This window comes from Xiphophorus maculatus, chromosome 20 (assembly GCF_002775205.1).
Source record: "Xiphophorus maculatus strain JP 163 A chromosome 20, X_maculatus-5.0-male, whole genome shotgun sequence".
In the NCBI taxonomy this organism is placed as follows: domain Eukaryota; kingdom Metazoa; phylum Chordata; class Actinopteri; order Cyprinodontiformes; family Poeciliidae; genus Xiphophorus; species Xiphophorus maculatus.
Window position 1 is genome coordinate 7,902,437 of NC_036462.1, and position 135,542 is coordinate 8,037,978.

At 36.4% G+C, this 135,542-nt stretch overlaps 5 protein-coding genes across 22 annotated transcripts; 3 read left to right on the forward strand and 2 right to left on the reverse strand.

Moving 5' to 3' along the window:
- Positions 1–669: 669 nt before the first annotated feature.
- Positions 670–63,721, forward strand: LOC102222612 (neuron navigator 1-like). 13 transcript variants are annotated; one of them, XM_023324805.1, is made up of 33 exons: positions 670–1,002; positions 15,296–16,112; positions 16,276–16,364; positions 29,425–29,527; positions 30,698–31,054; positions 43,478–43,622; positions 44,474–44,774; positions 46,375–47,122; positions 47,699–48,112; positions 48,821–48,862; positions 48,944–49,104; positions 49,341–49,514; positions 50,051–50,103; positions 50,494–50,517; positions 50,939–51,016; positions 51,643–51,651; positions 52,885–52,968; positions 53,551–53,662; positions 53,746–53,867; positions 54,711–54,719; positions 55,166–55,335; positions 55,440–55,596; positions 55,750–55,948; positions 56,284–56,384; positions 56,473–56,568; positions 56,810–56,978; positions 57,609–57,844; positions 57,935–58,089; positions 58,182–58,253; positions 58,460–58,656; positions 58,757–58,875; positions 60,479–60,676; positions 60,761–63,721. In XM_023324805.1, exons 2-33 carry the CDS (start codon positions 15,331–15,333, stop codon positions 60,836–60,838), a joined length of 5,754 nt encoding a protein of 1,917 aa, XP_023180573.1. In that variant the 5' UTR covers positions 670–1,002; positions 15,296–15,330; the 3' UTR covers positions 60,839–63,721. The 13 variants fall into 13 exon arrangements, with proteins under 13 accessions (XP_023180573.1, XP_023180579.1, XP_023180576.1 ...); XM_023324804.1 differs by lacking the exon at positions 670–1,002 and adding an exon at positions 2,619–3,080; XM_023324806.1 differs by lacking the exon at positions 670–1,002 and adding an exon at positions 2,619–3,080 and having other exon boundaries at positions 56,287–56,384.
- A 342-nt stretch (positions 63,722–64,063) lies between these two features.
- LOC102222362 (myosin-binding protein H-like) lies at positions 64,064–75,879 on the forward strand. Of its 2 annotated transcripts, XM_023325019.1 has the most exons (13): positions 64,064–64,297; positions 65,610–65,657; positions 65,797–65,862; positions 65,948–66,082; positions 67,307–67,474; positions 70,279–70,367; positions 70,452–70,647; positions 70,728–70,867; positions 71,711–71,870; positions 73,387–73,523; positions 74,493–74,679; positions 74,799–74,852; positions 75,547–75,879. In XM_023325019.1, exons 1-12 carry the CDS (start codon positions 64,138–64,140, stop codon positions 74,828–74,830), a joined length of 1,518 nt encoding a protein of 505 aa, XP_023180787.1. In that variant the 5' UTR covers positions 64,064–64,137; the 3' UTR covers positions 74,831–74,852; positions 75,547–75,879. The 2 variants fall into 2 exon arrangements, with proteins under 2 accessions (XP_023180787.1, XP_023180789.1); XM_023325021.1 differs by lacking the exon at positions 65,610–65,657.
- Positions 75,880–80,645: 4,766 nt separating this feature from the next.
- On the forward strand, positions 80,646–103,570 carry LOC102221735 (synaptotagmin-2-like). 3 transcript variants are annotated; one of them, XM_005802204.2, is made up of 9 exons: positions 80,646–81,014; positions 93,184–93,415; positions 93,495–93,655; positions 96,304–96,438; positions 96,672–96,839; positions 97,474–97,641; positions 98,577–98,694; positions 98,989–99,122; positions 100,235–103,570. In XM_005802204.2, exons 2-9 carry the CDS (start codon positions 93,211–93,213, stop codon positions 100,448–100,450), a joined length of 1,305 nt encoding a protein of 434 aa, XP_005802261.1. In that variant the 5' UTR covers positions 80,646–81,014; positions 93,184–93,210; the 3' UTR covers positions 100,451–103,570. The 3 variants fall into 3 exon arrangements, with proteins under 3 accessions (XP_005802261.1, XP_005802263.1, XP_005802262.1); XM_005802206.2 differs by having other exon boundaries at positions 96,313–96,438; XM_005802205.2 differs by lacking the exon at positions 80,646–81,014 and adding an exon at positions 89,206–89,342.
- Positions 103,571–104,159: 589 nt separating this feature from the next.
- LOC102221473 (protein phosphatase 1 regulatory subunit 12B-like) lies at positions 104,160–112,626 on the reverse strand. Of its 3 annotated transcripts, none has more exons than XM_023324627.1 (8): positions 110,226–110,508; positions 107,601–107,617; positions 107,356–107,494; positions 106,376–106,477; positions 106,257–106,307; positions 106,131–106,181; positions 104,818–104,905; positions 104,160–104,469 (listed from the first exon to the last, which is right to left on the reverse strand). In XM_023324627.1, the coding sequence occupies exons 1-8, from the start codon at positions 110,325–110,327 to the stop codon at positions 104,459–104,461; spliced, it is 561 nt and encodes a 186-aa protein (XP_023180395.1). In that variant the 5' UTR covers positions 110,328–110,508; the 3' UTR covers positions 104,160–104,458. The 3 variants fall into 3 exon arrangements, with proteins under 3 accessions (XP_023180395.1, XP_023180396.1, XP_023180394.1); XM_023324626.1 differs by lacking the exon at positions 104,160–104,469 and adding an exon at positions 112,497–112,626 and having other exon boundaries at positions 104,478–104,905; positions 110,226–110,366; XM_023324628.1 differs by lacking the exon at positions 104,818–104,905 and having other exon boundaries at positions 104,164–104,469.
- A 1,154-nt stretch (positions 112,627–113,780) lies between these two features.
- On the reverse strand, positions 113,781–128,445 carry LOC102228815 (immunoglobulin-like and fibronectin type III domain-containing protein 1). The gene is made up of 24 exons (XM_023324665.1): positions 128,400–128,445; positions 126,643–126,729; positions 123,238–123,360; positions 123,003–123,142; positions 122,223–122,322; positions 122,110–122,133; positions 121,921–121,975; positions 121,641–121,836; positions 121,254–121,367; positions 120,998–121,160; positions 120,636–120,908; positions 120,109–120,480; positions 119,355–119,479; positions 119,100–119,241; positions 118,725–119,018; positions 118,351–118,647; positions 117,891–118,067; positions 117,647–117,775; positions 117,204–117,512; positions 116,448–116,533; positions 116,173–116,365; positions 114,821–115,117; positions 114,036–114,362; positions 113,781–113,911 (listed from the first exon to the last, which is right to left on the reverse strand). Exons 2-24 carry the CDS (start codon positions 126,680–126,682, stop codon positions 113,907–113,909), a joined length of 3,981 nt encoding a protein of 1,326 aa, XP_023180433.1. The 5' UTR covers positions 126,683–126,729; positions 128,400–128,445; the 3' UTR covers positions 113,781–113,906.
- Positions 128,446–135,542: the final 7,097 nt, after the last annotated feature.

Consider the following 135,542-nt stretch of genomic DNA (forward strand, 5'->3'; position numbering starts at 1 on the left):
AAACAATAGCTAAAATATTTAGGATTATAACCCTCAAAAGCAAGGTCTGAAGTCCATTCCTGAAATAATAATATGCTAGGTATAATATGCTTCTAACAATAAATTAAGGAATGTTGATATGAATGTGTTTTTCTTTTCTAGTGTAAGAAGTATAAAACCAATTCTGCCAAGTGAGCTGCATTTGCTGCAAATGCAGCAAATGAGGAAGAAAATGAACTACTTCAGTATGAAAAGCATTTCAGGCATTTTGCTGGTGATCTTCTGCACTGTGACATTCAACAACAGTGCACACAGGCTTTCACCATCATTCTCTTCTTATTGGAAGCATTGCACATGTGACCTTTCATCATTTCATTGCCCCCCTTTTTTTCCAAACAAAAAAGAAAGAATAGAATCTGTCTCTTGGATTATTTTTCTCGTTTTACTTTGTCACTCAGTAAAATCAAAGTGTATGATGAGTTATCCTCCAACGAAAATGACGATGAGGAGGGATAGTTGGCAGAGAAGGATGCTGTTTGGTGTGTCTTCCTCCTTCTCTGAGCCCTCCAGGCTCTTCACCATCATAGGAAGAGACAATGATGAACTCAAGACGCCTATTTATAGCCTGCGATGGCCAACACTAGCCCCCTGTCTCTGCTCTGTGGACATCCGCCTTGCTTGGTTGTAGAGTATGCGTGCATGTGATTGCCCTCATGACAAAGAACGACACAAGTGGGAGAGAGAGGTCGAGTCAGAGACACTGAGCTGAATAATCCCCTAGAAAAGGATAAGACTGGAGGCAAAACAAGAAAAGAGGCAGGAACGAATGTGGGCTTTGGTCCATCAATCAATGAAGAATGCCGGATGATCAGTCGAGTTTTATGGAGTAACTTAGCTCCCTTTTTTTTTGCAACAATTGTCCTAAATTTACGCCAGAAGTTCTCTACGAATGAGTCTGCTTTTGGAAGCACTTTTTACTAAAACGTTGCCAAGTCACCAGGTGAGGATGAGGAGCTGGAAGAGGTGAGATGACTTCACATGTAGGGAACGTGAATGGGTTGTAGTGTGATCAACACATGCTTAATGTTCTGCTGCAGCTATTGTGCTTTCTTTGTTAAAAATTGCATTGACAAATTCTTCAAAATGGAGATGTTGCATCAGATTTAGCAGAATGTTTTGGAGAATTTTTTAAGTTAGCAGCATTAAGTGGGAAATGTGGCTCTTTATAGTCAAAATCCGTTTCGTCAAATTTATTCTTCACTTTTTCTGTTGGAATAGTACAGAATAGACAGGCATACTCATTTAACGTATATCTTGCTTTCAAAACTTAAATAGAAGTTCAGTTCACATTCTATTTCTGTTCCTTGGCATTTTGAGTCTTTCCTCAGAAAAGTCAGGTACCATGGAAAAAAGTGTTATATCTTTAGTTCTAACAATCTGTAAAATATGACTCATTTAGTCATAGATGATATTTGGATTGAACATAATTAAGGAACTAAGATGGTTGTTTTCATTGTATGGATGTTTGCAGAGAATGACCCTTCCTGTTTGTCTGCTTCAGATAGTTTAATGTTTACGGCTCTGTTTGACTCCTCCTCCTCTGCTGGCCAGTGGACCAAGAATGCAGTTACATAAATTAGTCAGTAGAGGTCAGATGTGGCCTAAGATTAGATTTTATTGGTGCTGAGACACACCCTATATACTGACTCCTCCAGCTCTCTCTATTTTGGTGTGTGTCACTTGTGCTGTTGATGCAAAAGACGACAGGGGTTATTAACCAAAACAAAACACCCGAGCATCGGAGCATGAAAAACACAGTTAGTATGCAGAGAGAACAGTGACGTATCAGAGATTTCTTATCACTTCACTTGTTCAGTTCGTACCTCCCTTCAGACCTGCTGATTACTTATCTGAGCCCCTTTAATTATGCAGTGATTTAGCTGTGGCCTGTGCATTAGCTCTAATGATAAGGGAAAGAATTTGAATTCCAAGGTCAAATAGAAACAATGTTAAGGGTGTGCAGATAATTTTCATGTTTCTGAATATCACTTTTTTCTGTAATCCTCTCTATGTCCTCTCAGAAGTAAAGTGATTATTTTCAAATTGCGACAGACTCCACAGACTTTAGTCATCCTGCAAAGAGATTTAGCCAAAAGCACAAATTTCTCGATTGAGCTTAAACTAGATCATGTCACACCAACAAACCACCCGTTGGCTTATCTTCACACCACTGTATGTGTCATTTTGTTGCTCCTGGCACACAATAAATTTGTTCCAGCACATGTCCTTGCTTTAAACTCTCTCCTAAGTTGAGTCATTTTATAATATTTACCCACAACACTCACATAGGGAGATTCTCTTAGTCACAGATTGTAATCCTTACTTTGAAGATCTAACGAAAATGAGTGTGAATTCAACACATCATAGTTCCTGTCAGTCTTTTATTCCTGAACTGACACCTCTGAATCTGTTCCCATTTGGCCCAGATTCTCACTGAGGTTCGCGGTGAGGCAGCCTGTACCCTGTAGGCAGCCAGCTACAAACATGCAGTGACAATTCAAATTAATCCAGTTCACTGGCTCTGGCAGTGACTCAGGATGGAAAAGATGCATACGCAGCCCGCAATGCTTTGGTGACCGTTTTAAAGAGGCAGGGATTTGAAAAAAGGGGAAAAAACGTATTTAAAAAAACCCCCGCAGAGGACAGTTTGAATAATTCCATCAGGTATACGGCCCAATTTTAGCTCAGCACTTTTGTTCTAAAGGAAGTAGACTGGAACGATGCCAGGTCCATTTAAAAGGCAGAGAGCGCGCCTTGTGGCTAAAGTGGTCTGATGCACATGCAGCAACTGCAGCATGGGATCTGTCTAGAGTATTGTTATGCAAGCAGGAAGAGAGCAGCCCCACTTTGATCTAGACATCGGACAGAAGCTGAGATGCTCTGGAGTTGGAAGCTGCTGTTTGGTGTGTCACCATCAGAGAGACGTTTTTTTTCAGAAGGACAGAGAGGTGGAGACTTGACTGCAATGCTCATTACTCAAATGATTTTACCTGAATGCACACTTGACTCCATCACACCAAGTTTTGTCAGCATCATTGCAGGTGAGTGTGAATGTCTAAGTGAATTCTAAGAAATAACAGTTTATTAGTTAATTATTAGATCTGGCTACTGTAAATGCAGTACAGGTTAATATGAATTTTAATTGAGTGGATTTCTGTGATGAAAAACAGCTAAATGACTCTGAAGCTTGTTTCACACATGCACACCTTTTTTGTAACTGATGACAAGGAAACATGTTGGCTTTAATGTGTGAATTATACCATGAGGGTTTTTCCCTGACACTTTCTTACAAAGGTGTCAAAAGACTGAACCATGCATCACTTCTAACAATTCAAATGTCTACTGCAAACATCAAAGGACAGATGCGGTCAAGTAGGAGGCTTAAAGTTAACACATGGCCAATAAGACAGATTGCATAATTACACAAATTGCCTTGTTCAACCTTTTGTCTTGTCCACAGTAGTAGGCTGCAAAATCTTATTGTCTTAGCTTGCTCAACATCAATTTTTGAACAAGGTGCACTGAAAAAAATAAAGTCAAACTGTTATGTAGTTTTATAAAACTATCATAGAAATAATTAAAAAACATAGTTAATGCTAAGAAATAAAAACACTGACAACTGAACAAATTTTACCTCATATAAAAGTGACATTTTTAGCTGCTTTTGTCACGGTGAAACAGTGGAAAGGTAAAACTCCTGGAAGTAACCTCAGGCAGGACCAGGCTCAGAGTGTGATTCAACCTGCTGGAGACAAGACATGGACAAGATGTAAAGCTGACTCTTTGTTCTATGCAGAACATCTATAGTTCTTCCTGGGATCTGGTATCAGGTGTTCAGTAATTTCCGAAAAGGCTTGCTGATTCACACTATATGCTGGTTTAAGGATCTAATGCACTGGTTCTGTTTTCTGTGTCTTCTTAGAAAGATTTGGCTATTGTTTAAGCATTTTAATGAAAATTTTTACTTTATAGTGTTGTTTTAGCATTTCACTACTTATTGTCATTATGTCTACTTAAGAAACTATTTCTATTGAAAATGCTCCAGAAGTCAACTCTAAACAACTAAGATGTCAACAGAAAAGAAAATTAGCAAAAGGAGAATAAAATCAGCAAATTTCCGAGCTTATTTAGATCACCGACGATTAAACTATGCTGGACAAATATTTGTAACAATTTTATCAACCTTTGAGTGGGGTACAGACGGGGTAAAGAAATGAACAAATTAATTTGACAAAGTGTCACGTAAAAGGAAAATTTTTTTTTACCAGTTTTGTCACATAGATACTATAAATAAAAGCATAAAAGACAGTTTTAGCTTTTGTTTTCAATAATTTTGAGTAATTTCCTGCCTGATCATTGTGCAGGTTGACACAACTCCCTAGACAATATGCTAACATTTAGATGAACCGTTTGCCACATTCACCATCTTAATTTTTGTATAGGTTATGTTGCTAAGGCTGATGTGAATGTTATTTGCTTTACAGTCATTTTTTTAACATGTAGGCTAACAATATGTTCACATTTGTTAAAAAATCAAAACAATCTCTGACATTTTAGAAGGCTAAGTAAACAGAATCTCTATCAACCACTCCCATGTCAATCTGATCTTTATCATTTCTTTCAATGCACCAAAAACATATTGAATAACCAGAAATGGCTAAAGCAGCCACTAATGTACATAATATGAACCATAAAGTAATTCAATTCAATGCTGGCATTCCATCCACAACCAAGAAGAAATACCACTAATGTTGGGTGATGTCAGTGCCAATAAAACAGATCCATCATGTGTGCAACTTGCTCCATTTTGGAACTTAACTTTCAATTGCCATTCTGAATTATAGGTATGAGAACACATAAATAGTTCTCTGTGGTCTATCAGCATGTACAGTGAAAGAGTTGGTGGTTAAAGCAAAATGTGCTGCTTGAGGCACAATTTTGTCTTGTCTATTCTGTTCCAGACAAATTTAGACCCGCAGGATTTGCAGACACTTTGTAGACACTTTGCATCCTCTTACATCATTCACTCAGACACAGCAATATAGACTTGGAGAAAATCCACGTCTGATTTCAAATTTCTTCTGAAGGTAATTTTCATAATCATTAAACGACTAGTATGTGCAGAGATGTTACGAAGCTGCCTTTAAAATGCCGTGGGTTCTCATACTCAAAGGGCAAATTTTGCTTCTTGTAAATGCCACGTCTGTTTGTGTCCTGAATCCAACTGTGTGTACGTGGCTTGTCTTGTTTGGAAAATCTAATCCACAGACACGCTCCACTGGTGGACATGTTCCCCCTTGACAAACCAAAAATGACATGCGTTCCGACCACAGAAAGGCTGATACATATTTTATATGAAACTATTACATAACAAAAAAAGATGAAGTTTAGGATGACAGACAACAGAAGTAGAAGGGAGTGGGGTAAAAATCCGTGTCCTTATTGTAAAGGACATGGATTCATCTTTGAATCTAAAGGTTGCTAGAGGCAAATCCGTCATACAAGGCCTGCTGTGGCTAAATGTCAGGGGTAAACCTTTCTGCTTCACTTCTGGGTTTTTGAAAGTAATACCTTATTGAAAATTCAAAATTATTATTATTGGAGGTTAAGCACTCAAAAATATTTGTCCATATTGACATAATGGCATTATAGTTTTGCTGAAGATTTGACAGCTGTAAATCCATGACCCACATCTCCCATTCCACAACTACTGAATGAGGTCTGATGTTCTATCTTCAGAACTTTGTGACACTGAGGGATGGATATGTGTTGTAGCCATTTATGTTGAATTTTTGTAAATCGTAACTTCTATCAATTTAGTTTTTCTTTTTAATTTTTATATGTGGAATAGTAGAGTACTTTGGTAACTTTTAGACCAAACGTTAGGTGTGATTTTTGTTTGGCAAATATCTGGTCTGATGACGGGAGGTTTTTGTAAAATGGCTTTTTTGACCACTTTTTGAACTTGAAACATCAGATTAAGTTAACTTTCATTTTCAACTAAGTTATAAGAAGTTTTTTAGTAATTGTTTTGTCTATATTTTTACAAGAAATAAAGTTTTTTTTTTTTTTCAAACAATCAAGCTGGAAGTACGTGAAGAACCAGACCACAGGTTGCCACCTACAGCCTTTATTGGAAAAGTTTGGTTTTGGAACCTAGAAGGCCACCACAGACTTGCTATCAAAACACCTTAACCAGGCCATGGCAGTTTAAAAATCCTCATTTGGTACTATGAGAACACATAATTAGTTCTCTGTGGCAAGACTGTGTCTTGTCACTCTGGTGACAGGACACCTGTGTGACAAGTGTCACACAGGTCCCCTAATGCTTAACAAGACAGGATGATTCTGTGTCTTTATGTTGTTTATGACAAATTCTGACAATCTAAGTGTTGCAACTGAAAACTCTTTCAAACAGCAACTATTTTCCTTCTTTTTGTCCAAGTTTAATGAGCCCAGGCATTTTGTAGCCTTCATTTTCTATTTGTAGCTGGCAGGGTTGCGGTCAGAGTAAACATCTGGAGCTGTAAACCATCTGCTTTAAAATGGGCAACAGTTGGGATGCATTTAGAGATGGTATTCCAGATAACTTTGTTATGGCAAATCGCTATTTGAGCTACTGTTGCCTTTGTATCATTTTGATCCTGTCTGTCCTATCTCCTCCTAACCTTGAGGAGGAGGAGACGAGGCATTTTCATCCTCCCAACTGTCACTCCCTAGATACGTTTTCTGTAAACCGAAGAAATGATTGTGTGTGAAAATCACATTAGATCAGTTGTTTCTGAAGTACCCACAGCCATCCTTTTTTTCATTTGGAGAGAAACCTTTGAACACCAGTAAATTGGCTGTCATACATCTGGATGTCATTTGATTGGTTTGTTCTATATTGATGTCAACAAGAAACTGAACAGGCATATCTAATATTGTGACTTTTGAGTCTTTCACAAAAAATCCTTTGTTACATAGTTGTGTTTCTGATGTTAGAGTTTATGTTTTCCTGATGCTAATTCAGAGATTTACCAGAAGGGAGTGAAAGACCTGGTACAGAATGTACTAGGCAAAGAAACAACCGATTCATTGCAGATGTGGTAATTAGAAAACTAGAATCTGGTGTGAGTAAACAGCAACAATCAAGACTTGTATTTGGAATAAAATTGGTAAGTAGAAAGACAATCAGAGGAAATCAATTAAAATAAAACTAAACTGGTCTTCATTAAATGTAATAAAAGTGCCAAATTGACAATGTCTGACAAAAATGTGAACATGTTGGTGCATATCAAGGCACATGTTGCAATTTCAGTGCCTCACTAGACTGCTGACATTTTAATGGAGAGGTGAAACAAAGCTAAACCAGACATTGATCAAAACTCATAAAAGATATTGATCTTTTGAAAACATAAATTAGACAAAGGATGACGAGACAAACCCCATGCTTAACTTGGGAACATTTAGCTCAACATCTGAAAGTAAAGTTTGTCTATCTTGTAGAAGAGCAACACCTTTTCATCTATGCAACACTGTTGTTAGTTCTTGAGAATAGATATAGGCTACCAACTTGTATGATAGATAAAAAAAAAATCAGAATACGTCTTTCTGCAATGATGTTACATTGCATTTTTGTTATGACATAATAAATAAGCAAATTAACACCATACCATTACAATTAGGTTTTAGCATTAACACTTAATAGCAATAGGTGAATTAAACTTTAAAATGTTCCTCTTTCCTACAGTGAAACATTTTATTATGGAATACCTAAATGTTAGAATTTCACAAGTTGTTTTAAGCTCCAGCATTCCTTTTAGAGCACAAGTCGTTGTAAAAGTTATTTTAATCAAGGTCAGTAAGTCCATCTTATACTGATGCTAAAAACTTTGTTGTGCTCTCATAAATTATTTAACCTAGCCTGAAAACAAAAGAAAAGATGGACCCTTAAAGATAAGCATGCAATTTCAAGTGGTTCATAAAGTTGGATCTAAAATCCCTAAAGTAAACTACAGCCTGATGCTGCGGCTATGCTGCTCTTATGCAACTGACACAGTTTTCTGAGGTGAAATCTAGCCTGTCCAGAAATAACCAGCATTTACATATTCCAGCAGAGTGATGTCTAAAAGTTGGGATAGTTTTTCCTGCTAGATCTTTGGAATTGAGTATTTTAAAACCTATGTACATAATGTGCATTGCATCTAAACTGGAGTTGCAGAGACCTCATTTCTGCAAGACCTAAAACAGAATAAGTGATTCCATTCATGCATAAACAACATCGCCTTTATCCAAGAAGTCTAACAGCAAAGACTGAAGTGGTGCACCAATTGAATTTGTATGTAAATATTTCTACATGGCTCCCAGGGATACAAAATATGCCAATATAAACCAGCAGGAGGTTCAGAACTCAGTTACCTCCAGCCAGAAATGTTTGGACCTGTTGACTTGAGCAATACTTTATTTGTCAAATAAAGACAAATACAAATAACTTCAAAGTGCATTTTTCTATGTTAAAGTTATAGGAGCAATTAATGTGTCCCTATTCATGCAAATTATTGGCCGCATGTAGAAAACGGTAACACTTTATTTGACGGGTTGTGAATAAGACTGTCATGACATCGACATAAACATGACATAACACCTGTCATGAACATGAGTACGTCTTCATGAATATTTATGACTGTTGTCATAAAGTGTCATTTGGTAAATCATGACACTTTTAAGACAAAGTTTACATTATTCAAAATGTCTTTGTTATGACAACTTGACATTAACCAAGAAATCATGATCTGACATAAATTTGTTATAAAAGTATTACTGATTAAACTTTAAAAGATTATGTAGCTTTATGTTATTAAAGCTAAAGTTTAATCAGTGAAGATTTACTCATGTTCATGACAGATGTTATGTCATGTTTATGTCATGACAGTCTTATTCACAACCCGTCAAATAAAGTTTTACCTAGAAATCAAATGAACACTTTGGTGATAAATATCAGATTTACTGTGAATTTTGCTCCATTTAGAAAAAAGCTTATTTTAGCCTAGTTTCCCCTAAGGAATTTGCAAAGTGCTAACATGACTCACAATTTTAAGAATTTTATGGCATTGCTTAATGGTATTAATCAATCAATTAAAGTGACTTATAGTAAATCCCTTTAATCAGTCATTAGAATAATCCACTCTAATCTTGGATGCCAGAAAAATACCAAAATAAAAAACCTGCAGTGTTAATTATTCATGTTGTTATTTTAATCTTTAACTATAAAGGAAGAAGACATTGTTTAACAGTGCACATCTCTTCAGTTGTAAACAGATACACACAATTTGGATAAGTGCCTTAGCAGAGTGCTGTAATTTTATTAGCATGTATGATGGACTAAAAGAGAGGGAGAAGGACTATTATTGACATCAGAGCCACAATGTGACTGGGAAAATCTGACTAAAATCTATACTTGTCAGGCTACAAACAAGCTGCAAAACACTGAGGACAAGGTAGAAATGTAGAAGGCTTATTTTTACCACTGAAATGTAACAGCTTTATAAAATGTTTAAACTGTTCTTTTTTAAAACAATTAATAATAAATGCAAAGAAGTTGAGAAACATGCATGTTTCAAAGCAAAACAGAGAACAAGTTAAGAGATGTCACCCAGTTGGAATTATTTTATTTTATTTTTATTTTTTTGCAAAATAAGAAGAGCCATGTCTTCCTTCGTTGTTCTTATGTCCTCCTAAATATGTGTGCTGTTAATCAGTCTGGTGTCCCATCAGTCCATGGCTTTCCCTACAGAATTTCTCTATGACAAAGCTGGGGCATAAGGTAATTGGGAAAAGGAAGAATCTAGGACTTAGTGCTATACATAAAAAATATCAAAACTCTTCTAAGACTAGATAGCAGCATATTCAGCTAAGTTATCTTTTGGTTATGGGCTACATTTTTATGCCTGCAAAAATTAGACTTTGCCAATCAATAAACTGCAGTATATCTCACAGTAAGCTGACAGTTTGCAAAAGGTGAAACCTCATAGTATTTGGACCCTGGTTAGAACATGAACAAAGGATTTTATTTTATGCTTTAAATTAGCTGGTTACCATATTTTTAGGACTATAAGCCGCTACTTTTTCCCCACACTTTGAACCATGCGGCTTATAGCCCAGTGCGGCTTTTCTGTGGATTTTTCTTCAACCGCCAGGGGGCTCTTTAGCAGGAAGTGAATTATTGGAAGTCAAAATTGGAAATCAAAGAAGAAAGTGCTGATTTTCATTTAGAACAGGCACATGCTAGCAGCAGGCATGACGGAAAAATGTTTTCAAACTCATACCCTCTCGTCATGGAAACCACACGAAGAAGTTCATATGGGTCCTTTATAACAGATTTGGTCAACCGAGAGCGGCAGAGATACCAGCGGATTATAGCCCAGTGCGGCTTATATAAGTACGTTTCCAGTTCTTTTAAAAAAAAATTTGTGGCTGCAGCTTATAGTGAGGTGCGCTCTACAGTTTAAACTGTGTGATTGTGAGCGTGAGTGGGAATAAAAATAGCAATAGGTATTTTGTTCCATATAACACAAGTAGGAGTGTAACAGGTAAACCTTTTATGGATGCAAACTCGACCAAAAACCCACCTGTTTAGGATTGTATTTGAAACGTAATCAATTACAAATTTATTGATGGAATCTGACTTAATGTCGTGTTTTGATTGTTGATTCTATGTTGCATTGTGTTTTTGTGTTTGATATGATGTAAAGCACTTTGAAATGCCTTGCTGCTGAAATGTGCTATACAAATAAAATTTAATTTGATTTTGATTTAGTCCGGAAAATACGGTAGATGATACACTCCTAATTAAAATCATATGAGCAGGGATGAAATTGGTGTTGCAATATTGCAATAACATTGCAATATTACTGATGCTGTCTGCAGCCCAACACCCAGAAGAGAAAGAAGGGTTAAGGAACAAAAGACCTTTAACTGCTATGCCTCAATTTGACCATTGGAAGTGCAACCATATGGGACACTGAAAGGTGGAAGAAAATATTCTGGATATTTGTCATGGCTTTCATCACTACTGGCATGACAATGAGTTCCACTTCTCGTCTGTAATATTCATTACAGAGGAGAAGGTAACGTTACAATCTGGAGAGTTTTTTTTTTACTTTGGAACAACTGAGCTTGCAATTGTGCAGGGGCTTGAAACCTGTGAGCCTGTGAAGATGCTTCAGATATTGCATGATCTTTGTGGTGATCAATGAGTCTCTCAGCAGAACAGTACAGCAGAACCTAATTTCACTCTTTCTATCCGTCTTTCATGTTTCACTCATCCGAATCATATCAACATGCTTTTGAGGTTAGCTTGCAAGGGAAGTTGTCAGACACAAATGTCAATTAAAACATTGAATGCCTTTCATGAAGCAATCTTCACCAAATAAAGCAACATTTGGTGAAGCAAAAGCCTACTGAATGATCAGCTTATATCAGCAAGTGAATTTGTAATGTTTTGTTTACATTGTTGGATTTCCTGCTGCCCAGAGTTCTCTGAGATTTTGCCGCAGTAAGAATATTTTTGTGGCAACACGCTACTAGTTCTTAGAAGTATCTTCGGTTGAACACCCCAGGGCTCGGATTATATGGTTGGTGAAAACAGAGCAGCTCGGGCTCCTCTTTGCATTGACTCCATGCTCTCACTGTATGTAAAAGAAAAAAAGGAGATCAAAGTGACACTCAAGCTGTGACAGAAACATGAGCACCAAGGGGGAAACTATGCATGATGTCACCAGACAGACTGAAATATGAGTCATGATAATCTGTCTGGTCATAATGGATGAAATGTGTGAATGGCTGCAGGAAGAAAAGAGGAAAAACTGGATGAAACATTAGAAGCATCACTCACTTGTTGTCTCCTAACATCGATCCACCCCCACCCTCTCTAAAGCTCCATGTGGGTCTAAATTGTGTTATTGTAAGCTGTATCCCACTGTGAAGTGTGGGTTGGCTGGTATAGGAAAGTTGGCTCCACTGCAACATACAGCTGCCTCTTCTTTGTTTCTGCATGGAATACTGACTGATGTTGGACCATTATTAAATCAGGTAGGATAGTAAAAGTAACTTAGATGTTTTTGCTTACGTTTGCAGCATAAGAAAACATCCAAATTCAAATTATTCTGCAAAGTTAGCAAATTAGATGTCAGTTTTTAACTATTTTTAAGTGTCTAAAGTAAGGCTACTGATCAGGGGAAGTAAACTGATTACTTTTGCTTGTAGCTATTAAATTGGGTTGAGTTGAAAGTTGAATTTTCCTCATTTGCAGGAGAGATATTTCAGAACTGTGCATAACAGAATGAAAAGAAAGAATGCAAAACTAACTCTTGAAAAAAAAGGCTAAAATTCCAAATTTATTCAAAAGGTTGTAACAGCAAATCTAGACAACATACATTTTGTGGATAAAATAAAAAAAGGAGAAAGCATGAAAGTGTTGCCTCCTGGCAGCAATTTAAAGCACAGAATGTTTTCTTCCATCTGGAGGGAAATGCAATGCTATTATATTGTGTAACTAATTGAAGTTAGCACAACAACAGTTAGCAAAACACATTGCACCCAATTGGAACTACTTGGTAGTCTCCTCTAGTGGGATGTTATTGGCATCAGCTGGAATGTTTCCACATGAATTAAAAGCTGGAAAAATATTTATCAGGGAAAAATAATTTGAAAATTCACTAACTCAGATTTTGATAACTATGTTTTACTTATAAGTTAAGTTCACCCAGGGGAAATCACTGTATAGTAATTCTAATTATTTATTTCTGATTTAAATGAAAAAGAAAAATGATTAAACAGAAAAATGATTATTTGCTTCTCCTAAAGACAAACTCAAGTATTTATACAAATCTGTGTGGGTTTGCTATAATGACTATAGTGCAGTAATTATGACTGGGAGTGAGACATCCATTTATGCTTTACAGTTTGTCAAAGACTGCGAGCTTTCACTTAGGATTTATGCTGCACTAAATGCAGTGAAACAGCTGCACATTCCAGGATGTCTGCTTCACAGAGACATTGTTGAACCACATGACCAACTGAGTGAATGCAAGCATAAGTGAATAAAAGAAAAGAGAGCAGACAAAGGTAAAAGGAATATCATATCATGTACAAGAGGCTTAAATGTCTGGATTCCAGACTAGCCACCAGTTTAAGTTCCTCAACTCAGAAACCTCAGTCATATGATGTTTATATAATCTTCACTTGCCTATCCTTGGAGTTGTTCTAAGGAAACAAACTATTATGTCATTTACATGAGGGTTAAATAAACCCCTTCTGAGGACAACTAGTTTAATTTATTTTAGTCTTAAAATAAAAGGTTGCCAGCAAAAATCCAAACATAAATCAATCAAAGCTCTGTTATTTATCTAAAAAGACACCATATGTTTTAACAGCTTTACCTAATGTATTCTTGGTTCAACGTCCACGTCTCCAGTGGGAAACATGCTGTGAAGACTGGTGGCAGACTGACACCACTTGGCATGTTCTGCAGGGGGGAAATGCTCCTTTCAGGTCATGCCAACTCTGTTTGGACCAGAGGCAGTGCCTCTCCAATACAGAGAAAATAGTGAGGGTGTTAATGGTTTCTTAGCTCCATACCCCTTCATCATCCATCCATCCATTTTTTTACACCCTTGTTCCTTCGCGAGGTCAGGAGGGGTGCTGGTGCCTATCTCCAGCGAACGTTTTTGGCGAGAGGCGGGGTACACCCTGGACAGGTGCCAGCCCCTTTGTCATTCAGTCATTAAATACACAATCTGAAAAGCCCTTAAGAGCAAATTATTACAAAGAGTTCAGGTTACAGATAGCATGTTTTCACACCCAAAGTGGGTGAAAGGTTTTACCAATTTTTCTTGGTAAAATTGTAAAAATTGTTACATTTTCAGCTGGTGCGGTTCACTTTCATACTGCACTGTGTCAAACAAGCCAAACTCTTTGAAGAAACCTGTTCATCACATTACCAAAATGTAAATAAAAATGAAATGGTAAGAAATTTCAGCAGTTGCAGGATTTATTTGATTTTTTTTTTGTTGTTGTAGAAAGATCACGAGATATTTCTCTTACTAAACTCTAGCGTTAGTTTCAGTTGCATCCACATATGCATTTGAATGCTCTTGAGTTCACTTGAACTGAACCAACTCAGGTTTTTAGGTGGGACAGAATTAATTTTTTTGGTCCATATCAGAGTTAGATTGCACATTATACTTCCCAAAATAAAACAGATTTCTAGGCCAAGGAGCTAGAGTTCAATTAAAGCAAACTAAACAGGACTGGATACACCCTAAACAATATTCAACAGTTGGCTTTGTCTTTAACAGGATTTTATATTAAACACATAAAAACCAAGTACCAACACCTATTTAGGAAATTGCAAGCAGATTGATTAATTGTACATTTGTACAGTTGATTTAAAAATATTAGTAGTAAGATTGCTTCTGTAGAAAAGAAAATGTCTTTTTTTTTCATCAAGAGTCTACCAAGTCTACCAGAAAAGTGAATGCAGCATGAAATTTTAAAGATATATTTTAAGCAGGGCAATGTGTTTTCTTACCCTACAACTGACTGCATTGGACTAGAGCTTACTGCAGATGACACACTACCTAGCTCAAAAAACTCAGCAATAATAAAACAACTGCTTAGATGGTTGACACATAACAAAAACTAATCTACAAGTCTTCATTAGTTAGTTAATTTCAAAGTAATGGTTTAAAACTGCTGCTTTAAAGTAGTACTTTCTAACTTTGTGCAAGGGCTAGCTGTGCTATGATGCTAATGCTAGCTCAAATGTGGTTAGCATAATCATGTGGGGATTTGGCTTCAGCTGTTTTCATTTATGTTTTCCTTTCCTACTTCGCTCCAAATTATATTACCTGTGAGAAGGATATTACAAAGAAATATATATAAAATACAATACTTGTTTTACTGCAATTTGCTTAATCATAAAGTTTATGGTTTTTAAAGCTGTTATCACCTTTAACTGCCTCAAGATGGGACTACAACCATAGCTTTCCACTTTAGTTGTAATGGATGACAACACCATGGAGAATGAAGCATGGTGAGATATTCCAAAAATGTTAGGCAGCAAATTTCACTTGCTTGTTTTAATGCTATAAGAAATGATTGTTGTTTTTCCTTAAGTAATCACAATAGTTATCAGATTGACCTTTACAGTTTCCTGATGCACTTTGTGTTGTTTGTTCCTGTCCATATTCAATTTCAATTCTTCTTTTTTTAGATTTCTCTTCTGTGATACAGTGACTTCCACTAACCATGAACAATGGAGCCAACATCAAAGTTTTATCCCAAAGCCAAAGTGATGCAAGCGTCAGTTCAAGTCTCCGTTTACCTCAGACCATGATGCCTCTGCCAAAGATGGATTCCAAACAGTACAGCAGCCTCCCCCTTCCCACAGTGCAGTATCAGCTCGCCTCCAGACGACAACTTGCATATTCTTCATCATCTGTTTCCTCAGATCCTGCAGACTTGGTGAGAGGTAAAGTTTTAAAAGCTAACCTAATGCAGCAAAAGATTGGTATGTATTCTAACAGAGGCCCAGTCGGTACAGAGCGAAGCAACGGAACATGTTCGGCATACAGCAGCCCTCAGATTGCAAAACGAGACGTTCCACGTTCCAAAGACACATTGGATCTGCGAAACAGTGTATTGACACACAAGGCTTTGAGAGACCTACAGCTAAGGAGAAACACCAATAAGAACTGGACTTTTGGAAAGAGTCGTCTAAGGAGTCTAGACAACGCGCAAGAGGGGGACACCTTACCGAAGCACTCAGCTAACTTTTATCCAGACCGAGAACGAGGAAGTTTCCTTTATACCAAAGGGACAAATGGGAATGAAAGATCACGTCCTTCTTCTGCTGGACTGGAGCACTTCCAAAGAGAAGTGAGGAACATCTCAAACCAGGACTTGGGAGGTTTTGTGGGAGATTTCCGTGGTAATAAACCAAAAGATTCTTACCAGAAGTTTAACATGAAACGAAGAGGGAGCGAGCCAGGAAAAATCAACATGGCTGCTGTTGCTCCATTTAGGTTCAGGTGAGGGCAGTATTTCACCTTTTTTAAATTAGAAAGATGAGCTCATATATTAATTTTTGATTGAAATTTGATTTTAGCTCTTCCTTAGCCTTTGAATAAAGAAAGCTAAATATAGATTTATTTTATAATATGTTGTTTGAACTGTTCTTGTGTTTGGCTACAGGTCTCAGGTCAGTGAGGATACAGATGCTACACTTGATGACCTGAGTGACTGCTCCTCTGATTCCATGGAGGTCTGCTGTGATGATTTAGGTGAGTCTGCTGCCTTTGGCAATTCATATTTAGGAATATTTGGCTCACTCAAGGTTATGAGGCAGAGGCAGTCTGTTATAAGAATCTGTGTGGTTTCAGAAAATTTCACAGGTTTTCTCTTTTCTCTTCTATCGAAAGGTAAAATGAACCCCTTGAAAAAGGAATACCACAAATTCAAGTGATGTGTATTTTAGGCCTCTCAGTATTAATATTACATATTGTTCTGTTATTGCAATTTTTCACTCAATTCAAAAATAGCAAGGGGAATTTTGAATATATTCAATGAAGAGTACGGTGAGTGTAATATCTGTGTTTTTAAAATAAAGTAGTCACACTTCTGGAACTTCATTAGGGAAGTTTTTCTTAAATACAGATAAAGGTGGAGAAATAAAATAGGATGATCCTAGAAGAAAACAAAAGAGACAACAAAAACCTTCATTGGTGGTTAAATTCACCTCTCAAAATGGTGAATTTTGAGAAAAGGAAAATGAAAATTAACCTAAACATTCAGCCAGAGTTTCAATTGAGTGGTTTAGATCAAAGCCCATTTAAGTCAGAATTGCCCATTCAATAAAAATATATATGGCAGGACTAAAAAATGGCTATTTACTGATGTTCTTCTTCCAGTCGGAGTAAGCTCGAATTTTATTGCAAAGAAGAAAATCCCAGTCTATATGCCTGCAAGGCAAGGAAGGACTTACTCCAAATTCATACAGCTGTAATTGCAGTGAAATGGGGTTCTACACGCATTGAGGTTGTGTGATAAAATATGAAAATCTTCAAGGGGTATTGATACGCAAGTACAAACACTTGAAAAATCTTCTTAGATGCTCAAGGTACTTTCCCCATTCCTCTACTAATCCCAAAGAAGTTTATTAGACTAAGAAAATAAATTTTACACACTTCACCGAGGTCAGCCAGTTGGTTATGCAGAACACAGTTTTTCCATTTGTGTTTTATTGCATCCTGTAACACCCAAACTTTACAAGGCTCACTGCTGACTGTTCAGCATGGCTGTTTTTCTCTAAATGTCTGCCTTCGACACAAATCCATAGCTTCAAGCAGGATGTGCTGTCTGTTTTGTGCATCAGGGTTTCCTTAAATACTCCACTTCTTCATGTACTTAAAAATAAAAGGGAAGAAGGAAAAAAAGATAGTACTGGTAAAAGGCAGATTTCTCAGAACCACAAGGCACTCTTAATGCAATATTTTCTTTTTGTCTTTTATATTGTTTGTTATTTTTTTTGGCAGGGCTGAGAAAAACATAAAAGCTAAATATTTGGTGTGACCTGAACCTTGTTGTAATGTTACACTCCACACAATTTATAAATCCAATTACAAATTCAGTTTGTATTTGTCTTGGCCAATACTTGCTAATGTTGTTAAATGAATTCAAATCACAATTAGCCGAAGGACCTGAGACAATCCAATCAATTAAGTTTAATTAGAAAGAGAGATTACTGATCTACTGTAAATAAAGGAAATTGATTTAATAAAATTTATATATATATATATGTGTAAATTTTAAGAGCAACAAGTGTATACAGGGGTACTGTAGTTCTTGCCCAATTTAAAATAAAATGTTGCAGTATTAAAGCAGTGTGATATGCAAAGGTCTTATTGCAACAATAAAATATTTCATAAACAGCAATAAAACTTAGAACTTGGTCAAAAACAAGCTCTAAAAATGTTGTTATTGCCCTGAAGCACAGTCTAAATAAATAAAACATTAAAGGAATTTTAATGAATTCCAGACAAGACTGCAATGTTTCTGGCTACAGCTTGTGTGTTGGTTTTTAGTGTGCGTAATCCATGGAGGAGAGGTCAGAAATGATGATCCTCTCTACCATTTTGATGACTCCCTGCAGTAATTTTCTCCCACCCTGGGTCCTATTGCTCCCCCCCCATATATTTCCACCATAAAGGATGCTCTAAAATATGTCTTCTGCAGATTTGGATGATCTCTCGTATAGTTGTAAAATGATTTTAATGTACCAAAAAGCACTCTATAAGTTCATCAGTGTTTAAAAGTTATGGATCCTGTGCTAATTTGTACGTACAACCAGCAATTTGTTTTTCTGTTGATTGGGTATTGGTTAATGTCCACAAATAACATGCTAACCTTTACTATATGGCCTCTTAGGTGACACAAAATTGGTGAAGGTGTGTGTATGCAATACCGTTGCTCTGGTGGAGTTTGTCTGCATATCGATGCTTTTTCCTTTGTCATTAGAACTACATGGAGTCTGGAATATATAAAATAGCATTTTTTTTTTTAGGTTTACATCATGTTATAATGTATCTTCTCATCAAGAACATATCTGTATAATCATGCATGTTTGAGAAATTTTTGGTATGGCCATTTGGGTTTGTAAAACTCTTGGTGGGACTAAGTGCTGCCTTTGAGGACATAGCTCCTCCTCAGAGTTTCAAAGCGTCAGAGAGCACATCTACTCCTCCACTAAACTCCTTCAGAACAACTGGTGGAATTGCTTATCTGCTGAGCTCATTATATAAACTTTCTCAGTCCAATTTTCCGATAAACGTTTGTAGATGGTTAACAGGAATGTTCGCTTTATAACGTGTTGGAAAGTGCAAGAACTCTTTAAAGAGACAGAGGCCCAATTTCAAAGCATTAAGTTGCAAAATCAAATTTCCTTTAAGCCATGTCTTATTTGTACAGCATTTTTATTACAACTGAATGTGACATCATTACTTTATTGTTCTGTAAAATTATACAATGTTGCTGGAAAAAATACATCAAGATTTCCTTTTTAGAACTGTGAATGGCATGTATTATCACAATAAACTGTGTTTTTTAATTATATAATTACATAATTAGCTGCGCAAATGGTGCTTTTAATCAATGTCACAATTAACACCATGTCTGAGGTAATTGGGAATACATTGAAATCAGAATATTTTAACGACATGTCTGGTATAATATTTGTGCCTGATGACCTCACCTCTTTGCACTGAGGCGCATGAAAGTGTCTAACGGACATCCTAATTATCTTAGTGACTGAAGGCCGAGACTCTCCAGCCAGTCTCCTCTGGGAGAAACCAGACAAACAAATGAGCTGTCTTTCAAAGAGAATGGACAGCTTTAGGGCTGAGACTGACTATTTTGATGGGCAGATCGGATTTCATGTCTGGGACTAACAGCCTTTTTTCACAGTTGAGTGGTGAGATGTTTCTTGGTTAACCATCAATCTGGTGCCAACTGAGAAGTGGTTGAAAGGTAAAATATGGACTTTTTATCCATTGTTCTGAAAGGAAAGCAAAAAGCACTCAGGCATAATCTCTTTGAAATGAATTATTGATGGTAGGAAGGCTCAGTTGTTGCAGTCAAATTAATCACTCTTTAACTAGTTTGAATTAATTTTGCTGTCATTTCCTGTGAATTTACTTTTACATGGTGAATAAAGAAAATGTTGATCGAAGCAAAATATATAAAAGAGAAACTCCTAATCCCTCAGGCTGGTTGCATTCCAGTCAGCTCACTACTTTCACTGGAGATTGTTGTTGAGGTTACTGCACCACATGAACTGTCATGTGACCTTTGAAAACTCTTCATGTGCCTTTAGCATTTAGTTTTTCATGAGAAGACTTAATAGTTTTTTGTTTTTTTTAATAGATAAATGCTTGAAACGTAGACAGTGAGAAGTTATCACACAACTGTTAGAAAACTTGATTCTTCAAAAATGCAACTTCTCAGGAAAGAAAAGTATATATTGCTTCTAAATAAATAAATTCACATTGTTTGGTTAAAGTTACATATCTTATACATGAAAACATCTGAATACATTTGTTAATGGATTTGAAGAGTGATGCTAATGATATTTATAATAATATTTTTCTTAAAATTTTACATTCTTCTAAATTTTTCATTTTAACTTACTGATTTAACAATTAGTTATTTATAGTAGCTATAGTTGCCATAATGTTAATTTCAAGTTATTACATCACAACCTGAGCCAGTGGATTGACCACAAGAAAGTATTTTCCTTAAATAAAACACTTTTTTAAGGAAATAAATAGCACTCAAATTATACAGAATAATCAAAAATACCATGCAGATTTCTGAAGACCAAGTATAAAGGAACCAAAGAAACTGAACATTTTGTAATGAGGTAGACTTATTTGGAAAATTTTCAAAAATGTTAAAGTTTCCTCCAGAAAAGTATAAAAAAAAACTGCCAAAGGTTTTTGTCAGTGATAGTTACAATTTGATTAAGCCCAGATTGTGACTGCAATAAGTCAACTAATGAACCTGAAGCTTTTTTCTATAGAATGGTCTTCTTCCTTAGACTTCTACACTGCTATAACTAAGAGTACATTTACTTTTTTTTTTTTTCTTTTTGGTTTTCCCCCTTAGAGCACACGTGGAGGTCTCCCCAATGTTACTCATTTCATTGCATCATAGCAGCTGACAAGCACAAAACTGATCGCATCTGCTGACCAGGGAAATGCTCAGGAGACAGCTGTGTGACTGTGTGTGTGTGGACACGCACTGATGTTCCACAATCACATGGATGGCCAGCTGGAGAATGTAAATCAAATATAATTTTGGAAGAAATGAAAGATTCTACTCCACCCTTCCCTCCTGAGGCTTGGCTGCGATTCACTTTGACTGAATGAGCAAAGCGTTTTAACACATGATTCATGTTAGACCCTCAAAATTAAAGCTACTAACCAAGAGTGTGTAACCATTTCACTGAGTGAGAATGAGGGAATAATGTTAGTGGAATTTTTAAATTTTTGTTTTTGCACTTGCATTTTGCTTTCACCTGACCTGTTTTCACATATAGCAATTAGAGTGTGTCTTACCTATCATAAAATTAATTGTGTGTGCATATTCTGATTGCAATTGTTACAACTGATGTTTAAAAATTGAATGGTTTAATTGTGGTCTTCATAACATTTTATTATTTCATTTATTTAAAGTAAACAACAAAAATTGGACTTACCAAATAAAACTAGATGATTTTATTTGGTTTCGTATGCACAACGTATACAAACATTAAATGTAAATATATAAACTAATTTAAACAAACAACTATTTGACTTCTATCATTAATAAAAAGGCAGCATATCTTTATTCAGTCTGATGTAAACTTTATGTGCAACACTTGCAGGAATTAGTTCTGCTGCAATGTATTTGCTAATTCCCACCCTGAAACAAATCAGCTATTCATCACAGGAATGAATATAAGGTCATCATTGGTGTTCTTCAGTCAGCTGAAGAGCAAACTCGTGATGTCGAGGAACAAGTCTTGTCATTGTTTCCAATGACTAATTCCCAGATTAGAAAATTAGCGGAGCTTAAATCACACCAGGTGTCTTAAAACCCAAATAAAGAGGGCAGTAGAGTGTGGTGAAACCTTTTGTGAGAGTTGGAAAGTCTCCTCTGGACATGGCAGCTAGCACTAATGAAATCACCTAGATTTGTAACATGTAGCATGGTCTCCTCCTTGCATACAAATCATTACTGAACATGTTCTAGCATGATCGAAGGCTAAAAATGTGGGTTGTGTCATAGTAGCCTGTGGAAAAAGGTAAATGTGTCTTTGAGCACTGAAGTCTGGCACAGATGACATGCAGGCTGCAAGAGAGGGCGGTTTCCATGGAGCAGTCTTCCATTCGAATGCCGCAGAGCCCCCTGAATCTTCCTGTGCCCTTTGGGACACTGTGTGGAATATCTTTGGCAGAAAACAATTCCCTGCCTTAATACTTTAACTGTATTTTTAATTTACCCATTCTATTTTATTGTACAAATTTAAATGCATTCAAAAGTGACTTAGAAGATTTTTCCAAAGTGCGGTTTTGGGCACTTCACTTGCTTATGCTGGCACATCTTGTCATTCACTCTCTTATTTGGCAAGCTGCAGGTTTTTTTTGCATACATAATCTTTCATTGCCTGTGTTTATATAGAAAACAGCTGGAAGGCAGTGTAGAACTGGTCAGCAAATGATTTGTAGGGCTGGAATTTTGGAATAGATATCATAAGGAAGCTCAGACAGGATCAAAAGATAATCTGGTTGCTCCAGTTGTTACACTGTGTTGAATTATGACAGTGATTATAATATGTGCTATATTTTGCAGCTATGCATCTGAATATATATTGCTTTGATTATTAATAACAGGATAAATCTGATTTATTCATCAAAAGTATTGAACAGTGAACCCTAGAGGTGAAGAGGGGGAGGGGAAGAACAAAGGAATCACAGAAAATGGTGAGAAATCAAGGTATGTTAGAGAATTATTGCATGCCGGTGTTAAAATCCATTCTCTCGTTGCTCACTTGTGTTTGACTTATTCTGGTGAGAGAAGGTAAAGCATCTTTAAACCAAAGAAAAGGGATGAGCGGAAGGAGGATGGGAGGGAAGGCAGAGGCGAAGGAGAGACAGCAAATAGCAGAGGGGAGGAGGGAGTGCTGTTGCGTGTGCCTCCGCTGTCATTCTGCTGCTGCGCGGTTCAGCGGCAGGAGGGCGTGCAGAAGGGAGGAGAGTGGAAAAAACGGTGGAGAGGGGGACAGAAAGGAAGGAGAGAAAAGGAGCGCCTGGGCTGCACTGCAACTGCAGCAGCTGCAGCAGCCTGTCAGGAAGAAAGAGGGAGATAGAAGGATACAGAGGGAAGGAAGAGAAAGCAGCAGGATTGTCTTGGAGGGGGAAATTTACATGTATGATTCCACACAAGGAGAGGAGTTTGACTAAGGAAGACCTTTTTTCCCCTCCTGATGGTCTCATGGAGGAGGCGTGCTTGGGAATAGTGTGAAAGGTAAAGAAGGAGGTTTGAAGATGGAAAGGACGGACAGCACCAAGGCATACGGCCAAGCAGAAGGCAAAGGAGTAGGCATGGCAGCTAAGAGGGCCAAGTCTGGAGTGCCCCAGAGCACACAGCGTGGGGAGCTGAAGGTTTATCGGGCTGGCAGTTCTGAGGGCAGGATACCAGTGCCCTCCAATCTTCGCAAGCAGAGGTCGATGACAAACCTGGCTGTCCTCACTGATGCTGAGAAGAAGCTGCACCTATATGAACCAAAGTGGTGTGATGACATGGCCAAGCCTGGAACAGGGCAGACCAAGACCAACAAGCCAAAGACCACAGGGGGTGGCAGTAGTGCCGGCGGGGGTGCCCCCCTTTCTCGAAACCTATCCAAATCTGAACATTCACTGTTCCAGGGAAAACCCAAGCCCTTCAGCGCCCTAGCTGCTCCCTCTGCCCTGAGCAAGCAGAGCCGCATACCTCGTGGTCCTTTTGCTGAGGTGAAACCTTTAAGCAAGGCACTTGATGACGGAAAGTCAGACGATGAAATCCTCTCCAGCAAAGCGAAGGCCATTCCAAAGAAAGCTGGAGCCGGAGCTGGAGGAGAATCTGGCTCCAAAGCCCAGGGAGAGGAAGGAGGAGATAAGCCTTTCCTGAAGGTAGACCCAGAGCTGGTGGTGACAGTACTAGGAGACCTGGAACAGCTTCTTTTCAGTCAGATGTTAGGTAAGTACCGCAGACAGTAGGTTTGGGTGTCGTACTACGAGCTAGAAGCGCTCATCATGCTATCCCCTTCTCTGGACCACGCCCCCTTTGATACAGCAACACGGCACCTGCTTCTGCTGCAGGTCGAGATTTCTCCTGAGCGAGTTTTTTTGCGGTTCACCAGGGGGAGGGAGCACAGCATGCTGGTCTTTCTTTTGTTTTATTGAATGATATCTTTGCTGAACTGTTTCACAGAAAGATGAGCAGATAGTCGGACATCATGGCATTCTATTGTTCATACTCTTCCAACATGTGGCTCAGACGTCTGATGCCCAAAGGCTTAAATTATGTGAAATGTGCTCACTAAATTAAAAATTACAAGATGACTTCATAAAGCCTGGGGGGTTGTGAAATTATGACCAGCATACTGACTATCTTTCTAGAGCTCTCATTTACTGGAACATGTGTTGATGCAGTCAAGGTTCTATCCAGATATCCATGCATGCATCCCAAAAAAGAAAAAAAGATGTTGACAAAAAATGCTGAGAACGACATTTTGTCATATTGAATTCCTTTCTCAGACACGTATAAACCTCTTCTCAGCTTCAATCATCTCCAGAGTTAGGACAGTTGGTTTACACCCTCTTTACTACTTTGATGATGAAGGTGTAGGTCAGGTTTTTGAATAGACTTCATACATGAAAAGAGGATTTTAATCATCCAAGATGGTGATTAGGATTCTGATGGCTGATTCTTGTGTGTTTTCTTTCTCTTCACACATGCAGAGTCTTTTGTATTCACTGGCAAGTGGAACATTATCACCTGTAGTCACATCAGAGAACAAAGCATTATCTTTGGAAATCAGCCAGATGTTGTTTAACACAAAGCCTGCTTTACATGCACTCAGTCTTTCCTAAAAAAAAATAAATAAAAATAAATAAAACTATGTTTCAGCTTTTATTTTACTTAAATACTTGATGCTACATTTAAAACTGCATGAAAAGAATGCAATTAACTATGAATATAACCAAAGAGAGAAATTTTACATTGCATTACCACTGATGAACCTGGACCACTCGATTGATTCATCTACACAATTTCACACACCGTTATAGTAAAGCAACATTAAATCTCATACAAACAAGCATGGTTTTGCTCACATGTGATTTACTTTGTACCATCAACATGACTCCTCAGGCCTTTTAATGAACACATCTGTTGCAATTCGACATGTTACCCATGCCTCATTAACCAGTATAGAAATCAATCATTCAAGTTTGTCACAAATTATATATCAGCCAGTGAGAACTGTAAACAACACAGGGCAGATGGCATCATCCACACTTCCATGTCCTTTGTGGGACTGCAAGGAATTGGAGCACAAGAGTTTTTCCCTATTTCCAGATGCCTGAAAGTTTTAAAGATTATTTGCAAGTACATCAAGGGTCCTTCATTATTGAGTTCAAGTAGGGAACTGATTATTTGTAGCAAAGATGTTGTGGTGTAAAATTTGTGTATCAACCCCAAAGCAACAGAAAATGTCAAAGGAAATGCTGGCAGGAGAGTGTCATTATCCACAGTGAAAGAAGTTCTACTTTAACTTGCTCTGAAACGTCCCTCTGTAGCCATTGCTATAAAGGCAACATAACAAGGCGCAATACATTTTGCAAATGCATTCAGAGCAAAACACTATAACTTATGGAGATTATGTGAAAACAGGCTCTGTGGTCGGATCATAGCTACATTTGTGAGGAAAACTGAGGACTGACAACATATGGGTGTTAAGGTCAGCCGTGACTTTAAGATGCTAGCCATGAAAGTTAAAGCTCAGTCAATGCCTTATATTGAGCTGCTTCAGCTGCATACCTTATAATGAGGCTCCTGAAGGAATGCTTTTACTTCTGAACATAGGAGGTCTCTTTGTTTTCCTGCAAAACATCAAGAATGATGTAGTTAGTTAATGGTCTCATTTATTAAGATGTCCATGTAAATTTATGCTTCAAGTAATACAGGGATAAAAAAATATCCTAATGCTGCCTTTACGAGGTGAACATAAAAATGTGTCCTTCATGCTGAATTTGTACATTAGTGGACCAAGACATCAGGTCCACTTCACTCTACTTCAGATAAGAAGTTTGAAAATATTTTCCAAGTGACTGTGTTTTTGCAGCGTTGAATCCTTGAACAACGTGTATTATTAGAACAGACCAATTGTTGAATGCAAAGTAAAAAAGAAAAGAAACAACCTCATTTCATAATAATTGTCTGGTATATGTCATCTCGGATCTCTGTTATAATAGCCTGTATTCGTTATAGTGGAAAGGAAAATGGGACAGGAAAATAGTCGACATTGTTTCAAACATTAAAGACATTCAGGAGTCAGAAATGTTTACTTACATATTTTCATGTAAATATAGCACATTCACCATCAAATGTATTACAATTATGTATTTGGCAATGTTTACTCAGTGTTTTCAGAGTAAATATGTATAAATTAATGTGTCACTTTATCGCCAATACTAAAATATTTGGTATTTGCCCCAAAAACAATAAATACATTTTAAAAGTAGTTTTGAAAGTTAAAAAAATTTCAGTAAGATCTAGCAGAGTAACATTTATTTCGTGTTTATCATTGCATACAGTGAATGAATATTATTTGTCTGTAGGATAATTAGATCTTCCTTGTTTGTTTGCTAACCTGCCACTTCACTAAGCAATGTCAATGCTTGTGTAATAAAGTCAAATTATTTTCTTTCTGGGAAGATAGAGCAAAGCAAAATAAAACGTAGTCATGGCGCCTGATTAAATCTTCTCCTTGGTATCTTTGATTATTTATTACACTGTCTTAATGAGTTCATGCAATGTGCAAGACCTTCTGTCTGACTTGGCCATATTTGAAGAGTCGGATTAAAATTGCCAGTTTTTTTATTTTTTTTATTTTGTGAAGTTTGACATGTGCTGGTTTATTTCTTTACCAGTTGGAAACTTATCTGAAGTTATTTTCCATTCACAAAATGTTCCCCATTTAGGTCTGCTTTACATCAAGCAGACCGTGGCAGATGAAAAAAAAAAAATCATAACATTTATGAACAAGACCATCTGACAGTGGGCAATTATTCGCAGGTGCTATCTGCCTTAGGAACATTCCAAGTTTTCCTTCTCTGTGTTGGCATTGCTGCAGTGCAGAATGCTAACGGACCTGCTGTTACACAGGGGTCCAGTCCATGCTTCATACAGGATGTATTCGAAACAGATGGAATTCACACGTGTCATATATTGAGCATTCCTGCTTCAGTGCATACCATGGGATTAATTTGATTTTGTAGGATGTTCATCCCTCTTCATTCTAATAAAATTGGTTTCCCTTGAACTTTTTTGGCTGACAGGTGGTTTGTAAAAAAAAAAAAATCACCATAGTGCCCTAATAAGATGCTGCTATAGCCCACTAAAACAATTTAGCTTTTCTCATATTTATAGAAACCTGAACAAGATTCATGGGTTTCTTTTGCCTCTTATTCATTATTTTTTATCTCAAATGTTTAAAATTACTTTTGCAAATTGTAACAGTAACTAAATGTGAAGGACAAAATCAGTCCTTCAGTGCACAACTAAAAAGGAACTTGCAGAATTAAAGTGTTTTAAATGCCTAAATGAGACATTGAGCAGTAAATTAAAGGGGAACTAGATATTTCTAACCACTTATGTTTAATCTCTTAAAAAGGATGGATAACATTTCCTGTTTTTCTCAGAGTAATTTTATTTGAAACAATTTCTACTTTGAAAAAGAAGTGTTTATCTACTCAGAGGAGACAAAGTTATTTATGAGAAAATAGAAATGTTATAATTTTCTGTCAACAAAAACAGAGTGAAAAAAGTAGAGCAATAGCACTTTGGTAACAATTTGTTTTTGTTAATGAATTTATATGCACATTTTGTTCATAAGAAATCTCTAACTATAAAAAAAATGGTATTTGTTAGTTGGCAGACAATTTAGATTTTTCTTTTGTTATATCAAGTTATGGGAGGAAGTACGTCCCGTTTCGATTTTTGAATTTGATGTAAGAATTAATGATCTGGTTCAAAAACATGCAAAAATTCAAGGCTATCACTAAAAAAAGAAATTATATGTTAAAGTTAAAGTTGCATAATAAAATAACTATACATTTTCTGCTTTAATAGGAGAACCGTATTTTAATCATTACAGATGTGAGCGCCTCTCTAAAAGTAGAGGTCTTGGCAGTTTGTTTCTCAGGGACATACAGGTTTCCAAGGTAACACATTACCAGGAAGGAAAGACATCAGTAATATAACATTACTAATCTCTTTCACATTACTAATTACTAATGTTGTTGCACATCAATTTGTAGAACAAAGATTTAAAGTTTTTGCTGATATTGGCGGTTTCACAAGCTGTAGAACCACTGGTTCCTTTCTCCTTTTTTAAATCCTGTTATTTCTATTTCTATTTCATCTTTTGTTTCTTTTGCCAGTCTTCTTCTGGCAAAAGGCTGGCTGTATTGGGTCATCAGTCAAATTCACTCAAATTGAAATTTGACTTAAATATTTTAAAGCTTTCACAGCTTTTGAAATTACATAGCTTGATGACGATGTCTATCATTAAGCTATGTAATGCTTAATGGTTTAAAATGGCAGTTTCCAAAAATATTTTGTTACAGTTAGCTTCTACTGGATGAAAGTCCAAGAACCAATTTGGTCACCTTACATGTAAGGGCATACCTTTAATAACAGATTTTTTTTTTCTGTTTTGCCTCCTTGCTTACAAGTAGGTGACACAACATGTTTTAAATACACAAAGTCTGTTTCTACTTAGTTGATTTGTCTGATTTATGTTCTTCTGATCCATTACTAAATTAGCTAAACATCCTCATATAAGCCCAGCATGTTACTGTTATGTGTGGGGTCCCCTGACGTCTTTGCCACTCACCCAGCTTTCCTAGTTAATGCATTTATTGTACATTTTTCCCTTGGGTTATTTGCCTCAGCTGTGCAGTGGAAACCCCCAGATTCTTGTTTTTTTATAGACACATATTTTACAGCTAACACAACAAGACCCCTAATAGTACTGTAATATTGATTTGACATGGTCATAACCCAGTGATTTTATAATGCATGCAGCTGGGAGAAAATAAGCTGACGTAGAGTAACTCTGCTGTGGGTGCAATTCAGCTTGGTGGTACAGTTCAGGCATGCAAGTCTTAGCTAATGATCAGTGGATCGGAAAAATACAGTTGAGAAGGAAAACATCTGAAAGAGATCTTGGGTGTGGTGGGAATCCCCCTGCCGGGCAATCTAAGTTACAGACAACTTGAGGAAGTACCACATCAGTTCAGAGGGGTGTAGTCTGAAATAGTGAAACAGCCCATTACTCTGCCTAATGACCTGAACATACACTGGATGAGTTTCTGCATGGAAAACAGCTGGCACACCAATGCAGATGCAAATAATGCAAACCAGCTTTTATGCATGCAGTTCATCAGTGTTTGTGTGTAAAAACACTATAAAACAATACACACTCAAAACATAAATGAAACAGAAGACACCTCTAAGATGTTCTTTATTTTCACACAGATCCAGATTCCCAGAGGAAGCGCACTGTGCAGAATGTTCTTGACCTCCGCCAGAATCTGGAAGACACAATGTCGAGTCTGCGTGGCTCCCAGCTGACCCACAGGTAAACACATCTGGATCTAGATTTGCTTTTTAGTGTAAGCGGTTGTGTTCTATACCAGCACAAGATAAAGTTTGGTTTTATTTAATCAGACACGATTGATATTTAAAGAAAAAGCCTGGACTGAAGAAGATTAACTCACGGAATGAATCAATGTACAGTATAACATAATCAAGAGTAAACAGTTGTGCCAAAGCTGCTAGGGGAATTTCCACCTGGTGCACATCTGGTTTCCGTCTCCTTTCAAATGGCTTTCTCCTTTTCATTCTCATAGTCTCACTTCAGAAATCTTTGTTTTTGATGGAACAACAATAGATCTAAACATAAATTTGTCACAACAAGAGCAATGTACAACAATTATAGCAGAATGAATGTGATATTTTTGCAATCCTTACTGTAAACTAGGACATAATTAAATACATGCTATGTGTTTTTATAATCAAAAGAAATCAAAATAAGTTGCGTTGATTTTTTTTCTGACTGAAATTAAAACATGCCTTTACACATAGTACTTGTGTTGTGTGAGTGCTTGGTCAATCGTCAATGTCAGAAAAATAACTGGCTTTTCATTTGCTGAGCTTATTTCTTCTACCAAGTAATTTTGTCTGAAATCTTGTATTAAATCCTGTTTCTTGCAGATGCCATTTGAATACAAGATAATCAACAGTTAACTGAGAAAAAGAAAAATTCTTGTTCTCAATAATTATAAATTATCCACAAAGAACAGATAAAAATACCTACAGACTTTGCATTATTTATTTGGTTGACTCGGTTCATCGAGTTGTGCAATCCACAGACATAGATGCTCGAGGCTTGGCGTTTTTAACCCTGACCTACTTATAAAACAAGTAAACTTTGGGATTCACATACATATTGCTGCATTTAACTGGATTTAAAAATATCAGGACCACGATATCAGGTCATCCTTGTTTGTGTCTTCATGTTTCATGAGGTAATTTGACATGATTTATTCCCTGAAGAATGTTTGACATTTTATCTAGTTCAAGAGCAACTTAATATGAGTTTCTTTAAAGGACTAACTTATTTAAAGGACTCCTTTAAGAGAAAGAAAAATGTGCTCTTTTGAACACCTGTGACATTTTGCACATATTAAGCTTTTTTACTCAAATACAACTGTGGAACACAGTGTGAACCTTCTCTGTATCTTTGTAGCTGTATGGATAGCAGCAACGTGGGCTACGACAGTGATGAGACCAATGCCCGCAGCATTTCCAGCATGTCAAACCGCTCCTCACCTCTGTCCTGGCGCCATGGCCAGTCCAGTCCTCGTCTTCAGGCTGGCGATGCCCCATCTTCCACAGGTGGCGGATATCCGGGCAGTAAGAGCTCCTCCCAGTACACAGCCCACACCATGCCAGCTCGCTGCTCCAGCCGCCTTAGTAGCACTTCTCGCATTGAACTCATCGAAGGTCTCGACGATGATCCTGATCTCAAGTCTGGTTACCTGAGTGATACTGACCTTCAAGGAAAGAGCCTGCCAGATGATGATGATGACAACTTGGCCAATGGGTGAGAGAGGAAGCTTTTAAACTTTTATCATTATAGCAGAAACCAATGAGGACTTCATTATAACAAACAATAAGTTAAAAAAATGGCACATTCTCACCTGTCTGTTAAAGTAGTGATGAAAAAGCATGGCATTTAATAAATCAGGTCATAGTAAAAAAACACTGAAGACCTCACCAGGATGTCATATTCATACCAACGAGCAGCGTTTTGAAAGCAAAAGAAAAAGACAGGCAACATATTTGGTCAACATCACTCTGCTCATCTGGTGTAGATGTCTGAAACATTAGATAAAGAAAGTAGTGGTATTTTAGCATCTCTTTCTGTACTGGTACTACTAATCATGCAAGCTGTTTAGTTGTCAAAAGTTAATGAATAATCAGAAATTTAAGTCAGCTAATCAAAATTATGATCAAGAGAATAGAACACTGAAAAACAGCTTCAAGATTAACTAATAATATAAATGTCAGCAAAACATAATATTACATCAGCACAGCAATGACATATGGGGTGGAGCGAATAGGAGGGAAAAAAGGGGAGAAGGTGTGTGTGTGCGTGTGCGTGTGTGTGTGTGTGTGTGTCGAAAGCTGGTGTGCGTGTGTGTCAGAGCTAAAGTTGAAGGTTGGAGAAGGGAGCCTTGATAATGTCCACATCTGGACAAAACGGTGCCAAATTGGAAAAAATTAAAGGGCAATAAAACACTAAACACGAGGCCTACCCTTTAGTCTTTAGAGAGACAAAGCAAATGTTTCTTCAGATTCCTTTGCTGCATGAAAAACTTGGATGGACATCTATGTTGCACCTTCTTAAGTGAGAAAAGGAAGCAGAACCATTGCACAGTCTTGGTCTGGTTATTCAAAATTCTATTTGCCACATTTGCTTTCAGCAGAGCAAAGAAAGAATTACACAGCATGCAATCAGCAACTCCTCAGAGAATCAGTGGGTTTAGCCACTCAAAAACACATTAAACCAACATTATGAAACAATGATTCTATTTTTAACTTTAACTTGTCCCTACCCAGACACTTTAAAAAAAGTTCAGTCTTACTTTGAGGTAATCAGTGTCATAGTCAAAACGATGTCCAGGAACCGTTCCAAAAAAATAGGGCATATGGCTCAAACAAACCAGTTGTTTGAGTCAGTTGTTTGAGCCAGATGCTCTAAAAATGCCCAAAGCAGTCTGATCAGTCTGCTTTGGGAAAATGGGAGTTTTTGGGACAAACTCAAGATATAAAAAGATAAAGTAAGTTGGTTAGTTAGTTAGGATATCTGATTTGGTAGCCAGCCAGCATCCATAGTTTAAGAGACTTTCTTAGACTCTCAAATGTTTTTTTGTTTTGTTTTAACTACGTTCATCAGATGTACCTATTTCAGCTTCCACATCATGTCCATGTTTTAATTGAAATACGTAGTCTTTCTTTAAAGTGAGGGAAAAGTAATAACCTATTTTAGCCAACTGGTTGACAGTGCACAGCATCATGTGGGAGGAGGCGGGGCAGCACTGCATTACTATATGCTTGATAGAGACTGAGGAAATTCAGGAACTGTCTCTCTTGCATCTCATTAAAATTACTTTAAATAATCAGAGACCTGATGATTTTTTTTGTCTGGTTTGAAACGGTGACTCTTAAAACCTGGCTATAGCTTGATACTGGTACCCAACCAGTGGCTCAAGCTGGTATGATATTGTCCTTATTAAACAGATTTCATTTGCAAACTCTGGAGTAAAAACATATTTTCTACCATTTACAGCTTTTTTTAAAGGGATTATTTGCAGACTATAACATCTTATTTGTCTTGATTGAGAATCTCATAAGGTTACAAAGTAAATAGCCTCTCACTTGGTGTAAAGATGCAACAAGTGCCAAATGCATTAAATAGTTTACATCTCACAGATGGAAATTTTTGTTTTTCATCTTTTTTTCTTGCTTTTCTCTTCTGCGCACTGAACTGTCACCACGGCACTTGTCATCTACCGTCCTTTGTGTGTCATTTAATTTCCTCCCACAACTTTCAGAAGACGGTGAGACTCGGAGAACGGCATAAAAAGAATCAAGGACAGTTCTCTAGAGTGGAGTAGCAGCTTTATCTTTGTTGCACATGTGGAGGGATTTAAGCTCAGCCTCTGGAGCACTCTCGAGGCCCTGTGTGCCAGGTCACATTCTTACTGTGTGTGGTAAGACGAAGAGAAGAGATGACACACATTTAAAGTTATTTGGAATTAGAGCAAGAAAATAGAACAATTAAATTGGAACAAGTTGAAATTGGGTTTGATGGAATGGGATGAAAAAGATGGATAAAAAGAAAATGAAGTGCAGAATATTGCCCTTATTCTGTACTTAAATTTACATGTGTTACACACCAATCCAGATACATTCATGTGAGAGTATGACTATGACCCATTTGCCTTGCTTTTTATATCACATATGCAGCCCAGACATTGAGTAAGTTATAATACAAAGAATATTTTTTCATAAGAACAGCTCATCATGCTGTGTGCCAAGGCACAAAAGATGTATACATTAAATGGATAAATCCATTAGATAGATAGATCCATTTATTGATGATTTATATTCTAAAACTTGGAATCTGCTGAAACTGTAAGTTCTTATGCTTTTCTTGTTGCTCTTTACATGGAATAAGTGGAAAATGTACTTATTTCTGCAGCGGAAAAACCTCTGTGGTGGTACTATGTCACAAATATTAATTCTTCCTCATAAATATCCCAACAACCTTTGGAGCAGATAAGAAGCTAATCCACTTTCTGAAGCGAGTGCAGAAGCCCAAGCTCCCAGTTTTTTCCTACAAAATGTGTGAACCATTTGCATTCTTACAACATCCCCCTACACACACTTACAGTTTGGCTCATTGAGAACCATTAGCTCCCTGGTTTTGAAAATAGACCAGGCTCCTGCATGGTAACCATGGAAACCAGCTGAAAATCGACTGTAAAGAGGATTTCTGTTCCCTTTCAGTAAAGGCCCAGCTTTTTCTCATCTTTACATAGTGAGCTGAAATTAGGATTAACAAAATTACTTATTTTATTTTTACAAATGCCATCTTTTCACTAAATTTTTAATATGACAATGATTCTACATATAGATTTGTGGATAAAAATGATTGTACTGTTTCTCAATTTTGAAGTCTCAAACAGTACATTGTTTGTTGTATAATAAGGGTTGATTTACTCCGTCAGTCCAGGCAATACTGTCTGTCTGTATAATAACTGTGTGCTGTGTGACTCTAATCACTTTGGCTTCAGCAGTAGTAATCTGATACAACAACATACTAAGTATTTGCTTAGACTTGTCCTCTGTTCAGTCTGTCATTCAGAAATTACTTGAATTATCCATACACTATTCATGGTCTGTTTTCCTGCACTTAGAAAGTGTACAAGAATTATAAATAATAATTTTAGACATATTAAGACACCACACATTTGTCAGTAAGACTAGGAAACCATTATAACCCTACTCTCTTTATTGGAAATAGTGGGTGATCCAAAATGTGATCCAATGATCACACGTTCTTTTGTTTTTAATTTTTTTAATTTCTCCCTGACCTGATTAAAAAAGTATATTTTCAAAAGCACCAAATTTAGCCACCAAGTAAATTTGGTGTGTAGCACTGAAATTACATCTGTCTGTGTGGATGGGATTGGTTTATCTAAAGACCAATTGATGAATTGCTCAACAACATAATCTTAACACAAATTTTATTCTGCAGCCGTTTCTGTAGGGAATGTATGGATAATTTCTCTTTCTCGTTGTAAAGAAAGTGCATTTGAGATTAAACTCAAAACACAATGAGCAATTGTATTTTCAAACACAGTACAATTCCATCCATCTATTGTCCAACCCACTTGTCCTTTTTGGGGTTCTGGCGTCTATTTTAGTGGCCACTGGATAAGAAACGGGACAGGTTGCTAGTCGATCGCAGACATTAGCTTCTTTTTTAATTTTGTCCAGAACTACTATCTCCACTTCTCAAATTATGGCAAAAATATATTTGATCTTTCTTTTATGATAATTCGTATGGTTCAGTTTTCAGATAAAATTACATTACTGGCAACAGGATGTTCACAGTGTCACATATTACACAATGGGACTATAGTAGATATGTAGATATTTATGGGGCTTTGTCTATACACCAGCACAGAGGCAGCAGTGCAAAGTAAAGGACGTAGGCTGGTTCAGCAGCAGCATCACCACTGATCACAATCGAGCACCAACACAGCTCGGGATGGGCTGCCATGGCAACCGTCTTCCACTGACCCAGTGATGGGCTGCCTTGTGTGTCAGTGTGGTAGCTGCTGAGCAAATGAATGTGTGGAGAATGCATGTGTGAGATTCAGCTGATGGTTTGTGTGTGAAATAAAAGGGCTGAAAAAACTGGAGAAAAAGCAGCATTTCAAGTAAATGACTGTAGAGAAACTATTATGAGAGAGATTTTTTTTATAATTACTCTTTGAGGGACAAAACAGTGTGCATGTTACTTGTATCTTTCTGGTATTTACAAGATGGGATTCCCTAGATTAGCAGTGACACTAATTGTGGAGAAATGTAGCTTTATTAGCTAACTTAGGTTTAGGACGTATCACTTAGTGTGTGATAAATTCTGCCATTGCTTCTGTGATCTATAGAAATGTATTTGACTAATTTTGCAACATCAGCAAAGGTATGCTGCCCCAAGCCAAGCTATGTTGTCTGTAGTTAGTGAATATCTGTAATGTTTTGAATGTGCCATATTTAGGTCAGTTTTTGAAATGATGGAATACTAACAGCCTTGCTCATACTCGCTCACTCACTGGAAACTGTCTATTGACAAATGCATTCCATTATGCACCAAAGGTTTGCTGCAGTCATCCGATCCTGGATCGGTTCCCTCAGCAGTCTGTGTTTAATTTCCCTTTCCTGTCTAAGTTCTGGACTTAGTCACTTTGTACCTCCCTGCCTGTTAAAGCCTCCCATATTTTTCTGACCTATTTAAATCTATCAGTACAAAAGTTGCTGCTTTGGTCTGTGACAAACACTTTAGAGAATACACTTTTATGAGGTCCAGTGAAAAGTATTTCTAATTTCTGAGTCTTTCTGACTATCACTACATCATTTTAAAGAGTACAAATTGGTAGTTTACATGTGTTTAAGAGACATAATTCTGTCTGTTATGGTATAACATTGGTTACTGTTATACCAACAGAGCACACAATCTCTCACAGTCTCTTTAAAACACATCTGGGGTCAATATGGAGCTCTCAACAAGGGTCATTGAAACACTGACTTACAAAGACTCCCCTAAAACCAAATGTGCCTTTACGTTCAGTAGAGTCCTCAGCGCTGTGAATAATAAACCATTACAGCAGCACCCCCGGGAGTATGAATCATCCCTGTATCATGTCTGCGTGTGGTCGTCTGGATATGTTTGTGGTGCTTGCTGTTCAGCCCCAGGTGGAAAGTTTTCCAAAGTTGGTACAGAAATGATTTTTTAATGGTTAGCTATGTTTTTTCAGCATAACCTCTTCACAGCAAGCAGCTACTCAGCAAAAAAAGCATTTTGAACAAAAACACGGATTAGAAGAAACCTATTAAACCAGATAGTATTAAAATGGTTGAATTGTTGTGCCACATGAGACTTTCTCTGTTGGCTGCTTCAGTGGGATTTCAGACTTCATCTGACCGATCACACTGATCTTGACTCTACATTAATTTTCTAGGCCAGTAATCAACTGCCATGTCCATGTTTCTAGGCCCCTTAGATATATGGTGAATACACTCTGTGACATAGTCACTGATGCATCTCAGAACCATTTACTGTTCTGCAATGAAAGCTGCCCAATCCTATTTGTTTGGCTGTGGTCAGCCTTGATATGAATCAAAATCATGCACCAGGAGGATCCAAGATTGTGCTTCTTTTTCCATCTTTTTTCGTTTGAAATGAAATAAACTTATACTGACATAAATCCCCTGCTCACGGTACTATGCTCTGATGCTTTCTTTTTGTAGTAATTTCCCACACTGTGCTTCAGAATTGGATGCAACAGACAAATGTCTACTCCTCCTATGATTCAAAAGCTGTTTAGTTTTCTGAATGCTAAGTGGTGCTTCATTTTGATACACTGTGAAAGAGGATGAACGCTACATTTTTATGCCAGGGTGAGCTTGAATTATTTCTGCCCTCTGCTGGTGTCTTAAAATCATTACCTGACATGGAAACTGCAGAAATTCAAAGTATTCAAAGTATAAAGTATTAGATGCAGTGCAGATTGTACATCTTGAGACTTATAATAGACAGATTGACTTTTTGAATGACTAGGAACAGCACAGTCTGGTGCAGCTGTCTCCGACTGGATTAATTGTTGCCCAACAGATTACTTTAGAGCAATACACAAATTTGTTGACTTATTTTTCAACTTATTATGCTACTAGATTAGCTATGATTTCATGTACTACTTAACAGATCAGAAAGTGGCTGTCTTGGGCTATTTTGCCACATGTCTTCCTATTTTCTCTTGTCAAACTGCTGTTCAAATTAAGCTCCTAAGTGCCAAACTAATCCATCCATCCATTTTCTGTACACCCTTGTCCCTAGTGGGGTCAGGAGGGGTGCTGGTGCCTATCTCCAGCTAACGTTCCGGGCGAGAGACGGGTTACACTTTAGACAGGTCATCTGTCGCAGGGCAACACAGAAACACGCCACCATGCACACACACACACTTAGGGAGAATTTCGAGAGACCAATTAACTTAACAGTCATATTTTTGGACTGTGGGAGGAAGCCGGAGTGCCGAGAGAACCCACGCATGAGAGAACATGCAAACTCCCGGGAATCGAACCCAGGACCTACTTGCTGCAAGGCAACAGCTCTTCCAACTGCGCCACTGTGCAGCCGCCAAACTAATCTTTAAATTAAATTAGTTATTCCTGTCTTTTACTATGTCTTATGTTGTTTTAACAATGACACTGGACTAGCCAATCAAATGTTTTTAAGACCAGTTTACCAAAAGTGAAGGAAACAGCAAAAATAAGAGATCAAAGGCAACTAAAATTAAAGGTCATAATGTAAGAATGTTTTATGCCTCAGCCAAAGCCAGATGCTTTGATTTCTCTCTGATTTTGCCAAGTGTAAATGTCCCAAAAACCTCACGTTGGCAGCTTTACAAAACATACCAAGCAAATGTATAGAGGATGTTTTCTTACACAACCCATTTGCTTATCAGTGTAGTTCAGTTGTTACTATAAAGTGCAAACATTGCTGGAAGGCTGTTTGGATGACAGCTTTTTTTGTAAGAGTGTGGTCTGGCTGAGATAAACAGGATATGTGAGCACCGACACACCTTTTTTGCCCTGTAAACAATTCAGATCAAATATCATTCTTGGAAGACAAATATTCATTCTTTTAAGGATAATAAGGAATAAATGCCATATGTGATCAACAACTATGTAAACCACTGACTTATGATCCTTGTGAGCAAAGCAAAGAAAATCAACAGACACCAGAAGAAATAGTGTTCTCCATTAATATTATCATTATTTACACTTAAGGTAAAAGTGTGTACAAAAGTCTTGAAATAAATTGCCATGGAAAATTTCTAACAAATTTTTATTGTAGAAAGCACAGTATACTAAAAAGTAGCAGCTTTGTTTATCTTTCCTGAATAAATCGTAGATATGTTTCACGGTGTCATAGAATTTATTAACATTCATTTAAAAGATTACTGATACAGAAAGCACATAGTTGTGCTGTTATGTTTTGAAATTATTTACCTGGTAAGTATGTTGTTGAGTCACATTGAACACTCATTTTCAGTCTAAATAAGTTAGAGGATTTACAAATCAAGACTGATGATGTGGACGGGGTGCAAATCCGTCTTGTCCCAAAGCTTTGACCTTCTGGAGTGTTTTTACTGACATGAGATCACCAGAAATTGCAATGAATATAACTGTTTCACTACCAATGAGAGGGGGAGGTTGGGTTTTCCAAGGCTGCTCATGCATCACTGGAGATCCTTGTGTCATCTGTGGGCTTGTGGTTTCAGTTGCAGAGATTTAGATTTCTACCTTGAACTGCATTTTTTTCCATACTGCATTTAAAAAAATGTCTTATTATATGATACATAATTTTCTGGCGAACATAAAAGTCAAACTATTTGCAAAATTCTCTATAGGCTGGCTTTTGACTGCTTTGTTCTTTTTTAGATTTTATTAAAGGGCTGGGTTATTATGTAAAATCAACTTTTTTGAGCTTTATATCATGTTATAATGTAATTCCGTCATAACAAACAGATGTGTAGTGTTGCTTCAGTTATTTCATGCATGTTTGAGAAATCCTTCAATCTCACCTGGCAGTCATTCGGGAGAAAACACTTGGTGAAACTGCACATCCTCTGCGCTTATCATACGAACTCCTTCTCAGTTCAATGAGCTTAAGAACGGTTGTAAACAGCATCATGGGGGAGCATTATTCTGATGATATGCATTAGGTGGAATATTCGACAAAGTAGGAAAGTCTTAAAGAGACAGACGCCAATTTCAAGCCATCAAATTGCAAAGTCAAATTTAATTTAAATTATGTTTGGTATAGTATATACATATAATTTTTGTAACAACAAATGTAACATAGTTACTTGATTGCGCTATAAAATGACACTATGTGCCTGGAAAATACATAAATATGCCCCCTTTAAAATGTTCAGATCTGATAACAAACAGCCTCCATATAGAGCTAAGTTCAAGGATGTTTTTAAGTTAATTAACTATTACAGAGCGAGAAGTTTTTTGTTCTAAACTGGAAATTAACTGATATGTACTGATATGGAAGAGGATTAGGGCCACCGAAAAAATAAGTCAGAATTCTGACTTTAATCTCAGAATTCTTTTTTTTTTCCGGTGGCCCTAATCCTCTTCCGTAGATATGTGTGTCGACTTCCTAGAAAAGCAAGCTAAGGTTAAAGGGTTAGCGTCGTCACTAACCCTTTAATGATATCCTTTAATATCATCATTAAAGGATGATAATAAATGATCATCCTCTCATTAAATATCGGAGTCAGTTCTCTCTCTCGCTGCCTGGCTCGCGCGTCCTGTCTCCCTCTCTCTCGGTTTTCTTTTGGGGATGGGTGTAGCCTGACTCCTTTCTGCTGGCTGAATGAGTGGCGAGAATGGCTCTTTGCTTTCAGGGGATGTGAATAGTACTCGCTTACGGACAATTAAGAGGATTTACTGCCACTAAAAGTGAAAAGCTAGAAAAAGACACAAATGAGCGGTCGTGTTTTGAAAGTGCCTCCGTTGCGGTCAGCGACAGGATCAAGGAGGACTTTACTTTTTACGCCAAGGTAACTCTCCGACTCTACATGCACTTTTCGGTACATTTAAATCCGCGGATTTCGTTCACTTTAAACGCTTTTTTAAATAGACGTTGACCGCTATAGTCTGTTGGATTATGAAGTAATAATTGAAATAACGCAAAAGTATTTTCACAGGAAAAACAACATCTAAAAACACGTGATTTTTAAAAAATACTGATTGTATTTGGTTGTAAAATTATTAAGGCTAGTGAAACGAGATTTTGAATGGACATGTAATGTGGCTGTTAACTATCTCCTTTACTGAAATGTACCTCCTGTATGGAGGTTCAAAAGGGCCACCATTTTAAAAAATATTTATATATTTTACTTAAATGTGCACATACAGCTATAAGCAATTATGTAGATATTTTTTTAAACAGTACAAACTTGTTCTTGTTTGCAAAAACCTTATTTTATGGTTCAGCACTGCAACATAAACAATTTGTTTCATCCGCCTGCCTTACTCGTCAGTAAGGGCTACCTACTGCCAGTTTCAGTAAAGTCTGGTATGTAGATGACAAATGAAATGTTGCATTGCATGAACCATAAAATAAAGAAATACTGAAATAATTGGTTAAAATTTTCCAAACCATTGAAGAATAATGTGATACGGTCTGCATGGAACTAAATGTGAACTTTGGTCACAAATTGGTAAAAGATATATCCGACTCAAAATCAAAGGCAACCATTACCAAGAGATGCCACACTATGAGACGTCTTCAGATGCAACTGGTTTTTTGTGAGATGGATGAAATTATGAACAGTTCCAATTGACAGTCAGTTTTTAATACCTTAAGGGTTTTGCTGGAAAGCTGAATATTATTTTATATTTTAAGCATCACAGTGAGCCCAAGAAGTAATTCCAATCAACATCAAGATAATGCGATGAGAGGAAAACAAAGGTTTTGGAACGGCCGAGCTGAGTCCAATTAAAAATCTTGCCAACTGTGATAGTCACCTAAAGAAGGCTGTCAACAAGAAATATCTTCAGTGCATATGGAGACTATTTGCAAGGCAAAGAGGGAAAATATCGTCAAGTTAAGATGATGAATAGACCCATCCCATATCAGAGAATACAGAATCAAACTGAATCAAAGGAGCTTCAAGAGACTAATAATTTATCTGTATTATTGCACCTTTTTTTGGGTTATTTTTCAGTTGAAAGGAATGACATAGACTATAGCACGTTATATGTGGACTAATCTATAAAGATAAAACAAAAGTCTTAACCTCATAAAAACCTGAAAATTTAACAGAGGTGCTTACACTTTTAGTAGCGACTGTACAAGATACATTTTCTTGGTCTTTTTAATTGAAACCAAGGTGAAATCAGAAAGTGTTCTAAAGATAAAGTGGTTTACAACCTTACACTGTTTATACCCAGAATGTTTACCAATACCGTAAGCCTTTAGATTACTGTTTTATGTCCTACCAACTATGTAAAAGTTGTTGGAATGTCCTCATTTTCTTACACTCTCTAGCCAGTCAGTCATCTTAAACACTTTTAGTGAATAACAGATCAGACTAGCATCTTAAAGACTCTGGAGGGCAGCCATAGAAAGCAAGAAACAGCAGTTAATTGCCCCACCAAACATGCACTCCGTTGTTGTACTCCCACACTCTCCCTGTCTGGGTTTTACCTCACAGAGCAGACAACTTGGCTTGTAATATCAACAACCCACAGGCCTTCCTCTAAAAGTTGACATCCCTGTGGGGTTATTCACGGCCCCTCGGTGTCGCCCCTCACAGAGGAGCTATTGTCTGAGAATACCACAGAAATTTGCACTGAGTGGCAATCGTTAAACTAATCGACAGTGTTGGAAATATTTTTGAAAATATTAAATCAAACCTTTATTCTCTTGTTTTTGAACTCAAACTTTGAAGCTATTGACCCATAATCACAAATCTGTTTCTAAGCCATCACTTATATAAATGGTCCAAATCAGCACCTTAAAGAAGTGTAACTCACAGCCACTGCTCTGTTTTACAACTTCAGCCATGCCACTCTTTTCCTGCCATGTGATTATATTCAATTCTGAATGTGTACAAGCCATTTTTGTCTCCCATTTTGTCTCCATCCCATGCTCCCTGCCTTTGCTAATTGCAGACTTCATACCCACAAAGGGCATTTTCAGCTCAGTGGAGAAGTCAAAAGAAGAGGAGAAGAACTGATTCAACTCAAGAAATGACTTGAAATTATCATATTAATTTACCTTTTCCACTAGGCCACATTTTTGTGTGCCAACACAAATTTTATTACCATCTGTGGTTACCAGTGGTAATAATCACTGGTAACCAGATCATAATTATGGAGAAACTGAGCTGGAATTCTTTTTATGGTCTCAGCAGATATCACTTTGTTCAGAGTAGAAAACTATAGCCTCCTATTAGACTTGAATGGTCTCATGCGCTGATGATGATGTTAGTTGACTGAAAGGATGCACAATTTGTTGAATGTTGCACAATGACTAGCTTTTCAATGTGTTCAAATACGAGCAGTCTGACTTCCAGGGCAAGATTTAGGTTATGCAGAGACTGTCCACCCCTGTAATTTTTTCCAGTCAGGCATTGTCTGTTTCAAGGTGACTTATAGGTCCATTGAGACATGAAGCTCATGAAAACTTTTCAAAGCTAATGACTCCTTTTTACACAAATTGCTTCTGTTAAACATGGCAGAGCACACTTGAATTCTTTCTGATGTCACAACTTTAGGTTGATTTATAACCTTATTTCGACTAATCATGCTTTTGAGTTTTTTAAAGAAACGTATGTTGTTAATTTTGGTTTTCTCATGTTATATTTGACCTTACACATATAATGAAACTGTAGCGTTACATGTGTTTTGCTTTGTGTGCGCCAATGAAGTGAGAGATTTATGACATGAAATAAAATTATGATTTAAAATGTATGTATCAACTGATATGTTAGTTCTTGTTTTGTTTAATGCAGTGGTTTCTTTGACTCCAGAGCCAATCGAACGTCTACAAACAGACATTTTCCATGCTGTGCAGCAGTTTATTTTTCCTTTTCTGGTCTTTAAAGGCAGACTAAACACTTTTTAAAGCAATTATCTTGTTTCGTTTCAGCTGGGATGAGAGCAGCTCCATCAGCAGCGGACTTAGTGATGGTGACGGCTCAGAGAACCTCAGCTCAGAGGAATTCAATGCCAGCTCATTTTTGAACTCCCTGCCCAGCACACCTTTGGGATCAAGACGCAGTTCTTCTGTTATGGTGAGCTGTAAAAATGCATTTTCTCTTCATTCCAGTGTGGATTAATGTCCCTTCTAATAAGATAAGCTCTGCTTGTCTTTATTTTCCATTGGCTGTACAGCCCCTCTGTGAATAGTGCGCATTCAGAATTTAACAATGTCTTAAATCTTAGAGTGACACAAATGTTGATTGTTTGAGATGGTGTGTGGCATTAATTATGGTCCAAATTGTGTCAGGCACAATTTTGAAATGGTTTGATTATATCTACATGTCCATGCATTAATCAGTCATGAACGTAATTCAATCTGAATGTTTTTTGGAACACTGCTTTAGAAAAATTACAGAGGACACAAACATTGCATCATCTCTTCAAGAAATCACAAATTTCGATGCTAAAATGTCTTGTCAGTGTCTCTACCTTTTTGTAGACAAACAATGGGTTTGCTTTTGCCAAACTGGAGAATGCTTGGTTGGACGACATGGCCATTACTGCCGCTCTATGAGCCATCTGCCATTTTATATCACTTTAATAACATGCCAAGAAACAGCATGCATGATTTTGTCCTTAGTGCCACCTCCACTTGCACCACATGATATCTATTAATGTATAACTGTCATTTTTCTAAAAATAGGACATTTAAATTTTTCAACTCAAGATATTTTAGTCTTAAAAAGTTTTAAATCCATACATTTTTTAAACTTCATTTGTTTTCATCTGCAGTTGTCTTCAGTTTTCTTATGGTGCCTCAGTTTATCTGTCTATGTTTTTTTCTGGAATGCAAATATGATACAAAGCAAAATTACTGACACCAGTTGATTGTAAAGACAATAAAGGCTACATCTGATTGTGTCTTCTCCATTACTCTCTTCAGCTCCGCACTGATGCAGAGAAGCGATCTCTGGTGGAAAGTGGCCTTTCTTGGTACAGCGAGGATGGCAAAGCCAGCCACAAGCTTGACAGCTGCAGCTTCAACTCAGGAAGCCTCAAATCTGAAGCCCCAAGCAAGTGGAGAAAGAAGCCGCCGAGCCTCAGCGAAGATTTTGGGGTTAAAGCCGATTTGAAGAAGCCTCAGAGTTTGGGTCAACCAGGAAGTTTCAAGAAGTGCAGAAATCCTCCAGTGGGCGTGACCTCCCCTATTACCCATACCTCCCAGAGTATGCTCAAGGTTGCAGGTGAGAGACTGTTGCATATTGGTCTCGTCTAGATTTCATCAAAACGCTCCTGTTTGTCTTCTTTAAGGAATTCTGCCCACAGCTACTACTTTTAGCTTGTTTTAAGATGAAAACCCATGTCATCAATTATCTCCCCAACTTCAGGAAGGCAAACATGAAACAGTGTGTTTATGTAACAGTCAGGCCAAATGCCTGCTTGTTATCTGGAACATTGAAGAGATAGATTTGCTAATGAAAGTCTGGGTCTGATTCATTCTACACACTACATGTAAAAAGAACAATATCATTTTAAAGTTATGCACCCATGCTATTATTGTCTTTTACCATCTATGTCTGCAGAAATATTTTGATGAATTTTCTTAATTATTTTTCATAATAAAAAAAAAGTATTTTAAAATAATCACTCCTTTGTTTTTTTAGCAACAATGTTTTGCTTTAATTTTCTCCAAAGCTAATTCCATGTTTTGACATAAGTGAATCAATTATATCCAGTACTTTGTGCTAACAAAAAGAATCCAGAGTATGTTGGGCTTACTCATATTAATGTTTATTTTCAATAGGAACAACTATGGGTTTTTATTAGATTCTCACAATATGTTACCCTTATTTAAAATATGATATACTCTTGATTTTTACACTATTTAAACAAAAATAGTGACTGTATTTGTCAAAATTTCTCACTACTGGAAAATCCATATTATATTGAATATTATGATTAAAATAATGTTATCTATATCAAATATATACTGTCACGTGATAACAACAAGTAGGCCAATCAACTAGGAGGTGAGGAAAGAGAAGGACAGCTAAATAAGTAGGGCAGTTAACAGAAGGATCTGACAATGAGTGATAGAAACTAATTATAACTGTTAGGAGAGGCGATTCATTACATGGGAACAAGAAAAGTGCCATTAACTGAATGTAATGCATTTGGGTGAGCCCCTGAACTAATGACTGAGGAAAAATGTACCAATGAATAAAGAAAATAACATATAAAATCAAGCATGTATGACAGATATATTCCTTAAATAAAAAAAAATATTAATAAGTCTTGCTCTTTTACTTACTTGACATGATTTGCATGTTTTCTCTTATATGTAAGGTAGGAAATTACCTGCTTCATAATTTTATTTAAACAATCCAGGTACTTGTGGATGACAGATCAGTGGCAACATTGATTTGTTTTGCCACAAAGAAGTGGACATTACATCTGAACTTTTTGTCAACCCTGTTATAAAATATTCATAAAATCTGCCAATGTCAGGTTTATACCAACAAATGGTGAGTAAGAATACTTCTAAATAGTATTAGAAGTATTCTTCTAATACTAGAAGAATACTTCTAGTATTAGAAGTATTCTAATACTAGAATACTAGTATTCTAGTACTAGTATTCTAGTACAACTTATTTTCTTATTTATAAAAAAATAAGTTGATTTTTTTATTGAAAAAATCAACTTATTTTCAATAAGTTGATTTATTGAAAATCAACTTATTCTCCAAGTATGTGCTTTCAAACACTGTATTAGAAATTTAGCTACATGTCTCAGTAGCTCTAAAATAATGTATTCCATTTTTTTTTTGTTTTTTTGTTTCTGTAGCACCGAAAAGTGAGAAGCCTCTAGACAAGTCTAAAATTTCCATCAAAACTGCTGGCCTACAACGGTCCCGTTCAGATGCTGGCAGAGATTTTCACGGAGAACACCGTAAGCCCCCTTCAGGTTTGGTCAAACCCTCTGCTGGAGGTTCCTTTGGCTACAAGAAAATGTCAACAGCCACTGGTACCGCTTCTGTCATGACAGCAGGGGGCGCCCATATCCCCGGAAGCTCTGCTACAGTGGGGAAAACACCCAAGTCATCTGGCATCCCTGTCAAGCCTGTAGGTGGAGGAACAAGCTTGGGCAGAAAGAACAGTTTCGATGCTAGCAGCGAGCACGGCTTCCTGGGGCCAAATGCCCGAAACAGCATTCAGTACCGCAGCCTGCCCCGACCAGCCAAATCGAGTGCTCTGAGTGTGATCGGACGCCCAGCAGCACGTCCTGCCAGTGGAACCATTGACCCCACTCTGTTGAGTTTGAAACCTGTACCCATGGCTTCCACAGGGCCCAGGATTAAAGAGTCAAGCGGCTGCAGTGGTAAAATGATGAGCAGAACGAGTACAGGCCCTGTGAACCAGACAGACAGAGAAAAAGAAAAAGAACGGGCCAAGGCCAAGGCTGTGGACTGTGGCTCTCTGAAGGGAGACGACAGCCAGTCAGAGTGTGCAGGAGAGCCAACTGTGAAACTACACGGCCTGAGACGCACAAGCAGCAGCAAATACCCTGAACTGTCCTCTCCCACAACACCAAGGTCTCTCATTAATCTGCGTTTTTCTTACTTTTCCTTTTTTTCAAGCCATGGAAGTTTGGCTTGGAATTTTCCGATTTGGCTTGGAATACACAACACTGCTTCGTTGTGTATTAGCACAACGAAGCAGTGTTGGTTTACAGAATAAGTGCTCTAGTTATCTTAATGTCAACAGTAATACCTAACAGCCCTCACTAAAGAATGTATTTAAGGAAAGCTGAGAAGTGGGAGCTAGGTTTTTGTGGATTTATACTGCAGATAACGATAAGTCTTGAAAACAGTTCTACCAAGACTTTGTAAACTGAAACTATAATGAGCTCCCTTAAACACATGATACATTGTTTTAATATCCATCCATTTTCTTACACCCTTGTCCCTAGCAGGGTTGGGAAGGATGCTGCTGACTATCTCCAGCTAACGTTCCGAGCAAGAGGAACATTTATTCAAACATTTAATATGTCTGAATAAGCTATTGAATAAAAACAATAACTAATTTGAGAAAATTGATAATCAACATCAAATAGCAGATTTTTTTCTCCTTTTTTTGTTTTGACATATTTTGCCTTCCTTTATTCCTAGGATGCTGAATACCAAGTCTCTTGGTCGCCCTCCCAGCTTGGCTCATCTGGACAAGATGAATTCAAACAGTCTTGACTCTTGTGTGACCATCCAGGACCTTCCACCTAAAATACCACCATACTCTAAGCTTCAAGACCTGGCTGCTTCCCACACATCCACCCGTCTTACTCCAAGCCCGGCTCCTGTCCTCCACATTGATTCCCCCACGTATACCAGCGAAAGCCTGAGCTTAAGTGGATCCCCCATGCTCTACCCCAAACTTTCTGGCATGCATCGCAGCTTGGAGTCTCTACCCCTACAGATGAGTGTGCCCTCCAGCGTAAGACTGGTACCACAAGATACGAGCGATAAAGAAGAGAGGGCTTCAGGAACCTGGAGGGGTGGGAGTAGGACGTCACTCAATCTCTCGGATGGGCAAGTTTGCAATTTTTATTTAAAATAGTAGTGTGGTAAAAGATGTTTTCATCAGCTTATCCTGTATTTGTTATTTCCTTACATAAGGATGCAGATTGCAGATGTTGTTACTCTTAATTTCAAATTAATTCAATGTGAAAGCCAAAAAGCTCTCCCAGGATTTTTAGAGTGATCTGAATAAATTTTGTATTAACTGGCTCAGAGTTCACATCTGAGGACCACTGACTATACCACAGGCACTAAAACAATATTGGCAGAAAGAACTGCATTTGTCCTTGCCACTGATAATTTGCTGTATGCTTGTTTTGTAAAGTAAGCATAAATACAGGGTCCTTGGCAGCCACCAAACCAATCCATTTTGATTTTGTGGGACTTTTATGACAGCAGAAACTGTGACCTGTCATTTTGAATAAGAGGTAAAAGTTTGGATCCATCACAGAATTGCTGTTTTTTCAAGGTGAAGATTATCCAATCTATTTTCTGGCAAGCAACTACACATTTAGACAATCGCACATGTGGCTTTTTAAAGTGTATACTTTATTAAATGGCTCAAATGTAGAAGTAGTGATACAAACCAGCAGTATGACTTGGCAGGGTTTGTAATAAAATCCAAGAAATATGTGTTGGTAATTGTGATTCTGTAACACAATAACAGTTTTTTGCTGGACGTAATGCAGAGCAATTTTTTTTACTTTGCTTTTTTTGCAGTGTGCAAACGGACCGGAATACTTTGCCAAAGAAAGGCTTAGAGTGAGTCCAAATAGCATTGCCTGTTTTTAAATTCAGTTTAATATGACATCACTGTTTTCACTTAAAACAACCTGTTTTTAGGCGCTATGGGTCCAGCCTCTCAGACAGCGATGGAAGCAAGCCGGGAAGACGTCACTCTCACACCATAGTGAGCATGACGGAGAGCAACACCCCCCCTCAGCTACCTTCACCCACCCGCCTTCTCCACCCTTCTTCCAGCAAAACTACTCTAACCAACATTGGTGAGTGTGTCTGTTCCAGTTTTGAAAAAAGATTTCCTAAAACTGTAAGATTATGATGCAAAGAAGATGATAATCTCCTGACTGTAGTCTTTTAGATCAGTTTTTGAAACTTATTGAACCATGGTTCTGCCTTTCATTCAGTCATTGGAATAATTGTCTTATACTCAAGAAAAGTCTTGCTTGCTGCGTTTGTGGGATTGAGTTTTATCCTTTTGTTTGCCTCTTTTGCACAATAGTTGCCCCAATTTCATGTGGCACCCCAAGGATATCACGCTCCAACAGCACAGGCCCCTCCAGTGACCCAGCCTGCGATCTGTATGGATCCTCCCCTCTGGGCAGCAGTATGTCTCTGGCTGACCGGCCAAAAAGTATGATGCGATCTGGATCCTTCCGTGAACCAGGAGAGGATGGTGAATGTTCTTGCTTTTCTTCTCTTATGGTTGAATATTTCAACATAAACAGTTTGCTTACATGGCCAAGCAAGATGGAGAGAAGTGTTATATGGTTATTTTAGACTAATAGTGAATTAAATCAAGATTTGGACTAATACATCTTAAAGTTGTAGGTAAAAGACAAGTTTTGCAACACATTCTAATAGTAAAATTTTAAGTGATAGATTATAGTTTGTATTCACATATATTTAATTTACTTTTCCATTGTTTATTTTCTTAAGGTTTGCTACACACAGTGAAAAACTAAGTCAACTCAGATTTATTTATGATTTTAATGTTCATAAAGACAGTCATATTCTTAAATTATTTCTCTGCAGTCATCTGTTCTTAATTACTTGACATGTTTTTATTTTCCAAAACCTTGACATCTCATTGTCTAAGAGAGAGTTTTTAAGAAAAAAGTTGTTTTGTTTTCTTACTGATTAAATCAGTATCCCTGTGAAAGAAACTGTTAGTTTTTGTATGGGGTAATATCTTTCCTTTGTCTTCTTCAGTGCATGGCTCTGTGCTCTCTTTGGCATCCAATGCTTCATCTAATTATTCTGCGGTGAGTCAACACAGCTGTTTTATATGAATAAAGAACATTTTTATCTATCTTATGTTTGCTGTAGTTTCAGTCTTGTGTTTTAATCTAGCTAAAAAATATATTTGATAGAAAATATCAAATATATTTGATATATACTAGAAAATAGTATTGACTAAGTTTCTTCTTAATTAAATTGGGAACTTCTCACAAGGTTATGTTTTTTCAAAAACTGCTTCATTATAGAATCTTTTCATTAAATAGACATTAAAACGGTAAAGATACGGCCATGTTTTGTTTTACTTTTTAAGGTTTCATATTTGAAATCTTAGAAAAATAGTTATTTTATAATATAAATGTAATTAGACTTAATCCTCAACTCAATCCCCTTTTCTTGTGTTGATGCTTCATAAGAGTGAGGAAAGAATACAAGGAGAGGTAAGGTTCATGTTATATCTCATCTGTGAGACTTGTTGGAATGTGTCCAGTCACCCGACTGTGTTCACAATGTTCCAGGAAGGCCACAGATCTTTATCTCAGCATCTCATAACTCATTTTGTTTTATCTCTAATATTCTTTGAACTCCAGTACCCTTCCCCAAAATCTAATAAACACAGTCCAGACCCAATACAATTCTCAGTGCATGCTCTCCATACTCACTTTGTAGTTCCTTTTCGTGGTGCAGTAACCTCAATATTATGTTGTTTGTATATTGTGGTTGTAAAGTAGTGTGTTTATCCCAATCCACCATTTCATCATCGGGTTCAATATCCAAAATCAAAGCCTTCAATACTTTTGCAGTTTTGACTGATGATCAAGTTGTCTTGCATCTTAGACCTGATAAGATTTTTTTCTGCAGCAAATCCGGAAGTTAAGACGAGAGCTGGAGTCGTCCCAGGAAAAGGTGGCTGACCTGACGATGCAGCTTTCTGCTAACGTATGTACAGCCATTACCTTCTTTTCTAATCACTTTTAGTCAGAAGCAAGTTGACTTGATTTTTTATTTTTTCTTTCCATATGAGATTTTGATAATTGTAAAAATGTATTTCTCTTTTAGTGAATTTCACAGTGGCATAACATATTTCCATTTCTAACTCTGTTAGAATTAAAAAACCTTTTAACCATTGTTACTCATCTAAATAGAAACACATTTTCACAACCTTTTAACCAGAAGCCTGTTTGTAGCTCTCAGTTTTTAGAATTTTACCTGAAAACCTTTCCACCCTGCTTCTTCATTGTAATATTTCTTTGTTCAGCTTTTAATGCATGAATCCGACTGGTTTAACAGAAACAAACTCAGAATTTCAATAACAAACATATGAAAGAAGAAGTGTTTTTGTTTTGGTATATTTGTTAAAGGGTTGATGGGAGTGTAGGAAGCCCACTTTTGTGTGTGTGTGTGTGTGTGCGTGTGTGTTTTTATATGACTTGCATAAGATTTTTTTCCCCAGATCTAATGCATCTGTCCCTTTCTTTTTACCTTGGCTGTATTGACTGCTGGACTCACTGCTGCCCCCTGCCTGCTTCCCAATGACTCACACCTCTGGATGCTGGGTGTTACAGCTAGGCCAGGTTTGTTAGAGCAAAATACTGTGTTGAACTGTAGCTTTCTGTTGGGGTTGTGGTGTGGCATGATGCATCCCATTGGCTGGAGCAACAGTAATAAATTAATTTCCATAATGCATCTGTCTTTTGTCTCTGGACCACCGTTTCAGTGAAGCATCTGCTTTCTAAACTTTAACAGCCTCATTTGTGCTTTTTGCACATTTTTTTGCAACCTTTGTGACATTTTCTTGTTCCTGTTTCCATTCAGTATTTCCATCTGAATGTGACAAATCTATATTTTATTGTTCTCTAAATCTTTTAGCAGTCATTCAGACTGGAGAAATTATGGTTATGATATATACCACATAGGTAGAGGAAGAATCCCTCAGGGTTTACTTCTCACTTTAATTCTCAATTGGAGTCTTGTTGCATGTTATTCCACCATTTTTGTTTCCTACCTCCCAATGTCCTGCCTATTGTCTTTTGTTGTTGTTTTTTTTTTATGAGAATAAGACATAAAAATCATGGTGCGCATGGATGTATGATTTACCAGAGTCTAAACATATTTTGATGTTACATTTGTAAATGACAAAAATGTTCTAAGCACTCATACATCAAATTATAAATTAACGATTAATTTTATTTTATTATGTGTTTCTAGAACGGTAGCAATGTTTAGCCAGAGACCAGCTAAAACTTTAGTTTTTGTAAATTAAGATAAAAACTTTGATTTTAGAAAGTAAGCAGCTGTAAAATTTTACAAATAAATTTGTGTAAACAAATGTAATGGAAACAGAATGCTGGTCTGCTAGTTTTGAATCTGCACAAAAACTACAAGCCTCTCGTTCTAAGTGAGTTTTAAATTTCTTACTAATTCTGCATGATATTATCGGCAAGAATCTAGAAACATTTTCCTTCGTTCGTTATGAAGTAACACAAACTTACTCTTCGCCTTCTTTTTGTCATCTGTAGTTTCCTAAATGAGTCAAACTTGCTACATTAGGGTTGACTTCACATTTCTGCTCTGCCTCACCATCATTATCCTAATGTTTGCTTTCAACTCTGACATCATCCACAGCTGTTTGACTGCTACATCCCTTCCTTTCTCCCCCACTTAACCACAGAGAGACATTTGTTTGATGTGCTGACTGAGGTTGCAGACCGATTTTATTCAGCTCATGACTCATACCTATCACCCGTTCCCATCTGCACACACTGTTTCCCTCTGTGGCTGTTCACCTCTCTTTCTTCCTTTTACAGGCTAATCTGGTTGCAGCGTTTGAGCAGAGTCTGGCACTGATGACAGCACGCCTGCAGACACTGTCAGTCTCCTCAGAACAAAAGGTATCTTGTTGGTATTATGCCACAAATGAGAGTCTGTACATGAGAAAAGTAGTGAATTACTGCACAGGATTTCATTGGAGTGATAAGAAATGTTTTGTTTTTTTACGACATTCTTTTAAATGGTGCTGTAGACATGGAAGAAGCCTTAATCATCACCCCTCCACCGCCACTTTTGGCAGCTAGTATGTTGAAATGCTGAGTTTGCCTTTATCTAAACATTATGCTCTGCTAAGCATCTTTATTCTACTCTCATCTGTCTAAAGCCCATTTCTTACAAATTTTTTGTGGTCCATTTACATACAACTTTGTAAAACTTTGAACCCGATGTGTTCAGTATTTTATAGTTTGTACGATCAGGGTCTATAACATTCTGTCTTGTGTAAAGTCAGAGATGTAGCTGTAAAGTTTATCCAGGAAAATAGGTGAGGGTCAAAGTTTACATGGCAGAATAATTCATGTTGTCGTCAACTACTTAGCACAATCTAAAAACCTGAGCGAGAACCTGACTGCTACTCTTCAGCTCAAAACAAACTCTGTTCAGCCAGTCAGCTACTGTGACCTGACATTGTTTTCTTTCTGCAGGACTCCGAGCTCACTGAATTGAAACAGACCATTGAGGTTTTAAAAGCCAAAAATACAGAAGCCCAAGAAATCATTCAAACTGCTCTCAGCAACCCAGAAATCACACCTAAAGGTACATAGTGTCATTCCTTATGTAAACCCTTCCACATGTGTTTTTTGGAGTATGAACAGATTGTTTTACCTGCTGTTACCCAGAGCTGCTGATAAATCGACAGAATTCATCAGAGAGCATCTCTAGTCTCACAAGCACTACAAGCCATTCGAGCATGGGAAGTCTCAAGGAGCAGGAGGCCAAGAAGAAGAAAAAGAAGAGCTGGGTGAGGAAATAACAGCACAAACGTAAATCAGTATTAAGCTATAAGATTTCAAGAAGCCTGAGGTTACATAAATTATATGTTTCTTTTTTTAACTTTTGCATAAAAGACTATTTTATTCAGGTGATGAGATGAAGTGTTTTTTTCAAAAAAAGGTGTCTTGAATGATTCATAGCCAAGTGTATCAGCAATATAAAATAAAATTCAAATGATTATGTTGTTGTTTTTGTTTTTTTTTTATCAATTCTGCATTATTTCTACCATATGTCCAGTGAAATACTTGCAATTATAGTCATTCCAAGAAAACCAGTCTGAAATAAAGGTGAAAGCATAAAAATGTTTTGAATTGAAGTATAACTTTTCTAGGTTGTAAAACAATCCAGCAGACATGATTGGCCCAGACTTTGCATAAAAGAGTTTCAGGAAGAGAATTCTATGATAATTATGCTAACAAGACACAATGAGGGAGAAACAGAAATAACAAATTATATTAAATAAGCAAAGCCTGCAGGAAAAGTTATACTTGAAAGAACAGATACTTCTACAAAAATAATAATGACGGAATCTGCCAACAAAAGCAGAGAACCATAAAACTAGGTTGGATTGAAAGGCAAAACCTGGTAAATGTGAACAAATTTGAAAAAAGCTGACCGACTCTTAAAAAAATATACATCTTAGAAACCAGAACAAGAAAACAATCAAGCACAAAAGCATTTCGAAGGTGACTATAGAAACCAGACAATGATCCTGCATTATCATGCATGCTTTTAATTCTCCTCCTTTTTTTATCCACATGGTATTAAGTATGACTCTATTCTCTCCTTCATGCCCCCTTTTTTATTTTAGGTTTTTGAGGTGAGTGATGGTGAAACCTTAAACAAAATCTATACCTGCATGTTTTTAATGAGTCATACTTAGGAAATGTTTGTACACTTGTGTTTGCATTTTATTTACTCATTAAGCTCCTCATAATATCATCTCATTGCATAATCTGACATATCAGTCTGCATGTTCTTCAACTTTTTTTGAAGGATTTTAGACATACATTTTTCATAGACACCAATTTTATAGCAGACATTATCAACATCTACAGTACATCAGCTGTGAATCATTCATTTCAATTTACCCATCATTTTCTCAGAACTCACACATGTAAAAGAGAGTTTTCATTGAATTGCTTTCAAAAGTTAACCTGGGAGCCATTTTTCATGTAATACTACCAGATTTCACATTTTTGGTTGTTTTCAGTGTTTTAAAAACCATTGCACATGCTGATCTGAGTTCCTACCTTCTCTAACCAGCTGCGTAGCTCCTTCAACAAAGCTTTCAGTAAGAAAGGCTCAAAGTCGGGGCCATATGCTGACATCGAAGAGATCGCTACTCCAGAGTCTTCTGCACCTTCTTCCCCAAAGGTCAACATTCCTGGAGATAGCCCTCTAATAAAATCCTCTGCCTCTTCCTCATTGGCAGGGTAAGCCTCCATAAACTATTAGTTCTTGATGGGTTTTTTTTTTGGTATTTTCAATCTGCTTGGTTTTTCTAGTATCTTTAGTGATGTAATCTTTTGTTTTTCAGACTCTGTGAAGGAGATGATGTGGAGGATGATAAAGTTGTAACAGAGCTGCGCTCAGAGCTGTGGGAGAAGGAGCGGAAGCTGACAGACATCCGCCTGGAGGCTTTAAGCTCTGCACATCAGCTGGAGCAGCTGCAGGAGGCCATGACCAACATGCAGGTATGTGCTTGTATATTTATGAATTTTTTATGCTGAATACGTAAATATTTAAGTATTCACTACAACCAGAAAGCTTCAGAGTATCTTTGCAAGTATTCACAGCACATTTTTTAAAATACCTGTCCTGAAATGGTTGCGATTTTGTTTTTGCAGATGACAGTGGAGAACCTGAAGACTGAGAACGATAAGCTGAAGACAGGTAGTCTGTCTCCCTGTCCGTCTCCTGGACCCTCCAGCTCTGTGTCCCAGTCCTCGGGTCTCACAGCTCTGGGGAGTTCATCCCCCCGTCAGTCAGTTGCCATGCACATGCCCAAAAGCTACAGCAGAGGGCTGAGTGAGGGGAGCAGCTCAGGTACAGTCCAGTCTCTGACAGGAAGAGTAAAAATAGAACAGGGTGATGGATAACTAGGCCTAGCATGTAAGGAATAGTGATAGACTGGACAACTTAAAAAAAATACCTCTGAAAAAATTCTATATCCTAGAATCTAAGTGCAGCTAATATAAGTTTAAAGTTTATGGAAAATGATTTTCTTTCAAAGTTGAAGGTCCTTATTAAAACACAAACATTGTGAAGAGCAACAGTAATTCACCAATTTGTTAACTATTTTTAATTTAAAAAATGTTTTCTGATTTTTCTTAACTGTTGAGTTTGAGTTCTGCTTTTTTTCTGTTATTTTTACTCCTTAGCAGATGTCCACTCTGCTGATTCGCTCAGCCTTTCCTCACAGAGAGATGACCACCGTGTCAAAGTGGTTGTTTGTGTGGCGGATTTACGGGTTTTTAAAGATGTGAGCACGTTGTTCTTTCACTTTAAGTCATTTTTTATGAATAATTATATATTCTGTGACACCTAATACTTGCACTTTGACTCAACAGGAGGCTAAACCGCAGGATTTTTTCATTGGTACTGTCAGGGTGAATGGCAGGATGGACTGGGTCATGTTGGATTCTGCTGTCAGCCAGGCTTTCAAAGTGAGATACTGTGTTCAGAAATTGCATTTTAGGTTTTCGCTATTTAAAAAAAGGCATTTGTCTGGACAAGGATGTCCAAACATAGTTGAGTTCGTAGGACGACTAGTCCTGGGATAAATCAAATTTTTGTCAGTAACAGTCAACCTAATTGTAACAAGTGTTGAAACCTATCTGTAAAGAAGTGCTTTTTTATTTAAACTGAAATATCTTTTTGGTGTGTTTTTTATGGATTTGATTCCAGGTCTATATAGCCAAAGTGGACCCCACCTCCAGCCTGGGTCTTTCTACAGACTCAGTCTACAGTTACAGCATGGGCCACATTAAACGAGTGCTGGGAGGCGAAGCTCCTGAGACACAACCGTCTCGTTGCATGTCACGAGGCCCCAGCAGCATCACTGTGGCACTAAAAGGTCTGCAGAGTTGATCAACTCATGATTTCCAACATAAAAACCATTAATTATTTTTCAACAGCTCTGAATTTGAATTGGAATTATTATGCAGTGTTTAAACTCAAAATGCAAATTCTCTTTTAGATTTGCCCCACCAAAAAAACATGGGTTTGTAGTCCTTCCTTCTCCATGTTTGCAGGTTTGGTAGGTGAGCTGTACTGTTAGCAGCAGTGCAGGCAGACCTTTGAGCAACATGATCTTAGTGCTGTCAGATCCTCTTGGTCAACCAGCCTCAGACACATGGGCCCCAAAGAAGTGTAAAGCGGATCCCTCCCCTGCAGCCTGGGGGTTGGGCATACAGACTTCCCACACTTGAACCAAAGTTATTTTCAGAGTGAAGTGCTTGAGCTTAGTGAGGCTTATGAAGGACATGCGAGGTGATAAAAATCTATCTTCAAAACATCACTCTGCCAAAGAACAACCTGTTGAAATACATATTCCATGTGTTAAAAATTTCAGCCGAAGTTTAAAGCTACACTTTATCATCCCTCTTTTATGTTTTTCACACAGTTAATAGGCAGTAATCAGCTGAATTGTTTATCGCAGCAGTTCTTTATCAGGTCATTCTCGCTTCCTCTCATTAAAATGCAGGTTTAAAGGAGAAGTGTGTGGACAGCCTTGTGTTTGAAACTCTCATACCTAAACCCATGATGCAACATTACATCAGTCTTCTACTCAAACATCGCCGTCTCATCCTGTCTGGACCGAGTGGGACGGGAAAGTCTTACCTAGCTTCCCGGTTGGCCGAGTACCTGGTGGACCGCAGTGCTCGTGAAATCACAGACGGGATTGTGATCACTTTCAACATGCACCGGCAGTCATGCAAGGTAACAGAGACTGATGTTTTATTATGATCAATATGTTATTAAGGTTATTTGGTCTGACAAGGTGTCATTTTCACCATTGTTTTTACCCAGGATCTACAGCTTTATCTTTCCAACTTGGCCAATCAAATAGATCGGGAAACCAGTTCATCAGAAATCCCATTGGTGGTTATTTTAGATGACATTCATGATCCGGTTTCCATCAGTGAACTTGTTAATGGTGCTCTAACCTGCAAATATCACAAATGGTAAAAATTTGTGATAAATTTGTGATACTGAAATCATATTCAGAGATTATGTTGAAATGGTTTTACATCTGTAACTTTGTCTGTGCATTTAGTCCCTACATTATTGGAACCAGCAATCAGCCAGTGAAGATGACGGCAAACCACAGCCTGCATCTAAGCTTCAGGTTGGTTTTAGATGAAAGCTTGATAAAGATAAAGAATATCCTTTTCATAATGTTGTAGACCACATATATCAAGTCTGACATTATAACATCTTGGTCTCTACTTTTACTTGCATTCATGTAATTTCTTGCTTTTCTATTTGTGCAAAATTATCTTACTAGTTTTCATTGTGTGAAATATTTGTGCACATTTTTTGTTGTTGTTTCAGAATGGTGACCTTTTCCAACAACGTGGAACCAGCTAATGGCTTCCTCACACGGTATTTGCACCGGAAGTTGATGGAGTCAGAAGATGAAAGGAGCTTAAATAACGAAGACCTCATCAGGGTTTTAGACTGGGTTCCTAAACTGTGGTATCATTTGCACACCTTCCTTGAGAAGCACAGCACATCAGACTTTCTCATTGGTATGGAAAACACAAAAAAGAAAACCCCTATTATAACTTTTTCTTCGGCAATTATGTGTGTGATTTATATGTCTTCTCTTCTTTTTTGACTTCTCTTCAGGCCCTTGCTTTTTCCTGTCTTGCCCAGTTTCAGTTGATGAATTTCGGTCTTGGTTCATTGATCTGTGGAACCACTCTATTATTCCATACCTGCAAGAAGGAGCAAAAGATGGTGTCAAGGTAAGATATCTTCACACATGAGGAATTTTCTGAAGTAGGATATTTAGCACTGCTGGGATCAGAGCACCAGCACAGCAGGCATATGAAGGAAGAGTATGCTAAATTAAATTATTTTAAGGCTATAAGCCCACCAATATTTCAATCTATTAAAATGAGGCTGAAGTAGTAATTACTGACCTTGGCACTGGGTGATCATTATCACATATTTAAAGTAGAATAATAGATTTCTGTAATTTCCCCAGGGTTAGCTTTTTGACAACACATTAATTAAAATGGAAATAATGTAAAAAAGAAAGAGCTAGTAGATGCTGAACTCAATGGATTTGTTAGTAATCCAACTAACACATACTATCTATTTTCCACTGATAAGAAGTAAAGCAGGCAAAAATAAACATGCGTTACACTGAAAAAGCAAATGAAGCCCACTTGCTAATTTAGTGAGCTTGTAAATATCAGAAAAAAACAAATGGTACATCCGTTTACCATTTGTCTAGATCAGCGTTTCCCAATTCCGGTCCTCAGGCCTCCCTGTTTTAGGTGTTTCCCTTCTGCTACACACCTGGATTGAATATATGGGTGATCAACAGGTTTCTGCAGCACTTGATGGTCATGCAATCATTTGAATCAGCTGCTCTGGAATAGAGGCACATCTAAAACATGCAGAGCAGGGAGGCCTGAGGACCGGAATTGGGAAACGCTGGTCTAGATAATCCAAATATCTACAGATTATGTCATAAAGCAGTGATATTCTTAAAGAAAGTTGCTAATGGACGTGTTGCAAAGTGTGTACTGGAAACAAAAACGGTTATTAATGGCAGTTCTGAATGTGTTGCCAGTCCGCTGACCCAGTTGGACAAACTTTCTTAATGGGTTTTCTAAGGTCCATCCCGGTAGATGCAGAAAGCTTGCATCTTTCTGCAGTGAAAGTGCAGTAAAAGTGCTGTCTGGACGCCAAGATCCCCACCAATGAGTAAAAGGACAGATTCACGGATTGGGTTGCCACGCAAATCAGTATTTTGATTTAAAGATAATCATGAATTTATCATACAGTGAATTTCTACATTAACTATGTATATTGACAGACATCGAGACAAAACCTTTTTTTGAACATAACAGCAAAAAAAACATTAAATAACTTCATTTTGAAGCTTGTGATTATCACTGACATAGTTCAACCTAAAAGTTCTTCAAGAACATTTTGAAGAGAGAGAGACCTGTCGTTTTTATAGATAAAAGTTGAAATCTGGTGTGTATGTGTGGGTTGTCTTGGAGCAAAATTTCCTTCTGTCAGCCAGGACAGATAACTATCCCCAAGCCGAGTATTTCCTCAATTCAGTGTTATGCTTTTTATTGTGCTGTCCAGTGCTCCTCTTTATGAAACTACAGCACTGCAGAGAACAGCAGTATACTAGACAAAGATGCAGAGAAACTGCTGAACAATGACATATAGTGATGTTCATTAGGCTGCACAGAAAAAAACACCAGATCCTACAAATTATCTGCTATTTTTAAAGTCTTTGACCTCTTTTATTTCAGTACAGTTTGTCTTTCAGTGATGACTTCATGCCTTACATTGCATTTCTGGGTGTTTGCACCTCTTCAGGTTCATGGCCAGAAGGCAGTATGGGAGGACCCGGTGGAGTGGGTGAGGGGCACCTTGCCATGGCCGTCCGCCCAGCAGGACCAGGCGAAGCTATTCCATCTACCTCCTCCCAGCATCAGCTCTAGTAGCCCATGTCAGTCGAGTGAGGAGAGGCCTCACAAAGAAACTCCGTCCAGCTCTATGGAATCTGATCCTCTGGTAGGAAAGAATGTGACATGCTATGAACTTTGTGTCACTTTTTTGATATGCATTCTTGTTTCTGAATTATTTCCTTTTTTGCAGATGGCAATGCTTCTGAAACTTCAAGAGGCTGCTAACTACATTGAATCTCCAGATAAAGAAGATCTGCCTAAGCTCTGAACAGATAACTCAGACTTAATGACCCACCAGTAAAGATTTTACTTTATTTTATGTGTTTCACTGTGTCGGAGCAGTGTATGATCTGGAAGAAATGGACTTTGGGAAATGATTTTGAAGAGAGTTTAACTATCATTACCATAGAGAGTTGATGAAACTTTTCAATTTAGACTCAGATTATTAAAACACATGCATATATGAACACTGAAGCTCTAATAAATAGAAAGCTATATTCTGTAACAAGACTATGTAAAACAATTTACCACCACATTTGCCCTAAGTACTATTAGATTGGTGCTAACTGTTTACGCTGAAATCCATTGGTGTTTGCACCAAATCAGGGGATTCCTACAAAGAACATGCACCGTCCATCCTGTTTTCTCCTTAAGTGCATCCTGGGATAGTGAGTTCTCATCAGATGACTCTTACCTTAATAGCATTGACCTTGTTTTGGAAAAGAGTATGACAGCATGACAGACACTACTGTTAAACGCAAAAGTCTTTGGTACATATCTACTGTATACAGAAAGCCTTTGAAGGCCAATTCTTAATACATATGCAATCTTGAACTTTACAACTCCAGCAGGTAAACAATGCCTTAACAGCAGAGATGTTCATGTCACCTCAACCTAAGCAGAGTTTACTGGTGCTTTCATCAATATTATTACCACTGTTCAGTCAGGAATTCTTTATTTCCCCAAGTTCCTATATATTGTAGTTTCAGTTCATCATTATAATTTTATAATGAAAATGATTAAACTTTTTTTTTATTATTTCATAGGAATACATTGCTGTCATACTCTTTTATATAAAACTGAGCTTAAATATAGATGTGATTTAATTGCTCCACTTTTATGAAGCACTTAACAGAGTTTTATTTCATAGAAGACAAGCAGTGCCACTAAGGTTGCCATAAATATCAGGTATGAGATACTTACTACACAGGGATAACATAAGATAAGAAACACTGTTTGATCAAAACAAATAAGTGAATGCTCACTGTATCCAATTTAGATTGTAATTTATCTTCAAAAGAGCACATTTGTTTCAAATGTTCCCCATGACATTGTGTATATAATGTGTACAATCAGGCTGTGTTGCCGTTTATTTATCTGCATTAGTTGGTGCAAAAAATCTAATATACTGAACCAAATATTTTACTTTAACTTTGCATATTGACTGTCAACTTAGTTTAAGTTCAGCTATGAATGTTTATGAAACACTTAAGTGTACAATAATATCATGTAGTAGGTGCTCTTCAAAGAAGCCTTATCAAAGTACTTCAAAACACGTTTAACAATGGCTGAGCAGAGCGACTCTAAAGCTGCACATGGTGAATTCATCCACCACAGTTGTTACACTTTACAAACTGAACAGTCTCTCACCAGTCATGCACATTAGTATCGGTTAGATTTGTATGATGCTTTAAAAAAAAAAAGGCCCCAAAATGTTTTAGGATTGTATTGCAGAGTAGGTTAGCAAAATGTTAAATGGAAATATGACTTTACATGTTAAATAGTGTTGAAGACGTTCTGAAGTAACTTGAGACAATGTGTCATGTGTACCCTCTTCAATGTCGTACAGCATTCTTCTGAGAATAATCTGGGTACGCGACACAGCAAAATAGTGTTATATAGACACAGACATAAACTTTATTAGGTGCTCGATGTAGAATTGTGTAAAGAGGTCCTTATGAAGTACATGAAATGTAGGATATATGGTTGTGCAATATCCATCATCCCAAACTGACCATTATTTTAGCTGATTGAATGTTGGACAATTTTAATGACAGCAGGATAAGGAAGTGTAACCATTTAGATTGTGTTTCTGCTGCTTTGGCTGGTACAAATTATTTGATTGAAGAGAAAACAATACCAGTTAGCTTCATTGCTGTAAATATTCCAGGTATCAAATGGCCAGTGGCCACACTCCAACCCGTTTCTGCAGGTTGACTAAAGCCATCAGGTCCAGCTTTTCATCTCATTTTCTGGTTGTTGTGCCTGTTGCTCTGTATAAACTGTGATTTGTGTTTGCTTACTGGTGTATCAGGACTATGCAGCAACTTCTACTGGTGTTGGCAATTGGCAGAGGTCTTAACTTCACATGCAGTTAGTTGCTTTGTGCTCTCATCTAGTCTTTCCTAAGTTCCTGATTTGGATCAAAATGCATCACAAGAAAACAAGTGATAAAAGTTTGTTTCAGCCAGTCAGACATAGCCTTAAAGTAGTTGGAATTTAAAGACGGGGTTCAAAAGATAGGTAAGAATTGTAAGCTGTTTGATACATTTTATGTTTGTGAATGACAAGAAGAAGAAGAAATGTAACTTAAGCTATGAATTGTCAAAGACAATTTAAGATCAAACTGAGCCTAAATCAGTTCTAAATCTGATTTCTTAGGCCAATACAGGTTGCTGAATAGTCATATTTTTGCAAAGCTTGTTGTGGACTAAACTAAGATTTAAAAAAAGCTATGCTGTTTGTAATGTCACGGATGTGCATATGTTAAGGGTTGATAGGTGTTGTAAATGCATGTAAACTTGCCGTGTGATGAGACAAAAAAGTTCACCTTACCATATACTTTAGAAAAAAAATCATTAGACATTTTCTTTTTTAAAATACTCAAATATTTGATATTTCTTTTTTTAAATAATCCTTTGTAAAACTTGATTTATCTACTTTGTACAGGACATCGATGTAAAGACTGTAAATACAGTTGGTCAACATTCTGGATGCAGCAACAATTGTTGAGGTGGAAAAAGAAAGCATACTATAGAAAAATATATTTGATCAGAGCTGGGTCCAATAGATGGATAAATGGTGCTCCTGAAGGCTTTCATCCACTCATCACTGTTTGTTGGCATTTAATAAAATACATGTCATATTTATTTCTTGTCCTAATGTGTGCATTTTGACTCCAAAAACATTATAGGTAAAGTACTTGGATAGATCTGATTTTATTTGCAGATAAAATTTATGTATATAGGTTGTCTCTGAGATGTAAAATCTCATTTAGAAGAGAAATCTGTTTTGATAAAATACAGCAACTAGTAATGAATGTAAACTTTATCAGGCAGACTAATTGCAAAAGATGTTGTCAAGAAAGATTTAAAGATGCTGATTCTCTCTTTGACATGACGTTCTTAGTCATCCATCATGTTTAGTATCTATTACATGCAGCTCATTAAAGGGGCGGCGACTCATCGTGCAGAGCGGTATATAAGCCTGGTATCCCCCAGAGAAATGATGGCATTGGATACAGTCTGAAGGACTTAACTGAGTTGGGAATTCGCTGCGACCTCCAACATGCCGTCCAAGCCTGCCCCGATCAAGAAGGCGGCCAAGAAAGAACCAGAGAAAAAAGAGGAGGAAAAAGCCCCAGAGCCGGCTCCCGAACCCGCCCCGGAGCCTGCTCCCGTCGAGGAAGCCCCCGCCGCTGCAGCTGAGGGAGAGGCCCCTGCCGAGGGTAATGTCGGCAGCGGCGTGGCACCACGCTGACTTATTCAGGGCAAACAATAGTTTAAATTAGTTTTTTTTCTCCGTGGAGGATCCTTGGATATATTTATAAGAAGTTAAATTAATCGTAATATGTGTGTGCCCGTCTTGGTAAGATCTCCGTTACCTTTACGCACGTGTGAGGGTGCCTATACTTTCTATTGAGAATTCCCAGGCTTTTAAAATCAACCAGAGAGCATCGCAATAATTACATCTAAAGTGCCTTCTTTCACTGGCTTCCACGCATTTATGGAAATTAGCTGTTAATTGCACATTATTTAATAAGCATTCAGGTGAAGGACTCATTAAAACGTAGTTTGTTGCTTCTTTTTGTAAAAAAAAAAAAGAAGACATTATTTAGATATATTTAATCGAATCACTCTAAAATCTACTCACGCTTTACTGCTTTAACTAATAGAGCTGAGTTGCCGCTTCTGCTGCAACATTTTATTGGTTTGTTTTCTTTGATTGCTAATGCTTTACTGCATTATAAGCGATTTGAAATCTATATTTACTTGTTACAGCCTATCACTTGTTTCTGGTTGTTATGGCAAATTCGCCATGTGGATGGCCAAGCCAGTTAGCTATATCCGCCAGCGCTTTACTGTCCTATAGAGTTCCAAAAGTGCCAAAACGTGGCAGAAATGATGGTTTATCAAATAAGACTGATTGGTCAACCTTAACCCTAACCAATCATCTTGACTAGAACAGTGTTGAATTCATTCACTAACTTTCAGAGTTAAGGTTTAGAGTTAAGATAAATTCATGATGTGCTGCAACACACCCCCATAAAATAATAGAATACACAGTGAAATATTACTATATACTGTTCTGCATATGCTTATTAGGTACTTTTGGTTCCACATATTAGTCATCTGCTGCACCTGTTACTGAGGAATCATCAGCTGCTTCTGCAGCAACTGTGGTCCCTGCTAAAAGTATAACAGCAAGCAAGTGGAGCATCTAATCTTAAACCAACCTCCTATTACAGGAAAGCTAGCTTCTCTTAATTGTAGTGTCTTTTACTAACTTCACCAGCTGTACCTGCTGCAGAGGAAACACCCGCTAATGCTGCTTATGTTAAAATTCAAAAACCGAAATAGGAAGATTATAAGCCGTCATCTTATTCTCGCTAAAGCTCAGCTCACTATTTGGCTTCTTTATTGTAATTTCTCAAGCTGACAGTTGCAAGACACGCATAGTCATTTGTCAAAACATGTCCCATCTGCTTAAAGCACTAATTAATAATATATAACATTTAATAATAGCTGCTTCTGCTTCAGCCACAGAGAGCGCTGCTCCAGCTGCAGAGTCAGATGCTCCTGCTGACGGTAAACCACCCTGGAAAAGTGTTTATATACTCTCAGATTTTTATTTAAAATATGAGGTCAAATGTACACAAAACTTGCTGTAAATTAAAACTGCTAATTATTGTTGCAAACAATAAAACATTTCTCTTTTCACCATCAGGAGAAGCTCCTGCTGAGGCACCTGCACCAGAGCCTAAGCCACCCACTCCACCTCCTCCACCCAAAGGTGAAACTCTGCTCCAAAAGAAAAAGATCAATAAGAGCAAAATCATCTTTAGCTAATTAACCAATGTTTCAATGACTATTCCTAGAGCCCACAAGCGCCCCTGTGGATCTGTTTGTTGAAGACAAAAATGACAATTCAGTGACCATCATTTGGAGCCAGCCTGAGACCATTGGGGACTCTGGTCTGGACGGATATGTCATTGAAGTTTGCAAGGATGGAAGTAAGTCCCTCTCTGCCTTGAACCGTGTGCACTAAAAGGCTGACCTCTGTGAAAACAGACAGCTGATTTTGGTTTTGGCATGTGCAAGTATATTAAGGTCTCAGTTTTCAACACAATCTCTAATAGTATTTTAGATCCATTGAGGAAAAAGTGAAATTGGTGTTTTAATGTGGGTCAGCCGGATCAGTTGCAGCTGTCCCTGAAGTGTCAGCCTCTCAGTTATATCATGAGCTACCTAACTTCTCCCTAGAAGGGAAGAGGCATTTCAGCGTTGGTGTGGTCCTGCTGGACGTCCTGCTTTTAGACTTACAGTAGTAGGCTAATCTCAGCAGTGGCTGAGTGAAGGCTTCATTTAGCAAACACACACAAAGTGATTAGTTGTTAAATACACAATTTTTATGTACTATGTACCATTATTTCAATTACAAAAGTTTGCAGTATGCCGTCTGTACTAGGCATTTTTTACCTAAACTCTCCCAAAAAGCTATGCTAACCTTCTGCCTTTGTAGTGAAGGGGCAAAAACATTCACTGCTGGGCAGAAAGTTAAGAGAAAAAAAAATTTCAATTAAAAAAAACAGAATTGTAGACCAAATAGTCTAGACTAAGATTACAATGTACAGAATGCTATAATCAAACAAATAAAAGAGTTGCTTTTTTTAATTGTAATTTTTTTCAATTAAACACATTGTAAATGTCAGTACCTGAAGAAAACATAACAACAATGATTAGTTAAACTTTGGACTCCTTTTGACTTTGCATCTCTAGCAGTTCATGCAAAATGTGTTTTGTCAACTGTAGACATTGTCCATAGCTGCTGGGTGTTATTTTCTTGCAAAGTAAACATAGTTTTATTTCTAGTTCAGACATTCATGAGGGGCAACAATGTCAATCAACGCGTACTTCTCTGGAAAAGTGATGTTAAAGCAGTAGAAAAGCAACAAGCAAACAAAAATGTTTGTATGAAAGCATTCATTGTGAGCATTGTTATCTTAATAATGCCAACAAATGAAAAAAAATCTAAACAAAACTGTATTACTTTAAATCAGTTTGTCTGCTTGTCTGGAAAACATTTTAATGGTTAGAAAAAAAATCCAATTAGAGCAAATGTGTTTTTTGTTGGGGGGTCCAGAAAGAGAACCATATCTTAATGTAATTTCTATGAAATAGCTCCTGCATTCATAGAACATTCAATAAACTTCATTATATGTCAATTTTCCATCCAGCTGAGGACTGGAAAGCAGTCAACCAGGATCTGCAGAAGTCCAGTCGCTACGTCATCAAGAACCAGACCACCGGTGACCGCCTGAAGATCCGTGTGGTGGCTGTGAATGAAGGAGGCCGCAGCCCCCCTGTCACCCTCCCAGAGCCCGTACTGGTGAAGGAAGTTGCAGGTAAGAAAAGCTTTTTCTTTGTTTTTTGGGGGCAGAGGACTAAAAGCAAAAAATTTGGACAAAAATTTTTGTCCAAATTTTATTTACATGCTAACCTTATTTAACAAAGTTGAAGCTGCATCAGTAAAACATGTCAGCGCAGGAGTAAGGACAACAAGGCAAACCAGTGGACAAATACATGATACAAAGATGTAAAGAAGCCATTATTACAGAAGACAAAACACAAAATGTGTAATGTGTTAAGGCTTTTTCGCAGGTGCAACCATTTTGGAACACATTAAATTTGGGTTTGGCCCAAATATTTCACATTTATTAATTTAGTAGGATGGGTTGCAAAGTCCTGCCAGTATCTCTGTTGCCTTGTAATGGGTTGGCTCCAATTTAACCTAATGACCACTGGAAGTGGGGACCAGCTGATGGATGGATGAATGGATGGATGGATGGAGTTGTAAAGTGCAGAAAAAGCTCAGCAATGTTTTATTCTCGACTTCCCTCTCCTGTTGGCACATACCTGCAGCATTAATGCGATAAAACCGTGTCCCGATGACTCCCTTCCATGATTAGCTGAAATACTGTTCTAACCTGCTGGATTGTGAGATTAAACTGACAGTTTTCAGGATCCTCTACACCTAACAGTGTTAATCTGTGGCAGTTTCAGGTAAGATGACGGTTGGATTCTGAGGATTTGAAAAAATGAGCTGTGTAGCTTTCGTTATCTCTCTGATTGTTTTTATGCTTAAAGAAGAAGAGGCAAAGTGGGAGGAATGGCAACATGATCCGGACTCAGCTGGCAGCAGACAGTGTTCACCAAACCAGATGGTCCACAATTAGCAACAAATTTGTTAATGGTTTCTGGCAGAATTGCTACACGTATTTGGAAAATAGCTGCGATATACCTGCTGGTAGCAAATAGTTTTTACTGAGAGTCTGTAGTGCATAAAGATCTCTGCCAGGATTCATGCTGAGGAAAGGGTCAGGCTAATTTCTGCAAGATTGATGGTGTCAAGTGATTGGACCTAAAGCAGGTGGGGGCTGTGAAGAGAAGTGGGGGTGGTGAATTCCAGCAGGGCCTGTCTCCCAGAAACAGGGTGATGACTCTGACTTCTCAGATGGCACCCAAATCTCATAGCAGCTCTTGCAATTTACTGTTTATTTTGCAACATGCTACAGACTTTACAGGGAAAGGCTCATTAAGCCTGATCACTATCTTTACTATGTCAAAAAGCCCTAACTGATAAGTTTATTTTAACTTTACAGCTATATATTTAATATAAAAATATAATTTTTTAAAACTTTTTTTACCAAATTTTACTCTATTCAATTGATTGTATGTCTATAAATTGGCTGCTGTTGAGCTGTAGCTAGTAGTTTCATATCATCTGCAAATTTGATCTCAAGGGTAGAGCTGACATAGTGAGTGCTATAGTATCCCTTCTTTATTTAGAGTCCTGACAAATGTAGTTATGCTGCACTCAGCAGGTGGTGAGCTCCAGCGAGATACTTCCAAGTCCCCAACAGTATGACTTCTGTATCACATCAGAAGTCATAATTACTAACTACCCATGATAGTCATTATATATATATCAAAGAGATTATCAGATACCTTCAACTTTTAATGAGATAGGACTTTATACAGAGGGCAAAGGAAGGAGGTAAACTTTTACAATTCATAAAGAATGTAATTTTATCATGTTTGAGTCTGTTGTCTAACCTGTTAAAGAAGATTTTATTTTTTCTATTGGTGAAAAACATTGAACACATACAAGAAAAACAAGAGAACATTTATCAAATTTGAAGATGGCAATTCAGAACTCTTGTCCAGTATTCATACTTCTTTGTTTGAATTGGACATTTTTATTTTTGTGCACGACCAAATAAGGAATGAATGAATAAATCAACCATACAATTGATGCAAAATGTGTTAGTTTACTTCTACTGGAAGTTAATTTTGTCATAACAGTCTGTTTCCAGTGTTAACGTTTTATGCTTTCAAAAAAAAAAACTTGAATATGTAGAAATGAACTGAATTGATTAAAACAAACATGAAGTTTAAAGCTGTTTATGCAACAAGTCATGACCCACTCTCACTCATCCAGGCACAAGTCAAGGTCACATTACTATGATTTTGAAGCTGTGCCATTAATCTTTCCTGATCATTGAAAAAGAATTTGACTATGCAAACTATTATCTCAATAAATTATTACAAATGATTGTGAGATGGTTATGATGGCAGACCTAAGTGTTTAAAAATGTAATTTATCTACCTCATGTAAAATATATTTCATCGTATAGATTTGGATATTGCAATCACATTTTCTTTATGAAGATCCTCTCTGTTTATTCTGGCATGCAGACAATATAAAATGTTTTGGTAGTTCTAACTAAACTAGAGCAGAGAACATTTTGCCTTATTTCATGTTTAATGAGGACAAGAAGAAGTAATTGTAAAGTTGATGTAAATATCTTTAGTGGTTTTAGCCATACTGTAAAGTAAAAGCAAATCCATCCACAAAATATATTTGTCTATTAACTGCACACCAATTTGTACCACATCCATGGATATAACTTCAGTTACATCAAAAGAATACTATGCACAGCTTAAATTGTCATTGTTGTCATTTGTACAAAATCCAGTTGGTTTCATGTTCTGCTTTTCTCTGGTCCAACCCCTGATATAAGGGAAAGCAGTATTTTAACCTTGGAATTAACCTGTTCTTTAAAAACCAAGACAAAACTAAATTCTGTATGAAGTTTTTTTTTTCTTACATAATTTATTGACTTATTTGTCACTTCTATTTCCTTAGATCGTCCAAAGGTCCGTTTGCCTCGTTTCCTTAGGCAGAGATTCGTCGCTCATGTTGGGGAAAAGATCAACCTGACCATCCCTTTCACAGTAAGCACACAATATCTACATGCAACACAACACAATATAAACATAATAAAAAGAATCAAAGCTCAATATATTTTTTTTTCTCAGGGTAAACCCAAACCTGAGGTGAGCTGGACAAAGAACGGCACGGCACTGGACAAAAAGAGAGTGAACGTCCGCAGCACCGAAAGAGACAGCATCCTGTTCATCCGTGCAGCCGAGAGAGATGACTCCGGAGTGTATGAGATATGTGTGAAAGTGGAGGGCTTTGAAGACAAGGCCTCACTGACCCTTCAGATTGTTGGTGAGTAAAATGAGCACACACAGAGGTGAGAATTAAAATGGTACAATCTGTTATTGATTTTTGTTAATCATGGCCCACAGAGCTGCCAGGGCCTCCTGCCTCTGTGAAGATTGTTGACACCTGGGGCTTCAATGTTGCTCTGGAATGGACTGCACCCAAAGACAATGGAAACACTGAGATCACAGGATATACAGTCCAGAAGGCTGACAAAAAGACTGGAGTAAGTTCTCAACATTAATGAGTTGTGTCAATAGTCTACAAAAAGTTTTAAATCATTTACAAATAAAAATCCAAAAACATTTGCATTCAGGGTTCCTCTGAGAACCACAACTTTTGTTTTAAGTACAGGTGCACATGTTTTGGGATATTTCTGTGGATTTTTTTCACTGGCATATTCCATTTCAGGATTGCAAAGCTGTTAGCTCCTTACACCTTTCCATCAGTTCTGACTAGATTTCCTGTCTCTGCAACAAAAAGCATCGCCACTAAGCAACTGTCCAATCACCATGTTTCATTGTGTGGAAGTTGTATTCAGGGTTGTGTCAGTTATTTACTACACCCCTTTGTAGTAAACAACTTTCTTCTGTATGTGTTGTTCCCTACGACTTGTGGCAAACTGCATACTTCTCATTGCTTTGTTTCAATAACTTTGTGGATTGCACGAGTAACAGCTTTCTAATTCTTCCACCTTAGCAGTGGATCTCTGCAGCTCCTCCGTGGTTCTCTTAGCTACTTCTCTGATTAATGTTCTTCTGGCTCATTGTGTCAGTTCAGAATTTTACTTGCAGTTGTGTAAACTCTTTTTTATTTTTCAGTTTCTCCATGAGCTTTTCAAAGCTTTCAATATTATTTAATAACCTAACCCTGATTTAAACTTCTCCATAACTTTATCATGCCATGACAAACCCTCAAAACCTCTGAGAACACCGACATTCATGCTAATATGCCTTAAACACGTGAACAGTATTGGCAGTATTGGAAGCTTGGTTCCTTCAGTATTTGTTTGGAGGTTGACAAGGCACTGTTTGCTGTCATTTTTTTTTTGTTTTGCTTTGTTTTCCAGGATTATTTCACTGTGTTGGAGCATTACCACAGACTGAATGCCACCATCTCTGACCTCATCATGGGCAACACTTACAAGTTCAGAGTATTTTCTGAGAACAAGTGTGGAATGAGCGAGTCGGCTGCTGTCACAAAGGAAGAGGCCAAGATCCTGAAGACAGGTAACAGTTTGTCTGCTGATATTAGCTACTTCCATTAATAAATAATGGGAGCCAATTGGTAAGAACGTGTTGAATGCACAAACTGCTCTCACTTTGCTCAGTTTAAAAGTCTTTGCTACATCAAATGAGATTCTTGTTCAAGTTATAGTTTTTATTACCAAAATATTGAATAAATAAATTATTTCTGAACAATGGCAGTAAAATGATGAAATACAGTAAGAGGGAGCACAGAAACAGAAATGGGTGCAGCACAGAAACCAGTTATTGATAAACATTAGCAGTATGTCCTTTTCACCGTTATTTTAAAATCTTTGTTCAGTAAGTTTTCAAGCACTGATAATCTGTACTGAATTCTTTCTTTCAAACTGTAACAAGTTTTCCAATAATTATCAGTAAACCACAGACTAACAGTTTACCAGGAAACTCTAGGGTACTCTAACGCAAACTAGTAGTAAATTTGTTTTACTACTTGTGAAGAGACACAACTGTTTGGAAATTAGGGTTTTGTGTCAGTTTCAGATTATTTAAGAAAATAACTTATTTCAACCCTCTACTTCATTTTATCTTTTTCATTTACTATTATTAGCTATATTTTTTATTCTAAATACTTTCTTAAAGTCACCTTAGGACCTCCCTTAAGTCCTTAGGTCCTTTATTTTCCCAAAAATAAAATATAAATGTACAGGAGTTTTGACAAATGTCACCTAAAGCAGTATTTTGCATACTTTGCATAAAAAAAGGTGAAAATGCTCCACCCTACTATAAATTAAAATAATGTTGGAGGAGGACAAAGCCCACTTCAGTGTCACAATGTGTTGGAGTTATGATTTATTTTTCCATTAGCTTTCACAAAAGCACAAGATACCAATCTGGGTCGCCCAGACATTGGCTGCAAAGTCAGCTCTGTCCTCCCATTGTTGTGGTATTAACATCCTCTTCTATGCTCAGACTTCCAAACAAAATGAAATCCTTAGGGTACTCTGGCTGTAGTCTGCTATTTTTGCCTATCGTCTTTTAGATTTTTTTAACCAGTGAACAAATTGTTAATCAGTCTCAAAATCTTAACCTTGGGTCATAAATTCACAAACTGTTGGAAGAGTTTGTATGATAGTGAGATAAAATGTTTTTTTTTTGTCTTCTAGGATACAAAGCATCTATCTTTTCACTAGCTTTTTAGTGACTTGAATGTTAATATATTATCCCTTAATTAATGGTTTTTTGGTTCTTATTAAGTATATTGTGTTAATGAGCCAATTTCACAAATTTATGGACTTTTATGTAAGTAATTTCAAATGTATAAAGGTGCAGTCCATCAAAATGGGGAACAAATTTTGTCTTGAAAAGAATTAATTGTTTGGAGACAATTGAGAAATGCTATTAAATAAATCATTCTGTTGGTGTTATTCAAGCATCATTTTTTTTTCTTGTATTACTCCCTAACTCAGATACTAAGCAGATTTTTTGAGGTAGGCAACATCAACACAAAGTAAACTCTAGACTGTTCTTGATTCTTCAGGTATCGACTACAAGCCTCCTGAATATAAGGAACATGACTTCTCTGAAGCACCAAAGTTCACCACATCTCTGAGCGACAAAGCCACCACTGTCGGCTACAGCACCAAGCTGCTATGCTCCGTCAGGGGATTCCCCAAGGTACCCTTGTAATTCTTCATGGTACATCCTGCAGTTCATAAGTTCAAAAATAATGCAAATAGGATATGAAGATTTTTGGGGGGGAAGAGGGGAGTTATCTTCAGAAGAACCGAGAAAGATTGAAATCTGTTCTTTGAAGTGACGTTTTCTATCGTGCTTTAGACATTTTGTAACCTGTTGATACTGCCGTGACCATAGACCCCAAAAGGTTTAGAGCTGAAATCCATTCGAGATTATGTACTTTATGTTGTAGCGCTCATTTAAAAACTTTTCTGTTTTTTTTTTTTTGACCGAAAGAAAATTTGTTGACTCTACACCACTAGCAACAGGCACACAGAATCAATAGGGCAAATCATTTGTTTAATGATTTTTCCACTATCACAGATATCAGAGTAATGCCTCATCTGTTGTCTGTTGTTTACCTGTGATATGAAATTATGACACTTTTATTGACACTGTCAAATGAGAGCAGATGGGATTGACTGTTTAAAGGTGTCTTAGAAGATCTCAAGGCATATTATTTTGTTATCAGATACTTACTTTGGCTGTTTGTCAGCATTCCCTTCATTGCTCTAGCATTGCTTGCAGTACACAGGCTTTGACTTGACAATGTGGAAGATATTCACCTGCCTTCATTAGCTTGCCACCTGAACCTCTCACCCTCTCTTTTGGCTAATAATCAGCTGGGTCACCAACAGGGCGAAATGTCAACAGAATTCTTTTTTGAGGCATGGGAAGAAGAGAAGCAGGGGGATGGGGAAGCTTGGTTGGATGTTTAACATTCTGTGTGGAGCCCTGGGAGGTTCTCACCATATCATTGTCATTAAAAGTCCCATACCAAGAGTGTACTGTGTGTCTTCTTCAATCAAAGTATGTTTTGTCTTGCCATTTGGCTCAAGTCTTGGAAAAGCACACTAATTGTTTTGCCGGTTTTGTGATGTGACATTGTGCTAATTTGTTTTCCAAAAGCCCAAGATTGAATGGATGAAGAACCAGATGATTATCGGAGATGACCCCAAGTTCAGGCAGATCTGCGTCCAGGGCATCTGTTCTCTGGAGATCAGGAAAGCTGGGAACTTTGATGGTGGTGTTTACTCCTGCAGAGCCAAGAATGATCATGGAGAAGCAATCATCAGCTGCAAGCTGGATGTCAAACGTAAGACCAGAATTTGAGGTTTTACCGTCGCTTTGAGTTTATTCATTAAACATGTGCTTTGTGTTTGCGCCAGTGTTTTAAGTTTCAACTGTAAATAACTTGAACTTTCTGTTTAACAGAGGCAGTAAATCCAGACGCGGACAAGAAATAGATGAACATCTTCATTAACACAGGTGACAAAATGATCTGAATTCTGTTTTTGCTTAATTTTTATACTCACTATGTATGGAAGTGAGTTCAAAATAGGTCTGTGGCAGTTGTACCTGGATCTTTATCACCCACATGCCATGCAAATAAAACTGTAAAACTCCATCTAGTTCAAGTGACACATATATAAGGGCTGAGGGAGCTCCAGCTTCCTCTATGACTTAAATGGAGAAGGGTGTCCATACATGGAGGTCACTAAACTTGGAATAGTTGGCCTCTCCCACTGACAGGGTCTAAGCGGCAGCACCCATAAATTAAATCTGTAATGTCTCCCGCTGCACTCAGTCAGGTGACTTAATCACATTTCCAAGACTCAGCAGCAGTGACAAGAATGTATTTCAGAACATACAGTAATTTAACATGTAAGATATTTTCTTCATACCGGTACAAGGACAATTTGGTGGCTTATGTTAATATAAAGTGTTTTAAGGCACTGATGTTGTGTATAAATGTTCTGCATATACTTCTAAATTGCAGGAAATATTCTCAGATCACTAAACAGCTGTTTTTTTGCTGTTGTTCTGTTGCAATCCTAAAATTAGGAGTAGAGGGTAAGGTCTTTGCAGTATAAGGTGTGTGTCACTTTTAGTGTTTCTAAAGCAGGTAACCATAACAATTAAAGCAAATGTTAAAGTTCAGGTTATCTCTCTGTCATCACAGGATCGGTTGGATTCCTGGAAGAACTTCTATCTATGGCTGGTGATTCCTTAGCCAACGGGTTTTAGCCTCTGACGTCTTACCGAGTAACATCTACTAAGATGAACAATTTTTGTCATCGCTTCATGCCTAGAACAAAAATATTAAGTCCACATCCATGTCCACAATTTGTTTTTCACAAGAATACTCTCATTAATAACTATTATCTTATGACCTCTTCAGACATTGGACTACTTAAACAACTTCCCAGTCTTACTCAGATGAATTTACTGTTCTTCATATTAGAACTACATGTAACATCTATGTGTTTATATCAATAAATAATTTAATTTCTGGTTTTGTTTTTATTATGGTGAAATTGTGTCACTTTTGCATTATAGGATTTAAAACATACATATTACTCAACTGTTAACTTATATATTTATACTTAATAATCCTGGCAGATGAGTTAAATATACTCATTTGGTCATAGTCATGCATGTACAACTATTTTTTCATTCGCAAGGCAAACTGACACATACTTCTTGATTTGTTAACAAAACAATTTGAAGTTTGTTACTGTGGCTAAGAAATGCATTATGACAAAGAAAATTAAATGGACAAACCTTACCATTAAAAGTTTAGGTAAAAGTTTACTAGATAGAATAAAGTGATAATCACTCTTTTTCAAAACAGAGACCCAATGCTATTGTAGAATGTGTTTGTCTCTTTGTGTTAAGACTCTAGCAGCAGGATTTGGGATGAACTGCAACTGCCTAGTTTTTTATGCCCTTAAGGACATAATCAAAAATAGAACCTACTACAAGGCCTGCACAAATTCTGCTGTGTCTCATTCTGAGTCAAGTAACACATTTCTTGTAATATTTTTAAAGTTGTATCAGCTTGAATTAGAAGTCGTCTTATGTGGTTGTGAAAATATAAGCCAGGGTCTATAACCTAGATTTTGTCATGCCTTTACTCTTCTAGGCATTGAGTCTGAATGGTGATCTCTCACCTTTCATTATTTAAGGACCTATTTGCTGCTTTGAGCTGGATGAATTTCTGTCCCAAGTGCTCACTGATTTTATGAACAGTTAATCATTAATCGTGGTGTGATGAAACAAATGTTTTGAGCTGCGTCATCAGCATAAGTGACTGCCTGTATTATATTACTCTGTAATTTGGGCTAATAGGATCATGCAGATATTGAATAAAATTAGTCTTAGAGAGGTGCCTTGAGGAAATCCGCATGTAATTGTTGCTAACTTAGATTGAAAATTGCCATTAACACAAACTAAATCCAGACTTGCGCTTTGGAATTTGAACCAATTTAGCACAATATTAGGAAACTAATTTTTAGATATTTAGCTGTCCATTGCAACTGGTTATGTCAAATGCTAAATCTGTTAACTAATGTGTCACTAGTAAGATGTCTGTCTTTAACAACAAGGTTTCAAACTTTTTGTCACTCATTTCAGAAAGCGAAACTTATTTATTTTAATCGACAGTCAAAATAAAATTTAGAGTGGACTTCACAAGGAGTGGACTGAGTCTGAAGCCAGTACATAAGGAGCTATTATACTCAGAAGAATCCTACACATGGCCTACAAATGTTGCATTTCTGATATCAAGCCACTCCTGAACCAGAATAAATGTCAAAAGTATCATACTTGGGCAAAGGAGAAATAGAGCTGAACTGTTGCATAGGGGTCAAAAGTCTTCTTTTTAGATCAAAGAAAAGTTTGAATTGCATGTGGAAATCAATGTCCCAGAGTCTGGATGAAGTGTAGAGACGCACAGCCTACCAGGAGGTTTTATGCTTCCACTGATAAACTTAATGGCGATGTTGATTTCTTTTTCCGGGATCACACAGTCAAAGGTAGTTCAGTCATCACGCTGTTACTGCGCTTGATTGGCCAATGACCTGTAAACTCATCTGAGCTCAACGCCACTGAGAGTTTATGGAGTGTTGTCAAGAGGAAGACGAGAGACACCAGACCTAGTAATGAAGATGACCTGAAGGCTTGCAGTATTTCATGCAAAAGTAGACCCAACGAAGTACTGAAATTAACATACTTTTCAGAAACTTGACATATCTGTGAAAAATATCTTTTTTTATTGCTCTTATTTAATATTCACATTTTCCGAGACACTGGAATTTGGTTCTTTAGTATCTGTATACCGTAGCATCAAAACTACAAAAAATCCGTATAAGTTTCGCTTCCTGAAATGATTGAAAAAAGTAACTTTTTCACAATGTTCAAATGATTTGAGCTGTATTTGTGCTTGTTGAGGAGATATTACTACCAATGAGTGCAAAACAGCAATTTTTCCCTGATCGCTCAAAATATGCAAAGATGATATTTACATAATGCAAGGACAGAGTAAAAAACATGTCAAAGAAGTTCAATATGCATCAAATGCTAAATTCATAAAAAAAAAGGGAATTGCTGAAACAACGTCATACTGATCAGTGGCTTATATATTTAAGTATTTAGACAAATTTGACCTAGAATGTTTAAAAGTGAGCATTTAGTGAGATATTTTTACTTCGGATGACAGATGATTATTCTTCACCTGGAGACAGTAGCCTAATTCATTTAGCTCAGACAGGCTGCACCGTAGTATGCCAGGAATACAATAATGATAATACAAATCTAAAGAACTGATCTTGTAACTATTTCATCTTGGAGTTTCTAGCATAGTGATGGCGTTTGGATGCCAGCGTTATTGAGGTTACAGAAACACAAGAGTTGACCCAGAGGCTTGACAAATTTAGCCTTGCTGCTCCATCTTGTTGAGGTTATTTTAGGACCAAGTAGCTCAGCTGCTTCTGCGGTGTTAGTTACATTAACTGAGTGGGAAAACTACAAATAAAGAATAAAAATCAATGTAACAGAAAGATAATCTTATCTCACCTTATTATTTTACACTTTTTTTGGTAGAGGTCAGAGCACATTAAAACACAAAGTGCTCTTCTCCTAAGATTTATTTTATTCAGAACTGTGTTACAAAATTCACTCTTAGAAATCCTGTTAAGGTATAAGAACAAAGATGAAAGTAGGCAGAGTTTCTTTGGTTTCATTGTCCTCTAGTGGTCCAATCGAGTAACTACACTAATCAACATAAGTGAACAAACTTGATCTAACATCTAAATGTATACCTTACGCTTTGTAAATACATAAATCAGGTATCAAAGGTCACTAAATAGCATGTAGCCTAAACAATTAAATTATTTTGAGTACCATCCAAGAGTATAGCTGTTCCTTTTTGAATTGTGTGCATAATTTGAGCAGTGTAGCTTTAACCTGTAGGCTACGTCCCATATTAGGTCTCAGGCCTATTTCTGATGTCCCTGGTTGCTGACATGCTCCAACAAGGTCACAGAAGAAGACAATTCTTTGCTAATTTAGATCCTGCACAGTAAAAAGGTAATAATAATAATAAAACATCTTTACAGTATACAACTTTTTTGGCAGAGGTCAGAGCACAATATCTCTGTATTAAGAAAAAGAAAAAGCAGATGTCAAGGAAAAATAAATAATTTAATATTTAGTATTAAATAGCTATTAAGTGAAGCATAAAGCCCCTGATTAAGAACTGATCAAATCAATCTGTACACATACTTGGGAAGGTGATCACTTCACTGTCAACAGGTAAGGTTAAAGCTGTATGTGCTCCAGGCACATTTCTCTCCCTTAAGTTACATATCTGCCTTCCTATCATTTACTTTTTCATTAATGTCAATAAAGTTCAACAATAAAATTTATTTCCCTGAATAATTAGATGCAGCCTTGAGATTTTAGCTACTCTCAGTTCTACCAGCAATGAGAAGCAACTGCTGAGGGTGTGAAGTTCACATAACAGCAGCGTCTTTTAATGATGCCGCCTTCCTGACTCATCCAGGCTCGTTCCTGCGATTACTGGTGATGCATCAAACAGCGTCTGGTCACTGCTTCATCAAGGGGAACTCCAAAGGCAATGAAATTGAGTGCCCCTTTTGAAGGGAGCCTGGTTTGCTTTTGTTGCAGAGATCTGGCATCATTCCCAAAACCTCTAATAAGTGTAAGTGGGAAGCTGGCACTCACATCAATTGTTGCTTTCCATTAACAAATGTTTCACCTTTAAATCAGCTAGACAGGCTGTCGCAACCCAGTTTTCACTTTCTTTACATTTGAATAGTTCAAGAGATATGATGATCCAATGTGTGTGATCCATAATTTGCTTTATATTTAGATAAGTTGTATTAAAACCGTGCTATTAATGCAACATAAGTAACTTTTTTTTTTGTTCCTCTGAAATATAAAGTACCAGGGTGGTGCAGTTCTCTGCATCTTCTCTGAGCAGGAAGTCAGCTTTATTGATTTCAAATTGAATAAGGTTTGCTTAAGTGAATTAAATATGGTTTCAAACTGAGAAAATTAAATGTTTTGAACAAAAAGAAAACAAAGCAGAACATATTCTCTGACCCTTTAAAAATGTGATGTAACAGACAGAAACATTTCTCTGCAACCAAACAGAAAACCTCAGGGACTTTCAGAGTTTGTCAATGTAAAAAAGATGTTTCTAATTATTCTGATTTGGTCATCCGCCTTCAATTTTTTCTACTTTCTCTTCTTCTAAATTATTTATGAGCTGCACGTTAAATGCCTATGAACAAGTAAAGGCAAAACTACAGTAGCCATGTGTCCTGTTGGGGCAGCTGAATAAAAAGGATGAAAAAAACAAAAATGTTCCCCTCTGCTGCAGTAAAACCAGCCTGGCATGCAGCTCATCACGCCTCACTGACTCCAAGGTTCTTGCAGATTCATTTCACCCAGCAGCTTGGAGACCTAAACCAAGCTGCCGGAGAACCACTGCAGGGTGCTGGTTACCATCTCCACCTCTCTTTTCCTCACCCATCGATTCTCCTGTCTTTGCTCCTCCCTCTTTTTTCCTCCTGCATCTAATTCTCAAAGCTCAGCACTCCTCTTCTGTATGTGCTGGAAAGAAAAAAAAAGTGATAGTGTATTGAAGGAAAAGAGGAGGAGCACGGTTGTTAGTGCGCCAAAGAAAACCTGCCTCCCTCCCTGCCCGGTTGATGACACAGAGTCTTTTTATTGAGTAGCTCCTCAGCCAATCAGAGAGCAGTGCCGGGAAATACAGCAGTGGAACTCCACTGGTCCTGATGCTGGGGATGATTTCAGTGTTTGAACTATGTTAATCTACGTGAGTGTTTCCCATCCTCTCTTCCTCATTTGGGCTAACATCAGCAGCACTCCGAGCCAAGAGATCTTGTTTATGAGTGTCTCTTTGGACCACTAGACCCCAGGTGATTGTGGGATTTGTCAGCACCGGGGTTTATTATTACTTTTTTTTTTTTTTTTTTTGATGATTTACACTGCGTTTCCAGGGAGGGAGGATCCTAAAAGCTGACTGTTGGGTTTTTTTGTTTATCTTCTGTCAAGCACGTATCCGATCCTGTTTTCTGCTTCCACTGCTCACTCCTTAAGGTAAGCAGCCTCTTTCTCTGTACAGGGCTGCAGCATCTATTACTGCAGCTTTCCTGCGTGGCAGGTTGTCACAGAGGCACCTAGCCTCATTACACACATCCTGCCTGAATGGGGGGGAAAAAAGAGCTCTGCAGAGAGAAACACAGAGAATAAATTGTCTAGAGGTAATTAGAGCAGATGGTGTTAACATTATGCCGGTCCCCTTTAATTTTACTGCACACGGTCCTGCAGTAATATGCCAACTTTTAAAGCCTGCCGGTGAGTCCTGCTGACTGGTGCGTAGCCTCGTAGTACTGCAGTATATTGTTACATAATAAAAACAAGTGTGGATGAGTAAGGGGGCAACATGGGAGGGAACTTGAATGGAAACAAAATATTACATATTTCTTAGTGGTTGAATATATCAAAGGTGGGCAGAAAATGAGACATTTAAACATTAACTGAATTGAAAGTTCATAAAAAACTGTTTAAAATTCATTTTCGTTTGGATATATTTGCCGTGTATCAAGTTTTCAGATGGATGATTTAAGTAATCTTACTATTACAAGCAGGAAGAGGGGAGGCGAAGCCAAATTTGCTGAGGTAGCAAATGTCGTCCACATCAGTCTGCTGAGTTTTCTTAAAGCTCAAATAAATCTCAGTTCTGTTAACCTGTTTCACTGCGGTCCTTTATTTAAACAAAATTAGAAAAACTATTTTATTCCATAACTATACCAGCAAGAAAACAGTGTTAGTATTAATTTGTGCTTGATTATTTAACGATACACCCCCTAACAGAGAATCATTCTGTAGCAATGCAGACAAAGATATTATTTTATCTCCTCACCTGTATATGTGATAATCTCAAATGGATACAGCATCTTTTGTTTCTTTAATTTATAATTCATTTATTTAAAACGAATGAATTAGAAAATCTTTAGAAATGATCCATGGTTGAGCATTATTTTCAGCAGTTATCAGGTGACGCAGTGTTTTCTCCATGCTGGGACAATCCATAATGGGTGTTCCTAATAAGAACTTCTTTTTGGTTTCAGATCAGGTTAATTAGGAAGTCAAGGAAACTCCAAAGTGTCTTTGTTCACACAAATAGGCCAGTTGATGAATTGAAGGGCTTTGGCAGATGCTTGACAAGGTCAAAACACATTACCTTCAGATTAAAGTATTTCAAGTTGCTGATTTTATATGAAGGTAGCAAATCATTGTAGACTAAATTGTATTTACTAACACAACGGCAAAAGTCACCTCAGATTTAATCAATTACGCCAATAACCCTCAACATATTTTTTGGGGGACTTTATGTGACAAAACAACACAAAGTAGCATGTAATTATAGTGTAAAAAAAGGATGCATTGTTTCTTAATATTTCGTTAAAAATGTTTTAAAGTGTATTGGGCACTAATTTCTACTGTATAAAAACTCATTTCAGATGGTGCAAGAAATCTTTATCCGCTTTGGTAGAGAATAAGATGTGTTGTATCCCCACAGCATAATGCTGACAACACAGTGATTCAGCAAAGAGATTCTGTTTTCAGAGTCACGTGCAATGCATGGTTCTTGGCCACACATTGCAAATTGCATGTTGGCAAAAACGTTCAATTGGAGAACCTGTCAATAGATTCTTCTACCTGGATTGTGGAAGTTTTGGAGCTTTTAAATCCACATTATTCTACGTGACCTGTCTGGTCATTTCCTTTGTCATATATTTACATACTGTACATACACAGTTTATAATCAATGAGATCAGAAACAATTGCAATATACAGTACATACATTAATGAGAAACTAGATTTATAAAACAATGGTAAAATAAAACAAGTCATGGCTTCAGTTTTCACAATAATGTTTAATAATGGTTATATTTATAACATAAATAAATATATAACATAAATATAAATTAACTACTTTAATTCTCTTCTCAAAGATGCCCGTAAAACATTGGGTAAAGGTGGTAACTGATTGTTTTCAAAGTAAACCTTGTATGAGACTAAACGTAAAATACTAAATCACATTTAAGATTGTGCTGTGTTGCTGGGCTACCATTTGCCAACACACTGGGCGGAGATTAGTCATGCAGTTTGGGAGGGAGCGTTTGCTTTCTGGTCAACCCTGCATCTTTCCCAAAGTTTGATAATTTACATCATTGACCTAACAAACGCTGCTTTCCTTAAGCAAGGCATTACCTCAATTGCAGAGCCTGTTATTATCGTTTAAGAGATTAAATGTTCAAATACACCATTACTGGAGTATATTCTTGCAAGCAGAAAGTACATATTACATTTTTTTCTTTTATGTACTCCATTGTATTACCAGGTCAGTATATGGGGTTAGCATTGTAAAAGAATGCATTCCTGGTAATGGTCATATTCTTCTTGCAAAAAACAATGTAAGGAGTATATCTGTTTTTCCAGTAACATTCTGGGTTGGTACTTTCAATAAAAACACCAAAGGGTTCGTTGGAAAAGCTGTGCTCATTAATTTTTAAATATCTACTTTTATATCCTCCCTGTAGTGCAGTAGTAGACTGCTGGACAATCCCAGAAAACCTGTGTGCTCTCCCTCATCAGACTATAATTCCTCCAACACATGCACGTCTACTGAAGTTGTTAAACTTAATTGTTCAGTGAAAATGGAATAAAATAAACAAACACAACTAAATATCTTACATTCCAGACATTCTTCCAAGAGATCACTGATGTTATGATATTGTTGTTTTGTGTATCTTATGAGGGGAATGATGACTGTAGGTTTGTTCATGCTACCAGCTTTACCTGTATGATGCTTTACAGGTGATCTGTCTTACAGAGCTCACGAAAACACACATATCCACTCTAAATGAATGTTTGAGCTGCAAAAGCTTTATATATATTTTGTCAATGTATGCACACTTGAGGTTTATCAAACTAAAATGATAGGTGGGGCAAGGAGAGCATTTATCAGAAAGGGACCATTGGTTCTCTGGAGGAGCTGCAGAGATCCACAGCTCAGGAGGGAGAATCGTGTCGTGTTTTCATTAAGTGAAAATTGCCCTAATTATCAGAAGAAAAGGCTTAATGTGCTTCACTCAGTGATAAAGTTCTTATTTAAAGTGGACCTTTAAATAACTTTCTAACTTATTGAATGGGTCTGTATAGGCTTTGCAAATGTAGAGAAAAACTGTAAAAATTGAAGTAGTGTGAATGTCTGTCTTGTGTGTTAGCTAAAACCCTTGCAGCAGCATTCTGGACTGACTGCATAAGATCTGTCTTATTCAAAATGATAAAAGGCATTTATACTTAAGACAAGAAAAAAACAAATCTTGGACATTCATCTCTAATTCCGTTTTTGATACCAGCATTTGAAGCTTCAAACTATTCCTTAGATGAAAACAACAGTTTATGATTAATTCTCATGAATGGGACTACAATGACACGACACAATCAAAAATATCACATCTTTGGAGGTTTGGTTTGATTGACAAGGTCAAATACACCAAAGAGTTACTTGATATAAGCTATTCAGTTTTGAGGAGCAATAATTAGGGTTTCAGTCTTACTAAGGTTCATCTACAAGAAGTTGTCACAGAGTCTCTGATCTAACTGAAAAATATTTAGTTTAGTTGACTTAAAAGAACAACTGAATGTCATCAGCATAGGAATTATGTTTCTATGTTGTCATGATGTCACGTTTTTTCCAGAAAAGAAATTAATTATTCTTCCAATACTTTTTAAAGGAAGCTTTGACATAGAAGGAAACTTGGAGATAGGTCTGTAAATTTTAAGTTGAGCTGATCCAAAAATGTCTCATGCTTAATAGAACACGCCTGTTAAAGGTGAAGCATTGTGCAGTTCTACAATACAGCAGCCAGTAGCAGGACAAACCTTGTTAAACACACAGCAGACATAATTTAGGACTGGTAGATTATTTTATTTTGCAGGAAGTAAAGATGAAATGTTAGACGGAGTCACTGATTCAAACGTCTTCAGAGACTGAGAGGATGGAGAGCCAGAAACAAAGTTATGACATACAGTATTGATGGACAAATGTGTCTTATGACATTATTGACCCCTGTCAAAAAATAAAAAAGGATAAAGTCAATACTATCATCTGTAGAGGACTCTTCCGCCTATTCTAAAGAACATTTTGCATTTTAAGATGACTTGTGCTTCTTGATGATCCATAGACTGTAGAGTGAAAAGTGTCCTCAGACACAAACAGCTGAAATAAATATGGACATCGATTTAGCAACATTTATCTCATTATACATCCTTGCACATTATGTACAAAGGTCAGATGGTTTTGAACCTATACACTGACTACCTAAGAAACAAAGAAGTCAATACATTTTTTACAAATCCTGATGGATGCCTGCAGAATTGATGAAGTTGGTCTTTGTGTTCTTGTTCAAGTGAAATCAGTACAGCTCGTTACTCTGAGGGGTTAGGGTGGAGGAGATTTCTGTTTATGACTGGTGCTAGAGAAGCATTGTCAATACCTGTGGCTCAGGTGATGAATTCTCTCTGAACTTAACTCACTATGTGTGCAACACAATCAAAGACTCATAAAAGTTTGATCAAGTCTGTGCTTTTTGTGGTCAGCTGGGGGACGGTAAATTAACAGATAATTAAAATGCAGCAGCAAAGTCTACAACATGGGAAAGATACATGGGAGAGGAGAATACAACAACGGAAAACATGAAGTAGTCATGACGCAGAATACGTTTTTCATGGATCTAGAGTTTAAAACTCAAAGTAGTAAAATTACCAATATCAATAATGCAAGGATTTCTGATGTTAGGATGCTTACTGTTTTTGAGTTTTCCCACAACAGACAAAATGTTTATAGATGCTGCAAATATCTACGTGTTTTCAAAAACTAAACCTCCATAGGAAGTTGTACATATGTAAAAAACAGTTGGTGATCAAATGGATGAGCTGGAAACAGAGGTTACTTTTCAACCTCATACACTGACTACTGTAAATGCATTTCTGTTTGAATTTCAACTTCATATATTTAAGATATTTTTTTCAACCTCACTGTGCTTGAATAGGGACTGTTTAAGTCTAACCTCAACAATATTTTAAGGGAAAAGATCTATATTTATTAGCAGATCAATTCAGAGTGCTTCAGGGACAACTTAATGTCCTTAAGTACTTGATTGAATTTTATCCATCAGCAGTTTAGTCGGGTTGTGAAGGTACATTTTTGCATAGGTTTTTAAATTATAATAGTATAAAACATCTCAGAAGCATATGCCAAATTCTGGATTAATGACTAAAGGTGGTGCTATTTTTCTACTTTGCTGTGGTAGCTGGTTAGGTTGGTTGCTGTCGCAAGATATAATCAGGAACAACTGCTCTATTTAGTTTGAGCTGGTTTGATTTCTGAATTAGAATGCTACAACTAGCAACATGTTAGATCTCAGCTCATAAGAAATACATTGTCCATAGCTGCTGCTCGGTTTTAATTGCTGCTGAGGTGTGTGCATGTTTAAGTTGTGTGTCTGTTGACCTATAGTATCTAACCAGTGCACCACATCCTCACAGTAACAGTAGTCAGGACATAAGGGTTTTTTCCATTGCACCAAGAAGTCAAAATATCTAAGTTCAGAGTTAGAAAAACACAAGCAAAAAAATAATAATTTGATAAATTTAATTCATCGGGGCAGCACCTGAAAATCAGGAATAAATAATAATTATCTTAAAAGACTATTTGTCTGTGTTAATAAATCTGTACACCTGTAACACCCAAGACTGGGTTTACATTTACCTTCATTTCTGCTCATTTTCTTCTATTTTTTTGGTTTGGTTTTTAAAAGAAGATTTTTTTATCCAAGGCCTTTTATAATAGTTTTTTGTGGATTATGAAACACATAATAAAAAATCTGCTTCTGAAAGTTTCATGAATATATTCAGTAGTGATTATGTACAGTAGCTTTCTGGAGTAGCAATCTTAAAAAAAAATATCAAGTTTTGTCAACATAGCAATTGAATCCCACAGAAAAAAAGTGAAAAAGCAAACAACAATCAAAAAATCACACATATAGTACTTTTCATAACAACCTCTCAAGTGTATACGAAACAATTAAAATTCTTAATTAAAAGTTAAATTCTGAAAGCGATTTAGATAAAGCCAACTATAACCATGTGATGCTTCCTATTTACTACTGCAGTGATGACTGACCAGTGAATGGATGCTGACTTAATCATGTGTGAAAGTGCGTGTGGGTTATGTGATGAAAATAAGACTATTTGACGGTCAAATTTAGACAGAAATAAACAATATGACAAAAGGACACAAAGAAATTAGGCTTGAATTTAAGAGTTTGAGGTACTGACTTTTGGAAAACCTCCCTTTTGCAGCTTTCTATTTCTCCGATACTCCCCTGCATTGCAGCACTCCCTGCAGGAGCTGTGAGAGGTGCAGTATTTTCCACATGCCTTTCTGCTGCCTCAGAGGAGACAAGTCTTCTCAGCCCAAACGTTCCTGCACCACTCAGCGCAGGTGCTTGCTGGCTGTAGTTTTTGTGCATGTAGTTATGTCTGCGGATGTGTCATGTAGAGCTCGGAGAGTGGCTGTGTGGTAACTGTGAACAGCATCTGGTTCCGCTATGATGACAACTCCTGCCCTATTAGCGCAGATTGGGTCCAGGCATAAATGGAACTTGCAACTGAATTATGTAACTTTGTGAAGTCGGGCTGTGTTTCCTGCACAGGCAAAATTACTTTTCATTAGGAATTTTCCGTTGTATTTCTTGTTGATTCATAACTGAATCTGTTATTATGCTCGCTGAAGTATAAAAGTGATTTTTTTTAAAAGTGTTCTCTTGTCACTTTAAACAATGCTACTAAGTGCGTTTGTAATTCAAAAAAGAGTCGTGGAGAAAACACAGATGATAAATGTCTTCAACTTTGCTCTACCTTCAAGAAAAATAAAGAAATAAATCCTGCTCTGTGATGCAGCAGTTTTACTTGAGATTAATGCCCTCTTCTGGCAGAAAGGGAATATTACATCATAGCCTGAGATGGAACATGCCGCCTTATGCAGGCGTCCACCAGCTGTCAGCTCAGCTTGTGCACACACCGTGGTATTTCCCCAAAGAGAGCAGAGATAGGGAGGTTTTCAGACAAACAGGATAAAAGGATGAATGCTAGAACAGAAAAGGGACTTTGTAATGTTCAAAATAACTGCTGTTAAGACATGTCTATAGATGCACCTGAGCCAATCAGAGCCAGTTTTCTTTGATTGGCTCTGACCCATAGGTCAGGGGGCTGATAAATATAAATTTCTTTCTTAATAATTAAGAAATGCATCAAAATTAATTTGGATTTTATTTATTTATTAAATCTAGTACCTCCATCTAATTGTCATCTATTCTATCTACCAAGATAATCATTCAAAATCAAATAAGCAGACTTAAAAGGAAACATCAAGCCAGTATTCCAGGCCAGGGGAAAATAGACATGTGCATCACTGGGTATGTTGGATGTTAAGCATTTATTTTTGAGGTTGAAAACAAATGAAAACAGTCAATAATTTGCCACAGTCAAACTTAATTTCAGTTTTTAACAATTGTACAGTTAGTTTATAAGATTGTGGGTCACAGATACAGTGCTTCACAAATTACTTGTTTTATCTGAACACTGGCTGCTCAATTTAGCTTAAATTGTGATTCCTCTGATTGACTGACTGGAAACTGTCCATTTCCTCCTTTTCAGCTGTTTTGCATCATGACACAGAGATGTCTCTATGGAGAGTTAAATCATATTCCTAAGACCAATTGTTACAATCCAGTTAATTACATCAGCTTGATGTAATGCCATTAGTAGGGCTGGTGTTGCAAAGTCTGTAGGCCTTCGGAGTTCATCAGCGTTCCTGATGGATATTTTGCTTGTTTTCATTGCTCATTTCTATAAACTGTAGCCGTGCTCAGATGCCCCTCAGCCCAGGGCTTGTGCTTATTGATCTCTTACAACTGCCCTCCAATCCCAGACAAAAGTGGTATGCTGCAATCAGCTGTGTGAGCAGCATCACAAATGAGGCTTGGGGAAAGCAGAGATGGATGGGGAGAAAGAGGTAAAGAGGTTGCGTGCATAAGTACATAGAGGCTAAATAAGAGTAGAAGTGGGGAGGTGTGTGACTGGAGCAAGGAATATGGGTGAGATTGTGAGCATTGGACAGAGGAGGAGGAAGAAGAGGAGGAGGTGTGTTGCTGCAGTGGAGAGAAGTGAGAGGAGACTGCAGTCTCTGTTAATGGGAGAGATCAGACTATGTTACCACAGCTCTGAGGAACTGGATCCCAAACTCTCATTGAATGGGCCACTTCACAGGGGGAATACCTCATCTAACTGGTGAGTTGTCTTTTGAACAGCATTGTTCACTCGATTTGATTTAATACGGTAGCAACGCATGACATGAATGTAATCAGAATGTAGAAAATAGTTTATGTGATTCAAAAGTATTCATGTATGACTGCATTCGCCGTACTTGAGCATTTTTATCAATGACGACGTGGCAGAGCGTTATTCTTTCCTCCACCGAGTGACGCTGACTTGTGATCACAGACAGTGAAAACATAGGAAGGTATAGAGTGAGTGATAATGAAACAGAGAAAAGGGAGTAGGGCCAAAACAAATGAAGAAGGATATAACTTCTTTTGATGTATGCTTTTTGTAATCAAATTTTTAAAAGCTTGTGATTTAAGTGATAGAAATTCTCAAAACTGAATATCCCTGGTCTTCCTTGCTTGTTTACTAAATGTCAAAGGTGATGTTTTTATGGTGGATGTACACTGAAGATACAAAATATGTTTAGAAAGAAGTTGGTTTGAATCTGGAACTCCATTCATAACCTTGAGACAAAACAGCTTAGTGACAGAACTCTGTATTCACATCATCTCCATGCCCACTGTTTGAGCACTGATTTGTGTTCTGGCCTTAATCCAGGTGGTTATTTGACAGGCTGGTCACCTCAGCTATAGGCAGGTTGTGAGCAATTCTGGGTTGCTGATGGAAACTGTCAGGATTGCTTAGCAACAATGATCTGTGAGCCCAAATCACATGTCCATACTGTACAGAAAACAAATATGAATTATAGAATGGTTCATCCATTGTTGTGAGAGATACTTTACACAGAAATACACATTTTGGGAATGCAATACCTATTGATTCATGGCCAGTAAAGCGATAAAGCGGAAGCACCACTATGATTGTTTTTAGCATGCAGATGGTTCACTTTATATTGCTGATTTGATGTCCTCCGACACCACACTGCTTCTGTCAACACTCATTAACTTAAATGAGGCACTCTGAGAATAGAACAGAAATAAATGTATAATAGAAATAACCTTTACTGTCCCTCAGTGGGGAAATTTAGAAAAGTGGTTAGGCAATTTGAATCACAAGAAAGTTAGAGTACTCACTTTCGATATGTCATTAAATGAGCAGAAAACTTTACTTTGATGTGATGGAAACTATTTCTGGAAGATTCCTAAGGATTGAAACATTCTTAGAGCTTAAATTATGTACACTCATTCACACATTCAACCCCATGTGGTCAAATTCTAACACAGTATTTTTTTTTTTTCAATTGTGTCTCTTTTCCCATTTGGTTACACCTATCTGTCAAAAAATGTTTGTTCACGATCATCATTTTAAGTTATCTTCTAATTGTCAATTCCATTTATTGATTACATTGTTTTTGATTTGTCATCTACTCATGTGTTATTTATTTTCCCTCATGATCATTTAACCTTATGTTTCCACACAGTCAGTCTTGGCAGCATGACATTTGCTGGAAAAAGTGAAACTGAGATGAAGAACGGCCTCTACCAGGTGTTTTTTTGCAATTCTGCAAGATCATTTCCTTCGTTTGTCAGAGAATGTTCTGACCTATGAACTGTGTAGCTCATTGCATTTTCTCCATGCTGCCAAGTAAGTAAAAAATCTAAAAGAAACTCTGTAGCTCTTGCGATTTCTGTCTCAGTTGGGGTCTTCATAGCAAACAGATCTTCATAGCTCTAGTAAATACAGTTACTTTTACAATCACATAAATTTCAATAACGTCTTTAGGATCATTATCAGAAAACAAAACAAAGAATGCATTTTCTTTGTGCTTGCTTGAATATGTATTATTTTAAAATTGTTGCAATTTACCTCTGGGGGCAGTATTGCTCAAGAATAAATTGCCAGTTATTCTTCACTGCTTGGTTGGGCTTGTGGTGAGCACGAAAGCTGAAAAGTGGAATCCACATCATATTGTTCAGATATGATGTAGATGCCACGTAGTAAATGTCAATAGTAAATGCCCTTACTATTGAGAAATAAGGGCATTTCTTAATAGTAGTTAAAAGGCCATTTTATTTGTGAATGACCACCAAAAAAAGAAACAACTGCTTAGTTTGCACCAAGTACTTCCTCTTGATTGTCTTCATTACTTCTGGTTTTAATTAAAGAACCGTGATGCAGCAAGATACTCTGTTATCTGAAGCTGTATTTTTTGCAGTGCAACTAAACAATGATTCTCAATTAGACAGCCGAACCCTGGCACCTTCAGACTCAGCAGCATGTTTTAATAGAGTATCACTGTCACAAACTGGCATGCCCAAAGATAATTATTAATAATGGAAGACTTACTACAGGTTGGGAGGAAAGTTAATTTTGTCAGCTGTTAGGTTGTCCCAGTAAGACCAATCAGATCTTGTCATTTTGCAGCACAATCATTTTATATTAACATGTCACAGACTCCGTTCAAGAGTAGCCCCACGTTAGTGTGTGCTTCTTGAGGCTGCCACCCATCCATCACCAGCTGGTTAATTAATTGCGGAGTCTTTACAATTTTAAAGATGTTTCTGGATTTAGAGTCAAAATATTCTGATATGTTGTCTGACATAAAACTAATCAGAACTGAACAGCTTGCACGCAATAAAACTGATACACATATTTCCATGTGATAAAGGTTTCTTACTAAAACTAAACACAAAACACACAAAATTATATTTTAGTAAAAAATAAGATCTATACTTTTAACTCAAAGACAACTGTGTTGAATATTTCACCACATAGAAATTAGAAATTGTTGACACCATTAGCAGGTCCTTAGGTTTAGCATAACAGGAATGTCTTTCCTTTGCTCCTCCTCAGAAAATAAAATATTTGGTTTTCAAAACTAAATCAGATCAAGAACATAATAAAGTCAAAACGTTTCTAAACTCGGTGGCTTTAAAGAAAAAAATGTGCATTGTTTTTATGCTGTGTAATAACATTTCCTGGGCTGTTTCAAGGAAATTTCACAGTTTTTCAATTTAATGATTTGGTTTCTTTTTGCAGCCCCTCTTCTGATGTTCTTTGAAATTTGATGTATGAGGTAAAAAATCAATATGTGTTGACAAACCTGTCAACATAATTTATATTAAACTAAAACATTGAATGTAAAAATTATCACGAAATGCAGAAACTGGACCAAACAACAATATCACAATATAGGGTAATGTTTTTGATTTCCATTTTTAATTTGTAAATCTATAGCCACCACATGTCACTGATTAACACTTATATGTGTTATACGCATTTCTGTGATCACAGAAATGCGTATAAAAGTTGTTTGACATCAGCTCTCAAACCCTGCATTTCAAGACCTCTGCTATACATTATAGCTATGTGATTGTGCATGCATGCATTGTGGTGCATTTTCTAATAAGTAGAAATGTAACTGCTTTTTTTTTTGCAATTGATAATCTTTTAAAATTGAAGCATTTTATGGCATTGTAATTTTTTTTAAATAACATCAGAAGAATTATTTTACATGCTAGAGCTAAAATTAACATTACTGGTTCTGCTGTGGATAGGACTCACCCTGTGGAACATGAAAGACTAATGCAAGGACGGATGTTAAATTGGCTCTAGAAATAGAGAAGACAAAACAAAATCAGTGAAATTTTTTTGTGACAGTTGCTATCAAGATGGATAAAAAACAATGTGTGCTACAGTTCTTTGACTTGTTCCCTATATTTAGATTCATCATAGCTTTCCTTTCCAATGCAAATGTTATGATAAAAGACTTTGAAGCTGAAAAGTTGGAACCCGTTCAACACAGACAAATGCATTTATTTTCTCAAAGGTTTACAAAACACACCTTAAATCCTTTTGCCACTATGTACATAAATGATTTCTTTGCTTATTGTATGTGTTTCAGGGACACGAAAGCCCCTAGTCTTTCACAATGAAGTTCAACTTGTTCAGACAGCCTCAGGCTGTTGCCGCTGCAGAGCCGACAAGTGCCACCACTGTGACAATGGCTCCCTCCCCGGTCTCAGCCTCCACCTCTGCACCAGATACTTCAGGCTCCAACAACACAGAGATCAGCAAGAATGACATGTTTGAGGAGATTAAAAGCAAATTCTTAAATGAAATCGATAAAATCCCACGTAAGTCACACTACATAGGCATAAAAGTATAAAAGTTTACAATCTAATTCTAATTTTGCACCTTTGCTTTTTGAACCAGTTCCTCCATGGGCTTTGATTGCTATCGCTGTGGTGGCAGCATTGCTCGTCCTCACTTGTTGTTTCTGCATAATCAAAAAATGCTGCTGCAAGAAGAAGAAGAACAAGAAAGGAAAGAAGGGCAAGGATGGATTTAACATGAAGAACATGCAGGGTGGTGAGGTATGACGGATCGAGCTTCCTGGACCCCTGAAAGTCAGGCTAGCATTAAGTTGGGATCTTCCTTCTTTCTTATCCATTTCACTTTATTAAGTTTACTCTTGTAAATTCTGAATTTTATGGCACGGAATAAGACTGGCTAACTCCGTTTGATTTTTCACCAGCAGCTCTTTTAAGCCAGGCAGTAGAGGACACAAGGAGAGCTCTCGTCCCCTCCGTTTAATTGATGTTGTGTTGTTGTTTTATAATGTGACGTACTCCATTGTGACCTCATGGTGAAAAATGACACACGTTATTTATAGATGGCAAAGAATAGGGGACACCACGTGGAGAAATTTTGTTTGGTTAGCCATAAAAATAAATCCTTAACTTAAAAAGAGGACAAATGAGCTTATATCACCAGTTCTTTGTGATCCATTAACTTTGGTTTAGCAGTCAGATTTGTCTACAGTCCTCATATCAAGTGTGTCATTTCTCCTTCTAACTGTGGTTGTGGTGGTCTTGATTGCCTCTTTCCTTGTTGTGTGTTTGGTGTCTTGTGAGTTGAATCTCTTCCTCTCTCTGCTCTCCTCCTTTTTTTCCGCTTTGTGTCTGTCTTATGTGTGCCTCGTGTTTCTTGACTGTGGTGGACCCCTGCTCTACGGTAGGTGGATAGCTCGTGTGGATACCTTCTGCCTCAAGGGCGGAGGTGGGTTTCATGGAATGAAAGTCGTAGCTTCCTTTGCTGCCGTTGTCTCCCTCTTTTTGTTGTGTTAATTCTGTTATGATAGCCTGAGAATGTAATGATGGGAAAGCTATGATGTCCTCCATAAACCCGGGAGAGGAGAGTCTAACCATCTAATACATTGTTCGTTGGACAATGTAACTGTAACTCACAAAATGATGTGCAAGACACCGTTAACACTATTAATCTGTGCATGTGATGAAGGGCATGGTTGGTTGTTTGGGAGACATGGAAATGGTGCTGATGAAACTGCATGACAAGCTGTTCAAAAAACCTTTGATGCTGATTCTCATAGAGACAGGAGGATGTGAAGACATCTAATGGTCACTTTGACAAGAATGCTTCTAATCGGTCACAAAAATAACTTTGCAGCAAATTTTTTTTAGCAGTTTATTGTGATAAAGATGAGGCATTTTTAGCCACATAAGTAATGAGTTAAACAAGAACTGAAGGTGCTTCAAGCTTGGTATATATTCTAAATCTTGAATGAATGAGAGGAGTATAATCCTGCCTTATTTCAGGGCCTAATAATCTTCAATTTGTTTCACTTTTACATTTCTAAAAACCATGAACATGTATAGAGTCTTTATTTTTTCTTGTTCACAGTGGATTTCAGACTTTCACTTAAGTTAATACCTTCAATAATATTAATCGTAGTCTGTTCCAGAGTGTCACCTATACAACCATCTTTTTATGGAAGTTAAACATGGATGTTGGCAGTTCTTTTAGAAGTTTTCTAGTTGACTGTTTTCCGTATCTGGAATTATAAAATGACTGATTTACCACACTTAGAAGATGCTATTACCTTTTTTTGTTAATCTGATCGTATCGTTCACTTTCACTACAACAGTTAACTAAATGGCTGAAGTTTAAATGAAACAGACTTTCTTCAAATATTTAGCAATATTTCTCACTCCTATTGTAGTATGTCCATCTGTGTGATTTTATCCATCCTAGATGGGATTAAGTCCTGGGAGTCTATTACATTTTACTGATAAAACCTGAACAATCTATTAATTATTCAAACCATTTAATTATGGCCATGAGAAAATGTTCTGAAACTTGTGTGCTTCAGAATTAACTAGAATAGCATATCCAGGTTTCTAAAGACATTTCCAGTGCATATCGGAGTCTCCACAGTCTACAGTCACTCTACAGTCACTACATCTCGTTGCTTGTACTTGTGACAGTGCAATGACAATAAAGTTGAATTCTATTCTATTCTATTCTAAAAGTAGGCTTAACTGTCAGGTAACGCTAATCCAGTCACAATCTATATAAATGTTTGTGATTAAGACAACATGTGTACATGGTTTCTAGAAATTGGCTATGTTTACTTTGGCTGCTATACATCTTTTTGAAAAGTTTAGCATATGAAATATAAAGCTCAGAATATCCTGTTTGCCTTTATAACATGCACTGGTAATGCTGTTGTAAGCTAGTTCCTTTGGGGTTTATTTAAAAGTGCTCCACCCTGTTCATCTGGTAATATCTAAAATTTTACAAACTGGAGAACTCTATTTTTTCTGAGTTCAGTGAAAGGTTGTTGCATTTTTTCTACCCCCATTAGTGGAACTAGCATGCAAAAACTCCACTGATTCTGGCTGTCACCGTCCTGCCCAAGCATGTCAAAAGAGTTACCCACTGGACCAAAAACACTGAGAGGATGAGGAGTGAAGGGCTAAAAAAGTAGACACAGATTTGTAATCAACAAAAAATTTTTTTCCACTTTGAAACTATAAGTCCTTTATTTTGATCATGAGGACTTGAGCAAGTAAGTCCTAACCAAAACATGTATCTCCCATGTAAAAACTCCTGGAGCTCCAGTGTCTGTGGCATGCTGATGGTTATGGAGAATCCCTGTGTTGCAAATCTGAGTTTAATAGTATTTCATTCAGTGTTTTATCTTGTCACTTTCACACAATAGAAACAACAGGACGACGATGATGAAGAAGAAGGAGAGACCGGAATGACAGAGGAGGAAAAAGAGGAGGAGGAGAAAGAACAAGAAAAACTGGGAAAACTCCAGTACTCCATAGATTATGACTTTGAGAACACTAAGGTATGTATGTGATTGTCACTTCTGAATTCACTATGCAATCTAAGAACGGGCAAATAATTTTTTCAGTAGTTTCTAGTTGTTCACATTTAATGAAGATCTACATTAGGTGAATGACTATATCATGTTATAGATTTAGACAGGGTCAATGACATACAAAAACAGTCGAGTTACTACAAAGAGAAGAAAAACAACCGCTCTGTGTTTATCACTTCTCTTCTTCGTGTCATAAACAGCTGACAGTTGGCATTCTTCAAGCTGCAGATCTCATGTCAATGGACTCCGGTGGAACCTCTGATCCTTATGTCAGGGTCCTTCTCTTCCCTGACAAGAAGAAGAAGTTTGACACAAAGGTGCACAAGAAAACTCTGAATCCTGTCTTCAATGAGACATTTGTTTTCAAGGTAAGTTTTCTATGGTTTGATAACATGCAACAGCAAGAAGACACTGGCTGAGTTTACAGAGTTAGTATTTATATACAGAAACTGTCTTGCCAAACTGTCCCCTCATTATCAGAAATGCTCTTAGATCCCTGAGCCTGTTTCAGCTTTCTCTGCTGTATTTACTAACGGCCCCCGCAGTGTAGCGTTAGGACATGCTGGCAGCTAAACCAATTTGCAAATTCAAAACGAATAAAAGCACAGCTGGAATCAAAACGCTCGGTCTTTCAGGGGCAAAAAACAAAATGACCAGTGGCACAATTTTTGTTTTTCTCCGACAACTTCAGAGAGCCAAAATAATTCACTTTTTGGGCATAAAACTGCTACGCGCACAGACACAATTTTTTCTTCCTCATATTAATTTTTAACTAATGTATTTTTGCTGAGTACATTTGAGAATGCCATTACTTATTCTGCACTAAGTCATTTGTTATTTTCATGTGTATTTTCAGTTTTCTTAATTTATTGATTTAGTGACATGACATTTGGTAAAGTACACATAATATGAATTTTGACCACATTAACATTTATTTCTTGAACTCTACAGAAAAAAAGGAGAGATAACTGCTTTGAAACCTGCACTGTTTCTTTTACTCAGGTGCCCTATGAGGAACTGGGTGGTAAGATTCTGATGATGTCAGTGTACGACTATGACAGATTTTCCAAACATGACGTCATTGGGGAAGTGAAGATTCCCATGAATACCATTGACCTCGGACGTCCTATTGAAGAATGGCGGGACCTTGAGAGCGCCGACCAAGAGGAGGTGGGTTTCTGGATATTAAACTTTTATAAGAGGCTTTTTTAAAACCGTGGCCATGATCATTATATATTCTGCTTTCAATAATCATCTAAAATGTCAATATATGAAACAGAATGCTTCTGTTAATGCAAGTATTAGGAGCAACTCACAAAATGCTGATGCAAATAATAAAATAATCTTCTCTATTATACCATGAATTGTTTAAATTAGGTCCCATTTGAGTCTATCTGCTTTTAATCTTTACATGCAAATATGCTGCAAAAACCCACTAGTGTTACAAAAACAGATGTACAGTCACTGGTGAAAGCTTCACACAGCAGAAAATTTATGATGCACTTTAGCAATTTATTTGAATTTATTTTTTAAAGAGTGTGTTTATTTTAGAAAATGATTTGTCTTACAGATTAATCCAAATGTAGAAAATGTTTTTTTTATTTAATAGCATGTTAATACAAAATATTATATTTTGTATTAAGTCTTTGCCAGGCAACCTACAGTTTTACAACACTTACATCTTAATAATAGTCTGAATATTTAAATTAAACAAAAACCTAAAGAGATTAAACTTAAGCTAGAATAGCAGGAACAAAATTAAAGAACAATAAATATACCTTAATTGTTTGGATGGGCGACAGAGTACAACAAAAGTTTGCGCTATAAAATAATACAGGAAGTAAATTTCACCAGATAAACTATGGAAAAACTATGGGGGAAACTAAATCGAATGCAAAAAATTAACTACATAGCACTACTATATCCAAGTAAAGAGAGAAGTTTGAGCAGGACAGAATTTCAGTTCAAACAACAAAAGTCAAAAGAAAATCCAGACAAGAGAGAGACAGTTATATTTAAATGAGCTTGTTATAAACTTGCAGTTTGTAGTTTTCTGATGCGTGTGTCTGCTTGTCATTATTCTTTTCTTGTTGGTGGCTGTTCAGCCTGAGAAACTTGGAGACATCTGCATCTCCCTCCGTTACGTCCCCACTGCTGGAAAACTCACAGTCTGCATCCTGGAGGCAAAGAATCTGAAGAAGATGGATGCCTGTGGCTTGTCTGGTAAACCTATTTTTGGATTACTGCAAATTACTGGGAATGATACAGATTGATTAGAGTGATCAATCTGTAGATGTTGCAGATGTTTTCCCTCTTTAAATAGGACACAAATAAGATGAGTCACAGTGAAAGAGCGCACAGGATCTTGACCTGTGATTTTGAGAAATCTTTAACTTTTTCTTTTTAAGTAGTTTAAACATAATTTTAAAAGTATATTAGGTCACAATAAAAATACTCTATGCTATTTAAACAATATTTCTTTTCAGTAAGTTGGAAATAATTATCTCCCTCATCCAGATCCCTATGTGAAAATCCAGCTACTGCAGGGAGGAAAGCGTCTTAAGAAAAAGAAGACAACTGTGAAGAAGAACACCCTGAACCCGTATTACAATGAATCATTCAGCTTTGAAATCCCACTGGAACAGATGCAGGTACAGTTAAACTCAAATATGATATTCTGAATTCCATTGAGATAAATGTTTTAAAATATATATTTCAGTTTCAATTATGTGTTGGCTTAAAGTGAAATGTTTGCATTTAGTTCTTTTAATCTAGCTTAACTGTCATGTTATTCACAGCAGAGTTTTGGAGTTTGTTTTTAAAGTATATTTTTCATAACTAAAGAGGCAAATAGCTTTTAGATTGTAGTGTCCAAAGTGCCAAGAAATTACTTTTGATACACAAACTTTATCATATTCAAAAGTCATTAGCTGATTACTAAAGAAAATTGGCATTCAACAAGAACATTTTTATTTCTAAAAGTTTGACTTTGTTCAGTCCAGGGCAAAGCTTATAGGCAACGTCTGTCCCAGTGGCAATCTAAATGGATATAAGCATTTATAAAGGGGGTTATTATGTATTTTCCAAGTACATAGTGCCATTTTGTAGGACAATCAAGAAACTATGTTATCTTTAGTTGTTATGAGAATGCTGTATATGTTAAAAACAACTTAGAAAATATTTGACTTCACATCATAGTCATGTCAGTCACCTTGAAATTGGCCTCTGTCTCCTCAAGAACTTCCTGCCCTTTCCAAATCTCCCCCTTCCGCACATCGTCACAACAAAGCCTCTTCATGTCCTCCCCTGATGCCGTTTGCAACCAATCTTGGCGGCGTTGTAGCTTGACAAGCTCAGTAGGTGTGCAGTTCCACCAGGTGTTTGCTAATTACTGCTGCAACTTGTCTGGTGGATCAGTGTGGGGGAGGAGCAGGAGCTCTGTGGGGAAGGAGCTTGGCTGGGGGCTGAAGCACCAAGGCAGAGCTTTGGTTAAATAGGCGCTTAGATCAACCCCAAAATTGATGGCATAGGAAGTTCAAGCATTTCTCAAATGATGTAATAACATTTTAATGTGATATAAAGCTAAAAAATAAAAAAGTAAATTTTGCTAATAGTCCCTCTTTAACTAATCTGGAGTAGTAGTTTGAGCTACAAAATATATTGCTAAGAAACACTTAGCCTCAACGCTAAAAGTAAAACATATATATTGAAGTCCAACTACTGTTAAACACATTTCTTGTTTCTCCCTTCCCTTCTCTCTCAGAAAATCTTGGTAGTTATCACAGTGTTTGATTATGACAAGATAGGTAAGAACGATGCCATTGGGAAGATCTTTGTTGGTAGCAAGGCTACCGGCTTGGGTCTTAAGCACTGGTCAGACATGCTGGCTAATCCGCGCCGCCCCATCGCCCAGTGGCACCCATTGCAGCCAGAGGAGGATATTGATGGTCAGCTTGCAGCGCTGGCAGCAAAGAAGTAACAAGCCTCATCAACCAGCTATTGCTCTTACTCGGAAAATCATCCCTTCTTTGCATGAATCCTATGACTTATCAAATGACTACTTGTCATAAATCTTGCTCAGCAAAAAGAAACATCTTAGGATAACGTCGTATACACAATTAAGTTGATGGAAACTCTTTTCAAGCATCCAATCTCAGTTTGTGGCAAGAAAATAGTGATGAGTTATTGGGTCAGTAGTTCATGAATGATCAGTTTTTGGTCTTTTTTGCTCTAAAGAAGCTGATTTACAGGGTGCTGAAAATGGGTGAAAATAATGTTAAAGACAATGCTGGATCAAAAGCTTTAGTTTAGTTTATGGAGCATGCTTTACTTACCTCCCCTCTGCTCTGCGCACAGCATACCTAGTATTGTATGTTGCTTATAAGTGTGCTATGCCCTGCAATAGAAAGTGTGATAGTGTGGAGCAAAGGGCTGGTTTGCATCCATTAGCATTAATAGATTTATTTAGAATAAATCCAGTTGAGGTCACTGAGTACAGCAAATAGTGCTGCAGTTTTTTTTTGTTGAGATTTTTATGTCAACATTTAATACGCAAGGCAATTCACCACTCTTAACAAGAATGACAAGAGAATTGACATTTTTTGCTCGTTTGTTTTGCCATAAAGACACCTCTATGCATTTAGGATAAACACACAGATGGCAGATCAGACGCAAAATGGGAGAATGAGTGTGCCTTCCTGGTGAATAAATGTTGAGACATGCATTGTTTATGTCCTAGAGGCTGAGCCTTATTGAAAAGTTTTGAAGGCGCCATCTGAATTAAGGCTTGAGCTGTGCCGACCATATGGGTATAAAAAATTCTTATCTATGAAAGAATACAGACACCAGAGAGATTACCATTTATGCTCAAATACATTTGGTTTATTTTCAAATGCTGCTTTTGCAAACTTGTTTTATTTTGTTGTCCTTTTTTTGTCTTTGGTTGATGTGTTGTACTTTAACCTACACCCTGTCAAAAGCAAAATGTTTTCATATAGAAGGGGATTAGAAACGTAAAATATAGCCTCTTTTTTAAATGAATGTGAATTTGTGTGTAAAATTCAACTTTGTAGGCTATTAACATGGTGACTGCTGCATCATACAGTGCACATATCCTTGTCCTAAACCAAAAAGAGCTGCAGATTTTAGCATTCATCATGCTTCACAGCAAAATATGCTAATGGAGATGCTCAGTCAGAATCTTTATTAACAGCTTATCATAGAGAAGCTAAGTCTGTGTTAATCTACAGAGGTCTGACCCCCCTGCCAAAGTACTTCTAATACAACATTGTGTGTATTAATCATTACAAAAACTAATTTTGAAATTTTAAAACCAGTGAATTTTTAATAATAAACTATTTTACATCATGACATTTAATGAATTAGGTCCAATATCCTCGTTTTCTTCCCAGCCGAAAATATGAAGTTGTGTGGTATTAAAAGTGTTCTCCTTCAAACAACTGTCAGATATAAAAATTTAGCAAAATGGATAAATACATAAGAAAAATAGTATATGTTTAGACTTAGTAGTTTAGTGATTTCAATATTAAATTCCAAAAACACAGTAGGAGAGTTCAGTTGATTTGAACAGTTTCTTTAGAAGAATTTTGTTTTTATATTTGAATTATTTAAATAATGTTGACCAGCAGAGTGCAATTGAGTCCATCCACAGTGCTTCCATCTGCTGCAGAAATTATGCATTATGCCTAGCTGTTAAAAGTCTACAGCATGTAATTACAAGACGATGTAAATATTAGCATGATTTAAAGAGAATCTATAACTATGATGTGTATGTGTGTGTTTGTGTTCAGTGTACTTTTTGATAATAAAATGGAGTAAAAACAAACGTATGCACTGACTGAAAAGTGTATGTATTTTTTCCTCACTGAGACTGAGTGTATGATTGAATAATCTGATTTAATAGGTTAACAGTGTGTTTGTTTTGTGTAATAATTGTTCAAACTTCCAAAGTTTAAAAATAAATACTGCATGAATGTGTTTTATTTCCATTGTTTTATGTGTGTTATAATATATTCTGACTGAAAATCAGTTAATGTTCATTTCTAATAGCACTGTGTGTTTGTCACTAAGCAGTAGACTGTATATATTTTAAACCCCTTTGCCCCAGTGTACCCCTAAGTGTTTCCATTGTTCATTCCTGCCAAATGAAAGTCAGACACAGAAAAAAAGTCTTGTAGCTCCTTATCCCACATTAATCTACCTAACCTTCTGTTTTTGTGTTTGAATATTACATAATATTATTCATTTTGTATTCCTAATACAATGTTTGGTTCTGTTAAAGATTATCACATCATATTGGTCTGGCTGTTCTCTTGCTCAGCATGAGTCTTCTCATCTCAAATACCACTCTCTGAATGAAAAGCCTGTTTTCTAATGGTTTGCAATGAGATGAGATGGTGTTGCTCCACTTCTGCATGCTTTGATTTGTGTCTCTCCAATTATTTTCTGTTGTTTTTTTTTTTCAAACTTCACTAGTCTTACTCATTGAGATATATATTTTAATAACAATTAGACTATCTCTATTCATCTAAGGAACAAAGAGAATGATAAAATATTAATTTGCAAGTTGCTTCTTTGTGAAGAGACACCTCATTAGAAGCGTCTCTAATATGTGTCAACGCTTTTTCCTTCATTTTATCTTGCATTTCTTAAGACCAAAATTGTGTAATTAGGTTCCATTGCTCAAAATGCAGACAACAAAATCCCATGTCTTCCTGCGTCTCTCAAGCACAGAGCAGACCCAAACATTCACAATGCAATACTGCCAACGTTCTTTTCAGATTCGACCATCTTCTGTCAGCATAACATCCAACACAGAACTTACCATCAAGCATAGACAAGGGGAATCCTTGTCTCTCTTCACTCTTGCTTTGGTCTACTGTAGAAGAGTAATAATAGATGTGCCTTTTTGTGACATGCATGATTTTGTTTAATTGAAAAGTCATTTTTGCAGTAACAGAAAGACTAAAAGAAACGCGTAAAAATGAATTAACTCAAGTAGATAATAAAACTCAAGGAAGAAAGGACATACCTGTGTGTTGTCAAACTGTAATCACAGCAAATAAAAACGTTTTGTGTATCAGCGTCTTGTGTGGTGTGGAGAGACATATCAAGAGTGCATTTCAACTCATGGTCAGTAGGTGACAGTGTTGAATAGTTTTCTTTCATGAACTCAAAGCAGGCAAGCAGAACTTACTGACAAAACAGGCAGTATATCTCACATTCTTACTATGAGGACTTAGCAGTGATCAGAGTTTAGGTAGATAAATATATATAATAGAGTCCCTGTGTAAAATAGTGATCATTAACAGAAATGCAGATGCAAATTATGTCAACTGCATTTAAATCCACAATAAAGCTCCTAAATCAAAGATAATACAAAATAATATAACTTCTCCCTTTCCAGCAGTCTTTGATTTTAAGAAAAATGACATTTAATATAAAATACTAGCCATAATATGTTAATTTACACAAATTGCTCAGACACAAAAACATGTGCTTTAAATTTATTTTCCATCAATAAGTTTTCTCTAGCTGATGTATTTAGCTGAAGTGACCAAAATTTCCACTGCTATGCATTTACTTTTATAGCTGTAAAGAAAATACTGAATACACTTTGAGTGTCCAAAAGTGTTGCTATTCTAAATAAAAAGCAGTATGAAGATCTACAATTTGATTTTAAGTCACTGCAGACATTATGTAAAACCAGAACAACAGCCTTTTGTAGACACCTTTAATTAATATTTTACACAACAAAAATGTACAAGAAACCTAAAGTTTAGAGAACATCAGCAGAACCACAGTCCTTTCAGACATCAGTTTATTCCTTTACTGGATTTAAAAATAGCTTTGTATGTGTTCCCCCTTTCTCTCCCCCGCCTGCTTCCTGTTTTACTTGGAGAGTTTAGTAATGACACGGATTAAAGCCCCATTCTCATCCTTCAGCCTCTGGTTCTCTAGCTTCAGCTCAGCTTTCACCTGAAGACAAAAAGCACAGAAAAGCATAAACAAGCATAAAGTTCAGATTTAAGCTAATCGGAAGACTGGTTACATTTCCAGAGTGTCTTCTCTAATGACTGCTGAAGACTGGAACCGGCTCTCTCCATGACCCTGATAGGTTAAGTGGGTCTACTAGATGGATGAATATTTGCAGAAGCTATGATGAGGGTTATATAAAGATACCTTTGTACAGGGGTCTTCACACATAACATATTTGAGCTTCTTTAAATGGACCAAAGTTTGTTTCCTCTATTGGTCCGGACCTTTCATGCAGGTGTGAATACACTCAAGCGAACCCTGGTGAGGAGCAAACAACCCAAGACTCACTTTTTGAGGTGGTCTCTGTGCGCTTCCAACCAAATTCTGATACGGTTTGCTTCTGGTGTGAATAAAGACTGGCCTTGATCCGAACCAACTACAAGAAATAAACATCCGTTTGAACTTCATGAGTCACAACTCCTTTGCATTATAGTTAAAATGAGGCCTTCAGTATTGCTAACGCTACTTCTGCATGTACTGAAATTGTTACTAATTTGCTATTTTCTGCTTAGCAATGCTGCTTTCAGCATGTTGTGGGTCAGGAGGCGCAGAGCATCTGGTCTCATTCAGCTTGTAGCAGTATTTGCTGATGCCATTCCAAAATTAGAAAATCATGTTGTGGAACCTGTGTTGTATGAGCTGCTCTCGACATTCAAAGCAGTATTACATTTTCAACAACAGCACAAATATGCACAACAGAACTTCCAAAGTTAATTTTTTCGGGGGCTATGCTTTGTCCTGCCCTCCATTCTTTCTGTCCAATGGGAGTAGGGATTATCACCCACATGGTTTGGCTTACGAATTAATGTCCATTTACAGAAAAAGCACAATGTGAAATGAACAGCACAAAACAAAAAAAGTAAATTTTTCGTCAGTACCAAACAAGTGGACCAAAGGACTTGTGTGAATAAACCCTAAAGAACTTTTTTAAGCAGTTTGATCAAAACTAACTTTTGGTGGCTTTAACCATTACTAAAAAAGTTGGTCCTCCAACTTAGTATTCTTGATTTAGTTAAACTCCACATCCACATAATCAATAGTTTTTACTGTAAATTAATTTAAAACTAAATGCATGTTAAGTGAAATCATACATCAAATAGTTAATAGTCACTATAGTTAACATATCAATATCTATGACTGAACACCAAATGGATCAGTTAGTATCACAGTGCTGCAAACTTAATTTTTGAAATGTAGTTTTGTTTCTGTCTCTATTCTGTCAGAGCTGGTCAAATTTAGTCAGTCAAACAATCATCCATGTACACACAGAAACACACACCAATCGTGTCAGGGTTTATTTTCAGACTAGTATCCCATATTTGTTAAGGCAATTCATTGACGGAAAACAAAAAGCTCTTGTTGGAATCTTCTTGGGCAGCACAGAGCAGACTATTGTCATTTGACAGTGAACCATTGTTGTTCACTATGGCTGTGGTGTTGATGCACTCACAGCTTCCAAAGCCAACAACAGAATGGTGACAAGTGATACCAGCTAAAACCGTCATCAACACAATGTCTCACAAACATTCACACAGTTTGTGTGTGCTTAATAACACTCAGGGTAGGAATATTAATACGCTTATGAAATGAATAAAAATTACCTTTAATTGTTCTTCCATATCTGATATCCTCTTTTTAAGGCTCCAACTTTCCTGTAAAGATAATTTATTAAACATGAATAGGGCAGTTTCATTAAAACATACAAAATCAGATTGATGAGTGTGTACCTTTTTCTCTGCTTCTAGCATTTTTGAAGTACAATCATCTGGTTTTCCCTTCTGTTCCAGTGAAATGATCATTATTATTATTATTGTTAAATTGCCCAAAATGAAATTCATTTGCACACCTGCACAGTCTGCAGCTGGTTCTGAACTGTAGCCAGGTCTTGTTTGCTGGTCTCTAGTCGGGACTTAAGCCTTTGATTTGTTGCCAGTGCCTTTTCATACATCTGTAAAATTCACATATGTTTGGATGTCCACACATTAATTTTCACAGCGCAGGAAATTGAAACAAATAAGACAAAATGGAGCAGGGTTAAATAAATGCAGACAATGACAAGATTATATAAACTTCAATTAAATACCGTACCTATAGATTACTGATATAACAAAACAACAAAATTAAATGTGGAGTCTGTGGTAGCTTAATTTCTTCATGTGTATATAACATATTTAATGATTATATATAATCATTAAATATAATATATATATTTTGAAATTATATGAAATTGCAATGCATTGAAATTGCCTTGCAACTTCAATGCAATTTTAACTTGCATTGAAGTTAAAATTGTACTTTAATGCAATTATGTACTGTACTTCAATGCATTTTTGTATTGAAGTACAACTGTGTGTTCAGTTTAGATTGACTTATTTGAAAGTATGCAACATGTTAGGATTTAGTGCAAAATTACTAAGAAATGCTTCACTACTGGCATTACTGCATTTTTAGTTTGTAATTTCTCTTTTCAACATTACCCTGTAGGGAAAGAATATTTGTATTGTGTGAATGAGTAAACCTGGATGAAAGCCAATTCCGTTTTGCTCAGTAGGCACCCTACATCATATACTAAATCTCACCTACAGGTAAGAATTTTGGGTTCTTTTTTGCTTCTTCTTTCTTAACTGGTGGTATCTGTGATGTGAGGTTTTGAGCTAGCAATGGTCAAATCTTTACATAAGCTTAATACATCATGTAATTATATATTATATAATATAGATTACTTGTGTTAACACAAGAGAATTGATACAGGGTTTACTTTTTTCACCATTACTGTAGAACAATAACTCCAAGTGAAAAGTTCAACAATCAAATCGCATCATTTGCCTTTTTATAGTCACTGTTCATCTTCTCTTCTTCTGCCTTCTTCTTTGCAGACAGTCTGCTCTCCCTTTGTAAAAAGTAGGACTCTGCATGGTTTGTTGATGTGTCATTGGAGACGTCAGATGAGCTAGATGAGCCCAATCTAAAGACACAACTTCTCATTATCAGTTACTCTCAAACTTTAGCAACCATTGAAATAAAAATAGATTTTATTTGTGTTTCAGTATCCAAAGTCATAGAAAACTTACCTAGACGGCCTTTCATGCTAGAAGAGAGAAAGTAGGTTTTAGAACATATTTAGCTTATATTTAAACAAAATACATGCATTCTTGTTGTAATGAAGGTAAACCTAGCCTCACTCTTTTTAACCAAAGTAACATTTTTAATTTTATCAATAAATTAACATGTACTTAATTTCTGCTTCCATTTTTACTTGTAATAATGTCATTTTACCCATGATGTGATGTGTGTTCCATGAAACAGTTTATGGCAGTCAGACATACCAAAGCAAGTTAAAGGAGGAGAGAGGAAATGATCCCTTAAATAAGCTCACAAGCAGAGATAGCTAAACATATCCAAAAAAGGTAATAACTCTGGCAGGGACGCTCACATTTTGTTCACTTTTGCCTGCTTAGTAAGGGAAGGTTGTGTGGTCTATGTCCTCAGAAAATTTCAAGCAAAAATCTTTGTCAAAGCAGTAACAAAGATTTAAATTGGTTAAAATGCCAATAATTAAAGTGGTAGTGGGTTTCATACAAACATTCTAAAGAAGAAAAAAAGAAGAAAAACAAAAGGAAAAAAAAGTCCATTGTGCTGAATTTATTGTAATCCAGAGACACAAATGCAAGAAACATATTTAAAAAATGTAGTGCACACAGTATTTATTACATAAATCCAATGGATTGCTATACAAAAAAACTAATAAATGTGTCAGTAAACTTTAACAACTATATCCAGCTAACACAAGTGAGTAATCTTCTCATTTCTCATGTGGTGTTGTACAAGTGTAACACATTTTTTTCTTGTAAGGGTGAGCTTAGATAGAAGACTGACAATGTTTTTTTTAGCTATTTACCTGATCATTTTTGTTGTGTGTTCAGTAATATTTATTGTTTGCACATTATTGTCATATTAGAATAACAGCTACCATAAGTCATAAGTGCTACACTGTCCGCCCATGGATAAGATAACCAGCTTAAAGTAATAATTGCACAACGTTCAGCATCAGATTTCACTGTTAGGTTGATGACATAAGGATTCAACTATTGTAGATGCGTTACTTTACAAGCATAAAAAACTCTTAATCCTTGAATGCCCTGTCATATTAGTTATTGTATCAGAAACATAATCTGATATACGCTACATGACGTTTTACAGACACATATAGATGTCAGTTTGAATTACAAAAGCTAACATTTAAGTTATGTTTTCATGTGAAGATGTAATATCAAAAAAGATAACTTCTGACAGTTTACTTATGCACTCTTCTATTTTAAAGCACACCAAATACCTCAACATAAAAGTAGACCAAAGATTTGTGCTCAAAGAGATTTATGCCAAACACAATTAACTGGAAGTCTAAAATAGAAAGAAGAGCCAAGACTTTGTGTTACAGACACTTTGTGTAAACACTGCAGTGCCTTTGTTCAGACATTTAAAGAACCTCTGGATCTTCACCAGACTCTGAAATAAACCCCTCAAAGGATGTCTCACAACATGTGACTATACTTGGTAAAACGTTATTAATCATAGACTCAAGCATGTTGGTTTAAACAATATGACATCATGTAAACAGATACTATCAAATTTGTCCAATTAATTATTCAATTATTCATGATTAAAAGTGTTTTTCTTGTCTCTTGAGTCTTCCTCCAGTCCTCCCACATCCCTTGGAAGGCTTTTTTATTCCTACTGACGAGTGGAAAATATTAGCTTCCCTTAGGATTAGCCGAGACATAAACATCTATAAATACTTTGAGTTCCCACCATCACAATCTTCTAAACCAAACTGTTGTCCTTTTTCCTTACGATTGTGGTCTTTGAACTAGTCATATTTTTTTACACTGTTCTTTACAGTCTACATTTCTCCTCTATAGCTTTTCCTCACATGCTGGTATTTTCTGCATCCCTGCCTTATGCCATAAGTAAGTTTTACACAAATATATAAGATCAAATATATATGTATGTATAATCATACCAAAGCTTTCTACCAAAATTTTCTCATGGATATCAACATAAAAAATTATATAACATTGTAGGTCAATCGTTGTGATGTTTAAAGTTTGTAATATATATATATAAATAAAGACCATAGTTTAAAGTTTGTTTTTGACATTTAAAGGTTTTATAGTCATGCTAAATGTATTTGTCAGTTCCATCTCTACACAATCAAGAACATAGTGCCGGTCTTACATAATACACTATGATCTAATTCAGAAACAGACATGTTTGATTCTCATAGGAAAATATTAATTTTCACTTAGTAACTATTGCACCATAAAACATAAACATATTTTGTTCAATAGCAACATAACATATGAAATACAGCATTAGTGTATTATACTTAAACTGAATGAGCCCATAGCTCACGTTGTCAGAACTTATATATTTTCATACCTTCACTGGAATTATCTTACTTGAAGCAACAAGTACTAGAACAGTCATCTCTATTTATGTTCAAATATAACATTTCAATAATTATTCTCCAAAATACAGGGCTCAATCTTTACTTTAAGGTAGTAAAAATATTATTTCGTTCAAAGTTGCTCAGGAACTATCATAACATTTCATTATGGTGTCTCTTTTGGCATGAAATATATTTAGGCATGTTCTCTAACAATACAAAGAGAAGATGAAAGAAAATCAGACCTTACCCTCAGGCTTCTGGTGTTGGCAGCAGATGAAGCTGGACAAGAGTCAGACAGTGATTTTCTGATGAACGGCTCATCTTTGTTTTGAGAAAGTAGAGATGACATTGTTCTTACACTGCTGGGACCACTGCATACAGTTGTACTCTGATACAAAATACCAAAACAAAGAAAAAATAAATAAATTACAAGTTATAAAAAGCACCCTGCCCGAGATGGGATTCAGGTGAGATTGTCTCAGTTTGAAGAATGCCAGTGTGATCTTCATGAGATGGAAACACATATCAGATGCGAGTGAAAGAACACAAGTTTGAGAATGTGGGGGAGTGGTAGGAGTAGGCGGGCTGTAGACTGTAGGGTGTGTTTATATGTGTGCACACATGGATTTAAATTAAGTTGTTTGTAACATTTCTGATGTGACGTGACATATTTTACTGAAGTAAGTGATTCAAATGTTAACTATGTTTGTGAATAATAATAATAATAATAATAATAATAATAATAATAAAGACTGTTGAGTGTTCAACATCTTGAGAGGAATGGATAAAACAGGAAAGGTCACGTCACCAGTATGGTAGTATTTCAAATATATAAAACAAAAAAACTAAACAATATCAACAGATCTAAAACACTTGAAATGTGACATGTTTTTCAGCCACATTGTTCTGCCCTACTGGCATGTCTTCATAGATCTGTAATATCCTAGTTTGATTTCCAGATTAAGGATTGAGTAGTGCTCTGTGAGATGTTAAATGCTTGTTCAGATATTGTTTTATAATCCAACCCTATTTTAATCATGTCCAGTTTCTTCGCTGACCTCTCTTGCTGTGTTCCTTGATCTTAATTATACTATTTGTTTACTAATGTTCTCTAAAAACTTCTGAGACCTTCAATGATCAAGTGGATTTATTGGACATTAAATTACACACAGACAGACTCTAATTAGGTGACTTTTGAAGGCAACTAGCTGCAATGAATTTGTTTACATGTATCAGAAAGGTAATGTTAATTAAAAATCCATAGAACCATTTCCAGATATTTATCTGTAAACCATGTCTTACATAACCTTTATTTCAGTGCTACTGTTAAGTATACTACCATTATTCTCTGTTTTTTTTTTTTTTTTTTACCTAACATCTGTATAATGCATTAAACTATGAAATTGTAATGTGAAAGGAGTTTCTTCTATGAGTTTGAATACTTTAGCAAGACAAAAGTAGAAAAGTAGAAAGAAAGAGTGTCTAGATTTGGCATTAGCCCTGAACATTTTTTCTGGCAGTTTAGGTACACATACAAGCAAGGGCAACATTGCATTTAACCCAAAGTTAACATTATCTTATTTACCAATAGACTGAGAGATAAAAGTGCCTCTCTGTCTTTCCCTTCTCAAATTCTCAAGCTGTCTTTCATATTTGTGTAGTGTTCTTCATTTTTACAGCTCAGTAAGCAAGCACCATCTGCTGGTTTCAAAAGTACTTACAACAAAAACAAAAAAGGCAGTTTAAGTATGCCTACACGTTGTGTGGGGTGACCATCTCCCCCTGCCCCGCTACAGACACACAATGACTTGATGACATGTTTATTAAAAGTAAAAATAGGAGCAAATTTCTTCCCGTGATCAGATTCCATATGTCTTGAAAACCTTCTATTTATCATGAAAATAGAATTTTAGTAGAAAATTACTATTTCCTATTAAAATAGCATTTACAAAATTGTTGAGCTAATAAATGTTCAGATTTTACTTTCTGTCCACATAATGTATTAAAGAATTTCACAAACAGTAGAGTTTGTACTGTTCAAAACATAGACGGTGAGTTCTGTTCATCAACTTGAACAGAACTCTATTTAATAAACTGCTTAAAATCTACAATTTTCATTGGGTTTTGCGGTAGCTTATGTCCAGTGGCTGGACAGGGAGAAAGACAGAGAGAAGGGAAAGACATGTTGTAAATAGCCCCGGAAACGAACCTGGGACAACTGTTGAGGACTTATCTGCTCTACCACTTAGCCACATAGCGACCCTAAATTTATATAACTTTTATCTAACAAAAAAATGTTAGATAAAACATATTAGCCTTCATATTCGACATTCTTCGCTAGAATAAACGTGGCTAGCAGGAACAGGAAGTTAATCTGCTCTCCTTAATCACCGCCACCTGCTGGAAGTTTGTAAGCTAATTCTCTTTACTGCAATACGGAAGTCGATGCTTTATACAGACTAACTTGTTTTAAAACAGATGATGCTGGAAAATTCACGAGAACTTAAGCAATACTTGCGTTTCTGAAAAGTTAGAAACCTTTTCTTGAATTAACGTCTTTGACTTGTTTGCTGGGGGAAGTAATGACTGGAGCAGAACAGCGTGGCTTGGATTCAGCGTGGCTTCTTTTAGCAACCAACGGTGGCGAAAAGGTACCGTTGGTTGTGTATGTAATGGACCTTACCAGAGGAGCCGCTTTTCATTGGCTGATGCCCATTCTACGTGGTCACGTGCGCGGCCGTCTCACAAACACACTTAGCTTCCCGTTAGTTAAGTACAGCATAAAGGCAGAACTGATACAACTTCTACACCTTGAAGCCTGTCTGCTACACAGTCTTACGTTAGCTAAACAGATCAATATGCAATGTGTCTGTATCTGACATACACTAACGATTTTATTTTAGCAGAAAAGGCTTTGGACTAAACTGTTACTCGTGTTAGCCACGTTAGCACCAAGTACAGCTAGTCAATCAACCATCGCTGTGTTCAGAGAAGCGCTGATTAATAATCGAGAAATAAATATCAAGCCTGGAAACTTGATATCGTAACGGACTGAATGTTATGTTTTTAACGTCTTTGCTCGTCTTGCGGGGCGCAGGCGGTTGCCACGGTAACACTTGTGCTTAAACTACAAAGAGAGAGAGAGTAAAAAGGTAGGAGTGGTTTTGAGTTGATCACCTGTTCGGGTTATTTTACCTTTGCTGTGGCGCATTACAGCCGCTGTAGTTTCTAAAACCAGGGGTGGGCAACTCCAGGCCTCGAGGGCCGGTCTCCTGCAACTTTTAGATGTATCTCTACTTCAAGCTGAGTCAAATAATGAGGTCATTAGCAGGACTCTGGAGAACTTGACTGCACATAGGAGGTGATTCAGCTATTGCATTCAAGTGTGTTGGACCAGGGAGATATCTAAGATTTGCAGGACACCGGCCCTTGAGGACCAGGATTGCCCACCCTTCTTCTAAACGTTGGACTAATGACCTCTTTCTTTTGTGAGTATACCTCATTCACAACAAACATCAAATGGAACAAATATATTTCATAAAATTTTAACAAACAAATGGCTTCTACTGTGGTAATTATGTGAAATTAAATTAATTCTATCCCAACTTCAGAAGATTTGCCTTTACCTTTACAGAGCTCTTTGGTTCCTCCTATCTGTCTGTAGCTTCTCATATTGAGGTCATCAAACCAAATTTCAGACCTACCATAACTGACTGACACCTGCTGGCCTAAGGTTAGCAAGGAACAAACACAACTTTTCTTATTACAATTTTCAAATCTTTGATAAACAAAAAGATTCATATGAGTTTGGTGGATCACTTTATTGAAAAGGGTGGCAGTTTAAAATCCATACAAGTTTCCATCATTGATTTGAAACGCAGTGAGGAATCTCATGGTTCTGGCTGATTCTTGATGTTACTAGTCCACTTTATTCTGTAAAGAAACACATTTTTATCTTGATCATGCTTCATTTGCAGCACAGACTCAAATGTTTCAATGTGACATCTTGGTACATTTCTCCATTTCATGAATCTTAAACAATTTTTTTATAGCTTACCTCTAACATTTAGTGTCATGGAGGACTCCGCGTTCCCTAGTTTGTTCTCAATGATAACCTTGTATTCCCCATTGTCTTTGGGTGCAACTCGTAGTATTAGCAATGAGCAGACTCCACATACATTTGTTATGTGGTAGTTTGTGTTTGTGTTGAGGCTGATGTTGTTGTGGTACCAAGTTACACGTGGCCCTGGGTCACCTTTTACTGCACAGCTCATGTAGCATTCATATCCTTCAGGGGCTGTGCGTCTCTTTAAGGGGATAATGAATGATGGAGGTGACTCAAAATTCAGGGCTTTCATCTGTGGCATGTCAACTTTGAACTTTCCTGAAAGATAAATTCATTAATGTTGCCGCAAGACAACATGATGTATTGGTAATACCAAAGTAAAAATCAAGACCCCACATGTTTTACTCACTGCTGTTTATAACTAGAAATGTTTAGATGATTTCAGTAGATGCTGCATTGGCTTAAGTTATTTACAATATGCCTACATAAATATTTGTCGTCACTGCTGTAACAGTAATCTGTTTCATATAAAGCCATGCATGATGTTGAGTCCTTTCTGTTACATTCTCTGTTTGCACCACATTTAGTGAGCCAGTTATAAAAATCATGCTTTGCTTCAAAAGCAAATATATTTTACAAATTAAATGTAACCAACACACCTTACTAAAAGATGACTTCCATTACTAGAATTGCAAATGTATATGCATTTCTTTTCGTGAATGTATTTTTGCGTTCATTTGTTGTCCCTTTTAAATTGTCTCAAAATTCACACAAACCTTTTTCCTTTTTTAAAGCAAACACAGGGGACTCAGATGGTGGTGACAGGCCCATGTCGTTTTTCGCAAACACTCTGAAGTAGTACTCCCGCCCAGGCATAATGTTGACAACTGTGAACTTGTTGTTAAAAAGGTTGTCAGCTGCTGTCCGCCAAGTGCGCTTGAAGGAGTCCCTCTTGGACACCATGTAGTGTATTCTGTCATCTCTTTTCTCATCTGGAGATGGAGCCCAGCATAGAGTCACTGTTCCTGGTATGTTCTCATCCAGCTCTACAGGGCCTGGAGGCTTAGGGTCATCTAAAAGAAAATTAGGACACAGATATATAGAAAGGCTGATGAAGCCCCCTTTAAATTTTGGGTTTCTTTCTTCAAAGCTGAATTGGTTACCAGTGTGAAAGGTTTTTGAAAAGTTTATTCCCTGATCAGATTTTTTTTCTTGTCAAAAATGTCCTGTGGTGTAAAGTTTGGTTAATAAGATGCCAGAAAAATGCTGCAGTGACTGATTTTATTATTATTTTCTCCTTGAATGTATAGAGAGTATGTGTTAAGCTTACACTGTTTTAAAACTACAGTTAGCAAGTTAAATATGACATGTCTGTAACCCAAGATGGCTAAACTAGTACATAGTCTTCATCATGCTTGTGCTGATCTATAAAATGCATAGAAAATAAACAGTGTAAGATTTGGCAGAAGATCTACCACTAAATTTTGTGGATGTTTTACCAAAGTCTATAGATCAAAATCAAAAAGACAATAAAACATCTTAGAAATAACATTGTCTAAATGTAATAATGCATGTAATATTACCTTAGCATCAGAAGGAATAACTGTTCCTTTTCTGTTTTAAATTAAAGCAATAACATCATGTTATGATGCCCTGAAATTATAGTTTGACCTTATTACTGAATGACAGCAATATGTGCAGGTATAATGCATCTGAAACCAATGCTTACAATATTCCTTTAGTTATGTAATTTGAATAGCTTAATAATTCTAAAACACTACATAAGAGTTCTGTAAAATCCTACATGTAACTATATACAACTGATTTGGCAACACAAACTCCAAACTTTGCTTTCTTATGTGTGGACAAAACTGTTAGAAGTGTCTTGTGGTTTCTGCAGTTCTTGGCAGCAGGATGGGATCTTTTATATGCATTTAATTGGCTTTACAGACTTGATCTGCATTTTTATCCCTATGTAGGACCAATATTTTTGAACAGATCCATATATTGATAAGACATTTTAAATCGATGTTTTTTCACTTCAACATTTAATCTTATGGTTGATTTCTTTGTAAGCTTTGCTCTGTTCATTGAGATGTGCAGCCAAATCTGAATGCTGGACTTTTACCTGTAACTCTGATTTCTACACTGAAGCTTTCCTGGCCAACAATGTTCTTGACAGTGATCATGTAGATGCCACTATCTGATCTCTCAGATGTGGGAATTAACAACTGAGATCCTCTATCTGAATTAGTTATAGTCACATGTTTGAGCAAAGGAATTCCATCCTTTATCCAAGAAATATCAGGCATCGGAGAAGCCTGTAGATGATACAAACAAAATGATGACCAAAAACATTGGATGAGGCACATTTTCACACAAGCATGGTAGAAGGTTTTATACCTCAAAGTTGATGTTGACTCGAATAGTGTTTCCAGATTTCACCACCATCAAGGTCTTCATGTTGCGGTCCTTGAACCTTGGTCTCACTGTATGTTAAATTTAAAAATCTAAGTTTCATTTTTAATTTTTTTTTACAAGATAGCAGATTAATATTGCTACATTATTTATTTTGTACTGTCGGGGCAGTATGTCAGGGAAAAATAGTGTGTGCAAAACGCGTTCATAAATCAGTTCCATATCCTGTGCTGTAGTTATATTTACTGTACACATTTCATTGGTCTAATGTCTTTCCTGGTGAATCATCCACAGTGTAGTATGACCGAATTCAGAAAAAGCTGAAGCCTCAGCACAAAGATTCTCACTGTGTTGCATAGAATGTTTTTTGCTAGAAATCTACCAAAACAAATTACTTTAATAATTGTAAAATACTATGTTGGTTTTAATTAAGTCTTTGCAAATTTTGTTTGTTTTGGACAATCATAATTTTATTCTTGTCAACATATTCCATTGTTAATTGCCACTATTTACTATTCCAACTTTGAAACTGCAAAATTGCACTACACAAAGACCAGAAAAACTGATTTGGTGACTATATGTTACATAATTATAAGCTAATTGGAAAAAAAGACCAACAACTTACAGGCATTTGAAGAATTTTTGTGAGACACTTTTGTGAGTACTGAATACATATTTTGATGAAGACATTACATAATGCCAGAAAAAAAAAATATCTTGTAGTGTTGATAGACTTCTTACCAGGAGGTGGCATGGCAATGATGTAATTATCAAAGCCTCGAGGATCCCCATTTCCACCATAATTTGTGGCAATTACTCTCACCCAGTATGCAGCCATTGCCTTGAGGCCAAGCACAGTGTAGGAAGTTAATCTAATTGGTGTGGCATTGCAGCGGGTCCATTCAAGGCTCTCTATTGGTCTGATTTCCACATAGTAACCCTGGGCTTCATCTTCTACGCCTTTCACTTCCTTTGGTTTAGTCCAAGCCAATGACAATGTAGTGTAACTTGAAGATGTTATCTTAAGGTCTATCACTTTGCCTGGAGGTTCTGAAAGCACACCAAAGCAAATAAAAGTATAACTATATTCCCTTTTAAGATTTTTATTTTTTAATTTTCTTTGTGTAAAAAAACAAACAAAAAAAACTTCAACACAATTCAGGAGTAATTTGTAGCTGGCTTACTCTTAGGATCTCTTGCAATAACTGCCTCACATGGAATACTGGGTTCTCCAGCACCAGATAGGTTGATGGCAGACACTCTAAATCGATATTCTGCACCCTCAAAAATATCTTTCACTGCATACTTTGTATCTGAGAAGGAAGGAAAAAGCTGCTATTATGCCACTCACTGTCTTTATTCAAGTCGACATATGCCACATACTGCTAAAAACAATTGCTCTTTAAACTGTGGTGGCTTGCGTCATACCTGTAATTGGACCATTTTGATTTACAAGGCTCCAGTAATTTGTGCCTGTCTTGTTCTTTTCCAAGTTGTACCCCATAATTTTGGTTCCCCCTGTGTCACAGGGTGGACACCATGACAGGTTGATACAGTCTTTGAAGGCACTCGCCACTTTGGGTGCTGTCGGTGGTCCAGGATAACCTGTTGCAAAAAGAATAGATTTTTACATTTAGTTTTATTTTTTGTGGAAGTCTGGGTATGAGCATAGCAAGTGATTTTCCATGATTATGCATGATTTCCATGATTATGGACCTCACTGGGATTTCCTTCCATGACCATTTTTCAATCTTTGATCATTTCACACTTGACTTGTTACTATGGCTAAAGTCTTATCAATGTGTCAAAGGTTGAGCACCTTGTACTTTTAGCCACAATATATCACATTTTTTCACAGATATAAATTTAGCTCTGTTTTAAGACTTACGTAATACACCAGCTGGTATGTCCCCTGTCTGCAGGTAATCACTGATGCCTTCAGCATTCTTGGCTCTAATTCTGTAACAGTATCTTCTGCCAGGGTCCACATCAGTGTCCTTGTAGCTATGGATAAAAGGGATCTCTCCCAGATTTGACCATTTATTTCGTCCCACCTGTTGCCGTTCTATGATATAATTGGTAACTGGACAACCACCGCTGTCTTTTGGTGGTTTCCATTTGAATTCAACAGAAGTAACTGCACTTTCTGTTATCTCAACAGGGCCTTGTGGGAGTGTTGGTTTGTCTGTTGGCAAAATGGGTGGAGTTTATGGTTTGCTAAGGATAAAAGATTGATCTATTCTTTGGTCAATGTACACCTACCAAGTACTATAAGCCTCGACACAGCTTCTATGACGCCAAACTCATTTTTTATTTTGATTTTGACTTCTCCAGTATCTTTTCTTTGACATTTGGTGAGGCGCAGTTGACTCTCAGTGTCTGAAGTGTCAATTTTCACATTGACTGCAGGCAGAAGGTCGTCATCATTCTTGTACCACTGTATGTTCATTGGTGCTCCACCTGAGAAAGGCAGCTTCCACTCGGCATTGTCACCTACTCTAACAATCACTGGATTTGTAAATTCACCTAGAGCATCAGGGTCGAGTCTTGGTGGGTCTGTAGTGTGGAAGACAAAACAGGCATTTTTTTGACAAAGTTGCCATTAAAATCTTATTTCAAAATTGTTATTATTCTGACCTTGGACATTCAGTGTTGCCTCTGATTTGCGTCCTTCAGCTTCAAAGCGATACACAGCATTGTCATCTTTTTTACAGCATTCAATCATTAATATGTGACAGGCTCCATCTTTGATTATCTTTACGCCTTCTTCCTCTGTCAGCTTATTGGATAAACAAAAACATACCAAGAATTTGAAAAATCTTAAGACATTTTTGTGTAAATGATTAAAAGGTTTCATTGTAGCTGTACTGTACAATTATTTTATTGATTTACCAGCTTTCCATTTTTGTACCAGCGTCCTTCAGAGGTTTCACTGTTTAGTTTGCAGGACAGCTCTGCTCGGTCACCAACTTTGGCATTTATATCTGACAGACCTCTGACAAACTGAGCTCCTCGGTCTGCATTTTGACAATGGGATAATGACAGGAAAAAAACGTTTAGACAACTTCTGCTCTCTTTAACATCATATGAAAACTGATCGCTCACCATCTTAACATTTTCAGACCTAAATATTTAGGCCCATTTTTCAGGCTTCTTTCCAGACGGGCACACTTTTCTTATCTGTTTATGCCAGAACATTTTCTTACAAATCACTTTTTGGCTAATTTGATAAATAGATTTCTGACTAAGTCAAACATTTAATCTTATAAAAGCATATTATTATGGATGAGTAGATGGATTCAAGAACTGAAATAGTGCACACACTGGACCTTCTAAAGTGTTGTAACATAAGTAAAATAATGCGTAGGGATTTCTTTTGGACCACAAGATTAATTAGGCAAAAAAAAAAAAAGAATCACTTTTGGCCAAAAAAAAATTACTTGGCCCATCATTTTAAGAAGATGGTGATATTTATCCTAACAGTTTTTATTACAGTTAAAACTGTTTATCATTATTCCATCTAACTGGTTTCTTTTGGTCAATAGCTGTGATAATTGTACATGTATCGCTGTCAGTGATATATTTCGGAGCTAGCACATTTGGATGAACTTGTGAACTAATTTTCATTATTTGATCAAAGTTTTACCTATGGCAGAGTCGGAAACCAAAACAGCAGCTCTGGATTGCTTCTTTGTCTTATTGCCATCATCTGTTGTGATTTTATCATGTCCTAGTAGGTTTTTATTCTTGCCATCTTCATCATTCTCGTCTCCATCGTTTCCTTTTCCTGTTCCATCACATATACCTTCACCATTATCCTCTCCGCCTTCCCCTCCTACTCTTCCTTCTTTGCCATCTTCTACTTTTTCCTGTGCATCTTTTTCTGCACCATCATTTTCAGCCTTTGTTTGCTTTGCTGTGTCCATTTCAGTGTTTTCTTTTGGAAACTTCTCCTGCTCTTCTGAGATCAGCTTAGACTTATCACTGGGTTTGGTGCCCTTACGCCCACTTGAATCAGCTGAATGATAGTTAGCACACATGCAAGATGAGAAAAAAAAATCAGAAATGACAAGATGAAGCAATTTTTGCAGACTCTGGATAAAGATTAGATTTAAATTATAGTTGATAATATAGACATATACCAATATTTTTTAGTGAAAAAGGTCAATATACCTTGGACAGTGAGTGAGGCGCTACTGGAGGTTATGCCAGCAATGGCATAATATGCTCCCTTATCTGCCATTTGGCAATCTTTTATTCTCAGGGTGTGAGTAAGTTTGTCCTCTGAGATGGTGATCTCATATTTACCACCATGTTCCAGTGATGCATCCTCTTTTGACCAAGTTATTTTGTTGAGAGCTGTTGACAAAACGCACTGAAAGACTGCATCTTCATTCTCAGTGACTTTACTGTTCTTGATTTTTGCTACAAACTCCACATCGGGTACTAAGAGAGGTGAAAAAGGCACAATGCTTTATTTCTAATAAATTCCCAATATAGATGTATTGAATTTAAGTGTAATAATTAGGGCTTACCTTGAAAGTCTGTTGTAAGAACATTGGTCTCTTCAACATCAACTTGATAAAATCCAGCGTCCTCTCGCTGAGGGTCTTTGATGCTGAAAAGATAGTTTATTCCAGTTTTCTGAAGGCTGTGCTTTGAGTTTTTGTCGTCATCATATGGAATCAAGGTCCCATCCTTGTCAAAAATAAGAATTTTATTTTGTTTATCGAAGATTTTTTTGATCATTCAGATGTTGTTTTTATGCTTAAATAGGACATTTTAATTCACCTTGTATAAATTAACTTCACTGTTGGGATCTCGTAGTTTCATATCGAAGCTAAATTCGGCTCTTCCAGATGGTTTCACTTCAATTTGTTTAATATTGTCCAGATTTTCTACAACCTATGACATAAAGATAAAAAAAAATACATTAATACTGCTGCAGAGTTGCTTACTATTGGCAACTCATAGTACTGAATGTATGACTTTTAATATATAATTATGCCCTGTTTTAGCTGCAAAAAAAGAAATGACTAAAATCAAGCAAATGTGTCTTGGTTTTCTGACAAAAGGTGCGACTCAAAATTCAAATTGATTTCTGTCAGAAAAATGTATTTTGCTGGTTGAAAATGTATTCTCACTATTTGTACAGTCATTAATAATTTCAGTCAGCACCTTTGATTGCTCATCTTCCCTCTCCTTTTTTATCTGTTTGAGTTTCTTCAGGAACCAGCGGAAGTCGGTAATACCAAACTCCAAACAGATTCTTTCATAGTCTTTCTTTGGTGCACTCAGAAGCAGTTCCAAGAGTTTAGGATCAATTTCTCCCTCTTTTTGTTGAGGGAGTTGTTTTTTCCTGGTGGCTACAGTTCTGAAAAGAGAGAAAAGTAAATATCTTCCTTTAGGTTTTATAGTTTTAAATGACTGATAATTCTTAAACTAGAGGTGAACTTACGTTTTCTTAAGCATGGATCTGAAATCTTGTGTGGCCTGCTCATTTGACCCATTTGCTAAAAAGCAAAAAAAAATCATTTTAGAGGGAAAAAGTTTATTAAAGTCAGTAAGTGAAAGGCACATCATTCAGTAATTACTGCTTGACAGACAAAAAATATGCATCTTCTTATTTAGTATTTACATTTCGTACCATTCTGTGGTTTCTTCTTGAAGCCTGTTTAAGAAACACAAGCAACAAAAAGGACAAATAACTAACTGTGGTGTAGTAAAATTCTTTTGTCTTATGAAAATATGAACTCATACCTTCAACAACATTCAGGGTGACTGCACAGACTGCTTGTCCATACTCATTTGTTGCAAAGCACTTGTAATTGTCCGCTTGTTCAAGTTTAACATTTACTATCTGACAAAGTAACAATAAAAATAACATTTCAGTAGAGGTGCAAGAAAATACTTTTTTTGCCCCAGAACAGTAACACTTTATAGCTGTATTACATGTACTTAGGCAAAGTCTTAACTGTTTTTTTCTTTAAGCAATGAATTTCAAAGCAAATCTGTATTTTTAAGGAAATTTACATTTTTCTATAGATAATGTGATTATTTATTTGAGCATTTCAGGTACTACATGTTGCCCTAGGTTGGAAAATAAGAGGATTTCAGATTTGCAAGGGGATTTCTTCTGCAGGGAAAAAAATATAGTCATCCTTCTTTTTTCCCAACTTTTACTTCAAGCTGTGTCTTGGAAATTGGATGTTCAGACTTTTTGAATATTGCTGTTTATTTGTTTTGCTAAAAGAATAGAATAGAATAGAATAGAATAGAATAGAATAGAATAGAATAGAATAGAATAGAAGTACTTTATTCATCCCAGCAGGGAAATTACTTCGCAGTTACAGCATAGAGACAAGACACAATAACAACTACCACTGAGTAGTAGTTGTAGATAAAATAAAATAAAATATAAAATGCTATAAATTGTAAAAATATGAAATGCTGTTAATATAAAAGCAACTTATCACCACACATTTTGGATTTGATATGTTGACAAAAGCAGAAATCTTTTTTTTTTTTTTTTGTATTTACCTCAAGAACATGTTCTTGAGCTCGTTTGTCATATCTGGTGCTGTACTTTTCTTGATCATCCATTTCACCCTTGTTGCGAGTCCATGTAACAGCTGGTGGTGGCTCGCCGCTAACCATAGCTTTAAAAAAGGCTTTTTTACCTGAAGGAAGTTAAAACAGCAACAGATGGGACAGTGCAAAAGTGGCATTTGACCATTTTTTTTTTTTTAGTATATTGTGCAGTATTGTACTTTACCCTCTTGAACATTTGTAGTCATTGGTTTCCTGGAAAAATCTGGTGTAGATTTTCCTGCAGGAAGTCGCTCTACAAACTGAGTGATCATAACCCCAGGGACTCGGGACCTTTTCTTGATGGCCACTGTTGGGATTTAAAGAAAATATATTTAATATGGAAGAATCATGGTTGTATATTTGAATGTACAGTACAGACCAAAAGTTTGGACTTTTGGTCTGGACTGTAAGTGAAATAATATGCTGGTAAAACAACTGACAGCAGCATGCAGATATTGCCAACACAACTCAGAGTGAGGTAAAGAATGTACTTAATTTTGGGCTATCTACAATATGTGTAAAACTAAACTTTTAGTTGAAATTAGATTAAAATTGATTGAAATTAGGTTGAGCGTAAGATTAACTTAGAATTTCTAATGTTAACCATAAACCGAAACCTAATTTTCATTTATTTATTTAAGCAGCAACATTAATCTCCATATAATCTGGCGTAAACTCCACAGTGAGAACATTTGTTTCTAATTTATTACCCCTAAAATGCTTTCAAATTTTGCCATGTTATATCCCCAAACTCTAACAAAGTTTAATATTTGAAGTAATAGATCTAAACGAGTTGCACATAATTTTAGAATATTAGGGAAACTATTATTCTTTTTTTTTTTTTTATGATACTTCCACAACAATCACCAGTGCACCTTCCTCTACATGCTTGCTGTCTACCCTGCATTGTTTTTGGGAAACTTTTGAGTGGAATTCTCCAGATTTTCCTACCTGAGCTGTTGATCTCTGCTTCTCTTCTAGAGTTAATGTGACCTTGTTTGGTTTTTCACTGATTAATGCTCTCCCTGCTTGACTCTAATTTTTGGTGGATGGCTATGTGTTGGTAAGTTTACAATTGTGCAAAGGTGAATTCGTGTCTAGGTTATACATTTTTAAAATAATTTTACAAATTTCATTTCATAAATTTTCCCTGGCTCAGTTAAGCACTATTATGTACATTTCTAGCAAATGTTAGCCCAATAAAACACATTGACATTTGTAGTTGTCACTAGATAAAATGTAAAGAAATTCAACTGATTTCAATGCTTTTGCACATGTGCTGGCTGCAGTTTAACATCAGGATAACACCAGGGGTCACTGTTGACCTTCCTTTTTTGCCAATACCTATAGTTGTCTACATGATGACAAAACATGTTTATTTAATTGATGGAGACAACATAAGATTTAACCAAAAGCTGCTGCAAACACAAATACCAGCAGACCATCTGTTTCAGTGCATCACCTCTGAACTGCTCCTGTTACCCTCTAGCTAGCACATTAAGTGTATCTCTTCTGCTGCTTTACATGAATAGATCAATGATCTACTTACCATATAGCACTGCTGTGTGAAGAGTCAAACTTGCCAACAAACTTCTGCTGACTACGACTTATTTGACACTAAAAGTTTTCACACTTGTTTTGTTTAAATCATATACAAACTTGCTAGGAGCTTACTTAGGAAAAAAAAGATATTGTGAACATGATTTTATGGGAAATCAGTCAAATTAGTATAAGCAAGTGATTATTTTTTACAAATATACAGTTAAGTCCAGCTTATTTATTATTGCACTTTGTCCTCTATGAGTCATTTTTAGACTATGAATTTGGCATAATTATTTCCCCAGCTGGCGTACTGCAGCTTTAGGACATGCATTGAATATTCATCAAATTGTGTGTCATCTCTCCAGGGGGGATGGTTTATGTTCTTATATCATCTGAATGCAGGGAGGATTCTTGTAACCTTGTTCCTTAAGCATTGATTCTCTCAAAATCCACGTCTGTTCTGATAGCAGTCTTTCGTTTTCTTCTGCATACCAATTGCTCCCAGAAGAACTGTTGGATTTAGGCGGCAGCAAACTTGAGGATATCTTCCGTAAGAAAATGTGCTGGCTGTTCTTGCAGATATTCCTGGCATAAACCATTCCGAGCCACCGCTTTTTGCCTTGAGAATTACTGTGTGTTGCTTTAAGACACTTTGAAGTCGTCTTTCTTGAAAATAGAAAATCGAATGGTACATTTCATTTCCTACATAAAATGTATACTGTCACATCTTCTTTTTATCTTAACTACATAACACATTTATTTCTGGTTATATTCCTGTTTTTCCAGAAAAAGAATTACTAATTTTGTATCTTTTGCTAGTAGCTTTTAAGGAATAGATAAGTCTGTACTCTTTATATAGTCTTGTTTTACACATCTTAAGTTTAGATGTGTAAAACAAGACGATATATAAGTTAAGTTCAGCATTTTAGAATTATATTAGAATTGATGAATTAGCTTCTATGTGTTGCATACTTGTTTACATTGTTTCATTTACTATTTGGTATCGATGAAAATAAAAAATGTTGTGAATGATAAAGTTGCTTCAACAGTACTTGTTCCAAGCTTAATTGCTTCAATTCCTGGAGTGTGAGCATACTGTTTATAGTTTACATAAAAATTGTGTGTTATTTCAAATAATATTCTAAGCATAATTGTCTGTTTCCTTTTGTAGCAGTAACATCTGCCGAAATGAGAGTGAAGGCCATGTATATCATTAGCTCTTTCCACACAACAGTTCCTTCGTATCAGCTAATAAAAAACATGTCCTTGTGAAGCAGCTGATGTTCCACTTTCATATTTACACACAGTCACTGATGCAGGTCATTGCTCTCGTAAAATTACATGTGGGATAAGCCAGAAAGAACAACATTGTGTCGAGAGGAGGATTACTTTGACTGCTCACCTATTCTGCTCATGCATGCCAGTTCAGATTCGTGCTTTCCTTCATGGTTATGGTGGGGCAGAGGTGTAATTCTAATGGATTTTCTTCAAAGTCTCCCATTTCATCTTTGTTTTTTTTTTCCAAGTATGCTACTAAGGGAGTGAGAGGGTTCTCAGAGTTGTCTTCAGAGCGAAGTAGCGGGGCTGGTGTGTTGTATTTATAAGCATTTTTTAAATATCTAATGTCTATAATTTAGTGATATTTAGCACACAGTTATCTAATAAATATGCTGAATAAATTCCCAAACCTGGTACACAAAATTCATATAAACCTGTGAATCTCCACAATTTGGAAATCCTTTGATTGTCTCGTAATTGTTCCAAATATTTTCATTCATCATTCACACACACACACTGATACCTACGAGAACAATTTATCAAAACATTTTAACTTAATAATTAGGACTGGATGAAGCAGCTGGAGTACCGAAAAGGAACCTACTCATGTATTTGAGAAAACATGAAAATTCCATGTAGAAACACCCTTTTAAAAACCCAAGGCCATTTTGCTGCAAGGCACCAATGCTAACTGCTCCAACAAGTAGTACATCCAGAATACAAAACTCACACAACAACAACAGCTACAAAGACAAGTAATTAAACTTACCTGAGCATTTTGGTTGCTCTTGGGGAATTTTAGAACTCATTGTAGATTTTGTTTGTTGGTTATGACTGAATTCTTGATGTCTTTTGGCTAAAGTAGGAAAAAAAAGAATTATAAAAACTGAACTGCAGTTTACATTATTTGTGTTTCCTTTTCTTAATTTATTATCTATTGTATATATTGAGTCATTTTCTTAATTTGTTCACATATATATAATATTTTTATTATTAATCGTGATTTTTGATTTCAAGTTTGCTAATATAGCACTTATTGTATGTATGTTTGTTAAACCTTAAAATGAGAAAAAGGGAGAAAATAATTAGTGGAGAATAAAGTCGTAATTTATTTAGTCATTACAGTTTTTAACATTCTTGAGCGACTCTTCCCTCATGGCTTCTAATAAACCCAGTGTCACACCTAAAAACAGAGCCATGGCACAGGGAAGGTTTAAAACACTGCCTTGAAGCTTCTCAGGTGGCAAATGTTGCCATATGACATCAGTCTGTCAATTGGGATGGCTTGAGTGCTGCGTGACTTGTGGAGACAGTTGGAGACAAACTGGGAAACTGTAAATGAGGAATGTGAAATCCCACCTAGTTCCTTGCTGGCCAGCAATTTTAACTGCTTTGGGACCAAACATAGCAAGGCATGTTGTAGCAACCAGACAAGTAAGAGGCACATTTTAAGTTAACATTAAGCCTTTTCATGCCTTAGGTTGTTTTGTGTTTTATTTTTTTAAAAAAAGACATTTAAACCATATTTTTAATGATTAAAATATTGACGTTGAAGCCCACAAAATATTTTAGTAGATTTTTGTCATACTACAGCTATAAACGCTGTACGGTTTTGAAGCATAAAAGAAATAAATCTTTATTTTATTGAGTTTTATGATGAAATTTTAACAAAGTATAAAATGCCATTCCACAAATTCCAGTAAATTAGAAGAATGGAAGTGTAGGGGTCAATATTTTCTTAGTTCAATGATTCTGATATAAGCAGAGAATAAAGACTTTTTAAGTAAAAGCCAAAATAGAAAGAGTTGGAAAAAAATTATTTCAGTGAGGTTTTCTTTGCTGTTCTGAATTTTTTGAGATTTAAAAAGACTGTAATTTTTCAAAAGGTGCAAATGTCCTTCAACATCTATGGCTTTGGAAAAAAATATATTAAACCTTTGATGTGTCACAAATTCTGTTTGACAAAATGATCACAGACTCCTGCTCACTCGTAAAGGTCACATTCCTCTGTCACTTTCTTTTTTGTAATCTTTGATCATAAGTAAGGGTGTTTTCAGGAAGTTCGAGCTATGTTATAAACCTGGTTATAGCATGTCAGGCTTTATTTCTTTGGATTTTTGCTCTTTCAAAGATCGAATGTATGAAATGTTTGAGAGTACATCATGTTTCTGCCAGTTATGTTGGCATTTGACATTATGACTCCTTCAGTTTGCTATGAACAAAATTCCTTTAGCATAGCATGTAACATATAAATATGTTCTTCAATAATGTCAATGAAATCTACTTGTATAAGTCTACGGAATGACAAACACAGTATTTACTTTGACAAAAACAAGTTGGAACTATCGAATCTGAATGGTTAACCCTCTTTTATCAAATTCTTTCAATAATTCTGCTAGTTTTCTGACAATCTGAATAATTTAAGAACTAATTAAAACATTGTTTCAGTTTTCCAATTATAGAAGAGTTTATACTTAATTACCGATCATATAACTTTTTTCTGAATTAATAATAAATCACACTTACTTTCAGTTCTCAGTTGGTTTTTCTCAGATAAACATGTTTTAGCTTCTGCTCCTCTCGCTAGGCGATATTACAGCTGTGGCTCCCCTTTTTGTTTGGTGATTAAAGTTTGGTATGCTTAATAACTCCTTACATGGACACTTTGTAAATCCTATTTTACCACAGCACGAAATGATATCTCTAGGAAAGCGATCACTCTCCAGTTGGCACTGAACAATCTTTCTAACTGTTCATTCAAACTGATACTAGATATATCAAGTCATTTATATTAAGATCATAAAAGAAAATGTCAGCAATATATATTAATATCAGGAATGTAAAACTATGATAAATTGCTATGCATCACTATTAGCACTACATTTGTAACGGACATCACAGTACCACACAGGATCTGACATATAAATCTCCATTACATGTGTGTTTTAGTTTTCCCTCATGCAACATACAACACCATCCACAAGCTTTTCATTGGCACCATCATACCCTTTTAGTAATGTGACCACTCAAGTATGGACTTCATTGGTCTATTAAGATCAACATGATACATTTTACTTAGTAAAATGATCCAATTTTGTTGGTATTAACGGATCCCCTGTTCCAATAATTATCCGTATGCATCAGCTGGAATCTCACAGCAGGCCTGTGGCATTTTATTGGTCACACTGAACCTGCTGTTGCATTATAAAAAGACAGTTAATCATTGAGTTTGGGTTACTCTGGACACTGTGTGCCGAGATTTTTTTTCAGTTTATATTGTCATAGGTTAAATACGCATGAAATTTTCAGACTATGAGAAATAACCCCAAGCTTGTTAAAGAAGGTGATACAGCTGAGAAGGATCCCTGATGACATTTGTGCAGATTAACAGAAATGTTACCCCTGACCTGGTGGAGAAAATGAGGTAATCTCTCAGATATAGTCCCGGCAGACATTTTGCTTGTCAAAAAGTCTGAAATTACATATAAACTTTCTTCTCCTGGCTTAGCTGTTTGTGAAACAGGTCAGACATTACTAGTCTGCTTGTGCTGGATGTTGGAATATCAACAGAATACTCATCTTAGTTTGTAGAATGAATGGAGTGTTTGCCTATACAATAATTATAAAAAATTAGAATTGTTGTCTTAGAATGAAGTAGATATAATCATTTTAAGGTTTACAGGCATGTTGGCATGTGAATGTATAAATCCAAGACCAATGTGTACTTTAAACATGAGAATTTATTAATTCTGCTTGAGAGAACTTTACACTTTCAAAGATTTCTTTTACATATGTTCCCATTGTTTTTATTACTTCCACTATCTTGTGGTCAAGATCTTTGCCTTTTCTGGATCATCCTTACCATGAAATGCCCGCCAAGGAGGTATCATCAAACTTATTTTAGAGTTTGTACATTTGCTACTTGTTCTGGACTAGGATATATCTGAGAAATCTGTGTCTAATATTGTATTATCATTAATTTAAATTTCAAGACGGCTGATAAATGAGTTGTCCAACACCATCATAAAATCATACCACAAGTGCTACTGCAGGTGGTCATTAGTGATTTAACATCACTGTTTCTATAATGTGGAAGTGGAGGATACCAGACTGAGTTTTCTCATACAGATTATGATTACTGATCAATGGTAGGTGGGGAGGTTACTATTTTTTGAACATTGCTTAAGTAAAAGGAATGTTTGAAATTGTACAAAGCATATTAAACTAGGAATCTGATGCAGGTTCTTAAGGGATTTAAGATGCATTGAAAAATACAATAGGTGGTAGTGTATAGGGAGGGGGGGAAATTGTTAAGATGTACAACAAATACTGACAACAAAGCTTGTGGTGGCAAAAAAGAACCTACCCTTGTAGTTAAAAGTTTCTTGCACTCCAAATGAGTTGTGACATTTCAACCTGATTTTAGAAATGTCAACACGTAGATCACTGGGCAGATAGTCCTTCATGTGATGCCATAAATCTTTTTGTGGTTAATGTTGCATCTTAATTTTTCACTTGGAGCATCAAATGAAATGTAACAGATTTTCATGGTTTAAGAAGAAATCTTTTGTGTATGTTTAATTACATTTAGTGGGAGTAACAACCAAAGCAAACTGATAATTGACCAAATTAAGCAGAAGACCCACTGATTGATGATTGACCATATGACCTTCTTGTAATCAAACACCTTCCTCTACTATTTCTTTCTTTCTTAGTCCTAGTGACTGAAGTATTTTTATCCTCTATCCTTTGTGCATCAGAACATTGCTGTATAGAATTGCTGTGATTCGATGGTCCCCATTACTTGCCTCACAATTATTCTTATTGGTTTTGGGATCATATTTGGCCTGGTTTCTCTATGCTTAAGAAATATCCATTATTTTTACTCCATGTTATCATTAACTTTTTAACTCCAATGTGGACTTTTAAAAGGAGGAGAAAAAATAAGGGATATTTTTAGACAGAGCAAATTAACCATGGCTGGAGAGAATGCACATTTCATAATCTACCTTTGTCCAACTGGGGGTCATGGCCTCCAGTAAATAAATCTTCATTTTTGCTTGACAACAAAGTTTTCCAGTACTTGCTGGAACTTTAAGAAAATCTGAGGTGGAAGTCTTCAGAATCCAATCCCTGGTTTCTAACCAGCTTTACAGACATAGAAAATGCTTGTGAAGTTGATGAAATTAATATGGATGAAACTGTTACTTTAGTTCAAAATGATCTTTAAGTATAAATACACAATACACAACTTAGAAATTCACATTTTAGTAACATCTTTAAGTAAAATTTTATTTTGCTGTTAAGATGACAAGTGGGAGATTAATAGTAATTTGTGTCACAATTTGTTTTCCTCTACAGCCTGTAGTTCCTCATACTGTCGTTGCTCAGTGTTACCACCATCCTGCAGACATGCAATATTCTAGGGTTTCAACAGTATGGGGTTGCGAAAAGATGAGTTAACCAGTCACATGATAGGTCACATGCTGTGTAAAACTCTGAACCTCTCACCCTAAGTATCTTAATATGCTTGTAAATCACAGTTGACAACATGACATGAAACATGGTGTGCAATGAATTTTAACCTTTCTGTTCACATCTTCTGACATTTTGAGGCAAGACATTTACATAATTGATACTTCAGCTTCAATTCTCAGTGTTTATTTTTTTTCTAATACAACAACTTATGTTCTCATTTTTTGTTCTATGAAGTTCATATGTACTGCATTCCTAATAGGTTTAAGTGTGAATATATATATATGTTTAAATATAGATTTTCCTGCCTTCACTTGTAATACTGGTAGTGAAAAGCTAAATATATTAAATTCGGAAGCATTTTGAAACCTGAACTTTAAGATAATTTAATCATTGAACATTTGTTTTGACTACTTGGATTTGATTTTGTTGAAAGTCTACATTGCCATTGATGTGAAAGGGTTGTGTAATGTTTATTTTTTAATCCTAAATAGCTTTATGTGGTTGTTGCTGGCTGCTGATCTTAAGGCAACCAGCTGCTTCTGTGACCAATGCTGCTCCCAGCAGGAGTCCATATCCTCACCGATACTCAAACCAAGCTGAAATTATTTAATGCAAGGCACAGCTAAAGGCAATTTACACAAGCTTATCGGTATCTTTAAAGCTGAGGCTGATTAGAGCAGGAGAAGTTAAAGTTGTGATTTCTGCATAATTTGTAATATTAGGTTAAAATATTGTGTAGTAGATCATTGGGGACTGGAAAAATGCAGAAAAAGAATAATTACTGCAACAGAAGCAATTATCTGGATTTTGGTTGTGCAAAAAGAAGTAGGAATTAGTCCAAAGATTCACTATAAAATATTGTATTATTTGATAACTAATTGTAACAGAAAGTACAAATTAAAGTATGATTAGTGTTGCTCAAATACAATGCATAGCATTGGAATTTAAATTTATCTTATATCTTTAAGGCATTAATTGACTTTAAAAATAAAGTTAAATTTTAATGAATTGTGCCTGGAAGTAAAATTTAGAAAACTGAGACATGTACACATTAAAACTCAATCTAGTGTTTATGACCATGCATGTGCACTTTCAATTTGGTTGTTATTATGGGGATAAATATCAATAGCAAATCACATGCCATCATTTTCTCGTTTTCAGCTATTTTAAACTTTTTGTTTTATGTTTTGATAAAACATAAAACAAAAGAGTATCCATCTCTCAATATTTAGCATATCTATAAAAGGGTTTAGCTGATAGTTGGATGAATGCTGTATTATACTTGGCTCTTCTGTGATCCTCCTCCACAGATCTTTTTTCCTTGTCTGATATCTGAGAGTTGTCTGGTCTGAAAGCCATTAAATCCTTACAGGAAAACCGTACGCTCTCTGACAAAGTCCCACATTGCCAGTCCTTATGTTTGCCAAGAAAGCGGATTGACTTTTATATTTTCATCACAAATCAAAATTTCTTAACAGCACAAAGCCAATGAAATCCAAAGAAAACGGCAGTTTTCTAGATTGTAAAAATCTAATGAATTTTATTTTATTTTGAAAATTAAATATGGCCGTGTTAAATTATTAAAAATCATTTTTCTCTATCTACTTTTCAAATTTTTACTGTTTAATCTAACTTTAATATATATATATATATATATATATATATAATTATGTTTATGCAACATAAAGTAAATCACTGAACACAGATTTGTGCTTTCTGTAGTAAAGTAAACCAAGGGAAATATTGTTTGTTGCTTTAAGAGATTTTGTCATTAAATGACTTGAAACATCCTTTAAGGGAAAGTACTTATTTTCTTTGCCCTCTTATACGACCACTCCCACTGCTTTCAGACAAGCTTATTTTCTTTTAAAACTAAGAACTTGACAGCACACAATTGAAATATAGCTGTGTATTCATTTGTTTTGAAATTATCATAATTTTCATTAGATTTCTCCAGGTAGCCATTTCCCACCCACTGGTTTTGTTTTAACAGATATTGCTCTGCAATACCTTCACAAGAACTGCTCTTTTATCACAATTGTATCCTTGCTCCTGGTATATTCTTAGCACTTTTAAAAGGATTTGCAGAAAATTTATATTGGCAGTTTTGTTTACTTTCATTCGTCTTTGCCATGTAGCCTTTCTTTCTATGAACAGTTCACTTTTACTAACTTTTTTGTTTTTTGTTTTACTTATGGCAAATTTGAAGAGTTGCCGTAAGTTATTAGACAGTAACTTTATCATCACTGAACTTTTTTCTTTTTTTGGCTTATAACTTTCTCAATTATATCAAATAAATGTTCTGTCACGTAAAGGTTTACAGCTAAGTACGCAAATAATATGACAACAATGACTAGATGAATATGTTTGTATTGTTATTGTTGTTATGTTGTTTAAAATTTCAACATAATTTTAGAAATTTTAATTCTAATTTATACCAACCTTTTTTCTCTTCAAAAGCTTTACTGAGAAATAGGTTTAAATGCAGTAAATCACCAGGTTTTTAATAACAGTCAACTTTAAACAGTCCACTTTCTAACTCTTTTTTTTCATTTTTAAATATTGATTCACACTCACAGAGCTGTGGGAGACAATCTAGGCTGTGGGGACCTAATTTAAAATTTTTTTAACTTTGAGGCATGAAGCAATAGTACAATGAAGCATGTGCAAATTTTAATTAAACTTTTCCAATTATTGTTTTTTTAATTAGCAGAGGGCTTTCTCATAAAAGGCAAATATGAGTCACGTTGTTGAAATTATATTTGTAGGAAAATCTCTGGGAGTACATACACATTTAATTGCATGGTTTATTTTGTCAAATGTCAGCGTTAATACAAGTAGGCTAGATTAGCCATGGAGATTCTAACAGGATTTGGATTTGAAGTAATCTTTTAGTTTTGGATTGTTCCGTTCATTTCATATAGAAACGTATTTCAAACCAGTGAGCCTTTGTTTTTTGTCTGTCTTCTCAAACCCCTGGTTTGTATCATAGAAAAGTGGTTCGTGCGCTGCTTAGTTTTGCTGAAAAAAGGGAGACATTCCTTTGCACTCCATCTGTTCTCAGTTTAAGAATTGATGGAGTTTTAAAACATTTAGAAATGTGAACATCCTGTTTTGGAACATCTTTGCTGAAGAGAAAAGATTGCTGCAAAATCCATGACTCAATGCAATTAACTGGGTCTCCATAGATTGAAAACCTTGTACCAAATGAATTTAACCGCAATACAGTATAACTATGATTTAATTAGTCAGCATCGAATTAAAATTGTCTATACAATTGGATTAAGTTGATTGTGTATGTTTGTACATAAATTGTATCTGCAGTATGTGTAGCACCTTGAGGCAACACAATTTGCAAATTTTATTTAATTAAACTAAATTAAACTCCATAGAGAAACGGGGGAGAGAGCTACAGATAAGTGAGGCTTTCCAACCTCAAAGATTTGGAGTTTAAGATGAAAAATAAAATTGTCAAATACCAGAATAATCATTCAAAGGAGCTTTTTAATTACTGTAAATCAAATGGAGGTTTATTATTCAAAGAGGTGTATATAATTTTCAAAATATTTTTGACTTGTATATTTTTTATAAACCAAAGTATGAATTGTATTTATGAGAAAGATGATCACTTATAAGATCATATTTTAAATTAAAATAAAGTATAATCTTCGTATAATTAAAACATTTGGAATATTTGAAGAAAATATTCTGAACATTGATTTTGGAGAAATACACTTTTGTTCACACTGATCAGAGATGTTTTTCTATTTCAAAAGTCTTCAGGAGATAGGTTTGTCTGAACTTTGAACAACCATTCAACATAATTGAATGATGCTCAGTTGGTGGGGAATATTTCAAGCTATGCAACAAAGGGAACTACAGCTGCTCCCAGGCATCAGAAGACAATGTATGTGTGTGACTTCATATTTTCACCTTTTATATGTTTTACTTCAAGAGGTCATTGAGCTCAAATGTTCTATATTCTGGCTGATGAAAATATTGGGAAAAAAGCTAACATGAGTAAAAGTGCTGGTAATAAAGGATCATATACTTAAAATTTTACTTATTTCACAAAAGTTCAAAACATTTTAACTGAAGAAAAACACATTTCACAGAATGCTAAAACACATCAAAAACAAAGATAGTAAGCAGAAACTCTAGTTTATTAGTCATTCTTTAGCTTATACTTTA

Coding starts and splice junctions, on each gene's coding strand:
- LOC102222612 (XM_023324805.1), top strand. CDS start 15,331: ATGAACAATGGAGCCAACATCAAAGTTTTATCCCAAAGCCAAAGTGAT. Junction 48,863..48,943: donor TTGCCAAAGAAAGGCTTAGA/GTGAGTCCAAAT, acceptor ACCTGTTTTTAG/GCGCTATGGGTCCAGCCTCT. Junction 50,104..50,493: donor CTTCATCTAATTATTCTGCG/GTGAGTCAACAC, acceptor ATGCTTCATAAG/AGTGAGGAAAGAATACAAGG.
- LOC102222362 (XM_023325019.1), top strand. CDS start 64,138: ATGCCGTCCAAGCCTGCCCCGATCAAGAAGGCGGCCAAGAAAGAACCA. Junction 65,863..65,947: donor TCCACCTCCTCCACCCAAAG/GTGAAACTCTGC, acceptor GACTATTCCTAG/AGCCCACAAGCGCCCCTGTG. Junction 70,868..71,710: donor AGGCTGACAAAAAGACTGGA/GTAAGTTCTCAA, acceptor TTTGTTTTCCAG/GATTATTTCACTGTGTTGGA.
- LOC102221735 (XM_005802204.2), top strand. CDS start 93,211: ATGAAGTTCAACTTGTTCAGACAGCCTCAGGCTGTTGCCGCTGCAGAG. Junction 93,416..93,494: donor TGAAATCGATAAAATCCCAC/GTAAGTCACACT, acceptor TTTTTGAACCAG/TTCCTCCATGGGCTTTGATT. Junction 99,123..100,234: donor TCCCACTGGAACAGATGCAG/GTACAGTTAAAC, acceptor CTTCTCTCTCAG/AAAATCTTGGTAGTTATCAC.
- LOC102221473 (XM_023324626.1), bottom strand. CDS start 110,327: ATGTCATCTCTACTTTCTCAAAACAAAGATGAGCCGTTCATCAGAAAA. Junction 106,308..106,375: donor ACCAGCTGCAGACTGTGCAG/GTGTGCAAATGA, acceptor TCACTGGAACAG/AAGGGAAAACCAGATGATTG. Junction 106,182..106,256: donor TGCTAGAAGCAGAGAAAAAG/GTACACACTCAT, acceptor TTATCTTTACAG/GAAAGTTGGAGCCTTAAAAA.
- LOC102228815 (XM_023324665.1), bottom strand. CDS start 126,682: ATGAGTTCTAAAATTCCCCAAGAGCAACCAAAATGCTCAG. Junction 121,161..121,253: donor GTGAAGTTAATTTATACAAG/GTGAATTAAAAT, acceptor ATTTTTGACAAG/GATGGGACCTTGATTCCATA. Junction 118,648..118,724: donor GTCGAGGCTTATAGTACTTG/GTAGGTGTACAT, acceptor TTTTGCCAACAG/ACAAACCAACACTCCCACAA.